Genomic DNA, 143,525 nt, shown 5'->3' with positions numbered 1-143,525 from the left:
ACCCCTCTCCTCCAGCCTCGGCCTCACCTCCATCTTGCCTCCCCTCCCAGGCTCCTGTCTGCCTCCTGGGAATGCTCCCTGCCCCACCTGCATCACTTCCTCTTTCCTTCATCCCTCATCTATCTGTCAACACATCTCACTCCCCTATGCAACCATCCCCAGCTTGCCACTTTGTCCCTGTCTTTGTGCTGGACCCAAACCCCTCTGCACCAGCTGCCTCCACAGCCAACCGTGGCCCTGACTGTCTCAACCCTGACTTGAGCCCCTTCCCTGTTCCTCCAGCACGCTCCAGACAAAGCCCAGCCCCGTGTGCTGCCTGGTCACCCTTGCCCTGCTCCAGCCATCCACCTGCCAGCCCTGGGAAAGAGCCTGTTTTCCTGCTGCCCCTTCTTCAAATGAAAGCCCAGGCTTCCTGAGGATGCAGCCTGGGGACAAATACCCCAGAGGTCACAGGGGGTGGATGGGGCACAGCAGGCCTCCCCACTTCCTGTCCCGATGGGCTCTGCCTTGACTGCGTCTCCACACCCACTCACCCCTTCTTGCACTGGATTCTGTCTCCCTCACCTGTTTCTGATCTTCTTAAGGAGAAAGTGACTGCCACCACGCCCACATCTGTGTCCAGGCACTGCTCCTCATCCACCTATCGCCATTTGACCTTGCTGGCCTCTTGCCCCGTTCACGCTGCCCCCACCTCACCTTCTCCTGGACATGGTACCCCAGCTTGCTCTCAGGCACCTCTCTCCTGAGAACAGAGGGGTGGCTCTCCCCACAAACAACCCTGGAGATGAGCCTCGACTCAGGGCCAAACTACAGAGCTTGGCACAGAAATAGGCATGCCATGGCTCTGAATGCGAGTCAGCAGAGCACTTTGTTGGGGAAGACGGGCCCCAGGGGCTCCTGACAGCTTCTTCAGTCCCTCTTGGAGACCACTCCTTGGGCAAGCCAGGCAAGGCAACTCTGGGAAGAGGAGCAAACCCAAGGCCCAGATCTCAGTCCCTGCACACATGATCCTGCAGGCAGCATCTCTCAGAACCAGCACGCCCAGTTCCCTCAGGCCTCCCATCACTTGCCATTTTGCAGAGCCCTGAATGGCACTGCAGGCCTTAGCTTGCCCCATAACCTCACATTCTCTCTCTCTCTCCCATCACTGGTGTATTGTCAGTCTCCCATCCCACCCACACAATCCCCAGGAGTAGCAAGGCTTGAGTGGGAACTCTGGTCAGCCTGCACCCCACCCACCCAGAGCCCTCTCTCACTCCACCCTCCTCACCCTGCAGCTCCAGTTCCTGCTTCTCTACCAAGCCCCACCCATTTTCTTTGTCCCTTGTCAATCTTCCCTAGCATTCCAAGCATCCGGCACCTTCTCCTCCATTTTCAATCTTCTTCTTTCCCTACTGCTTGTTTTCCGAATCTGCTGCTCTTCCGACGTGTATCTTGAGGGTCCCCAACTCCCTAAAGTGATCCCTAGTCAGTTTCCCCCTCTGGCTGCTCTGCCCAAGCACCCATTCCAGCCAGCACACATACCTACAGCTGCCAAGCCTCTTGTCTCTGAACTCCTCCATCCCATTGATCCCGACCCTGGTCTTCCATTCCATGGCTACTCCCGCTGGACAGTTCTGCCCCTGTGGCTTCCACTGCAGCAGCCCTGAATGGTGGGCTCCTCCCTGATCTACACACCGCACCGTAGGCATTCCCCCAGCCCAGGCTCCTCCATTCCTTCCCTGCCTTTCCCCTAAGCTCCAGCACCTGCTTTCCTCTCTGCCACTTTATATAAGTGAAGCTGTGACACCTGCAGCCCCGCCCACTCCTGGCTTCATCTAATTCCCCAACGCCAATGCCTCCTCCTTGCTCAGGAACCAAGACAGGGAGTCAAAGCCGATGGCACAGGGCCTGGCATATGGAGCTCAGTGCACCCCAGGGGGGCACTTCACATGTGTGTCACAGCCCTCAGCTTGGTCTCCACCCGTGATGCCCACCCTGGCCCACAGTGGCAGGGAGAGCAGCCCAGAGATGACAGAAGAGAAGCTGGAGCCATCTCCCAGAACCAAAACACTATACACAACAGAAAACCTAGAACTGAAGTGGACTTGGCTGTCTGCGCAGTACCCATTGCCCCCTCCCCCACTTGTGGCCTTAGTCCCAGTATCCTTTGAGGCGAGCCCTCCCCCACCCCAATCTCCAGCTACGGGGTTGAGTTTGGGGCAGTCCCCACTCAAGCTGGGATCATGAGACTAGCCCCAGCCTCCTGTGGGAGAGGGAGCTTGCCCTCCACCCAGGGCTGGGCTCTACGCAGGTGCAGCCACTCCTGCACAGGGAGGCCTGACCAAGAACGCGCCAGTATGGACAGTGTCACCAGAGCCCCCATCTCACTCCCCTGCCTCTCCGGGGCCTCCCCTGCCTCCCCTGGGAAGTCACAACTGCTGAGACACCTGGAAATTTTCTTAGCTCACCACCGTTCATAGGAAGGAAGGGAGTGGGGGAAAAAAAGACAAGAAAGTAAAGCAAGACGCAGGCAAGAACTTTGGGGGTGCTGTAAGCACTTACTGGTTAGAAGGCCACTGGGCCCTAAGCTGCATTTTTGACTCACAACTCTCCTTTCTGTGTTTGCTAATTTATAAAATCCACTCAGTTTTGTGTCTTCAATGAAAGCAGCAAACTGAAAGATGGAATCCCGTAGGCCCTCCGTGGCTCCCCCAGCCAGACACACACACGGCACTGGGGGATTCCACCACAGACATGCATGGGGAACCTATAGGCTCAAGTGGGAGACTTGCAGGAGGGGTGGACACCGACAGCCCCGGGGCCACTTGAGAAAACCACAGCCGGACCAAGGACGAATCATCCACAGAGGGGCTTCCAAGACGACGTGGGGAAAGGGAGTAGAAGTTTGTCTTGGTACAATAAGAACAGAAGTCCTTTTCAGAGTCGACGCATGGCTTCTCATAAGCTTTCTACCCACCTTCTGAACCCTGTGGATTCTCAACTGTCCCTCGACATACCTGTGTTCCTACCAGTGGCGGCTGTGGCCGAGTGCAGCCAAATGAGAAACAGGTTTCATTTTGCAAAGCCAGAATCCTGGGAGGTCGCCCAGCTGACCTTGATGCTCACCTCCCAGGCTCCACCTCTGAGTGTGGCCCAGCCAGCACAGGTGCAGCCAGCCAGGGTCATGGCCCCACCCATTGTGCCTAGAGCAGACATTCTTGGTCTGTTAACGGCCCTGACCAATAAAACTGCCTCCTTTCCTGGACAACTCAGGCCACAAGCTCCGCCTCAGAGTAGGAGTAATGGAGAACCTCAAGCAGGAATGCTGCAGACTGCAGAGGGCTTACCTGCCAGCAGGGAAACGGGCCAGATTCTGAACAGAGGAGACAGCAGGCCACATCGTTGCTCCCAGGGGTGCAAGCAGGTATCGCATTTCCCAGGGCTCTGTGGGGCTCTCTAGGCTGACTCAGGACCTGCTGCTGAAGAGAGAATATTCTCATTGAAAGAAAAAAAAAATCCAGGCTTCAGACCCACTCAGAAAAGTGTGCAGCGCTGCAGGTTCTTGTCCCTGGAGCCCAGGCCATGGTTTCTGGGAAGCCGTGAGAGCCTCTACTGCCATCCCACTCCCAATGCTCTAAGCCCTGTTACCTCCAGGTGCTCTGTCGGCTGGGCTCAAGGGTGAGCCCAGACCATGAGATCCCGCTGTCCTTTGCTTTCTTGCCTCCAGGAGCCATGGTTCTTCAGTTCATTCATTCATTCATTTAAGAAGCAGGGAGACAGAGCTCCTGGAATCCACTGGTTGCTCCCTAAATGCCTGTAACGCCTGGAGCAGGACCAGAGGCTGCGCCAGGATGTGCTCCCCAACACCTGTGTCCTCGGGCGAGTATTCCTGCCGTCCCACTGCTACTTAAAGCAGACAGAGACCAAGACACGATAGATGGGGAGATTCCGCATCCTTGTCTGGCACTCTCCCTGTGCAGGAAGATGAACAAGGCCGTGGGCAGGTTCTTGCACTGCTGTACAGAGTCCCTTGGCTCTCCTGGGTCCTGGTCCAGCATCCAGAGACAGGCCATCATCAGCCTCCACGTGGCCTCCTTTCTAACTCCTGGGTCCTACTGCCTGGCTCTGTCCTGGGTTTAAAGTTGAAACGGACACAGCTGAGGCTCATGAGGACAGGCCTGCATCACCTCGCAGCTTCCCTCCCCTCCAGCCTCCTTTATCCACCAACTTCACCTGCTTGTCAGTTATGACTGCTCTTAAAGAGCCGCCAGAGCCGGGAAGCACATCACAGCTCAGAATTCCCCTTCCAGTTTTCAGCCTTCAGTTCCTGGCTTGTAGTTTATCCTCAAAGTCATCAGAGCCAGTGCTGTGGGGTGCCTCGCCGGCGGCTTGGTTTGTGCCTCAGCCACTCTACTCCAGCTCCGGCTCCCGGCTGATGCACCTGGGCAGGCAGCAGTGCTTGAGTGCTTGAGTGCTTGAGGCCCTGCCTCCTACATGCAAGACCCGGATGGAGTTCCTGGCTGCCAGCCTCCTGATTTCAGCCTGCCTCAGCTCTGGCTGCTTAAGGACGTTCAGGAGGTGAATTAGCAGAAGGAAAAGTTTGTTTCTCTGTATCTCCACTCATGCCACTCTGCTTTTCAAATAAACAAGTAAATTCCTTTAAAAAAAAAAAAACTGTTTAAAAGAGCTACAGAGAGCTCAGCACAGTAGCCTAGTGGCTTAAGTTCTCACCTTGCATGCACCAGGATCCCATATGGACACCGGTTTGTATCCCAGCTGCTCCACTTCCCTGCTTGTGGCATGGAAAGGCAATAGAGGACGGCCCAAAGCGACCTCTCCTGGCTCTGGCTGTGCAGCACAGGAGTGGAGCTGAAGGTGGAGGGTGGCAGGAAGGTGCCGGGGTGGGTCTGGGCTTGCAACTGTTAGATCTTCTGCGAGCTCCAGCCTCTTAAGGAGCAGCCTCACTCCCGCCCAGCCCATGGTTAGGGTTAGCAGAGCTCTACACAGAGTGGGCTCAAAGTGGAAGGCTTGAGGGCAGGAAGAAAGGGCAGCTGGAAGGCTTCCCAGAGGGAGTGATTGGAATTGAGAGATGCAGACCTAATAGGAGTGTCGAGTGCAGTTGAGCAGAAATTCTCAGCAAGTCACGAGCAAGTTCAAAGTGTAAAATAATAATAATAATAATAATAAATGAATTTTATATCAAGATAATGGCTTTTAGGATCAACAGAGGATTCAGCATATACAAAATTTCATGGAAAATGGAACTAAAATATCAATTTATTACAGTGCAATGTTTTTTGAAACCATGCATAGTTTTTTCCCATAATACACATTTTCCATGGATGTTTTTGAAAACTTTTTGCATACACATACTTTTTTTAAATGAAAATAAGTATATCTTAGAATTGCATTTTCCATGGACTCAGGTCCCTTGTGTTTCAGCCAGGTGGGGCCACCTCCCTGCACAGTGGGGCGGTGTCCATGTCCATGTCCATGTCCCAGACTGCCCTGGGACACAGTGAGATGCCACACTCACCATCGACAACTGAGGCAAGCACAGGACTGGAAATAGGCTGAGAAACTCTGCTAAACTAACAAAGCAGCAAAGCTTTTGGCTCCCTGCACAGTTCACTAGAAACTTCCAGCAAGCAGCAAATCCTGTTTCCTAGCCCACTGTCGATGGCCCCTGCCCTTGGCCAACTGGCCTCTGCAGCAGCTCTGCCCTTCCCTCTGCTCCCTTCCCTGTCTCTTCTCTCATCACCTCAGCTCTCCAACCAGGAACGAGGGACTGGGCTCTGGAGGTTCGCCCTGGGTACAGGACGGAGCAGGTCCCGCAGCTGCTCCCACTGGCCAACTCAAAGTGGGGCCCCCAGGTCCTGTCAGAGCAGGGTTCCTCTGGGACGAGGACACACATATGGCTGGCTGAGGGGGAGACAGCTGACTGAGGTAAAAACACAAGGCTGACTGGAGGGAGAAGACACGGCTGGCTGAGGGGGAAGACATGAGGCTGGCTGAGGGGGAAGACATGAGGCTAGCTGAGGAGGATGACATGAGGCTAGCTGAGGAGGATGACATGAGGCTGGCTGAGAGGAAGACACAAGGCTGACAAGAGACACCAGGCTGAGCTGGCTGAGGGTGAGACGTGAGGTTGACTGAAGGGGAGACACGGTTGGCTAAGAGAGAGGCACACTGGCTGAGGGGAGAGACATGCTGGCTGAGGAGGGAGACACGCTGGATGAGGGGAAGACAGGGCTGACTAAGGGGAGGAAAGCTGGAGGCTGGCTGCGGGAGAGGCACTGCTGGACACTGGCCCTGGGATGTAAACTCCGCCAGGCCTGCCGCCTGCACGTCCCGGGCCCCCACTGCTGCTACACTGCTCCCTTCCTCCCATCCTCATGTTAACAACTCCCAGTCTTTCAGTCTTTCAACCCCACATGTGCACTGCACTGTGCTTCGATCTTTCTTGGTTGGGTTTGCTTAGTATGGGACATAGTGCCAGGACACACCAGAAATGCAATTCCTGTTGGAAACACATGGGGCCATCCTCTGCCATCCTCTGTCACCCTCTGCCACAGTGAGTAGGGAGGCATAAAGGCTACCTGGGAGAGAACTCTCTTAGAATCCTGAAGAGAGACAGAGCAGTGGTGTACCAGGTTAAGTCACTGCCTGAGCGATAGCGTCCCATATGAACGCTGGTCTGAGTCCTGGCAGCTCCACTTGCAATTTAGTTTCCTGCTAATGGCCTGGAAACAGTAGTGCAAGATGGTTCAAGTGCTTGGGCCCTGCCACCCGAGTGGCAGATCTGGAAGAAGCTTCTGGTTCCTAGCTTCGGCCCATCCCAGCCCTTTGGGGAGTAAGCCAGCCAATGGAAGATCTCTAAGTATCTCACTCTGCCTTTCTAATAAATAAACAAACAAGTAAATGAATATTTAGAAACGTAAAGGATTGAGAGCTCATACAAGGAGCCCAGATGCCCCCATCTACTCCAAGCACCTACCAAGACAGATCTGAGGGAGTGTTAAGTGGCACATCAGACAGGAAGAAATCCAACAGAGTGAAGGCCTCTCTCAAACTTGCATCACAGGAACCAGTTTGGGGTTCTGTAACTGTAGAAAATTGCCTTCTCAGCATGGAATGGTAGTTCCAACAGTGGCCTGGAAAACACCCATGCATACTCAATCAGATCCCTTAGAGGCTTGGCTGATTCCTCAAGAAAGACAATGTGACTCAGAGAACTGCCTCTGCCCCTTGGAGGGCAGGGACCACCAGGAGCCCACCTGCTCCAGGAGCAGTGCCTGCCCCTCCCTCCCAGGTAGCTGTACCCCAAGCCCTTTCCTGACCTGGCCTTGGCTGGGGAGCCCAGGGCGGAAGCCAAATCTCTGAAAAATGCATTTGCCCTTCAGTTGCAAAACATCTGCCGGCTGATTGATGAGCTGGTGCCAGAGAAGACATGGCACCAATACCTGAAATGCAGCCACCTCTGGAAGAAAACATTCCGCTCTTTCTTCCAGGAAGGCTCACGCCACGCAGACAGAACTCTGAGGGTCAGCCTGCAGTCAAGAGGCTCAGGGCAAGATAACACACGAGTCAGGGTCTCCTGCAACAAGAGGAAGAACTAACCATGCCTGATGACCTTTGCCTCCTCCTCCAGCCGAGTGTCCCTGTTCCCAGGTCCACCCTCCGCAGGAGTCACACCCTTCAGAGCCAGTGTCTGCCAGTCCTAGGAAACCAGGGAGAGGCCCTTGGCACGTAGGTGGGATGCAGGGTCACGTGGAACATGACGCACGGCTGGCTCAGAGCACAGCCCAGCTTGCGCCAGTCTCTGCAGGGAAAGGCAGCAGCCCAGCTTGCGCCAGTGTCTCCAGGGAAAGGCACAGCCCAGCTTGCGCCAGTGTCTCCAGGGAAAGGCAGCAGCCTCCCCAAGCCAGATCATGACATTTTGGGCTCCTTTGGTGATCACAGGTTATTTCACCTCTTGGTGTTTGATCTTTGCATAGAAATGTGTTCGCAAGCTTCAGTTGGTGGTCCTCTTGACGGATTAAATACTACAAGGTACTAAGGCCAGTGGGCATTTTCAAGGTTAATTGTAACACAGCTGCAGTTCCAGCTCTGCCACAGACTAGTTGGGTCTCAGTGTCCTCACCCATGAAATGGGGACGAGAAGACCTCCTCCATGGAGCCACTGCATTGTTTGGGAGACCAGCACAGGAGGTGCAGCAGGCATTGCCGCTGTAATCCCAGTTCCAGGCAGCAGCAGGGGTGCAGGGCTGTGTGTGGTACACCTCGGCCTCCCCCTGTTCTTCGGAAGCCCTGAAGTATCATCTAGAAACCTTGGGGCTTTACAGCCCATCCTGGCAGCCTCTGATCAGACGAGTGTATCCTTGACTTACTTGCAAGAGGTCATCTTGACAAGGCAGGTGACCACACTCTGGGTCCCAGCACTGTGCCCCAGTGTTGCAGGGAATTCAATGCTAAAGATGACAGCAACCGCTCACACTAAAGAATTTCCATGTGGACTTTAGTTTGCAAAGCAAAATTTCTTGAATAAAGTGAGAGAAGGCTCCTGTCATAGCCAAAGGAAAGACCTGAGGAAATGGCGAAAGTGGTGTCTTTGATGCCCCATCTCAGGGAGGGGGACAAATGGTAGAGGAAAAAAACACCTCATTCATGACGGGCAGCGATGTGGCACCTGGCCAGAACCAAAGGACATCAGAAGGGTAGGACTGAGGGCTTCCTCCTGCCATTCTGATAAGCTGAGAGCTCAGGCAGCTCTAAGACATGAGAATTGTATGTTGAATCTGTCTTCTGGCTCTCCCTCCAGGGGAACCCATGCTCTTGGAATGATAAGAAATGGGGAGAAGCAAGAGTTTGTATTTTAAATGATAACTTTACCAGGGACCAGAGACCCCCAACTGCCTCTTAGTCCATCTGACTCCTCACACCAGGAGCACAGGTTTGGTCTTCTGGAGCTCTGGGAGGCAGCCAGGAGGATGGTGGTCCTGGGACCCCTTGCACCCTCCTAGATATTGCTGCTGCTAGGAGGTGGGCCCCCACCAGGCTTGGTCCTACTGGATCAGCCGGCCAGCCAGCTTCTGGCCAATCTGCTGGACCGGTGGCCTCGCAGCCTCTGCCGACTTTCCTGATCTGCAACTGAGGCCTCTGCTTCTGCTCCCGGCTCCATAGCCTGGCTTGCTCTTCCTGGAGGGGAGTGAGTGCCTGAGAGGCAGAAATCCACTGGGAGGCTGTTTTCTGCTTCATTTGTTTTCTCCCCAGGGTCAATCTGGCTACACTTTTGTCTTGAAATAGAAAAGCCTAGAAAACAAATGAGCAAGGATCCTCCCGCTGAGAGGTCACCCCAGGCACCGCAGGAGCTGCCCCTGGGTCAGAGCCATCTGTTCTGCTTGGGAGGGAACCCAGTGCCAGAGAAGGTTGGGCAGAAGTGAGCAGGCGCTCTCAGACTGTGAAAGTGGGGGTTCTCGATGCTCCCCCAGCCTTCTCACTGAGAATATGTTCCCCAAGCAGCCCTGACCCTGCAGGGCTGGCTCAGCAGTCGGGAAGTGTCCACAGTAGCCTTGGCTCGTTCCTTTTTTTGAATCCCAGATTTCCGTTTTTGTTTTTTTTTTTTTAATGCCATCTGTTCTTCCTGTAACTTTTGTGCTGAAGAAAAAATCATTTTGATTTCAAAACTGTGTGTTTTCTGTTTCTTTCTCCCAGCCTGGTCCCGGTCTGCGTGGGTGAGGGAAGGAGTCAGAGGAGGGATCTTGCAATTCCTCCTCAGCCTGGACCCCTCTGAAGGGGCTGCTCCCCAAGGAATGTGCACCCCTCCACCTGTGCTGTCCATCCATATGTCCACAGGAGATGGACGACTGCAGGGCTTCCTTTTACAGCACATTTCATTTCCATCAAAGTAAATCGAATATGTGACAGTTTACAGATTCATTGCCTGTGCAGCTAGCTGTGTGTGGAGGGGAGGTCTTTAGGGTGGGTCAGCAGAGCCAGGAAGCAACTGAAGCGGCTCTGACCTCCTCTTGCTCCCCGCATGGCCTCCTCTTGGTCCACGGTCCTTCTGCAAACCACCACTCATTGCCTGAATAACATTTACAGCAGGTCCCCCAGCCCATGCTCTTCCCAGTTAGTGCTGTTGTTGGGCTGTTCTGGCCCAACCACCCTCTTCAAAATCTTCCAGCATAAACACATTAGCTTTGCCCAGGAAGCAAACTCCTATCCAACTCCATTAATCCCCCTGTAACAAGAGGTGGTCAGATTTCCAGCTCAGAGAGGCTGTGCCACAATTCATTAGCAGTATTTGCCATGGCTGCAGGCACAGGACAAAGAGTAGTTCTGGTTTAGTCTTCGACAACCCCATGGTCAATCCTTGTGGGTTTGTCTCACAAACTGTAACACGATTTAGCTGGTCTCTTTCATACAGGTGCTCCTGCAGCCAAAGCTTCTGAATTATTTTACAGCCTCCTACTCTCTGTCTCACTTTGCCCAAATGCCAGCCTCCTCTGTTGGTCTCATCTACCAGCACATCTCGCTCCATGCCCTGTGAGACCTAGAAGTCTGTTGGAGAAATACTACTGAGATATGCAAGTAATTCATATAAGGTTTAATCTTCTGCAAGACTGAATCAGGGTAAAGCAAACCACCCTGCCTACAATTTGCACCTCCGAGCCAAAAAGCTGCCAAGACTTCCACTGCGAACTGTGCACAGATTTGGGCCGGAGGGAACATCATGTAGTTCTCATTACCTTGAGAAAGCGGAAGTCACCTTTCCCAGATGATGGAGTGGCAGCTCAGGGTGGACAGGCAAATTGCTGACCGTCTTGAGATTATATTTCTGCTTGGAGCAGGATTCTCAGATTGAGGCTAAGATAGCATCCTGTGTGAGTAACGGTGCAGGCCTGCCAGGACAGCCTGCAGGAGGGTCATCTGGGTCCAGAAGAATGGGAGAGGGGCGCGGCCAGGACATCTGCCCAACAGGGTCGTGCAGGCTTCTGACACGGGACACTTGGTAAGGGCTTGCCAGCGGAGCCTTCGTTTCACAGTCTCAGGCATTTACATTTTTCGAGAAAATTTGGCAAAAGCAACCAAGAAGATATTTTTGGTTCCTCTTTAGGTTGCATTTTATTCTGCTAGGGAAGAAGATATAATTACATATGGAGTAGTTTTAGCAACTTAGGAAGATGAGCTTCCTGCCCCTGGAATTTAAGTTCTCATTCAGAAGATGACCCAGCTTCCTGCTTGCTCACCTGGGAGACCAACGCAGATGGTCCACACACCTGGGCCCCTGACACCTAAACGGGAGACTGGATGAGGTTCCAGGCTCAGCTGGGGAGTGAATCAGCAGATGGAACATTTTCCTGTTCTCTCTCTCTGTCTCATCCGCGCTCTGTATAATGCTGAATTTCAAATAAATCAAACCCTTTTTTAAAAAACCTCAGTAATAGCTTGAATTCAGAATCTGCTCATAAAAGGGCAGGGACTGTTGGAGCCAAGATTTAGGCAGAAGGAAGTCTGTCACACACCATTGTCTGAAATCCTAAATGCCGTGGGGTCAAGCTCAGTCGAATGTCTGTGTTCCAGCGTGCTCAGGTGGCGGGACGTTTTGTACACATCACTGGTGTTCACTACCCATCGACACTGGAACATGCCTTCCATGACAGTAGTCTTTTCAAGGCAGTTTAAATTCCCCACCTTTCTTCATTTTCAAGACACCCACAAGTCAGAGGACCCCAGGCTCAGTAAAAGTCATTTAGGAAGAAATAAAAATGGCTCATTCAATATGTATCTGTCATCACACCCACTCCAGTGTCAGACACATTGCGAGACCGAAGAACAGGTTCCTTGGAGTACAGAAATAAGACCAAGCCTCGTGCCTGGTGCTGGGCTTTAATCCTGCTGGAGGACGCTGGAGGAAGAGCCTTTGAGGGGCTGGCGCTGTGGCTCAGCAGTACAACCATTCAGGGAGTGAACTAGCAGGTGGAAGACCTTCTCTTTCTATCTCTTCCTTTTACTCCTCCTCTCAAATAAAAATAAATAAATCTTAAGAAAAAGAGAGGGACCCTGGCACCGAGGAGCCCCTACTTCTCCCCTTCCCCCACATGGTCTCCAGGCAGTCCCAGCATTGTGAGTAGAGCCGAGGGCCCTGCTCAACCGGCAGAAAGAAGGCTTGGAGGCACTGCTGTTTAGGGGGTCAAGTTCAGCTCTGGGGTTCAAAATGAGAAAGGCCACGGCTGGCAGATGTACGCTGCCTTGGGCAACATCAGCATTCCTAGGGACCAGAGCATGTTGCTTGCTGACTGCCTTCTGTGGCTCTCTCACTTCTTGATAGTGACCCAGGCCCAAAGGGAGCTAGACTAGATTCTCATGAGGCGTACTACACAAAGGTTGGATCTTGCAGTCACAAGGAAAGCAGGAGCACAGAGATGCCGTATGGTGAGCGTGCTTATCTCGGGACGAGCCAGGGACTTGCACACAGGGCCTGAGAGCAGGCCAACAACCTGGACCCGGCAATGCCTCCTCTCTGCACCCCAGCTTCTTCACTCCAAGATGTCTCTGAGAGCAACGCCTGCCTCTTCCTGCCTGTGCACCCTCTCTTGGTTGCTAAGCAGATCCCTCGGGTAACTATGTGGGCACAGATCCCTGGCAGATCTGCCAGGAGCTGGCTTCGCCTGGTTGTCAAAATGAAAAAACGAAATTGTTCCTCTCACCTGTCACTACTTTGCACAAAGCTCTCATTATTGAGTGATGATGGCCTGGAATGTTGTTCTCACCTTCTCACGGGGGAATGTAAATGAGTCTTGCATATTGTACTCCCCAAGAGAGTGGGAGGGGAGGCAGGGGGTGGAGAGACTTCAGCAGCTGAGCCCCTTGTGAGTTGGTGACTGGGGACAAACCCTGGAACCCACCAGCCCAGCTCTTTGGCCTTGGCGCCCCAGGGCTTTGGGTAGGTGAGCTCTTACCTGTTTTAGAGTTCATGTTCCCAGGACTAGTCGAGGCCATGGACTCCCTCCAAAGGATCACAGATCCCCAGGGATGCAGCCAGACACACGATCCCACTTTTGTAAAGAAATTCCTTGGATGGGGTCTTAATCACCCCACGTACACAAAAGCTTGAAAGCCGCTGGTGTCTCCAACATAGACCTGAGGATGAATGCATTCAACAAAATCAGACAGAAGTTGGGGAAAATGGGCTGGCAGCAGCGAGTCCTGGCGGGAGGGCACAGGACTCAGCCATGGGGAGGTCTTCTCTGGGAGGAAGAGAAGGGGAGAAGGATGTCACAGCTGAAGAAACCTGCCAGCAACATCCTGGGAATGGCAGTGGATGGTGCTTGAAGAGGACGTCCAAGAGTGGACGGCGGCAGCTAAGGGGTCCAGTCCCCAGCTGCTGGAACAAAAGTGAAGAGAACAGACCGGCAGCTCAGTGGGCAGTGGGCAGCAGGCAGTGGGCAGCGGGCAACAGGCAGTGGGCAGTGGGCAGCAGGCAGTGGGCAGTGGGTAGCAGGCAGTGGGCAGCGGGCAGCAGGCAGTGGGCAGCGGGCAACAGGCAGTGGGCAACAGGCAGTGGGCAACAGGCAGTGGGCAGTGGGCAGCAGGCAGTGGGCAGTGGGTAGCAGGCAATGGGCAGTGCTGCTGACAGCCCTTCTCAGAGCTGGAGCTGCTAGGCTGGCTGATGAAGCTGCCAGTGCCCGAGTGGTGAGATGAAGGCAGGCTTCCTCAGGGGATCAGGGTGAGCATCCTGGACTGGAGCAGACCTGTTTGGATCCCCAGCTGCTGGCCCGGAGTGAGCCAGGACCTTTGTCTCTTCAGGCCCTAGTCTGCAAGGGTCTCTTTCCTGAGTGGCTGCTCTCCTCACTGCCTCACTCTAGATTCTGAAAGGTCACCTTTACGACGGCCCTCCCTTCCTAATTCATATTCCCAGTTCTCAGATCCTGCTGCCCCACGCTGTGGCTCAGCTAGCATTTCTCGGGAGCCCATCACCCTCCTCAGCCCTGATGTAAACAGGGAGGCTGGAGGTGGCAGCACCCTGAGGGTGGCGCTCCTCTCCCTGAATGTCCCCCTGCCCTTCCCACAGGCTGTCCTGCATGCTCCCAGTCAGAGCCTGGGCTGCTGCGAACCAAGGGCCTTTTCAGGTTTGCAGCTCCCATTCAGCAGCTCTGCCTGTCAGCCTCCGCACCCCTGCGTCCAGAGCGCTGAGCGCTGGGGAGCCCCTACCTGTCAGCCCCCACACCCCTGCGTCCAGAGCACTGAGCGCTGGGGAGTCCCTGCCTGTCAGCCTCCGCACCCCTGCGTCCAGAGTGCTGAGTGCTGGGGAGCCCCCCAAGTCTCACCATCGCTGTCAGTGGAACCCTGAGTAGACATGCCTGGCTTCACTCAGCACAGGGAGCAGGGCTGAGAGCCTGGTGTTGCTGGGCTTGAGATGTGCATGTGCCCAGGCTTTCACACACACACACACACACACACACACACACACACTCACACTCACCATATATGTACACGATCATATCATATGTACACAGGGTCACACCGCATGCACACATGTTCACACATTCACAAATGCACATGCCACATGCACGCATACACAAATGATCACATCACACACATGTTCACATATATGCACATAATCACACTTATGCATTCACAATTGCACACACATACACTCACATGGTCGCACCACAAACACACACGTTCACACACATGCACACATGCTCACACCGTCACACCACAAACACACATGTGCACACACATGCACGCATGCTCACACCGTCACACCCATGCAGTCACACACATATGCACACATGCTCTTGCCTCGTGCACACATGCTCACATGTGCAGGCATGTTCACACCTATGCACACATGCTCACACGTGCTCACAAATGCACACTCTCATACTCACGGTCACACCTATACATGTGCATGTACTTGCACGTGCATTTTTTTTAATTCAGTTTTTTAGGGTCTTGGCTCGGGATTGGGAAATTATGTCAGGAACCCAACTTTGGTTTTAGACAGAAAACAGGAAAGGGAAGGCGGGAAGACTGCTGTATCACCCAGAGAACAAGGAATCACAGTGGGACTTGCTCAGGGGTAATTCGCACCAAAGAACACTTTGAAAATACGTCTGCAAGAGGAAACATCCAAATACAATCTCCACTTCTCAAAAATCTTTTCAGGTAACTTACTGCTACTTTGTTCACAGCAAACCACAGAATGGTTCCTCAAAGACAGGTAAACAAAAGTATTCAGAGATGAAAAGGGTTTTAGTGACACATTTGGGAGAAAGGAATGTAAGCTGCACTTACAATCGTATGTGAGTTTTGCATTATATCCTAAGAAGTACACAACATCACTGAGATCAACATTATTAATGATCAGGGAAATGCAAATTAAAACCACAATGAAATATCTCAAATGTGCCTGTTAAACAATGTGTGATGAAATGCAGGAGTTATCATGGTTTACTGGAAGAATTTACTAGACACAAAATGAGGGTATGTAACTGTATTTGAAAGAATTTGGAAACTAAAGCACATTTGCATGAATAATAGTAGCAGTAATAATAATAACAGCAGTAATAATAGCACAGAAAGAGAATCCATTCTTTATTATGCCTACTCATGTGCCACATATGTGTTTTACACAGAGATGCAGATATTTCACACACAAAGAAAACACACCAGGAACAGAAGCAATGGAATAGAGATCCCCTGAAACTAATCATCATCAACTTTCTGGATAGCAATATAACAGATAAAAGTTAAGATTTTTCAGTCTATAGAGACGTGGGTTGATGGGGTTTTGATTGAAGTTTGTAAAACTCCAGGGACCAGTGAAGTGGCTCAGTAAATCCTCCCCCTGTAGTGCTGGCATCCCACACGTGTGCTGGTTCATATCCTGGCTGCTCCACTTCTCATCCAGCTCCCTGCTTACAAACTGGGAAGGCAGCATAAAATTGCCCCAAAGCCTTGGGACCCTGCACCCACTTGGGAGACTTGGAGGAAGTTTCTGGCTCCTGGCTTTAGATCAGCTCAGCTCTGATCAATGTGGCCATTTGAGGAATGAAACAGTGGATGGAAGATAGATCTCTCTCTCTGCACGTGTCTCTCCTTCTCTTTGTAAATCTACCCCTCAAATAAGAAACAAATAAATCTTTAAAAAAAAGCTCCAAAAGTTTGGTAGCTTTCATATAAAAATTATTATACGAACTAACTCAAATAGTGCAAAGCAACTAAATAAAAAGTATTAAGATAGTGTGCAACTGGCAGAAAGACAGACACAAAGATTAATGGAAGAGAACAGAATCTATGCATATAAGGTCAGCTGATTCTCAAGAGACGACAAGCATTTTAACGGACAAAGAATAATCTTTCCAACAAATGGTGAAGGAGCTGTTAAAATAAGAGACTCGACCCTTGCCTCACGAATTCAGAATGAATCATAGACTTAATGTAAAAAGGAATCCTGCAGTTCTGGGAAAGAACACTCAGGAGAAATTGTTAACAACTTTGGTCCTCCCAGTCCTCCTCACCCCCACCTTCCAATAAACAATTTGAAAACCAAGAAATTATGATCAGTATCATTAATATCATAAAGACACAAATTCAAACTGTAATGACATACTTTTCTACTTCCTCTGAAACTAAAATGAAAGAAACCGACCCTGAGAAGTTGCAAAAATACGAATTCTCATAGAGTGATGAGATCAGTTCAACCACTTCGGAAACGCTTGTTCTCTGAGAACTTAAGATACATCTATCACACGGTCCACGTCTTCAATTGCTGAGTTTTCACCCTGGAGAAACTGAGGCACATATTTGTTTCTCAGTGTTCACAGCAGCTTCAGTTATTATAGCCCAGAACTGGAAGCAATCTCAAAGGTCAGCAACAGGCTAGTTAGCAAAACAATTGTCAGAAACAAACAGGATTGAGCCGCTAGTAAAACAATCACATGCTTGGGCTGAGCTACAAAAGCCCAGAAAAGGCATATCCAGCATGTGCTCTGGCCACATGAGATCGCAGAGCAGGGAAGCCAGAAGCATTGACAGGCAGAAGAGCGATGGTTGCTTGGCGACAGGCCGCCGAGGGAGTGCGGATTGACGATAAGAAGGCACAAGAACCCTTTTACTGTGATGGATAAGTTCATCACCCTACGTGTGGTGATGCTGGAGTTCAACAGACCGCGTGCTTTGAGATACACAATTTGTTGTGTATCAACCATATTCCAAAAACATCACAAAAAAGAAAAACAAACCACATGGTGAGCTTCTGGAGACGTCTACTGGGTGATTCTTGGGACAAATGAAAGTAGTATAGGAGTAATTGACAGTAAACTAAGGGAATTATTTAGATCCAGGCTGAAGCTGTAAGGTCGTTAGGGACCTATGAGAGTGTGTCATCTGCTACTAAGGGAAGCTAAAGCTACGCTCCTCCCACCCTCACCTCCACCCCTCTGAAGCCTGCTCTCCTCCCACCCTCACCTCCACCCCTCTGAAGCCTGCTCTCCTCTCACCTCCACCTCCACCCCTCCGATGCCCACTCTCCTCCCATCCTCACCTCCACCCCTCTGAAGCCTGCTCTCCTCCCACCCTCACCTCCACCCCTCCGATGCCCACTCTCCTCCCACCCTCACCTCCACCCCTCCGATGCCCGCTCTCCTCCCACCCTCACCTCCACCCCTCCGATGCCAAGGACAGGCTCCCTCTATGTCCCAGGGAACTGAACAAGGGCTCTCCCCCAAGAGGCATTTACTGCTGCTTGGTAGGTTTTCTATTTAGCTCTCTGTGGCAGGTGATGTTTCATGCACACAGTTCATAGACCAAAAGCATCATTCTATGACTTACAGTCTGGAGATGTCACAAATCAAAAACATGCCGTAGCTGCTTGCTGAATTGCTGCCAGCCACCCGTCTCCACCTCCCCCGCCTGTGGGATCAGCAGCTTTCCGGTCCACTCCCTGACTCGGTTAAGGCTGAGGAAGTCCTGGGACTGAGCCCTTGAAGGGAATGAGGACATATGGTTTCCATCCTAGAGCCACTGAGAGCAGGACCAGTTTGCTGCTGGGCTTTCCAGCGTTCTTTCTCACGGTCTGGAAGGCGGATGGGGTCTGAGTTCTTGAGGCATTCTAAACCCCCAAGCTGAAGGTCTCGCACGCACATCAGCAGAACTTGCTGTGATTTATCCTCCAAACCAGGCCACTTCTGAGTGCATCATTAACAACTGGACGAGGACAACAGGTATGCACAGATTTCCAGGGCAAGCCATGCTTAACGGCCCGTGTAACGGGGCTGAAATGCAGGGCCAAGGTTAGGGCGGGGATAGGATTCTACACCAGACTAACAAGGACATGAATCGGGTTTCACTCATTAAAATATGACAAAATATTTCCTGACACTAGAATGCAGGTCCCTGGGGAGGAGCGTGACCTAAAAGAAATGGGGGGACAGGGCTCTCTTGGGTAACTGACAGTTTATACACATTCAGCAAAGCAACAGTTCAAACACAGGTCACAACGATCAGGTTTGAAATACAACTCATGTCACAAGTGTGAGCAGGGAGTTCCAGGAGAGCTAGAAGGCACCTGGCTCAAAGCATCGCCGGAGTGAAATATCGGTAAGGAGCACTACTTTGACCCAGGATAACTGGCTAACTAGGCACAGATGTTCGCCATGTATTAAGGAAGCATGAAAGCACATCCAAGGACTCACTGGGGGGAGTGCACTCGGGGTGAGAGCCCCCGCCTCCTCTTTGCTGGAGCCTCTTAGCAGGGTCCCACAGGCCTCGGCTGGCCCAGCTGTCCCGTTGGATGTATGATTTACGGTTTGTGAGCTATAGGCCTCATAAGCTCCTTCCACGGAGCCTCCCCCACCTCCCCTGAATTCTTCACTCTTCCAAATGTGTGCTTAAGGCTGTGTCTTGGCCTTTAGGTACACATGTGCCTCCAAAGCACGCTTCTTTTAAGAAAAGATAGATTATATTTGAAAGGAAGAGTTAAGAACAGGGTTTCTATTCCCTCAAATAGCCACAGCCACTAGGGCTGGGGCAGACTGAAGCCCAGAGCCCAGAACCCTACCCAGGCCATGGGTATAGGGGACCAACTACTCAGGCCATCCTACACTGCCTTTCCAGGTGTGTCAGCAGAGGTGCAGCAGCCAGGGCTCTTAGCTGTCCTGTGGGATGCTGGTGTCGCAGATGGTTCAACCTGCTACCCCACAACACGGGCCTCGATGTGCTGTGTGATTCTGTGTGCAGGGAACCACTCGGCAAGTATTTTTTATGACATTTTTTGGCCCTAACATTGTTTTAAAGATTTTTTCTTTTTATCGGAAAGGCAGCTTTTCCAGAGAAGAGACAGAGAGAAAGATCTTCCACTCATTGGTTCACTCTCCAAGTGACCACAACAGCCAGAGCTGAACCAACCTGGAGCTAGGAGCCAGGAGCTTCTTCCGGGTCTCCCACGTGGGTGCAGGGTCGCAAGGCTTTGAGCCGTCCTCTGCTGCCTTGCTAGGCCTCAAGCAGGGGGCTAAGGCAGGAAATGGAGCAGCCTGGACACAAACCGGTGCCCATACAGGATGCTGGAGTTGGAAGGGTGAAGATCAGCCAAGAGGGCGGGGCCCTGGACTAACATTCTTCCTCTTCGTTTTATGCCACACTATCAGCTCAATTGTCCTTGCAGTGCTCTTTGCTCTCTCATAATCCGTGCATGGTTATCCTGCACTGCATGCATTGCTGTCCCACTGACGCACATGTGGAGTGTTCTGGGAATCTGCCACACTATCAGCTCGATTGTCCTTGCAGTGCTCTTTGCTCTCTCATAATCCGTGCATGGTTATCCTGCACTGCATGCATTGCTGTCCCACTGACGCACATGTGGAGTGTTCTGGGAATCTGCCACACTATCAGCTCGATTGTCCTTGCAGTGCTCTTTGCTCTCTCATAATCCGTGCATGGTTATCCTGCACTGCATGCATTGCTGTCCCACTGACGCACATGTGGAGTGTTCTGGGAATCTGCCACACTATCAGCTCGATTGTCCTTGCAGTGCTCTTTGCTCTCTCATAATCCGTGCATGGTTATCCTGCACTGCATGCATTGCTGTCCCACTGACGCACATGTGGAGTGTTCTGGGAATCTGCCCATACCTGTCTCCTTGGTGCACACAAAGGGTATTTCTGATTGCTTGGCTGGTTTTTTGTGGGTTTTTTTTTCCATCTACTTTAAATGGAAAAACAAAAAACAAACAGACAAACAAAAAACTTCACCCTTATTTCTATCACTGGACCCAAAGCAGCAGGCCTGGACCAGCGGGGTCATTCTGTCACTGAGAACAGCTGGCCAGGGAATGTGAAACCGTTGTGGGATCTCTCTGAAGCCAAAGACTAGGAACAGGAAGGCCCTGTCACCATGGACCAGCCAGGACGGCCCCATCTCTCCAATACTTAGTGACAACTGTAAGAGGTCCAGGGCCTGCACTGCAGCGTGTGGATATAACAGCCACCTGCAATGCCAGTACCCCATAAGGGCCTCATTTCCAGGCCTAGCTGCTCCACTACTGATCCAGGCCCCTGTCAATGCAGCTTGGAAAGCAGCGTAGGACAGCCTAAGTGCTTGGGCTCCGGCACCCACAGGCAAGAACTGGGAGAAGTCCTGGGTTTTTGTTTGGGCCTGGCACAACTCCAAATACTGTGGCCATTTGGGGAATGAACCAGCAGATGGAAGATGTCTCCATTTCTTCCTTTTCTCTGTAGCTCTGCCTTTCTAATAAACAAATAAATCTTAAAAGAGATATATATAGAGAGAGGCCCATTTATCCTTTAATCAAATGACATTCAAATGAAACAAAAGAAAAATAAGCACAAATAGGCCAAAGGAGTACAATGAAATACAGATGAAAATAAGGCAAAGAAAACTGCTGACATACTGAGTTAGCACTATGGAATAACCACCGTGTGTCCAGGGAGGAAATTGTCCAAATGGTCCAGAAAAATCTCCCCTTTGTGGTGATTCTCAAGTGTTCTGGACTCTGTCTAGCTGTCAGAAAGGAAGTAAAGGATTTTCACAGCAAGAGGTCTTCCGGCAGCTGGCACCTTTTCACAGTGAATTCTGGCAGGGAGTGGAGTCACAATGAGATGAGTCTGAAGGCGCTACCATCTCTCGCCTTGAGTGTGCAATGTCTTGGCTTCCAGATGTCCACCTCAAAGAGTGGCGTCCCGGACCCAAACAATCCTATTTGCACATGAACACACAGCGGTCAATGTGGCCATCAGCCAGCAATATCCAAGGAACTGGCCCCTCGCTACAGCTCAGCTAGGCGCCCAAGGGAGCCAGTGCTGTCAAAAACAGTCTCTTATCGATCATAATTAAAGCACCAATCTACACAGACTCATAAGAACACAAATATGACAAACACACAACAGGACCCCAGACCCGGGGTGATCGCAGGTCCAGGGCAGGCACTTGTTGGGCAGGATCCATCCAAATCCTTGACAAAGTTAGCATGCTTTTTTACCCATAGTAATAATAATTGCCTTTCTAAGAGCTGGAAGAAAACAGTGAGAGGTGGTGCAAAACATACGGGCAGAGGCCTGGAATCCTTTGTGACAAAGTGGGAAACAACGTGGAAGGCAGCATCAGAGTATCGGCTAAATCCACAGCGGCACTTCACCACAGTGGAGTTGGCCACACGTGTGAGAAACTGTGTTCTAGAAGCATGTTTAGGGATGTGTAGGAAAACACACCTGTGCACACTCACACACACACACACACACACATATACCCCAAGAGTGAGTCTCTGACTGCTAACAGCAACAAAACAACTCAAACGGCTCAAGCGTTTGTAACAAAGGCGATGGCATATCTAGAGACAGGGTTGATCTTCCCCGGATGGGGCTGCGTCAGTTCTGCTCTTGGACAAAAAGAAAATATACAGTCCATCAAACAGATGGAATTAATACTTTATGTCAATCATAGATTATAATAGCCAATATATCATACAAGTGCATATAACGCAAAAGCAAAAGCTAAGGTAAAACAATAAAACTTTTCCAAGGAAACATGAAAATATCTAACCATAAAGAAAAATACTGAATTTCACTACATTTTTAAAAAAGTTCTATTGGGCCTGGCACATTAGCCTAGTGGCTAAAATCCTTGTCTTACATGTGCCAGGATCCCACGTGGGTGCCAGTTCATGTCCCAGCTGCTCCACTTCCCTTCCAGCTCCCTGTTTATGGCCTGGGAAAGCAGTCGAAGATGGTCCAAAGCCTTGGGACCCTGAACCCACATGGGTGACCCCGAAAAAGCTCCTGTCTTCTGATTTTGGTTCAGCTCAGCTCCAGCCATTGCAGCTACTTTGGGAGTGAAACAGCAGATGGAAGATCTTTCTGCCTCTCCTTCTCTCTGTAGATTTGACTTTCCAATAAAAATAAATATATCTTCTTTAAAAATCTTTCTCAAAATGCATCAAGATAGTAAAAAATTAAGCTACAGAAAGAGACAAAGATATTCTCAAAACATCTACTGACAAAAGAATGTACGTATAAGTCTTATCCCAACAAAAAGACAGATAACGGAGAAATGGGAGAAAGATTTGAACAGCAATTTTTTTAAAAAAAGAATTTATCCCAACAGTCAATAAAAACATGCCAAGATGTTCAAGTTCTATAAGCATGAGGAAAATGCAAACCCAGCCTCTAGTGCAGTTAAACGGTTATGATGAAAATAGAGAAGCAGCAGTAAGCAGGGGCAACAGCACCTGAAACTCGACGCCTGGCTGAGCTGGCTGTCACATGCCGACTTTGACACAGGCTGCTCCAGCTGAGCCAGCAATTCTATTCCTAGAAACTTGCGCAAGAGACAGGGCACATGTCCCCCGAGGGTAAGCACAAGAATGCTCAGAGCAGGATGACTTATAAACAGCCCCTCACATAGACAGCACGTAGGAGCTCACAGACAGGAGAATGAATAAATGATCTGCACCATGCCACCCAGCGCACACAGGAACAGACGACACGACACACAGCAGCGTGGGACCCACCAACACACGGCTGAGCAGAACAGGACAGGACAATGACACACAGCAGTGTGGGGACCCACCAACACAGGGCTGAGCAGAACAAGACAGGACAGGACAACTGTGATTCCACTCACAGGAGCTCAGAAAAAAAAAAAAGCCACAATGATGCACGGTTGTTCTTGTTTCCAGGGAGTTTTAGAAGTAGGGGAAACAGGGAGTCAATTCGTGGCAATGATAATGCTGGTTTCCTTGATTTGAAAATTACCTATACATGCCAGCTAAAAACAAAAGCGGTAAGCAGCAAGAATGCTACACAACTTTCTGAACATATATCTTACTTCAATAGAAGTTTGTTGTTTATTTTTTTTTTTACAGATTTCTTTATTTTTATTGAAAAGTCAGATCACAGAGGGAAGTAGAGTCAGAGAGAAAAATCCTTCATCAGCTGGCTCACTGCCTAAGTAGCTGCAACTGCTGGAGCTGAGCCAATCCAAAGCCAGGAGCCTGCTCTGGGTCTCCCACACGGGTACAGGGTACCAAACCCCTTGGGTCGTCCTCTTCTTCCCTCCCAGGCCACAAGCAGAGAGCTGGAGGGGAAGCAGAGTAGCCGGGATGTAAACTGGAGCCCGCATGGGAGCCCAGCACATACAAGGCGAGCACTTTAGCCACCAGGCTGCAGTGCCAGGCCCAGTAGAAGTTATTTTCATAGTTTAAATGAGAACAATATCTTCAGTCTGGCTGGAGCATATGTACAGCTGAGCAGCTGAGGCCTGGAATGGCATCTCAGCAGTGCCAGGGGAAGGGAGGCAGGACTGCCCATCTAGGCCCCTCCATGCCCCTTGCTGATGCCCACACTCTGGAGCTGGCTTGCCTTCTCACGGCCCTCGCCCTCACCACCCTCTGCAGTCTGTCCAAGTCCCACAATGGAGGTATTAGTGTTCTTTTGAAGAAGAAAGCTCCGTTAACGGCAAGAAAGCAAAGTCATCTGTGCTTTCTGAACTTGGAGTCCTATTGGACTGAATGTGGGAGGACCCCTCGGCCACGCAGAGGGTCCCGCTGTGGGGAGCAGGCCCCTGGGCGGCAGCCGTGGGCAGCCGAGGTGTTCCTGACCTGAAACGACTCGGGGAAAACAGGTCCCACACAGCTGGGGCGTGCGGTGTGGGCGTCTGCCGCCTTCCACACTGAGTGCCTATTTTATCCATCTTCTGGAGCTTGGCAGAGCAGAGCTTCGCCCGCAATGAGGAAGGGGAACTGCAAACGAGAGCGCTGCTTGGTGAGAGGCGAATTCAGAGAGAAGACGAAGTAAGAGGCAGCAGAGTTGACATTTCCAACCCAGATCTGATTCCTGACAGGCGTGAGCAATGCTCGCAGATTCTTTGTGCTTTAGCCAAGTATGTCTGCCTATCTGAGGGGCGGCTCTCAGCTCCAGGCTTGCCCTCACCCTTCACCCTCTGTGGAAACTTGGTCAGCAGCAAGTGCCTCGCACACAGATGACGGGCAGCCCTGACTCACAGCGAGAGGGGCTGGAGAGGGCCCTCACTGCCGGGGGGAGGTGGGTGGGAAGCTGGCCCAGTGGCTTCTGGCTGTGAGAAGGGAAATCATCTCCAAGGTTCTGACATTGCTTTGCATAGCGTCTACATCCTGTGTACCGCGTGTAAGACCCTGTGCTAAAACCTGGCATATACAGAGACAACTGCCCCCCAAGTCATCCCGAGTCACCCCAGCCTGATGAAGCCATCAGCTCTTCCCAGATTATCTCAGGGACACGCTTCATGTCCCTTCTCCTACGCATAATTCACACTGCTCCAGCCAGCCAGCAAGCCTCCACAGGATGCCAGACCCCACTGCCCACGCCGGGAAGAGGACACAGCTGTCAGAGTACAGCATCCTTCGTGGCAGCACCTCAGCAGGCATCTCACCTTGGGCGGTGTCGCCCTCACACTCGCAGGGGACGCTCTGCCCTGTCTCCCTGCCAGGACGGGAAGAAGGTCCAGCCTACCTATCCTGACTTTACTCATGAAGACGCTGAGGTATCCAAGGGTTAAACGATCACCCACCCACCCAAGTTCCCAGAGTCACTTAGTGCTGGTGGCTCCTGAATCTGTGCCTGTGGCCTTGAGCGCCCAGCAGCTCCATCTGGATGACTCCACACCCAACACACCCCTAGCTGAGCAGCCAGTCATGTGGCTGTTACGGCCGCTGCTGCTGCCAACAATCACACGCATACGTGGGCAGTCCTGAGCCTGCTCCTGCCATATCACAGTGCTCTGGGGCCGGTCCCCCACCCCCAGATACCACTCCTGGATGGTCATGCACCTGGTTGGCAGCCCCCATCCATGACCATTGTGATTCTACACACTTTACTACCAGCTCAGGGGTCCCTAGCTCCTACTGTGCCCTGCACTAGGTGGAAACACTCCCCACTGTTGTGCAAGCACCACTGTCCTTCGGTCGCACGGTGCCTCCCTCTGTGGGCTTGGAGTACAGTCTTGTGTCACCCAGGGCTGCCTCTGGAGCACATACTTCCTTGGAGCGGGGCTCTCTGTCTGCATGTCATGGTGGAGCGGGGCTTTCTGCGTGTCATGGTGGCAGCCTTAAGAGCCGCAGGCAGCAGTGCCGGCCCTTCGGTACTCAGCATCTGTGGTAGGAATGCAGGTGAACGTGGTGACATAACACCCCATGCCAGCACACAACAGGACGCTAGGAGGCGCACAGCCTCCCAGCAGTGAAGGAGCAGAGCTGTGCCTGGGATCTGCTTCCTCAACTGCAACAGATGCTTGCAGAGCGTCCTCCCGCTGTGGGAACAGCCTAGTCACACACCAGGCCCTCTGTGGGGTTTCCATCCTGCCTCACTCTCCCCACTTCCTGCCCCACTGCCTCCAGAGTCACCTCCTGGCACCACCAGCCCTGAGGTTTCAGAGGGCAGTGTCGGAAGCAACCTCAGACAAGGACAATTTCCAAAACCCATGTGGCTGCTGCTATCACAGTCACTGCTTTTCATCCCATTACAGACTCTTACAAGAAGAACATAATAACGAGTGGCTGGTGATGCCTTCCAGACCTGAAGAAGTTAACGATGCTATTCTCTTCCACCCGGCAAACAGCTTCTCCTCGTGGTGCCAGGACGCCCTGCTGCCGACGGCTGCTCTAACACCCAAGCAGGCCACTGAAAGCTCCCTCGATCACGCCCGCATGGATCCAGGATGGATTTTCTCACTATTGAACAACAGGTTTGCACAATGAATTCCAAACACGGGACACCACCCCTCAATTCAAAAGACCCCTGAAATTACAATATCTTCAAAAATTATAAATACAACCAAAGCATTCATATGACAGAAAAGAAAAGCAATCCACTCACCATGCTTTCTGGATTTTTCTATTTTGCATACATATTTTAGGAAAAGTTTTCTAAGATATCAACACGATATCTAAAAATGACCAATCCCATTTTTGCTTTTCAGTTAAAATACACTCCCAGCTTCTGGTGTAAGACTGTATCTAGAGGCTGAAAGGGTTTAGAATTTAAAGTACAAATGTGTAAAATTCTCACGCCACACTCCATGGCAGCCTGACTGGCAACACATGGTGGGCACTCACCCTCCTGGACCTGAGGCCCACCTGCTAAGTCAGACGCAAGAAGTCCACATAATCTGTATTTTTAAAATAGAATCTAATCATTTATTTAACAAAGTGGGAACTTCTAATATCTAGCACTTTTCTCCATTTAAAACTTCAAGGAAAAGAGTGGTATTTGATGGTGTACATTATTACAAAAGAGTCTGTTATGCACTGGGATCGGTGAAAACCCTTCTGCACTGACTGGTGCATTGTCCTTCAGTGAAGGGGGTAACTCGCGCCACAAAGGAGGCCTGTGGCTTGCAACTGGGGCAGCTGCCGTGCTGGGGACACAGCCTTCCCTCCACCCTAACCTGTCTGTCCCAGCACCTCCTACATGAAGTGGCAGGTGGCAGTCCACTTCTCTAGGCTGGCTCCCCAAAAACAAGTCCTTCTGATGTAGGAAAGAACCCCACTACGGAAAGACCAAAGGGTGCAGGGCTCTTGTAGCCTTGACCCACACATCGCTCGATCAGGTCAGGTTTGCTTGCTGGTTTGCTCATGTGCTGGTGATACTGCAACATGTGGGAGACCCCAGGAGAGAATCTGAATACTGCAAGTTGGCAGAGCTGAGGGTCACTTGTGCCTTACAGAATCTGGGGGCTCCACGCCCAAGTGCAAGGTGCATCTGCCGGGTTTCTCCAGGGCAAAGGCAGGGTGGACACCCTCGGTAAACCTGTGCCTCACGACGAAGAGCACCTGCCCGCTTTCAGCGTTGACAAACACAAGCCTCTGGTTGCTGTAGTCCAGCAGAAGGCCCACCCTGGCCGGGTGCTCGGTCACGTGCACGTCGCTCACGATGCCGCCGTAGAAAAATGTGTATCTGAGAGGGCACAGAACAGGAAATTAACACCTCTGCGGATCCCCAGGAACTCCATCGGGAAACGCTCGGAAATGACCAGTCCCCGGAGTGGCCACAGAGTGTGGCGCTGTGGCCACTGCTTCACCCCGGCACAGCTCAGCTGTTCATGCTGCTCCCGACACATCAGGAGGCAGTCCTAGAATAACCAGCCAGCGTGACTGCTCCCACGTTCCAGTCCTCTCCCTGCTGCCCACATGTTTAAACTACCACATTCACAGCACGTTGTGCTTTGAATCCAACTCCTTGGAGACTGCGGGGTGTTCTAGAGTCCCACAGGCTTGCCTTTTGTACAATGTCTTATTTTTATCGATTTAAAGGGTGCCTGGTATAAGGGTCTTTTTGTGAAGTTCTAGAAAGATCTCATCATCACTGTCAATGGCACCCTTCGTGTCGCTTCCCCCCGCCCTGAGCCAGGCTGTTCGGCCTCTGGCAGCCCAGTGTTGCCTGGGACTCCTCCCTCCAGCTGCCTCAGTGAAGACTCATTTGTGTGGGGCTGTATGCCTAGCACTTCCCCGATGTTTTTGGGGGCTGTGTAGGGCCAGGAGGAATTTGCCCCCAGGATCTGTGCTTGACAGAACAGGACTTAATCGGGGACCATGGCTAAGACTCCCTCCAGCCAGATTGTCCAGAAGTCTTGGCTCAGCACACGCCATGAACCTGTTCTGGTTTGTGAAGGACAAGTTTAGAGGCCAGGTGGAAAAGGAGAAACTGCTGGCCAGGGAAACTAAACTGCCACATTGCAGGCAAGGACCTGAGGGCAGGGAACAGAAAGGAAGAACAGAGGGAAGGAAAGTGACAGGAGACAGGCTCCAAGGGGCTGTAGGATCTGGGTGAGCTGCGGGTCCGGCAGGGTGAGGGTGGCCAGGGCTGTGTGGAGGCCAGGAAATACAAGGGAGACCAGCAGTTTCAGTGCAAAAGGAAGCTGTGTGTCAGCACTGAGGTCTGCCACAGCAACCAGGCCTGAGCGAGCCCCATGATGACCAAGGAGGGCAGAGGGCAAAGTTACAAAGCTCGGCAGCCTAGGGGAAGGCAGACACTTCAGGCAGCCACAGCAGAGGAAGCACGCTGGGCTGGGAAACTTCCAGAAGGCTCTGGGAAATGTCAGGTTCACTCTCAGCCACAAAGGACAGACAGGACTCAGGCAAGTGGGACAGAAGGAAAGTGGGGCCCAGGCAGTGAGGGCAGCCAGGGCAGCGAGAGGCAGGGTGATTCTGAGGCTGTGACGTGGATGACTACCGGGTTTTAGCCGAAGCTCTGCACCCCTAGGGACCTGTGAAGCCCCATAGGCCGAAGAAACTGGCCTGGTCAGGTTCCTTCTTCTGGCCTCAGGTCTGACCTTGTCCAGACCTGACCAGCATCCTTGGTCATCAGAGTGATGACCATGGAGTTCCCAGATGCTCGTGTCTCGCATCCTTTCCAAGCTGGTTTGGAGCCCACACGGGAAGGTGGGGCAGCCGCACCTCAGGCTCCTCCAAGATGCCCGCCTGCACTTCCCTATAGACCATGCTGGAGCTTACCTGTATGGCTCTGAGCAGTGCATGTACCACGAGGCGTCCCCCTGTCCAAGGGTCCCAGCCCGCACGGCTGAGCCCAAGCAAATGCCGAGACGATAGGCAGGGCAGTCTGTGACCGTGGCCTCCCAGTAATGCTGGCCGCAGGCAGGCAGCTCCTCGCCCAGCACGGATGGAATTCTGCAGGCACAAAGGATGGACGGGCTTAGCTTGGGAGTGGCTGAGCCTGAAGGTGGCATCCAGCACCAAAGGCATGGGCACGTTCAGGCCACACCTCACCCTCCTGCTTTGAACAGATTAACCCGAGACGAACACTGGGCCCTGTGTTCCCATCTCCTGCCTCCCTCCAACAGCCTCACTGCAGGCAGACGGCGACTCACAAGCCAGCTGATACTCACAAACCAATTTCAGTTTCACCATAAAGAAGATTCTAGAAAATCCAAGGCAGCTAACCATTATCCTCTACGAACTACGACCAGGCTGCCAGCCTGCATCTTCGTTTTTTAAATTTATTTTTATTTTATTTTATTGAAAAATCCAAACAAGCCCAATCTAGCTCTCAAATGCTTTTTTTTTTCCTTTCTTTCTTTTTTCTTTTTTTTTTCATTCTGAATTCATTGGTTTCATGTACTTTTAGTACCTACCATGCCAGGCCTGGGCAAGATTGTGCAGAAGATGGATGCATGAGACAGGGCCATTGCTATTGATTCAACACTGAGAGGGTGACCAAACACTGCACAGGTCAGTCCCTCTGCACAGACATCAGAGGGACCAAGGCCCAGAGGAATGCATGGCCACCTGCAGCAGCAGGCACCTGCGAGCAGGCCTGTGGCCAGGCACACAGCAGCCTGGCATGGAAGCAGTGCCCAGCCTGGCTGTGGAACTCAGGCCTGGCATGATCACCGAGGGCAACTGACAGCTGGCCCCCTTGGTGCTTGTAGGCGGCGTGCTTCCTGTGTGTCCCAGGCTGGTTCCCATTTGCTCACTTTGACCTTCCAAATGACTCGGAGGTACTGCCAACAAGGAGCAGGGCAACCCCCACCCTCGCCCAGGTCTGGCTTTTCTTCTCACATCCCTCCTGCGGAAGCTGCAGCATGGCAGGATTGTGCGGCCACCATAGGAGCTCAGAAAAAGGCCTTCTCCTGTGTTGCTATTCAAGAGGCTCGGTATAAAATCCTTGTCGCTGGGGCCGGTGCTGTGGGCATCCTGCATGGGAGCCAGATGAAGTCCTGGCTACTCCACTTCTGATCCAGATTCTGCTTATGGTCTGAGAAAATAGCAGAGGTTGGACCAATCTCTGGTTCCTGGGGTGAGTTTGAAAATAGGATGACCCCACCGCCCTGGTAGCCAGGGCTGTCCCAGGCCCCGCCCTGCAGGCCTGATGTTAAAACCTCCCAAAGGGCACCTGTGGACACTTGAGGCCCTGCTCCCATGTAGGAGACCTGGAAGAAGCCCCAGTCTCCTGGCGTTGGATCAGCTCAGCTCTGGCCATTGATGCCACTTGGGGAGTGAACCAGCAGACAGAAGATCTTTCTGGCTCCACTTCATTGTGTAAAATCTGCCTTTCCGGTAAAAATAAACAAATCTTAAAAAAAAAAAAAAAACTTAGTTGCTGTGAAAAAGCTAAAGAACTGCCAGGCTATTTTATTACTGAACCAGAGATAATACCTTCAACAGCCAATGACAGACAAACCCATCTGAGCTCTCATTTCCAGGAAGAACACTGACTGCGGCTGCCAGTCACAGCCTACGCAGCCTCCTCCCTGGGAGGGAGCACAGTGCACCCGCAGGCGTGCACGTGTCCACGGCTGAGGCCATATCCTCCCATGCAGCCCGCGCCTGGGCCGCCAGGGCCCACTCACTCAGTCAGCCGCCTCCTCTCCGCAAAGCTGATCACCGTGCTGTCCGAGGAAATCTGCAGGGCCGGATGAGCTGTCTCTCTCAACAGGAGAAATCTGGTTCCTGGGGTGAGTGAGAAAATAGGATGACCCCACCGCCCTGGTGGCCAGGGCTGTCCCAGGCCCCGCCCTGCAGGCCTGATGTTAAAACCTCCCAAAGGGCACTTGTGGATACTAAAGGCAGGGTCTTTCCCTGCAGCTCCAGGCGCCCCCGCCCACAGGCATACCCTGTGTGAGAACCCAGCTGCTGTGCAAAGCAGTTATTGGACCAACAGCATCACATCGCCTGGAGCTCAGTTGGAAATGCAGATTCCTGCCCACATGCCCCGCCCCCGACCATTCCCATGACCAGACATCCTCAGAGCCCCTCCAGGAACCTGTAGACATATTAGAAGTGGGAATTGGGAGTCTGCTGGCATCATCTAAAGAAGAGAGTCTAACAAGGGCAGGTGTGGGCACTGGTTTGGGACTGGGGAGGAAGACATGTCTGGGCAGGCAGCCCTCATGCCACGTCTCCATCAAACCCAGCTGTCCCTTGCTGCAAAGCAAACAAGGCTCATGCCAGGTCTTTGCCGGTTACACCGAGTACTCCTGGTGTCCCCCACTGAGCTTGTGCCATCCAGGTCTAGAGCGGGAACATAAATCCTGCCTGTTCCTCCCGCCCTCTCACAGCAACAGAGAACAGGTGATGGCACTTCTCTCCCAGACACTTTCATTCTTTGTTCAGTCATTCTTCATTCGCCCGCTCATGCATCCAGCAAGTACTAGCTGCCACAAACCAGAATAAGCAGAACAAGATTGCCAGTCGACTCCCAGAGCACACCCAGGAACAGGACTGGATGCACAGGGTGTGGCACAGTGGGGTCAGTCACTGCTTGGGACACCCACGCCCCACATCAGAGTGTTGATTCAAGCTGTTACACTTCCGATCCAACGCCCTGCGGATGTTCCTAAGAGGCACTGGATGGTCTCAGATATTCGCAGAGAGAGTTCCTGGCTGCCGGACTCAGCCTAGCCCAGCAGCCCTGGCTGTTGCAACCATTTGGGGAGTGAACCAGCAGATGGAAGACCTCTGTAACTCTCTCCTTCTACCTTCTATATAAACAAATCTTTTTTTTTTTTTTTTAATGTCAGAACCAGTGCTGATGCTATGGTTTAGTAAGTTAAGCCTCTACTTGCAGTATTGGCATGCCATATGGGTGCCAGTTTAAGTACTAGCTGATCCACTTCTGATCCAGCTCCCTGCTAACGATCTGGGAAAAGCAGTAGAAGATGGCCCAAGTGCTGGAACCCCTGCTACCCATGTGGGAGATGAGGAAGAAGCTCCTGGCTTCAGCCTTGACCAACCCTGACTGTTGTAGCTAGTCAACTAGCAGGTGGAAGACCAATCTGTCTCCCTCTTTCTGTAATTCTGACTTCCAAAGCATATATTGAAATCTCTTAAAAAATCAGGATCACCCCATCTGTCTCTATCACACACACCACAACATGCCCACAAATTGCAGCACATTGTGAGTCCGCCCAGAATCACCTGGAGGATGACTGGAGCCACTATGTCCAAGCCCATCTCTGAAGTCAGTCAGGTCTCCAGGGGCCAGGGCTTCCACATTCGTTCGGCACCCTGACTGACTGTTAACAGGCAACCAAGGTTGAGAATCTCCAAACCAAAGAAAACAATACCTTTGACCAATCCTAAGTGCCATGACTAAAACTTAGCCCTGGCAGCAGGTTGAGCCTTACAGAGTCGTGCATGCCCCAAGACACGTTCTCTGCATGGGGGTCGGGGCTAGAAGTGCCTGGAGGTGCTCCCTGCACACGCAGGACAACGTACCTCTGGTGGAGACCAGGGCGGCTTCGCTTTGCTCACTCGTCCCGAAGGCATTGGCGGCTCTCACGTAGAAAAAGTAGTTCTCATTGGGCTGGAGGTTAACTCTCAGCTGGAGCCCTTTAATCCCGGAGAAAGACCTACATGGAAGCAGAACACCAGGTTTACAAACCACATCTAGGGCTAAGTGACTCATATCTTGACACGGTCATGAGTGAACTTTTTTTTTAACCAACATCAAAAACGTATTTTCTTCCCTTTCAATGACCACCAGAGCTGGCAGGTCAGACCCTGCCGAATGCCACGAATTCCTTTCTATCTTGGCCAAATTTAGTCCAATATGTGTCTTCCAGAATGCTCTTTGGAGGAGGGACAATTCCTTGATCAGTGAGAAGGCACTTGTGGATGAAGATGATGTGAAACCAATTCATAACACAAACGACCTCAATTCTCTCAGATCCAAATTGTGAATATCTTAGGGTGAGTGATGCTTTTCTTAACGTGGCCATCATGCCAAAGCCACCAATGTGGGTTGAAATGGAAGATCTTCAAGGAAGATGGCAACTTTAAAGCATATTTAATCCTGGCAACGAAAGATAATGTAATTGCAAAAAAACAAAAACACAACTTCTCCAAGATGCTATTCCTAAGGGGCCCATCTGAACTAGAAGTGAAGTGCTGGTGCGTTGTAGGCAGGGCATTGGGCGAGCCTTGCAGGGAAAGGCCAGCCCCCTCACAGGGATTTGGGCCTTGAAAGCAAGGTGGGGCCCCCGCTAGCGCGCTGGCCTATTCTGAGGATGCTCCATTCTCTTCCACCTGCCTGAGACCATGACCTTGACACTCAGTACACCACTACGTGGCAAGTGCCCCTGGAAAAATGCAGACCCCTTTTCTGGGCTGTGTGGACTAATCTCTGCTGAGTCGATCGCTGAAGAAATGTTCTAAACATACACTCCAAGTGGTCATTACAGTATTATCTCAATAAGCATATTCAATCAATTTCATATTTGATTTGCTCATTAAATCAATGTGTGTTGATTACTTAGCATGTGCCTGGGCCCTGCCTCTGCTTGATAGCCTGAAGGCTGAAGGGGAGGGGTCAGAGAGGACTGCTGGCTCCATCCTGTAGCTAAGCAGTGTTTCAACTCCATGCACGTGGTTGTTCATTCTTTGTGTTTCTCCTCAGATTTTGAAAGGCAATGCTACAGAGACTTTCCATCTGCTGGTTCACTCCCCAGAATGGCCACAGTGGCACAGGCTGGGCCAGGTTAAAGCCAGGAGCCAGGGACTTCTTCCAAGTCACCCGTGTGAATGCAGGGGCCTGGGCACTCGGGCCATCTTCTGCTCTCCCAGGTGCAGCAGCAGGAGCTACGTCAGAGGTAGAACAGCTAAATCTGCACCCATGTGAGATGTTAGTGCTATAAGTGGCAGCTTAACCCACAGTGCCCATTCCATGAATGTGTTTTTTATTTTTTAATTTATTTTTATTGAAAAGGCAGATTTACAGAGAGCAGAGAGAGAGAACAAAAGATCTTCCATGCATTGGTTTACTCCCATGTGGCCACAATGGCTGGAGCTGAGCCAATCTGAAATCAGAAGCCAGGATCCTCTTCTGGTTCTTCCACATAGGTGCAGGGTCCCAAGGTTTTGTGTGTCCTCTACTGCTTTCCCAGACTACAAGCAGGGAACTGGATGGGAAGTAGAGCAGCCAGGACATGAACCAGTACCCATATGGGATCCCGGTACATGTAAGGCAAGTGTTTCACCGCCAGCTAATCATGCTGGGCCCCATGAATGCTATTTTTTAGGTGAGTTTTACTCCTAGGTTCTGTGTACTCTGTCAAGGAGAAAGTCATAAGCATTTGTTATATGTAATCCTATATGTGTCTCCTGCTGTGTGTTGTTTAGAGAAGAAATTTGGAGCCGACATTGTGGGTTAAGCACCTCCAGCAACAGCAGCATCCTGTATGAGCACCAGCTGCTTGATGTCTGATCCAGCTCTCTGCTAAGACTCCTAGAAAACAGCAGATGACGGCCCAGCCCTGTACCCTGTAAGAGACCCAGATAAAATCCCTGCATCCGGGCTTCACCGCGGCTCAGTCCTGGCTGTTGTGGCCGTCTGGGAAGTGGACCAACATATGCAAGAGCTCTCTCTGTGTTTTCCTTTCTCTGTAACTCTGCCTTTCAAATGGATAAATCACTCTTTTAAACAGAACGAGAATTAAGGTTTGGTCATCCTGAAACAGGAATATCGGATTGGAGCCTCGATGTGCTTTTCTGTGAAACCGATCATGCAACTGAATGTAAGAACAGAACACCAGGCACAAGAATGAAAGACAAAGCACACGGTGTTCCATCCCTGACCATCTGCCACCTTGTGCTGCAGCCCCTGGACGAGGCTGGAAGCTCAGATCTGCACCCTGACTCCAAGTCCCATGTCTGCTGTTTTGCTTTAAGTTCACTGGAAACTTTTGAAAAGTCTGGAGTGAACAGTAGCACCTTTAGACCGGTTAAGACATTTTTAACTTCAAAATGAAAGTTGTTTTCTTTGCAACAGAGTTCCATGACTGATAGCTAGCTCAGCATGGTTTGAGTAAAGTTTAAAGTACAGAAACACAGTGCCAAAGTGAGTTCTGAGACCAGGCACAGCTGGACAGGAGCAGAGCCCCAGTGTCCTGCAAAGTCTCAAGGCCACTCCCTAGCCCAACAACTTAGACTCTACAGAGCTGGCAAATGCCCCAGGAACGGCAGGCATCGCGTCACCTTAATCGACCCTGGGTTCATCAAGACAGTGTTAGCACTGAGGGTATGAATGACAACCCTCCAAAACCAGCACAATAGATTTGATGAAATGAAAATGAAAGGAAATTGGAGGCCTCCCGACTTCAGGAAATGAAAGGAAATGGAAAGCCCCCCCCCCCCCTTCAGGAAATATGGCCTTATTTCCAGAACTTTCCTCTGTGCCTCAGTGGGATTCCCGCCCCATACAACAGAGACAAAACAGATCTCTGGCTAGGGCAGAAGCAGCCTCCACAGCCTGCCCACTCTCCCCTGGGCTTACAGTGACCACAGCCCATTCAGTCTGGACACTGTCCTCTGATGACAGCACCTACAGGCTCCCGGGACTTAGTTCAGAAGCGTCTTTAGAGCAGGAAATAATGACCTGTGAGTACAACCCCAAGCCCAGAGCCAACAAACAACACTTGAAGGCACAGCTCTGGGGGGCTCCCCTTGGGACAGCTGGTGGGATTCTTCTTCCCAGATGGGCCTTGGTGGTAGAAAGGAGTGGCTTCAGGGTAAAGTCTCCAGTGAGATTAAAAAAAAAAAACCAGGAAGTCCAAGTGCTACAAACTGCAGATGACATGAGTCTTTATCTAGACAGTGTAAGAAATTATGTGGCAAACATACACATGCTAAGAGAATTTAGGGAGGAGAGTAGATATGAAACTGGGAGTCAAGACCTTCGCACGGACATGACAGGGCAAAAAATAAAAAACAGGAGATGTGCAGTAAGTCACACAGAAGACATGAACAGCTGGAAAGGACCTCAGCTCCTAGGTGGGGAAAGCACGGCATGGCAGAAGTTTCACATTCCCTGCGTTAACCTGCGGCCCAAGAGGACCTCTATGACAGCCTGTCGGGGGAGGGATGGCGGGGCCGTGCAAGGTCACAGAAAGCATAAATGAGCCAGCAGCAACTCCAAAAAGCATCTGAGAGTGCTACCACACAACCATGGGCATAGGGTGGTGTACTTGATCCTGGACAAACGACGCAGCAGGCTACCAGGTCAGGAGTAGGACCAAGTCTACCTGGCCACACAGGCACCCCAGCCCAGGAGACACGGAACAGCTGCAGGGCCACACCTGATGACGGAGCCGCATTCCTGCCTTACACCTCCTACATATCTCTTCCAGACAATAAAGGATCTAGTGCAGAAAATGCAGTCAGCAACTACTACCAAGAAGAGGGAGGTTACACACACACACACACATATATATATATGCAGCCAGAGAGGGAGATATTTTAGATATTATAGAAAAACTAAAAGCTATTTTTAAAAGAGATTGATACAAACAACAAAATTAACATGAAGGAATACTCATGCCAAAAAAAAAAACCAACTTTTCAGCTTCAATCACCCATGAAAGCTAACTCCCTTAAGAAGAGAGATGGGGAGTGTACAGGCAAAAAAGTGCAACGAGGGAAGGAGCAGAGGAACTGAACAGCAGATGGAAAAGGAGGAATGTGGCCCCCAAGACCCAGGAAGGAGAGATTGAGAGTTGCTCAGTGGAGCTAGGCTAAGACTCCACCTTCTCCAACTCGATCCTCAAAGGCGTGAAGAGCTGTCAAACCGTGCACAGACGAGGACAGACACAGCCAGCCTCCGCCACCCGCCACCTGCCATGGCGACAGCCTGGCAGTCTCTGTGCACCATTTTCAGCCAGCCGTTCTACTTCCAGGGGCCTCTCCTGCAAGGGTTTGTGAGAGAATGGAAACAATGCCTCTTAGCGGGTCACATCAGTGGAATTATATCCTCCTATCAGAACACAATGGAACTATGCTTGCCCGAGCAGTTCCACATGTGCTGAATACTCAGGGCTTGCAAAGTGGTGAACAGGGAATGCAAGACGAAATGACATTCCTGACCTATACTACCACAGTTGTTGCCATAGGCACACACTCTCCAAGACAAATTCAGGGAACAGTTACTGCCTCTGGGGAGGAGAGCTGACGGGGTGTGGTTAGGAATCTTCTCAAGGTCCCACAAGAACACAGCACCCTGAGCAGTTCTGCATTTGGTTCAGTGTTTGCAGAACCTCAGGTGTTGCATTGGTTTGAGCCTCAGCAAGCAGCTTCTCCAGGAACTGGATGTCTGAAAGGTGCTGGAAGAAAGTGTACCCGAGGGGCTGGTGGCTGTGACAGGGGCAGCAGGCTCTCTGCTGTGTCTAGCACCTGGATCAGACTGGAGCGTGGCTTCCCATAGGAGAAGCAGCCTGGAGGACCCCCAAGCCAGAGTTCTGGAAGCAGCACTCCCTAGAGATCATGGCCAGTGCACCACACAACAGATGGGCCAAGATGAACTGCTTCTTAACACAGTTAGCTATGCCAGGTACTTGCACTGGCAGCACCCAACCCCTGGACAGGCACATGGGGAGCCAAGTGAGGCCCCGTGTTCCCACACATCCCCACACATAACAGGCCTTCCTGATGGATTCTCTTCCAAGGGGCCTGTGGCTCCAAAGTTTGACCAGGCAACCAAGGACCCTGGTTAAGACAGTCTTAGGAAACACGATCATAGCCTGCCCCAAAGGCAGTAGGGAGGAGCATGTAGGTGATATCCCCAGCAGGACCCCCATCAATGGGCAGCAGTTCTCTTCCTGCCCCCCATGTTGGCCCCAGGAGCCAAGAGCGAAGGGGACACGCCCCCTGAGGTGCTGCCCCCAATGCCCACCACAGTCCCAGGGAGGGTCCACGGAGCAGCCTCGTGGCACCTGGCGTCTCATAGGTCATGCCGCCCACGTCGGCTCCCCCGCCCCAGCCCACACAGCAATCCTTGTGCTGTGCTGCTCAGCTTCACCCACGCCTCTGCTGACTTCTCTCCACACAGGAGAGCGGCCACCGCAGAGGCAGAAGCTGAGCCTGGAAAATTTCTGCAAGGGTTTTGAGCCCACCCAATCCAAGGAGAGTATTGAGAAGAAAATAGGAAGAAGGAGAGTCACGGGCCCCGAGACTGTCACTCCTGCCCACCCATAACCCCCCTCATGCCATCAGGACTGCCTCCCACTCATGTGCACAACAAATATGTGAGGGCGTCTCAGGCTCAGCTATTCGGGGAAGTTGGGGCAAGGCAGACCGGCTCCATTCAGATGCCCACCCTGTGTGCCCAGTGGCACGTAGGGTCGTACACTGAGGAGCTGGGGATCAGCACACGTGGAAAACATGCAGGTCTGAAGAGAGATGCATTTCAGCTCCAGTGAAGGACAGCCAGCCAGGACCCTGCACCTACATGGGTGCGTGAGAGTTAATATGACTCCTCTCCTCTAGCTAGCATTTCATTTCATTTCTACATGTCTTCCTCCGCCAGACCACAGCTGCCCTGTTTCACAGGGACTGGGGGTGGGACAGAGGCACAAACTCATTTAGTTCTTGCTCCCTCTGTCTTTCACTAAAGATTGCAGCCAGTGAGAGATCACTACTCCCGAATCGCTGTTCATTCACTGGTTCACTCAATGGCTCATTACCAAGCGCCCATGCTGAGAAGTTCCTTGTCTTTGCACAGTTCATTACATTACAAAAAAAAAAGTATGTGTCACCTTTAATCCTCCTCTCTCCTCTTCAATGACTCTGAGTCTGGTTGAGTGCAGAGTTTGTGGACCCAGAATCTACACATAAGTTAGATACTCAGGGGACAAACAACACCATCACGTTTCCTGCCCATCTGTGGGTTGTCTGTCAAGCACTGATGTGAACCAACCATTGCTAAAATAACTCATTCCTGCAGGCACAATTTAGGGTGTGTGTGTGCTCTGTGCGTGTGCTGTGTATGTTGCATGTGTGTGTTGTGTTGTATGTATGTACTGAGGTGTGCTCTGTGTGTGTGGTGTGTGCTGTGTGCTCTTGTGTATTGTGTGTGTGCTGTGTGTTGTGTGTATGTACTGAGGTATGCTCTGTGTGTGTGCTGTGTGTGGGGTGTGTATGCACTGTGTGTATTGTGTGTTATGTGTATGTACTGAGGTATTCTGTGCGTATGTTGTATGTGTGCACTGTGGTGTGCTGTGTGTGCTGTGTGTTATGTGTATGTACTGAGGTGTGCTATGTGTGTGTTGTATGTGTGCTCTGTGTGTGTTGCATGTGTGTGTTATGTGTATGTACTGAGATGTGCTCTGTGTGTGTGCATGTTGTGTGTATGTACTGAGGTGTGCTATGTGTGTGTTGTATGTGTGCTCTGTGGGGTATATGTGCTCTGTGTGTGTATATTGCATGTGTGTGTTATGTGTATGTACTGAGGTGTGCTATGTGTGTGTTGTATGTGTGCTCTGTGTGGGGGGTATATGTGCTCTGTGTGTATGTTGCATGTGTGTTATGTGTATGTACTGAGGTGTGCTCTGTGTGTGTGCATGTTGTGTGTGTTGTGTGTATGTACTGAGGTGTGCTCTGTGTGTGTGCATGTTGTGTGTGTTGTGTGTATGTACTGAGGTGTGCTCTGTGTGTGTGCATGTTGTGTGTGTGGTGTGTGTGTGTGTTTTGGATAAGAGATTCTCTTGGAAGCTGGCTTGCCTTTTCTTTTGGTCAGTGTTTGCGTTTGATGCTAACTGGTGCTGACTAAGGTCACACGTATTTAGCTACAAATCACCAAGCGCCATCATGGACACTGAGGCTGCAGCTTTATCTAATGACCCCATCACGGAGTCACTAACTGAGCAGGATCAGACAAACCGGGGCCTGCTGGTCCTTCCCAAGACGGGGCAGCTTTCTGACTCATGGCTGTGCAGAAGCCCAAGGATGCGTCTCCCACGTGGCAGGTTAAAGCAGACCCTGCTGGCCTGTGCAGAAGGCCGAGCCGGGAGTTCTTTATTTATGAGATGTACTGTCGCCAACAGCTCTGCAGAGGCTGTGGTGACATAGCTCACGTTCTATAAAGCTTCCAAGCATCATTTCCTGGAAGGAATGTTTCAAAGTCAGCTGTGAGAACCACATGCACAGAACTGTACAGAACTGGCAAATGGGACAAACACATCTGCACAAGCACCGTGCAGACCCAAGCGAGGCTCTGCAGGTGAATTACTTCATGGCTTGTTGATGCTGGGGTAGGCAGTAAGTCAGGCCTGGACTGACGAGGGAGAGTGATGGCTCAGCAACAGATTAAACAAGCAAGGAACAGTGATTTATAGCCAAGAAACTTTGCTTGCTTCCCTAAAATATCCACTGATGGGCCCATCGGGGGTCCCAGAGGCCATGGAGGAGACCTTAATGCTGAATCCTCTAGGGGTTCTGGGGTAGGGAATGGGGGCTCAAGTGGCTCCAGCCCCAGCACAGCACAAACTCACCACCCCGCAATGCCTTTTCTCTTCTAAGCTCCTGGACTGTCCCTATGGCACAACAAAGGCCCTCTCATGCCCGGAACCAGCTGCCTAGTACACCCCTGCAACAAGCAAACTCAAAACAAACTCTGGTAAAGCCCCAGAAACAATAAGCTAAGGACATGCCTCTGTTTTAACAAGCTCTGCTCTGGTTTTAAGAAAATCAGCAGATGCTCCCCACCCACCCAGCCCCCCCTTTTTTTTACTCCATACAAGTGGAACTGTCATTGGTTGTTTTTTTTTTTTTTTCGGCTTTGATTAGAAGAACTTGTTCAGAAGGTCTTGTTGCTACCAAATGGACCCCTTCTCCTCCATATAGTTCAGAGAGCCAGGATGACCAGGGAAAGAAACAGCATTCATGGAGCAAAGGCGGCGCATCCCCACGTCCCCTCTGTGTCGAGTGGCAGAGGAATCTGCAGTGCACTGCAACAGCCCGCCATCAGGCTGCCCGCCTTGCTAGCCCAGTGTATAACAGCAGACGTCTTTACACAGCCTCCTAGAGTGAGACAGCCTTGGCTTGCATCCTGGCCCTGGTGCTTCCTGCATTAATCACCACGCCTACCGAGTGTGATTCAGGGACCTATTCCTGCCTCCCAGGAAGGGCTGCTGGGAGGTTAAGTGAGACTGAACACAGCTCACACATACAGAAGGCCCTGGAGGGATGGCACTCCTCCCTCCACCTTCTGCCTGCAGGGACATTCAACACCACTTGGCCTTGCTGAGCTGGCTGCTGCTTGACTCCAGCTGTGCTGCTTTAACTTTCGTGAATGCCAGCTGGGGGCTGAAGTCACACAGGGAAGAGCCATTTTGGAACATCCTCCACGAGCTCAGACCTTGCCCCAGAGAGAACTGGATTGTGCTGGCTGATGGCAGAGCATGGCTGAGGAGACTGCCATGCTCTCACATGGTGGGAGACGTCTCACACCCCCGGGGCTTTGAGCAAGGGGCAGGGCTCCCCTAAAGGAAGCAGGTGGGACTCTGAGATCTGGGGAGAGTGGGGTTTGCGAGCCGAGCAGCCATTCAAAGGCTCTGCATCCCCAGAGCTCTTCAGAGGGTGAGATGTGCTACACGAGTGGCGCTGAGACCCTGGCTGGCTGTTCCTTCTGCTCTCGTCCTGGCCACAGGTCATGCTCGGCTCTCCGCTGACTCCCAGAGCTGCCTTCCAGGTCCGGGTGCAGCAGCAGAGGAGCCGCCGGTATGTGTGTGCTGGGATGCCTACGCCCCACCCAGCTCATCTGCAGAGCGTTATCTGCTGGAGCCAGTCTTCAACCTTATTCCTCAGTCACAGGAAACCCCACATCTCAGCCAAATGCACAGATGTCGGCTGATCACGGAGATAATCAAGAGCTTAATAACACCCTGTTAAAACACTAATTCCATACCCTGATTCCTAATTTCCACTTCCTACAGAATCTTTCCCAGCAAACACTGCTAAAAAAAAAAAAAGAAAAGAAAATCTAAGGATATCTCTTATAAAACTTGCTTACTCATGATAATAACCCGAATATTTATCAGGATGTGGCCAGGAGCTAGGAGGGTGAGATGACCCTGTAGTAGGTGAGCTAACATTGACCAGATACAGAGGGGAGACACAGCCTCTCACTAACAGACTTTAGCCTTTTCATGGTAGGAACATGGCCTTTTTTTCCTGGGAGACTTTCCATTCTTGACACGCATGGGGAGGCAGGGACGGCTCTGTGATAACGCATTTGAAAGAGCTCTTCTGGGCCTTAGACAGCATAGCTCACTCTGGGTTTGATGATGCCTCATGCTGACCCCTCTGGTGAAAAAAGCATGTGTTTGCATAAATCCGGCCTAATGACTCAAGTTAAATACACCTCAAAAAAAAGTTCTGTCCTGTTAAGATCTGCATACATTTTTCTTACAAGAGAGCTTCGATTCTGCTCCGTGGCATGTGTTCTATTACCTATCTGGAATTCATGGATGAGCACTGATGGAGCCATAGCTCACACACCTGAGCTCGGGGCATGCCCTGTCGGCTGTGGACAGGGACACTCACCGGAGGCCCTCGCCCTCAGCACAGTGCTGTCGGCAGTACTCCAGAGTGTAGGTCTCGGTGGCCTCGGGGCTGGCAGGTCGCCACCGGATGGTGGCCATGTTCCAACACACGGTGCAGTCCTCGGCACGCAGCACGGGGGTGGAGGGCGCTGTAGAGAGGGGCAGGATCAGTTGGGGGTGGTCCTTGCTCCCTGGAGGAGCGCTTGGGTCTGACTTTATCTTCCAATTTTTTGGTTGTTGTTTACATAAATTAAAAAAAACGAACCCTCATCCTGGGTTGAAAAGAGAAAAGTCAGTTTCCCTCCCTCTCCAACCAAGTTGGCCAGTTCCTAGAGACTCCAGACAGCCATGAGGTCGGCTTCCTTCAAATCCTATCCTTGCTTCATTTTACTCGGGTGAGGACACGTCCTCTTCCTTTACAGCAAATGCAGCCAGGGTCCTACCCTCAGCAGCGGCTGGATAAAAAATGCACTGTACACGAAGGGGAGAAATTCCCTTCAAGCACTGCAGCCTTGTTGACGCTGAACTTCCTGTTCTGGCCACTGGGGGAAGCACTGCATCGTGAGAGAGCATTCCCAGCACAACACCACTGCAGAGAACACCGAGGGGCCGCCAGGTCCAGCCTCGAACTGGGCAAACACAGCCTCTGTGTGCTCAGCCTTCTCACCGGCACACTCCCCACTGTGCCCATTCCTGCCCCACTCAAGGGGTACAGCGCTGGACCACCACCGGGGAAGGTGAGATCCCGCTCCAGCCACTGTTCCTGCTGGTCATCTTGGGCATCCCTTAGGGACCCCCTTGAATATAAGCGTCTTCAAGAACAGGATCCAGTCTCACTCATCACTTGTATACTCAGCACCTCACACAACAGCCTGCACCGGGCAGTAAATACTTTTTGGGTTGCCCCAAACTCAGTGGAAGAACTGGGCATTGCCCCTGACACCCCTCCAGCACCCTTTTACCAGTTCTGAAAATCGCCCTTTCGCTGGGCAGGCTGCAGCCGGTGAAGTTCACAGCCATGACCCACACTTGATAGCACCTGTCCGGTTCCAGGTCTTCAAAAATGCAGCAGCTTTCCTTCACTGTTAATCTGTATTCTTCCACCAGCTCTAGCGGAAAACAAAATCACAACCTTAAAAGCAGCTTCCAAAGACAACCCAAAGTTGCAGCTATTGAAAAAGTCATCTAGGATTTTTTTTTCCCAGTAGAAACTCCAAACTCATCACCATGCAGATAACATTATGGAATAACTCGGTCTGTAGAATATATAAGGAAACAACAGTGTTCTGAAAAGAGATCTTTAGAATGATTTAGTACTACCTGTGGGACACTTATCAGAAAATAATTGCATGGTAGTGCATTTCTGAGCTTCTTGTACCATAATTAAGGTAACTTATTTCAACAGAAAATATTAAAATTGCATAAAGTATATGTTAGCTCAAGTCTTGCTAACACATTTAGCAAGAAAATTTGTAAGAGCCAAGGCCAATATTTCAGAAGACTACACCATAAAAAGTTCAGCACTCCATGCTCTGAAGTTATAAAGCATCTTCGTAGATTAGTGAACTATTCTGGACTCAGTGAGGCTTTCTCTAACTTTCAGAGCCTGGTCCCTCCTCCTGAATTGCAGAACTCTTCCAATTAGAGATAGCTACATTTACAGAAATACTTGGACAAATGCCAGAGACCACACACCAATCTGAAAAGTAGTATTGTTCAATAGGAACGTTTCCCTTCACAGTTTATTAAGTTCCTGTACTGTCAATACTTTTGTAGTAAACAGTGCTCATTTCCCACCTGGACACCCAGACCTCGGGGCAGGCTGATAGCTCTCACTATAATTTCCTCTCCTTTAAATAGATTATTTTTGAGGCTGGCATTATGGTACCATGGGTTAACTGCTACCTGTGATACCAGCTTCCCACATGAGCACCAGTTCAAGTCCTGACTGTTCCACTTCTGATCCAGCTCCCTACAAATGCATCTGGAAAAGCAGAAAATAGCCCAGGTCCTTTGTCCGCTGCCACTCAGGTGGAAGACCTGTATGGACTTCCAGGCTCATGGCTCCTAGTCCAAACCTGGCCATTAAGGTCATTTGGAGAGTGAACCAGCAGATCAAAGATCTCTCTTGGGCCCTCTTTCTGTAACTCTGCCTTTCAAAATAAACAAAGAAGCCTTTTGAAATTACAAACAAAGAGAGATGATTTTCTTTTTCCAGTGAGTTACCCTCCCTGGCACTCCTGAATGGTCCACCTCCACAGCTCCTCCAGGAAAGAACACAGACTGTTTCCTGCAGAGGAACTTGGGGGACTCATCTACCTCAAGCCCATCTCCCTTGTCCCAGGAGCTTCACCTTCTGGGACAGACAGCTTCTACCAGGGAGGGTCAGAAGGACTCACACCCTGGGAAACATCTCCCCATGGTCCAGGAACCATGGCTGTGGTTTCCATTGCCTTCTTTCTGGCAGTGCTGCCTTTTCAACTGACTGAATCTGTTTGTTCCTGTTAGCCATTACAATGATATATATCCATTTTTCCCCCTTGCTCTTGATTTCAAGTTTTGCTTAAAGGTTGTTAATTCACTTTGTAAGTGGCTATATGTGCTTGGTGGAAAGTCCTAACGCATATTCATTTAACGCACAGTCATGTGTGCACGAGTCTGTGTGCTCATAACCCTACCATTGATGTCCTGGTCGTCCTGCGGTCCCTCCACGCAGTAAACCTGGAAGGAGTCGATGACATCCTCCTTGTTCCTGCTCCAGTAGACTGCGATGGTTGTGCTGGTGGCGGAATTTGGTTCCTGGGGTTCTAGCCGAGGAGGCTGTGGAACTGCAATGCAGGAGAGGGTTAGGACAGCTAATGCGGTTTCTATTGATTGGTTGCTTTTGATTCTCTGCCAAAGTTGCTTATGCTTGCTGAAGATAATGAAACAATGCCGAGAAGCCAAAGGAGACTCCCCTGCTCCTGACATCCACAGCCCGTTCTGTTCCTTGGATGCAGTCCCTGTCCAGCTGAGTGTGGCCCTCTGGCCAGGTGCTGATGAGGTGTGCCCATGGAATCCAAATGAGTGCCACCCAGGAATGGATCCCCAAACAAAGTCACTGGGTAATTCCCTTCCACCCAGCCTGGGGCCGGCGGGGGGTGCATCTAGTCGGTGAGGCTAGCCCCCTGGTGAGCACATTTCCCTATGCAGGCAACGCTTCATTGTTCTGTCGCCACAGAGTCCACATTCTAATAGAGACCTATGAGATCCTCCTAGAATAGCTGTAATTTCTTCAAGGCAAAAAAAACAAAAAAAAAAAAACCTTGCATGAATAAAATATCAAAATGCACTTTCTAAAACAACTATTCCATTGTTTCTTTCCAACTGGCTACACCTACAGACATAAAAATAAAAATAAAAACTACACAGGGGAAAAAGAACTCTGTTGGCTGAGTCAAATATAAGTTTTAGACATCTGTATAACTGTTGTTCTGAATTTTTAAACCCATAATATCCCCACATGTTTAGAAGTGTGTGATTATATTTGTTGAGCATTAGTGGCATACCCCATCAATCAAGCTCTGTCAATTCACTTCCAACATTTATGACACAAAATCAGTAAACATAATATACAAACTGGAGGAAAAGGAGATTCTTGTGGTCAGAAAGCTGCCATGCTCTTAAACTGTGCATAGTAATTTTTCCCAGTCAATAATTTCCTTAGGGGTAAGCTTACTGAAATGATACAGGCTGAACTTTATGACATTCTTAAAACTTGATGTGAAAGGCAAAGGAAATTAAGGTTTCTTCAATAGGAAGTCAGAGAAAATTAAGTACATTTAAGAAATGGAACGCCTAAAAAAGACTCAATAGGAATACAGAATCAAAGTAATGAGAGTGCAAGTGAGAAGCGGGAAGGGAGCAGGGTTATGTCCATGCACTATAGAAAAGGGAGGCAGGACCTGGGGTCAAGTGCCAGATCCCCCATTCACCGGCCGCTGCAACTGCACTCTTCCAGCCTCAAGGCTCAGAGCTCTCAAATGAGGACACAGTGATTGCATCATCGCCTCCCGGGGCTGTGAACACAACTGTGCTGACCTGCAGAGGCCAAAGGGAAGGCGGGGGAAGGGCTCTTGAAGATGGGACTGGACCAAGGAACCCCTGGGGGAAGCCACAAAGACCAGGAAGCCAGGCGAGCAGGGCAGGCCACCAGGGAGAGCACCAGGCCAACCCAGGTAAGAGCTCAGAGACTCTGCTGCTTTCTTGGTCCTGTCTTCCCAGCAGAAAAAGTGTCTCACACTCAAGGAGTCCGCCCAAGAGAAAGGGCATTTGCCAGCCTTAGTGGAATGCCCAGAATGTCCCCCACTGTGTCGAAGCTGGGGCAGAGACCCCTTAAGCCACAATGAAAACGTACCCTGTCTTTGTCCCTGGGAGTCACACACTGACTTACATCTGGTGGCAATGTTTTTTCACATCTCTCTCTCTTTTTCTTTCTTCTTTTTTTTTTTTTTTTTTTTTTTTTTAGTAATTTAACAAACTTACAAAGTGATAACTGACCTGAAATATCACTGAATCCTCAGGAAGAAGCAGCTGCAGAGTTAAGAAAAACGTGCGGGCTACAATTAATCTCACTCCCAGTGTGTTCATTCTCCCAAAGCACGCACATCTTTTCTCAAAACTAAGTGAATATTTTTACTTTCCAAAGTATTTTAAAAATGAAAAGAGAATGAGAACATTCCACAGGCAGAATCCAATAACAATGACCGGATTTACAATTCCTGTGTGATACAACAGAGGCCCAGACGTTCTTAGCTATTCGGTTTACATCTCTATAGTGAAGTGACTGTGATGGCCAATAAGTAAATAAAAATACCGAACAGAAATTTAGAGCATCTGGGCCAGGGGGCAAGGAATAAGGCAGGGGAACCCCATTCCTCCCCAGATTTTCCCTGACTGATGAATTGCACCAAAGGAGCTGTCCCAGCAACAAAACAAGTTTCCTAAAGAACTGCCCTGACCGGAGAGCCGCTGCCATACCTGCCACTGGATTCAGCACCTGCTCAGCAGGTCAGGCTCCTTTAAAGTTCCAGCTCTGAAGACACCAATCTGCTTCCATCCTCATCTGCCAATAAACTTCCCCTTTCCTTTTACCCGCAAACCTTGTCCTTGTTATCCTGATTTGGCACCAGGGACGGGGACTGAACGTTCAGAAATATGATCTCTAAGACATAGGCAGTGTGCTCTCATTGCCCATCAGTTGCTCAAAATGTTCACAGTGTGCATGAGGCTCTTTGAAAAGCTTGTGGAAAAGAAGCACATCAAGGAAACAATATGCATGGATTTAGGGTTTTTTTTTTTTGCATCAAAATAAGCTTATTTTAAATTTCCATTTTCCCACAAACTTTTAACCACTCTTGCCCTCTCTCGCAAACAGATGACGGCAGAGCCAGTCCTTTGAAAGCAAAGGGTGTGCTGTGTGGGTCAGGGTTTCTTCACAGGCAGGCACTGCGCTTGTCTGAGGTCCTTCAAGACAAGTAAGTCCTTTCTGTTTTAAGCTATTCCTGGAGAAAATCCACTAGGAAAACAACTTCATTTTTTACCTTCTGTAGCGTTGATGGGATTTGGGGAGGGGTGTTACTTGTCTTTTTAAAGGCCCAGTAGTCCTTCACTAGACACTAGATTGGATGTCTTACTACAGGAGTGAGAGTTCATTGTGAATTAAAAAAAAAAAAAAACAGAATTAAAGAGGGGAAAGCCACATGCAAGTTTGACCTATATGAAAATATCTGATTTCTTTTCTGTACCTGGTGGTTGGTATGAAGCAAGTAATTCCTCAGAGAAGAGAAGGGAGAGAAATCTTATTTTCAAAAGAGAAAAAAAGAGTAGGCGTGCTGGTCCCATGCTTCTACCTCCACCTGCCTCCCCAGTGTCACGGGGACACTGCACGGACGGACATGGAGGCTGCTCTCCTTCTTCCTTTAGCATGTTACAACCAACACTTAGTCTACATCTTTATCAAACTCCACACAACAACTGGGCTCAGACTACCAAATCCCATGCAGTGATTAACATGAAAGTGTGCTTACCAGCCACCTGCTTCAACGACTGGTCACTTCTGGTGGAGCCGTCATCATAATGTTCAAAGAGAGAGAACGCAGCTGGTATGTTCTCTAGAGAAGCGGTGTTCTCCATGGCAGAGAGCAACCTGGGCAGGCAGGGACAGAGCTTGAGGTCAGTCAGGAAGTGACCAGCACCGGGTCGATGATGAATGACAGGTAGGGCTCCCCTGCCCCCAAATGGAACGTCTCAAAAACTTCATGGCCAATGGCATTTAAAGATAGGCTTATTTTGGCACAGAACATTCCTGAAAGCCATGCATAATTATAACACCCTTTCCATAAGCATTTTTGAAAATGCACATAAGTTTAAACTCCAGTCGCAGCTAACTGGCAGTACAGAAAACTTCATTCCTAGGTTCTCAATTTTAAAAATCCCATCAAACTATACAGTCTTAAATATTTTATTTGTAAGCTCCATGATAACAGCTATTCGTTTTTTACTTCCTAAAGGTAATAAATGTTCACAGATCATCTGGGAACTTCTACCTTGTAGAACACTGCTCAACTTCCTGAAGCTAAATTCTGAGTTTCTGGACATTCAGTTAGTTCACCTGTTTCCTGCCAGGCACCATACTGGGTACAGCAATGCAAAGGCAGCTATTCTGAAGGTTTGTAAGTGAATGGCTTTGACAGGCTGAAGAGCCTCCTGGAAGGAAGCTACCTGCTGCTAACTGGGAGCATTCCTGTCCAGGGAAAACCTGGACTTGAACAAAAACAGCTAGTTAACTGAAGGAGAAAGCAAGAAAGGATAGCATGCTGAAGAACACATCCGAGGGCCCCAGGGCAGCAAGGAGCTCCCCTCTGGGCCCCTTTCTCACCCGGGAGTGCAGCTCTCTGCTTGAGCTGACACCATGGACATTGGGAGTTTCCCAGCAGAAACCCCCAGAAGCCTCTAGACTTGCTGTTGGAACTTTCTTCTTTAGACCCTTGCATGATCCCCTGTTCACATAATTCAGATCTCCGGCAGCTCCTTGGCAAGCCCTGCATAGGCTGCCCCTGTGCCCCTTCTTGCAGCCTGGCCGGGTTCTATCTTCTTCAAAAGGCAAGGAAGCAGCTTCTCATCTCCTACTGCACTGCAGTGCCTTTCTAAGCATGCGGGAGGCACTCAACATATTTTGAATGAGTAAGAAGCTTGGGGTGAGGATATCAAGATCTCAGACTTTGATGCTGCAGACAGAGGAAAAAGTAGGCTTGTAATGGACACAAGCTGGTGACCGAGGCATGCCCCAGGCCCTCTCAATCTAGCTGCCACGTAAAGGCAGGACTCCTTGGAGCACAAAAGCTCTGGCTGTAGGTGTCACAAAATGCTTGAGCTTCACAACTCCAGACATGTTGGATTTTAGCACCAGTATAGGATAGCAAGTGCACATCTTTGCACGAGCAGCTCCTACACCTGTGGCCAACTCTTCGTTGTTCTAACACAAGGGAGCAAAATGGAGAAAAAACAACAGGCATCTCTTTAACCAGAACTACCTTTTCTAGACAAATGTGTTTCTTCAAGATATGCAAATGCTCCATCTTAATATGCTTGACAGCATTCCTTAATGGAAGCATAGTGTTGAGAAAAGTCAGTTAATACCCAAGCACTGCCTTCGGAGATCAAGCAGGGAGGGCGGGGAAAAAAAGGCAGAAGGTAGAATAACCCAGAAGATTAGCACTTCCTGTTGAAGAGCATCCCAGGCACAGGGATTTTTTTGGAGGTAGAAGCCTCTGGGAGGCCTTGGGAGGCTCACAGAGCAGTGAGGCTGGGCATCGGGTACCCAGCACCTGCATGCGTCCTCTGGAACAGGGCTTCTGTCATTGCTTGTCTTTCTCTGCCAAGCCCCACACATGTGTGTTGTTGTGGTTTGTTTCCTTATAACAGAAAAATAATGGTTATCTGAAGTGTAGTCTCCTTCAAGTGATACACAACTTGAGCATGGTTAACTCCGATCAACTGGAGGATGAACTTGAAATTAAATGACACATAGATGAGCAAATGTGAGCACACACCAAGGAATAGGATTTAGCTAATTCCCAGGAACAACGTTCTAAGAGTGCAAGGGAACCTTTGCTCAGCCAAGGGCCACATAGATGCTTGTCACATCATTCACGGCCATGTAACATTATCGACTTGACCACCAGCCTGCCATAGATTTAATGAGTTTTCAATCTTACCTGACGCTGCCTTGGCAGGGTGAGACCAAATGTGCAGACTACTGGACATTCCCTACCCCTGGACATGGGGAAAGTGTTCTACAGTGCTTTTTAAGGGAAGGTTCTTCCCTGAATGGAAGAAATATAAATATGCAGATGCACATCTACCCTGTCCAATGTGGATGGAATGGCACTACAAATCCATATGCTTTGTAGATAAAAAATTAATATGAACAATATTTAGTAAAAATGTTTTTTTTTTAATAAAGAAAGCTAGGGCCTGGTGGCGTGGCTCAGTGGCTAAAGCCCTCGCCTTGAAAGTGCCAGGATCCCATGGGAGCGCCGATTCTAATCCTGATAGCCCCACTTCCCTTCCAGCTCCCTGCTTGTGGCCTAGGAAAGCAGTCAAGGATGGCCCAAAGCTTTGGGACTCTGCACCCGTGTGGGATACCCGGAAGAAGTTCCTGGATCCTGGCTTCAGATCGGCATAGCATCGGCCGTTGCACTCACTTGGGGAGTGAATCATCGGATGGAAGATCTTCCTCTCTGTCTCTCCTCCTCTCTGTATATCTGACTTTCCAATAAATAAATAAATCTTTTAAAATAAAAAAAATAAAAAATAAAATAAAGAAAGCTAGAGTAAAGCCTGGGTTTGAGTTTCCTCAGCTGAGTGGAGCGTGTCAGAGACATGTCCTCGCACCTGGGGACGTGGGCATGGCAGATCTGGGAATAGGAAGATCAGATTCTTGAGTTCCACAAGTCTTCCAGGTGACTCAGACACAGCCAGTTCAGGGAACCACTGGACTAGAGGACAGATAGTCACAAACCAGAGGTTCTCATCCCTGGCTGTGGACCAAAAGCACCCAAGATGAAACTTACGAACACCGAGGCCTCAGCCAGACCCATGGAACCTGCATCTCAGGGGACAATGTTCAGGCAGCCATCATGCTGAAAAGGCCCCAGATACTTCTGCTCCTACCAGAGCCACTTTACCAACCCCATACTGACGACACATATACAAATCATTTTCAAAGGACATGTTGGCACTGCTCTGCAGAGTGACGCTTTAATGAGCAAATAGGATTCATCTGTGAGGTTTCAACGATCCAAAATGATCAGGTTTCTAAAACACATCCATCTCCCATGTTTTAAAGGGTCAAGGGCACACAATACTGTGCTGCACATCGAACTGACATGAAAGTAAACTGGAGACAATATTCACAGTTTAGGAACTGCATTCAAAATTACTCTGAAATGATAAAACAATAGACCCAGTCAGCTGCAGAGACCTCAAGCCCTGCCTTGGGGCAAGAGAGACACAGTGGCAGGGTGGTCCAAGAATTTTAACATCATATGCTTGTTTTTTCTTTTTAGATTTTGTGTTAATTGACCCCTAAAAAATCATACCCATTTAGGGGTTACTGTGTGATGTTTCAATAACCAATGTATGCATTGTATGACATGATTTTAATGAACATTTTCTAATTTCTTGTTGGGTGCTTTTCCTTTCAAAAGAAAGAAGAATCCTCTTAGATTGAGTGTTAAAGGGAAATTTAAAAAGGAGAGTTCACTGAGGTTAGCTGAACAAAAAGAGAAGATAAATGTATGACTCCCTTTTGAAAAGAAAATGAGATAACATTCCATTAGGATTACATAAGTCACAAAACCACTCAAGGCAGAGCTCAATGATTTGCTCAAATATTATATTTAACCAATAAGTCTAAGAATCTACACAATTTTTTGTGCGTAGTGACAGGCAGATGGTCTCGATTAGGCTGACAATGCAGAACACATCTCAAAGAAGCAGTTAGAAACCTAGTTAATGATCACTATTACTGAACTGAAGCACATGCAATTTTCTTTGAAAGCTGTCACTTAGCTTTGATGAGCACTGTGTCTACAAGCAAGAAAGCCAGCAGCTCACGCTATGCAGTTCCACCTCGGCAGCTCAGTCTCTACAAAGCATTGAAACACGAAAAGCTAAGCCATCAGCCATGCCATTTCCAGGCGCCTCTGCACTGCACCCCAGAGTGTGTACCTGCCATTGATTTCCTCAAACGACTTAGAGGGAGAACGGAGTGTAGGCAAGGAGAGAGAGAAAAAGAGAGAGACTAGTTAACAACAAGGAAAAGCAAGAAAAATCTCTAAGCCTGCACTTCCCCTCCCTTCTCCTTCCTCTGCCTTAGTTGCCACCTAGGTGAGAAGGAAAAGGAGCTGGGGGCTGGGGACAATGAGGACGCCACCCAGACGCTGCAGAGTCTGGCTCTGTCCTCTGACCAGTGGCCTGTGTGCAGCCTCCTCTCTACTCACTACCCACAGCTATGCTTCCAGAAGTCTCCAAAGCAAGAAAAATGACTTGAACGTGGTTGTTGCGGGCTCAATACCAAATGTCATTGCAGGAGTCTCTTCCCCATGCATCTCTGTAGTTTCCAGGTTTTTTCCAAAACGCACAGATCTTATGTAAGCAGTGGGTGGAGATCCTAAACAAAAAATTGTTCTTCCAGACAGAGGGAAATGCTCTCATTAAAAGCCAGAACAGGCTACTCAGGAAACAGCAAGCACTGTCCTAACCGTCCATTCCACCTGAGGAACTGCAGGCATCACTGTGGGCGCTCAGCCTTCCTCCAGCCTGGCACAGCCTAGCGGTCTGAGCTCCCCTTGCAGAGGCCACGGTCAGGTTTGCTCTGGCTGGCAGTGTCCCCAGAAACAAACAGGAAGCTGCACACTGTCCTGTTCTGTTTGGTCCTTAATGCTCACACTTTATCCCTGGTAGGAGGGAACACGGGAAGGTGAGGCCACATCACTGTCTTGAGAAGGTGCTGTGCCTAGTGGTTGATGGGGCTTAGGCTGCCCTCCAGGCTGACCTCTACTCCCAGAAACCCCTGGTTACTCCTGCTCCTGGAGAGCCAGCAGCTGTAAGCAGCAGGCAGCCTGCCCTCTTGGGGCCTTCGGGCAGTCTCAAGGGACTTGTCTGTCACCACTGACTGGCTTCAGTGGAACAGTCCCTTGCTTGGACACACTGAGAGAGTGACCGTATTCTGTCACCCTTGTGTGTACTAATAGGGGACACCATTGCTACCGTTAGCCACATGGCCAGCTGAGAGGGGGGAAAAGGGAAGACTACACAAGGGGTCACCACAAATTAGGGCAGGGGCAGGACAAGCCCTGGGGCCAGCCGAAGGTACCAGGAGATGGGGCTGGCCCTAACAGCGAGAGTGTGGCATCAACAGGCCTCTGCAGCTGCTTCTCTCCCTTTGAGAAGGTGACCAGGGCAGAGTGGCAGCCAGGACAGTGATACACTCGCCTGGCACCGGGGACCATTCTGCTATTTCAGGGCCCTTTCCTTCAGGCATTGGACTCAACGTTAAGGCCCCCAATGGGACAGACTGTGGAAAGGTGATGTTTAGGAGGCGGGCTTGTGCCCGGCTGTGCTTACGGTCAAGAACACGGCCTCATCGAGCTCCTCGGCCTCCCTGACGATGCTCTCCAGGGTGTCCTTGGCCGAGTCCATGCTCTGCAGGAAGCGCACCATCTGGTCATGCAGGAACTCCATCTTCCTCCTCTTCAGCTCCTCGAAGCCCTGGGCCTTCTCATCATACTGTGCCAGAACCTTCTTCATCATCTGCTCATTCTGCTCCTCCAGTCTCTTCTCATTTTTACTGCAGTTTTCCTGAAAACAAAGCCAGAATGCCACTTCTGAGTGAGGCACAAAGTGTGTGCTTTTGCTTTTCTTTTAAAAAAATCTATTTATATTGAAAAGCAAAGTGATAGAGGGATAGATTGGGGAAAAAGAGAGTGATCTTCTATCCACTGGCTCACTCCCCAATTGGCCACATTAACTGGAGTTTTTATAGGCCAAAACCAGGAGCCAGAGCTTCATCTGGATCCCCTAAATAACAGGGGTCCAAGTTTCCAAGCAAGGAGTGTGACGGGGGAACTGGCCAGCCAGGGTTTGAATTAGGGCCCCGATACGGGATGCTGACATGCTAGCCCACCTGGCCATACCATCAGCCCCCTTTTCTGCTTTTTGAGAGACACATCAGCCTTTTAAAGAACTAGCCTCTGGCACCAGAACAGTGCCCTGCCTACAGTTCCAACCTAGCAACCCCCTTTGCCACCATTAGCCGTGCAACAGAATTCACGGTCAGGGTATCACACAGGAGGCAGGTCATTGCTTCAAGGGCGTTGGCATCAAAGTCTTGCCCACTCATTGTGTTCCAACAAGGGTGGGGAGCCTGGCCTTCAGGGACTGGAGAGAGCCAGGTGCCGTTTTCTCAGCTCCACCACTGTCACAGTGTGAGGGAAGGTGCTACCAGGATACCACAGGGCACTGCCTGCCCAGTGTTCTCTGTGGGGGCACTGTCTGCCCAGTGCTCTCTGGTGGGGTGGCTGTTTCCACTGTGGCAGAGGCTTACTGGCCATTTGGACAAGCGCAGACATCTGCCAGAGCAGGATTTGTGGGGCAATCATAATTTACATTATCCATGCTCAAAAGACATCCTTAAATGAGGGGGCACTCAAAGCAACTGCATGGACTACAGCAGCAGTTCAAGTCTCCCACAAGCAAACCAGGATGTGGAGTTGCCTGGCACCAGATGGCTGTGCCCAGTCTTCCGCAGTAGCCTCGGGCCCTGTGCTGCTCCTGATTGACAAGTGAGGGAGCTGAGCCATCTCTGCAGAAGACCACAGTACAGCAAGGGGCAGGCGGGCACAGCAGCTGGGCAAGCTGTAGCATAGCAGACCCCAGTGGCCTGAGCCTGCACACAGACAGTGACCCCCTCAGGATCCTTCACAGGGCTAACCCAGTGAGAGGCAAGTGGAACATGATACTGAACTCATGTCTTAGTGTCTCATCTCTAACATGGGAGCATTAATAACCTCATGGCTTATAGTGAGAGTAAAGTCAGAGGAAGCTTACAGAGCATTGCCCAGGCAGTAAGTGCTCCGTGTGTGTGTGTGTGTGTGTGTGTGTGTGTGTGTGTGTGTGTGTGTGTGTGTGTGTGTGTTTTCCAAGGCAAATCTTTCATCTGTGGGCAGCAGGAAGTCCAGCCAGTTACACACCACCAGGAGATTCCAGAACTCTCACTCTGAGTGGAACAAAACCTCCGATGGCAACCAACACATGTCCCCAGCGACCCAGGTCCATCCCTTTTGGCTCAGAGCCTCTGAGCTACGCACAGACCAGGATGGAGAGAAAGAGAGAACTTACCTCCACGGTGTTAAAGAAGGATTCTATCTCACCAACAAAGGCTTCGATCCTCAAGGACTTTTCTTGCAAATTTTCCAGAAATTCTGCTAATTGAACCTGAGGGAAAGAATGAAGAGGTCCTTAGCCAATGATTTGGAGAAGTGGCTCCCATAGTCCTATAAGTTCAGCAAGTTTTGCTAAACTGAATTCACTCATAAGTCGATCTTCAAATTGTTTCTTTCACTGCTTCATTTAAACGGACCGTAGTTAATTAGGAGGTCTGTGAGTGTCAGCCCCAACTCCAAGCCATTCCACCAAGACAATGTACTTTCTCATGCAAAGCAGTCTTGGGTGGATGTGAATCTTTCTGTTTGGCAAGGACTCCCGCATCCCAGGAGCAGCAGCATCTTTGCTGAACTAGTCCCACACACCTTGGGCCTCAGCTCTGCCTGGAGAACCTAACCCTGAAAATGTGAGGACATCTCTGCGGTTCAAAGTCCAGCACACCAGTGACAGGGACCATCCGCACAGGGACCCAACAGTTAGGACACTCAGGACTGTGCCTGGAGGGATGGCACCCACTCTAACCACAGTTAGACACCTGTTCTGCTAAAGGCACTCAGCAGCCCGGTAGAGAACCAGATCAACCATGGAAAGAGCAAAGTGCGACCCTGGTTGGCCTTGACGGGTGCCTCTTCAGGATCCAGCCCCTACTTCCTCCCATGGCCCCCACGCTCCCCACACAAGGCTCCCATCATCCCCAGGCTCGCACCACACAAGCTCTCTCTTCTTTGGACCCATTCACACCTGACTGCCTTTTCCTATGGTCCTCCCAGTCTCTAGAATGTTCTTCCTGCCCTTGATTGCAGTAAGTGATCCTTTTCACTTAAGTCTCTCCAAGTTTACCTTTGAGAAACACCGTCCCTAACCAACCCTCAGCTATTCAACACCCTTGCTCATGCGCGCACACACACACACAGAGTATGATTTCTCAGGGTAGCTCCATCTACGTTAAGAGAGAGGAGTGACAAAAGCTAAGGCATTGGGATGGGGACAGACTGAGGAGGGAAAGCCTGTATCCATCAACCCTTGAGGTGGCACCTGAGGGGCACCAGAGCCATCCATGCATGCTGGGGAACTCTCTGCCACAACTTCTCTCAGTTAATTCTTGTTTGTAAGCCATAATCTTCACAGTGGACCTCATCAAGTAAGAGATTCCCCTTCAGTCAGCCTGGTTTCTGCTTCCTCCTTCTGTTACTTCTCAGAACAGAGAAATCAGGCAGGAAACATGGCAAAAGATTGCTAATAGAGGAGACACCCTCTCCCTCTACCTCTTTCTCCCCACTCTTCTTGAATTCACAATATCTGGATAATGATTAAATTTACAAAACTCACACAGATAATACATAAATTATATGGTTGAGAATACTCCAGCCTCTTTCTGCTCATAGCACCCGGCAGGTGAATGAATGCATTCACTTCACTGCAGCCTATGTGCCACAGGTCTGATTCCATAAAAGAACCTGTCCTCTCCCTATCCCCAAACTTGAACAGATAGAGTTCCAATAGAATTTCACCTTGTGAAAACAGAATCTACATCAAACTAAGGACTAGCTTTGTGCGGGGTGGAGAGGAATGCCAGAATTCCAATTTGAACTTAACTGAATGAAAATCACTAAGCAAGACAAGAGTGTGAGCCCTGGAATCAGACAGACCCAGGGACCTAGCCTGCCACGCATGGCCTACGGCAAACTGCATAATCTCTCTGAGCCCATTTCACCAGCCGCAAATTGACAGCAGTGGAAAGATTCCTGTGAAGACCCAAAACCATCCTGTATGCCAAGGATGTAAAGCCATGCCTTGTACAGAGACCACGCTCAGCCCTTTGAAGATCCTTCCCACTTTTGTATCGGGCAAGAGCAGGGAGATGGGTGGCAGACCACGGGAAGGCAGGTAGGAGGCTCCAAGTGTGATGCTGAATTCCAGTGGTGTGTTGGATGCAGCATCCCTGTCGTCACAGACACAATGATGTATGTGGTGATTAACGTTTCGGGTGAAACATCAGGGTCCTAAGACACAGCCAGCAATGTGAGAATTCTCTATTTCTCGTTTAAATTTTGTACATGAAAGGAAGCATGCAGAAAACAGAAATCTAATAATATCTTACTTTCTGAGTCTATATGTACAATATAACAAAATTCAATGTCCTATGTATAATTTTAAAGGATAACACCAAAGGATGATAGAAAGTGAGTTATAATTTATGCTTAAAGGTGTGCTTAAACGGGCCCGGCGCGGTGGCGCAAGTGGTTAAAGGTCCTCGCCTTGCACGCCCGAGATCCCATATGGGCGCCGGTTCTAATCCCGGCAGCCCCGCTTCCCTTCCAGCTCCCTGCTTGTGGCCAGGGAAAGCAGTTGAGGACAGCCCAAAGCTTTGGGAACCTGCACCCGCGTGGGAGACCCGGAAGAGGCTCCTGGCTTCGGATCGGCATAGTATCGACCCGTTGCGCTCACTTGGGGAGTGAATCATCGGATGGAAGATCTTCCTCTCTGTCTCTCCTCTCTGTATATCCACCTTTCCAATAACAAAATAATAAAAATAAATCTTTAAAAAAAAAAAAAAAAGGTGTGCTTAAACTTCAAATTTGGGGCCAAGATAATGTTAAAATTTAGTTTTGTTGTAAGGTGATGAACTGTCCAAAGCCATGTTCCAATGATTATTTGTCCCGGTGTCTCCAGGCTCTCTGAAAATGCCAGGCACTCAGCGAATACCAAATAAACAGATGTCAAACCAACCTGTTTTCAGTTAATTTCTCTGCTTAAAGATGAAGGCTTCAAACATTTGTCTTCTTCTAACTGGAGACAATGGGAACACAAATGCACTGTACTTGTACTGCTATCCATAAGGTTTAAAGTCTACCCACCTTCACGGCGCTTATGGCTGTGTCAAGCGTGGAAACCTCGTGGTCTTTGTGGGTGCCCTTCATCTTATCAAGAGCTGAGATCGGGCTCTTGCAGGTGCAGCAATACGTGTCAACCTGGGCCCTTTTTGGCTCCCTTGATGCCTTCTCGATCGCAGGCTCTGAGGACACGTGGTCTGGGGCAGTCCTCTCTCTGCCCTCTTCATCTTGCTTGGCAGATGAGCGCTGTTCCACCTCCCACTCCAAGGACTCCTGGCCTTCAGATGCATCTCTGGGCGTGGCTTCTGAACTCAGTTCTCCTGATGAAACGCCTGCATAGCCAAGTGGCTCAGCAAACGGGTATTCATCTTGCACAGGGCTATTGCGCAGCCTCCCCAGGCTTGGCTCAGGCGGGGCTGGTCTCTGAGGTTCCTCTTGTGCTGCCTCCTCAATGTGAGTAAGGAGGGATGCGGACTCCTCGTCAGGGAAGGACACTTGTACGGGGACATTCAGGCCACCCTCTGGACCTGCATGTGCTGCCTCACTTCCCTGACTTGTCTCCTCCTCCACGGGTGCCAGGGCATGGGGAGTGTCCACAAATGGAACCGCATAGCTCATCTCTTGGGCCGCTGCTGTGACTTCTTCCACGACGGGAGCCTCTCTCAGCCGCACTGCTGCATCACTGGGGGTCTCCACTCGGCCCTCTGCTTCTCCTTCCCTGTACATGGCTCTCTGCTCCTCTTCCAGACTCTTCTTCCCCAAAACAGTTCCAAACCTGTCCCAGATCTCCCTGCCTGCAGCCATCGGTTGGTATGACTCATCCTTCTCAGTGGGTTCGTCTTCCAGCCCTTGGCCTTGGTCCTTCTGAGGTGCAGGAGTGTCATGGAGAATGTCATCTTTGAGGATGTACTTCTCGAAATACATTCCTGTTCCATCATCAATGTCAGATTTCCTGCTTGGAAACGAAGCCTCTGAGTTCACGCTGTCACCTTCAGAAGCCGTCTCCTCTTCCTGCTTTCTCTCTCCGACTGCCTCGTCATAGAGATCCTTATATAAAAACGCAAGTGCAGGAGGTTGCTCCAGAAGCTCGGGGTTGACAGCTTTGACGGTGGTAGGAAATATCTGGGTTCTCGACAGAACTCCCTCCTCTTTGTCAAATAAAGGCATCCCGGGTGCCTTGGAGTCGCTGCCTCTGTGGTCTGCCTGTGAAACATCTTCACCAGGCTGAACAAGCAAAGACTGCTGGGTCTCTGGGTGAGATAATTTGCTGTGGTCCTTTTCCAGGCCATAAAAGCTTTCATCTAGTTGCACCAAGTCATATTCTTGTTCCAGGACCGTTTCGTCTCCCATCGTTTCTTCAGTTATTTCCTTTGAGAGTTCCTCTTCAACCCTTAACCTCCGTGGAGGTTGCTGCCTCTCCGGGTCTGGCGAGATGTTATAATCAATCAGAGTATATTTTTCAAAGTAATCCTCTTCACTGGGGATTGTGGGCGGAGCAAAAACTAAAGCATCAGCTTCTGGGCGTGGCTCCTCTTGCGTTTCGCGATCATGTGGCTGTTCGTTTTCTTTGAGAGATGTGACTTTCCCAGCAGCATCTGCTAGGTTGCTCCGTGGAACTTCATGGACAGCAGCTGCCTCGCGATCCACATGGTGTGCCATGGTTTTAATTGAGACATTCTCAACCAAATATTCTAACTTATCTTGCATGTGTTCACTTTCTTCCTGATCAACGGAGGGAATAAAGGCAGGGGCGTGAATGTTCAGTATCTCACAGCCCTCTGAGATAATGCTGAAGGCGCTCTTCTGATCTTCCGAAAGCCCGGCTGGCTTACTGGTCATCGTGAGCTCCTCTTCTTTGGCCTTCTCGGGCGTTTCTTTAGTAGGAGCCGTTTTATCAGCACTGGCTGCCGATGCACTGGCTATAAATTCAGCATAGTTGCTTCTTGCTGGGGACAACGGTTCACTTGCACAGGCACCTGCTGCGGCTGCCACGTGCTGCCTTGAGACAAGAATGGATTGGGTGGGCACAGCAGAGGAGGTGGCTCTGGGTGTTTGCACAGTATGGACTGTGTGGCGTTCTGGGGTCCAGTCTGGCTGTGGCACTTCCCGGTTTTTCTCTGCATTCACTGCTGTGAGTTCTTTTGAAGCCCGAGTTGGTGGTTTTGGAGGTGACAGCAGACGTGGTGGTGTCTCTAAGCTCTTTGTTTCCTCAGGAAGATCAACTAAAGTTCCTTCAGAGTCTCCTGCTGGAGCTCCAGGCTCAGCTGGCTCCAACACTGGCACGAGTCCCTTTTCCTCACTGGGGATGCTTAATACACCCCGGTGTGATTTTTCAAATGCCAAGTCTCCTTCTGGAGGTAAAGAATGCTTACCCATTTTGTCATGGTAAGGAAGATCCTCTGGATGGAAGCTTCTGTCTTTCTCCGTTGAAACTCTGTCTTCTAACGCCTGTGGCGGGGCTCCTCCCACCTCTGCTTCCCTGATTTCAGGGTGAATCTCTAAGACAACGCTTTCTGGTTTTTCAATCACTGATGTCATTTTAACTAAGGAGAACGATTCCGTTTCACCCAAAGAACGTACTAAAGTGACCTCTGATTCTTCAGGCACAGACACGGCCCCTTCCCGCTGCTGCTTCTCCTCTGAAAACACAGGCAGCTGCTTCTCTCTTACCTCTTCCCCGTCCTGCTCAGAACCAACAACTCCAGAGCTTTCCTTGCGGTCGCCACGTTGACTGATAAGCTGCAGCGGTGTGGCTGTCTTGGATTCTTCCAATTTGTACATGATATGTGCCCTTCCTATCTCCTTGTCTTCTATGAACTCTAATGGGACCTTCGTTTTCTGTCTTTCTGCCAGCACCTGCTCTTCAGCCAACATCCAGGATGTGGTCTCTGAGTTATCCTTCTCCTCTGTGGGGCTGGCAGATCTGAGTTTTGTTTCCTGCCCAAAATTTCTTGAAGAAATGGATTCTGGCTGGTCTCTCTTTAGCCTGCCTTCTTCAACAGCAGCTACGATGCCTTTTGGTTCTTCTCCTTGCAAAATGATCAACTCTGGCTTCTTTGATTGCTCCATGACACTCCTGCTTGTGAAGTCAGATGAAGCTGGTTTGGGTCGCTGTGGCGTCTTATCGACAATGCCAAATGAAGAGAGTGATTCTTCTTTCTGATCACTTCTTGGTCCCTCCTGAAGAGAAACAGTCCACTCAGAGGGAGGAGAAATGGCTGGCTTCTGGTGTCTTTTACCATCAGTCACAATGGCCAATTTTTCACTTGTGGTAGTAGAGGGCTGAATTCCCACATGGTCCCTGCCACCAGCAGAAGGAGCTGCTGAGTTTCTGTCCTCCTCCCTTAAGCAGGGTACAGCTTCCCTCTCACGATCTCTGGATGCCTCAGAGCTGGACTGTGCCTGTTCTAAAGCCTCCACTTTTGAAGAGACCAGCAATGTTTCTCTAAGGTCTTGACCTTCAGCAGGTGTGGCCGCAGCAGCTACAGGTCTCGTCCCTGGCTTCCGAGCTGCCGTGGGACTCTCACCTTCCAGCACACTCAGGGTCCCCACACTTGTGGCAGGGGGACACGGCGGAGGTTCCACATCTTTTTTGGCAACTTTGTTATCTGGAGTGCTTGATCCAAAGAGCAAACTGGACATCCAGGACTTAAAAGAGGAAATTCCTTTCTTTGCCTTTTCCTCGGGCACAGCTGGCTCTGCTGCCTTTGGCTGCGCACACAGCTGCTGGGCCTCATCTGGGACATCTGGAGGTTGAGGTTCTTCCTTGGCTGGGATTGGGGAGAGGGCTGGCCCTTGCGGGAGAATTTTCATGGCAGAGGCAGCTGTCTTTCCCTCATTAGCATCACCTATAACCTTTGGCAGGACCCCTCCTGCGTCTTCTAATGGCTTCTCAGCAGGTAATCTGTGAGATTCCGGTTCATAGCCATTAGCAAGCTCAGGCGCGGCTTGGGCAGGAGACTGGATAGCCTCTGACTTGCCTTCCTCGGTAAACAGACCAAACTCTGGTGCTTTTTGGATGGTTCCTGCAGGATATAGCTTGGTTTCTTCCTGGAACTCCTCTTCACGAGGCCTGGGGAGCTCTGTGTCTGCCTTCTGCGATGTCAGACTCTCCCTTCCCACCACAGAATGGGGCTGCCTCTCCTCTGTCAAGCTCGTCTCTACATTTTCAGCCAGAACTGGAGGTGTTGGTTCTTGAGCCAGCTGTCGTTCCTCAAGAGAGGAAGCCTTGGTTGACCAGGTTTCCCCAGCCTGGAGCTGTCCTGTCATGCGGTCTCTGCTCCCAGCAGATTCCAGCTGCACAGGTCCCAGCCTTCTTTCCTCCTGTTCGCTGGCCACGTTTTCTGGCTTTGCCAGTGTCCCCTTCTTATCCTTGGGAGAAATCAGCACCTCTTTGATATCTGCAGATTCGGTTCCCTTACTGGATCTTGATTGTTCCAGAGGCAGGTTCTGTTTCAAAATCGGAAGTTGTTTAATACCCAAACCTTGCTCGTCTGCAAAAGAGCTGCTTACACCGGGTGATTCGATGGCTTGATCCAAAGCGTGTGCCTTTTCCAGCTGCTCCTGTTGCATTTGAAGGTTGGACACGGTCTTTGATGGTTCCCTGGCAGAAACAGGACGCTTCTTGCTTTCCCCTTCCCTGTCCCTTGGCTCGCCTTGGCTCTTTTCTAAGATAGAGACCCCTGCTTGTTTTATTCCTACAGAGCTTCTGTCTACACCTTCAGTGCCAACAGGCATGGCCTCTGGCAATTCTGGTAGTTTCTGTGGCCTTACTTTCTTTTCAGGCTCCAGAGAAAGTGCTGCCTGAACAAGGTCATGGTTTTCTAACAGGATGTCTCCCTGGGCTGCAGCCCTCTGCGTGGTGGTCAGGACTGTCAGGGCTGAATCTGCTGATGCTACATTTCCCACCTCGGGAGTGCCTGCTATTTCCCACCCTCTGTCTTCAGGAACTGTGCGTTGGACTACAGGTGTCACAGTCTGCAACAATGGGAACTCTGCTTCTTCTCTCTGGCTCTCACTACCAAAGCCGTGCGAAAGCTCCTGTGCAGGCACTGGTGCTGCTGGAACAGAGACCAGGTGCTTCTTCTGAGAATGTTCAGCATCGTGGACTGCGGACGGCAAGCCGCTTTGTTCATCTCCCACCCTTGCTTCCTCAGATACTTCGGAGCACAGCTTGCTTAGTGGTAACCCGGGTTTCACTTCTTCTATTCCTACCCTTGGTAAAATCTCACATTCTGGTGCAGAGGGCACATGTGGCATTGGAGGCAACGTAATTCCTTTCCCTGCTTCTGACGAAGCAGAGCCTTTGGATAGATTTGCTTCAGGGAGAGCAGCAGCTCTTGGAATTGCTGCCTCTTTGGCTTCTTCTATGAGAACTGCATGCACATCTCCAGACTTAGCAGGTGGGAACAAACCACCTCCGAGGGCGTGTTGTCCCGCCTGGGCCAGGGCTGCCCCTTCCACGTGAGTGGCGAGAGATACACCTGCTCCTATTTCCACTTTGGTAAGATTTGCATCAAACTTAGCTGTAGATGTTGAGGTTGTAGATGACATAGGCTCAATTTCTTCTGATGAAGCCGAAACTGCCGATGAAGGCAGATCCTTCTCAACTTCCCTTCCTGCTGCTGGAGAAGCAGTGGAAAGGGCGCTGGGTGTCTTCATGGTTTTAGAATCATATTTTACCTCCTTTTTCACGCCTAATGAAATCTCAGGTCCAGGTGAAAATGTCTCTTTCAGGGGTGAATGAGGCTTCGCTGCTTCCGACTCATCCTTTAACACCCTCCGCCCGGGTTCAGAAGCTGCACTTGCAGCTAAATCGGGTTTGACTTCCTTCTTTGGCTCCTCTACCAAGCCAGGCAGAGCCGACAGTTTTGTCTCAGCCCTGGGAACATGTGGAGGCTGTGGCTCTGTCTTCTGAGCCTGTGACACCTGTGCTGTTGCTTCTTGAGAATGAGGCACAGTTTCCCTCTCTCTGGCTTTTGGCAATGCCATCTGTTCACCTGCAGCTTTTAAAGTGTCTGACACTTTGGGTTCCTGGTCTTTGCCCACGGCATGCACTGAATGCTGGGAGGCGGGCGAAATGGGCCGGTTCTCCTTCACCACGGACGACTGTGCAGCTGACAAAGGTGGTGAAGTGGCTCCTGCCCTGCCCATCTTGATGTCTCCCTTCTCGGTCTCATTGCTCAACTCTGCAGACTCAGGCTCTAGGAAAGCCTGCTGCTGCATCCTGATGAGATATTCAGATACAGATGTTGAGGTGATTTGGGCATCTGGCTTAATTTCGGCTTCTTCCTCCTGTGTTGTTGAAGGTGGTGGACTCACCACTCTAGGTACGTTTTGCTCCGGTGAAGAATCGAAGTGCTCCGGCACGGGGGTGGTAGCAGCTGATCCACCATCTTCTTGGTCCGCTCCCGGAGAGCAGGGATAACTGGAAGCATGCCGGCCAGTGAGCAAGCAGCCCAGCTCAATTTCATTCTCTGTTTCGGGGCTTCTGTAGGGCGGGACTGAAACCTGTGAGGCTGAGTCTGGAGAAAAGAGCTCGGTGTCTCCAGTGTCTTCGTCCGAGAACACCGTGTGATCAGAGGGGGAGGTTAAATACACTGGCGAGTCACACTCCAGCTCTCTTCTCTCTGAGCCCTGAGCCACAGAAGGTGGAAACGAGAATTCTGAAACAAATGCAGAGTCTGGAGAAAAAGGCCCAATGTCTCCTCTCTCCTGCTCTGAGAGACTCTCGGCAGATGAGGCCGCTTTTAGGTTCTCAGGGGAACTGCAAACAATTTCCTCCTCCAGCAACTCTGGAGGTGCAGAAAATGTTGATGTGGACATGGAAGATGGTATGTACGGCTCCAGCTCCACTGGCACCGCTTCTGCTGGGGCCTGACACTCAGTGACCCTTTCTGGGGTGTGCTGGGGCAGAGGGTGTTCGGACACGGAGGCCACAACTGGTCCAACGTCTTCATTCTTTTTTTCTGACAGGATTGCATGTGCAGAAACACCTTTTGATCCGAGTTGTGGCTTCTCATTGGTGATTTCCTTTTGGGATTCCTGCATGGCGGTAAGTGGAGTTGCGTGTTGGGAAACGAATTCTGAATCTGGGGGATGTGGCTTGGTGTCTTCTTCTGACAAGATCGTTTGCTCAGAAACATTTTTCGACCTGAGTTGCGGCAGGTCCTGAATTATTTCCTTTTGAGATTCTTGGGCGGCATCTGGTGGAACTGCGTGTTTGAAAATGAGTTTTGAATCCGGGGGTTGAGGTCTAGCATCTTCCTTTTCCTCTGTTGGTATCACACACTCAGAAACATCTTCCGATCCCTTGTCAATGATTTCCTTTTGGGATTCCTGTGTGGTGTTGGGTGGAACCGCATATTTGGAGGCCAGTTTGGAAGCCGGGGTGAAAGGCTCATTAGCTGGGCCCTCTCCTGGTGGGACTGGGAGCTCCAAGGTGGCAGTGGGGGGCAGCGGAGCCCGGCCCTCGGGGGGCTTCTCGGGGGTGCCTGGTGCCAGCGAGTGCCCAGGCACTGAGGCCACATCTGGGCCAGCATCTGCCTTCTCTTCTGACAGGATCACGTGCTCAGAAACAGCTTTTGTTGTGAGTTGGGGCACCTCATCAATTATTTCCTTTGAGGACTCCTGTGGGGTGCTCGCATACTTGGGGACAAGTTTTGCATCCTGCATGGAAGGCTCAGTTCCTGTACCCCCTCCTGAGGTGACCGGCAGATCTGAGGTAGCGGAAGGCTGTGTGGAGAGCTCGGGGGTCCTCTGGGATGCCGGGGCTGGGGAGTGGGCTGCAGCGTCCTCCTCTCCTGGCAGAGCCAGGGGCTCAGGAGCGCGCTCGGAGCTGAGCGGCACCGTGGGCTCCGGAGCTTTCCTCAGGGACTCTGAGCTGTCCCAGGCCGCCTCGGACTCCCACCCGCTTTTGGTGCCCTCATCAGCCGAGAGGCCAGGGGACATGGTTGAGGACAGCGGGGACTGCCACCCCAGAGCCTCGCTCTCTCCTTCCGACCAGACTGCGGGTTCGGAGTCAGCTGGAGGAGAAGAAACCTCCTCCTCCTCCTGCGCCCCACGTTGTGAGCCCTGTGGCACCGAGAACTCGGACACGAAAGCAGAATCTGTGGAAACTGACTCGCTTTCCTCTCGTTCTTCCTCAGCCAGGGCCACGCGGTCCCGCGTCCACGCAGCCGGCGCGGGCAGCCGGGTCTCCTCGTCCTCCAGCTCAGCCGGCCGCCGGGGCGGGAAGCTCTGTTCGGAGGGCAGCGGGCTGTCGGGGTACTCCAGTTCGATCACCTCCTCCTCTGCCAAATCAAAGTCCTCGGGCTCGGGCGAAGCACCTAGGAGTAGCGGAGGTTCTGGTTCTTTCTCCTCTGCTTCCTCCACCACGGGGGGCTCAGGAGGGCGGCCTTCAGGCTCTCCTCTGACCCCGGCATGAGGAGGGGTCCATGGTTCAGACTCCAACGCTGCCGGTTCCGGTGAGGCCAGGTCCGGCTCCTCTTCATCAGAACCCATGGATTCCTGTGGAAACTCTGTCAAGCCCGGTGGCCCTGCCTCTAGGGCACCATCTTCCACCTCCTCCTTCCTCACCTCCTCCTTCCTCACTTCCTCCTTCCTCACCTCCTCCACTGGTGAGGGCCCAGCCTTGGAGTCCTTCTCTGAAGCTGCCATTGCTGGTGAACCAGGCTCAAGCTCTTCCCTGGCAGATTCCAGGAACATGGGTGAATGACGGGCAGGAGGGGAAGGCCCCATTGCCGGGGCTTTGGCCTCCTGACCCAGCTGCTGTGACACAGATGGCAAGGCCCTGAGCTGCGTCTCCCCACTTCCTGTGTGCACAGCTTCTGAGGTGGTCCTTAATGGAGCATCCACAAACCTTTCCTTTCGGTCCTGGGGACTGGCCAGTGAGGACAGGGCTGGACGCCCTTTGGAGAGTGCATTCCTCCAGGGGGGAGAAGGCTCCTTCGTGCTGTCCTCCCGGCTCCGAGCTGCCACTTTGTCCACATGGGAAACCCTACCAGCCTCACGACTGCCCATGTCTGGCTCCAGACTAATGGAGGCCTCCTTTCCTTTCCTGTAATGTATTTCTTTAATGACGTAACCCTTCGGCAACGTCCCATAAAACTGCAGTGGGATCAGCTCTTCCTTCACTGAATTGAACATCTTGATCTTGTACTGCACCGTTCCAATGTAGACAGGCCTGAGCACCAGCGGCTTATGCTCCTTGTAAATGGCCCCGGTGATGGGGGGTGTGTTGGAGGTGGTCTTCTTCCTTGCTCTGTCAGAAAGGCCGGCAGACAACTGTTCCTTCTTAGCGCTTAGGCTTCCTGCGACTAAAGGGCTGTCTTTGTTGGTGGTGGCAACAGCTTGGGAGTCAGCCGAATTCTTTCTTCTGGTGCCCTTCCGACGCAGTGATGGTGAGCCTGGCTTTGACCTGTGAGCCCTTTTCCGGCCCTTTTTAACTTCTCCCACAGCAAAGGAAACATTCCCTGGGGGAGAACTCACAGTTGACCCTTCTGGACTGTACACACCAGAAGTCTGACTCTCTTCTGAGGCCCAGGGAGTGGAAGATCCACTCGAGTGGGTCTCCCAGGTGATCCCACTGTCCTCCCGTTGAACGGCCACCATGGAAAAGGAGGGGTCAGAGATGATGCAGTCCTGCCTGGTGGTTCCCTCTTCATCCTCGTCTGATAAGCTACAGTGAATAAGAATACCAATGATTACTTTAGTATTATAATGGTATAATTAATTAGTACAGTAAGTAAATCAGTTTTAAAAAGGTAAAAATTTAACTTGACATTAAAATACAATCATTATTTTATCCACATCAAAATTAAGGTTCTATGTGAAACAGTTAAACCAGGGTAGGTATGTGGTGCTGCAGTTAAGCTGCCAGGGGAGACGCCTGCCTCCCTTAAGGACTGCTGGGCTTGAGTCCCACCTCCACGTCCAATCCCAGCTTCCTGCTAATCACGTCCTTGGGAGCTGCAGGTGAAGGACTGGGGTCCTTGTCCCCCCTGGAGGAGACTGGGACGGGACTTAGACTGTCTGATGCAATCTTACAGAAGACGAACCAGCAGCTGGGGACTCTCCCTTTCTCCCTCTTCCTCTCCTTCTCCAACTCTTCCCCCCCCCCACCCCTTAAATAGATATTTTAATAGTTACAGTCAAGACAGCAAATGCAACAACATATTTGAGCCAGACTCACTCAATATCCTGCAGACTCACAAAGGCTGAAGTGAAACCCAGCTCAGCCTGACTCACCCTATGGTCCCCACAATCTTCAGTTGACTCCCAGATGTGTGGTGCCTCTGCTACCACTGTCACAACTGGCATAACCTGGTATGCTAGTCTACTTCCCATCAGCGTGACAAAATGCCCGAGACGGGATCCAGACAGAGAAAAGGTGTATTCAGCTCACAGTTTAGGGGAAGGTGGGGAGCAAGAAGGCCATCTCGTAACAAGACAGCGATTGGACAGTGCGGAGCGGAGTGGCACAGCTCTCTGACGCCTCTCTGAGGTTCCTCCCAAGTGCTCACTTCCTCTGTGCCCCATGCATGGCGCATTTCTAACTACAGGATCTGATGTCCAAGAGAACGTATCTTGGGGCCTTTGAGTCAGCATGAGGCAAAAACAGGCGAATGAACATAGACAGATCATAAAAAAAGTTCAGCCTACTGCACTTGACTTCTCAAGGGCCAACAAAGGGTAATGACAAGTCCTACCTACTGTGGCAGCGGTGAGGCCTGGGCTAGTTAACCAGTTCATTCACTCAGAATGCTTAGACATAATGCCCGGCATGTGTCCACGCTCAGTCAGCAGCATTGCAATCAGACCTTCCACACAGTCCCTGGACTAGACATCGAAGGCACCACAGCATGGCGACAGTGGATGAAACCGGCGTGCCCAAGGCCAAGGTAAGGACTTTAGCCACTAGGCCACTGTGTTGGGCCCCTATTAGTTGGATTATTAAAATCTTTTTACGCTTGGTGATACTTTTCCTGTTTGTTCTAATATTGAGAGATACAGTAACATGTCCTATTATAATTGTGGGTTTATGGGCCTGCGCAGTAGCCTAGCAGATAAAGTCCTCATCTTGCACATGCTGAGATCTCATATGGGCGACGCTTCTAATCCCGGCAGTTCTGCTTCCCATCCAGCTCCCTGCTTGTGGCCTGGGAAAGCAGTTGAGGACAGCCCAAAGCCTTGTGACCCTGCACCCATGTGGGAGACCTGGAAGAGGCTCCTGACTCCTGGCCTCAGATTGGCACAGCTCCGCCAATTGTTACTACTTGGGGAGTGAATCAATAGACAGAAAATTTTCCTCTCTGTCTCTCCCCCTCTCTGTATATCTGCCTTTCCAATAAAAATAAATCTTTCAAAAAAACAATTGTGGGTTTGTTTCTCCTTATAATTCTGTTAATATTTCATTTCTTTAGCTTGAAAGGGACAATAGGCAACTTAATTTCTAATAAGCATAATGAAATATCCCTTTTACCCATAAATGATTGTTGCCTAAAGTCTATTTTGATATTAATAGAAATTATGTTTGATATTAATAAAGCTATATTAGCTACTTTTTGTTAAAATTTGCATGATGCATTTTTGTTTTTTAACCTTTCCATGTCCTTATATTTTAGACATATCTTTTACATGCCTCTTACAGGTTTTAAAAATCTATTCTGATTATTTAAGTGGACTACTTGGTCCATTTGGTCCATTCAAACAGAATATAACCACTAATGCATTTTTGTTTGTCTTCTGCTTGAACTACCTTCTCATGTTCCTTTTTCTTTCCTTCCTTGTCTTATTTCTTATTATTCCATGTCCAGATTTGTTAGCTTGTCTGCTGCCTTCTATTTTACTATTCTCTTAGCAATTACCCTAGAGATATGTATCCTTGGCTCATTAACATCTAACACAACTTGGTATTTTTATCTCTTCTGAGACAATACAAGAAACCATGAATATTTTCACTTTACCTAACTTGTCACTGTAATTATATAGATTAGCCTAAAAATATTTTTAAGTCCTACAGACAGTTTTAAGTTAAAAAGGTTCTTACTTAGATACTGAACTTTAAAAAAAAGTTCATTTTCACCTATTTGAAAGGCAAAGTGATAGAGAATGAATCTTCTATCCACCTGATGTTTTAGTCCTCCAACTGTCACCAACAGCCAGGGATGGGCCAGGCCAAAGCCAGGAGAAAGGTACTACATCTGGGTCTCCCATGGGGGGCTGGGCCCCAAACAGCTGGACCCTCATCTGCTGCCTGCCTGGAAGTGCTACCAGAGGCTGGACTGGACTCACAGCAGGCAGAGACTGAAGGGCACGCCCACTGGGATTCCCATGGTGGCTTCACCTGCTGTGCCCACAACACCAGCCCCCAGACACTCAACTTTGTGTTGTGTTTCACTCCTGGAATCCCGGGGAAGCCATCAGAGATCATCTCCCCCCTCCTTGAGGAATTCCTTTCAGCATTTCCTTTTGTTTGAATCTCTTGATGAGAAATCCTAATTTTTCAGGAAGTCTCTTTATATTTTTCTTCTTAAAGAATAACTTTATAGGGTATAAAATCGTAAACTGGAAGATGTTTTTCACTCAGCTCTTTAAAATTAGTATTCCATTGCCTTGTATCATCCATAGCTTCTGCTGATAAACTGGGTTTTTTTTTTTTTCTTAAGTGCTTTTTTTTTTCTTTTTAAAGTAATCTAAACTTTTCCCCAACCAGTTCATACTATTTTTAGGATTTGGTTTTACCTTCAGTGTTAAGAAGTAAGTCTCATAAGCTTGGAAATCCTGCTTGAAATTGCATGATTACTTGAACCTGTACAGCAATGTCTTTCATCATTTTTGAGAAATTCCATCCTAATCCATTCCAACATTGCTGCTGGCCCTTGCCTCCCCTTTGTGCTGAGGCTCCAGTTTTTCATAAACTAAAACTCTTCAGTATTTCCCGCTTGCTCTTCATTTGGGCGTTTCTTCGAGGGCATCATCCATTACACTAACTATATCTTCAACCACATCTACAGTGTTTACTATAATCATCAATTGTTTACTTTTTGCTCATTTATTTTTTACTTCTAGAATTTTTCTTATCTCCTCCATTCTCTGCCAAATTTCTCAACCTTCTTTTTTGCTTTCATGCCCAACAAAGACTCATGTAGGCATCAGAGTCCTCCTCAGGTTCTTCCCCCGCCTACAGCAGTCCAATGCGTGTTGGAAACAAGCCTAACTCCTCATGAAATGACAGCTTCAATAATTAGCTCTGTGCCATTATTTTTGTCATTTATGAGTTTCCCCCAATAAATCCTTATTTAAGTTTACATGATCTAATTTATATTTGCATTCTGGGGAGGGAACTGATGCCCTCTGGATGTTGTTTACTGTTGACATCATATACCCAAGTGTTAAACTGACATTCCACCTTTTGTCTGTGTGTATGGCATGTGTGTGCTGTGTTAATGTAAGTCAGTGCTCGAGAGATGAATGTCATTAAATTGTATACATACACAGAGCCACATCTCCCTGACAGGCCACGGCCACTCTTCACAAGTGCATTTTCACCTTCACTTTTACCTTACCTCAAAAACAGACCAGTAACGTACTGAAAATTAAGTCACTAAGACTCTTGAGTTGAAAAAGCCTTGTGGTTTCATGCCCAAATCCACCTCTTCCTGTGACTGCAGCACAGCTGGGTGGAGAGCAGGGACACCTGCTTCCTGCCAGGTTGAAAGCAGAGGAGCAGCTCGCAGGTGAGAAATTTCCAGAAGTCCTGGCCTGTGGTCCCAACATCAGACCCAGATGTCAAGGGAAAAACAAGAAACCTTTTACCTAAACCAACGCCAGTGTATCGGGACTGGCCCTCCTTGGTTGCTGATGTCTGTGCAATGGACAATATGTTCAGATGTACATAGGGAACATGATGACTTATAGGTCAGTAGAACAGGTTGGACAATTTTGGCCAAGGTTTGCAGCATGTTCCTGGGTCTGTGGATGCAGTAGGGTGGATTTTGTCAACCAGCAGATCTTAGAAAAACTTTCTCAACTCTGGAACAAAGAAAACTAACAACATGTCAAAACTATCAGGACCACTCAAGTAACACCCTTAGAACACTCCTCTCCATATTGGGGTTTCTAAGGCATCATCAACTGCACCCTCCCATGCCCAGGTGCTGATGTTGTTAGACCGGCAAAGAGCGCCCCCTTCCCTCTGTGAACACAAGAGAAAAGAAAAAACTGAAACATTTGTCCCATCACCTTCTTCCACACCTGACCCTCCCCATCCTAATCAGAGGCTCATAGGCGCATCCATCCATCTCAACTACATAAACAATATTAAAACAATACATCAATAAGTGCGGAGCATAAAAGCAAGCAAATAAAAGGAAAAAAAAAGAAAATGCAGAGATTAGAAGACATCGCTGCCGGTGGCCTGCTCTGGCCATCTCATAGGCGGAAGCCAGAGCCCAGGGCCGCTAGTCAGACTCGGTCACGCAGGACTGTGCTGGGCTGACTGACGGGACTCTGACACTCTGCATCCCCCAGCCATGTGTACACGACTCTGAAGCACGGAGAGCTCCTGACTGCTCCAAGAGCTCACACGAATTTCTCATCTTACCCTCTCAGTCAACAAGAGACAGAAAAACTCAGCTAAGAAAACAGTTGTATGGGGCCCAGCACGGTGGCGCAAGTGGTTAAGGTCCTCGCCTTGCACGCCCGGGATTCCATATGGGTGCCGGTTCTAATCCCGGCAGCCCCGCTTCCCATCCAGCTCCCTGCCTGTCGCCCGGGAAAGCAGTCGAGGACGGCCCAAAGCTTTGGGACCCTGCATCTGTGTGGGAGACCTGGAAGAGGATCCTGGCTTTGGATCGGCATGGTATCAGCCGTTGCGCTCACTTGGGGAATGAATCATCGAACGGAAGATCTTCCTCTCTGTCTCTCCTCTCTGTATATCCACCTTTCCAATAAAAATAAAATAAATCTTAAAAAAAAATTGTATGCACTTGCTCCAGTGAAGTATTTTTAAAATACAGGACACTTCCTTCTTTTTGCCATTCCTCCATTGAACTGGTGGAAAAGATTTCCATACCCTGTCTTTAAAAATAAAGACCTTTTACCTAATTATCAAATATGAATTTCACTGTAAGACATACAGAAAAACGAAAAAACACTTGCATACACACACACACACAAAGTGAGCAACACCGGAGCCACTGGACAGCCTCCTCTGCCAAACTGCCTTGTTCACACTCGGCCTGCCCTGAGAACGACTTTCTGTTTCTCCCCACACATATATGTGTTTTGTAACATGTTTATTTAAAGGCATACTTTCATTACTTTCTATGCTGTTCTCAAATGGTTGGGTTTCCAAACATTTTATATTCTTAAAAATCAGTGAAGATTTTAGAAAACTCTCATTTGTGTGGGTTGTGCTGATTTGTAGCTACAGTAGTAGCAATAAAAACATGAGTTCCAAAACTTTTATTATTTCATCTAACAGCTGTAATGTCAATAATATACAGGAAGTGACTCATCCTCAGAAACACAGAAATAATAGCACTGACCGAGGAAAGCGACACTGTTTCCCTTTCAGGCAAATCTTTGCAATGCTTTGCTTCACAGAAAACAGTTGAATTCTTACAGCTACTCTGGCATTCAAAATGCATGTAAGTTTGATAGTGGAAGTATATTTTAAAATGCATAGCCTCACACAGACATGTATTTAGGAAAGGGTGGAGTAATTTTCAGATAATTGTGGATTTTATTCTTTATACTACACCGAAATTGGAATTGTGGCAGTTTTTAAAGATCAGTTGCTGCATGTAATCTGAGGGAAAAAATGAATTTTTCGTACTTCATACACTTTTGAGAGGACAAAAATGGAACACACTGGGCCCGACACAGTGGCTCAAAGGCTAAATCCTCAACTTGCACATGCTGGATTCCCGTGAGGGTGCGGGTACGTGTCCCGGCTGCCCCACTTTCCCTCCAGCTCCCTGCTTGCGGTCTGGGAAAGCAGCTCAGCCCCAGCCCTTGTGGCCACTTGCAGGGTGAACCAGTGGATAGAAGATTTTTCTGTCTCCTTCTCTCTGTAACTCTGCCTTCCCAATAAAAACAAATAAATACGTATTTTTAAAATGGAACACACATACATGTCTTGGAGTTACTCTGAGGCTGACCTGACCTTCGGCTGCTCTTGAACAGGAACCACGCTTGGAGAACTGAAGCAGCCAGAACATGACATCACACTTTACCCTTGCGCTGGACCTTGCTCTAATAGGTGCTGCAGCAGGCATCCTCACAGATACATCCTGCTGCATATCTGTGCTGTTACTGTAGCTCTTCAGCTCCAAGGCAATGCTGCTCAGGCAGTTTCACAGAGTGGGAGTTTTGTCCCTTGGTCGACATTTGCACCTGCCCTGTATGCACAGCTTCCTTCTCACCCACACGCGGATCCCCTCTCAGCGGTGCCACGTGCGCCCTGACCCGGGAGTCACGGATGTGGCCCCGGCTGAGCACACTGCTCTGTGAAGCACACTTACATGACAGGCATGGGATCTGTCACCACACTTGGTAATATGCTAACTGGCAAGTGCACCGTGTCTCCCACTTAACACTAGGTCTCTTAAGTAAAAAGCAGCTCTCATTATCTCAGCACATCCCACAACATGAGGCTGGGGGATGCAGACAGCACACACTGGTGTGAGGAGCAGCTTTTGTCACCACATAGACACGCGGGTCTCATTCCTGGCTCTCTGCCTTGCCAGCTGCGCTGTCCCTGACACTCCCAGTGTTGGCCTCATCACCTGTGAGGTGGTGTTAAGGGTGGGTGGGAAGTGGTGACGACGGGAGCAAGGACGCACCTCGCCCGCGCCCCTAGGTGTCTCCTCACTGCCCCACGGTGGGAGCCTGGCAAAACAACTCTCTTCCAGTTCTACAGGGAGGCCAGCGTGCACTCACTCCGCAGCTGTGTCTGGGTGTGTAAACTGTTGCACATGTCCATGGCAGGTAACAAACTGGCCACACGCTTGCTCTTGCCTGCTTCCGTCCCAGTGTTAATGCTGCGCAGCCCGAACACTGAAGATCTAAAAAGCCACTTTAACTAATAACGATGTGATTAAGGCAGAAGACATCCCATTGAACGATGATGACCTTGTGTAACTAAGGAAAATGGATGCACTTATAATTACTCTTCCTACCACCTATTCTTTATTCAGTTAGCATCTGTGAGTGTTGACTCACTCATACATGTATCCCAAGGACAAGTTACATGCTTGATCAGCACACAAGCGTAAAATGAAATCCTGCCAGCCAGAACCCTGCATGAAGTCGATTGCTCCACCCACCTGATGCCGTGGCTGCAGGTACAATGTCCCTGGGCCCGCTCTGGCACTCAGCTGACAGGTGTCAAGTAAAGCTTTGGGACCCACGTGCCTTAATGTGACCCTGAAGTATACTCAGAACATGTTCACACACTCTGACAAATCAAACCAAGGCAAAAGGAGGGAAGGCAGCAGGGACACAGGTGCAGGCCAGCTTGGCACTCATTCTAGTTTTCATGTAAAGCCAAAATCCAGTTACCTATGCATGGGTGAGGAGCAGGGGCTGGGGACTGCTTGAGGAGGTGGCATGGCGGGGATGACACACACCCAGGTCTCACTCTCAGCTGGAACATATAATGCTGTAGCCTGTTCACATTCTCACTTACACACACCTGTAAGGCAGGTGGCAGCATCAGCATCTCTCAGAGGCTGCGGTCAGCAGTGTGCTCCAGGAGGATGGCCATGTCCCGTTCTTAGCAGGGTCCAGGGAGATGCAAAGGAAACAGGGCACACTGACCCCTGAGGTCCAGCTGAGATAGAACAGGACCACCTGGTCAGCAGCACGTGGATGGGAGCTGGGAGCCTGCTGCCAGGGCAGCACACGCCTCCCTTTAAGTGTGGACTCACAGTGCAATGGAGCAGAAAGCATCTGCAGTGGGGGGGTGTGCGGGTGGGGAGGCAGGACAGCCAGTCAGCCTTGGGTTCCAGTACTGGGGACACCGGCGTCCATGAGACTCCAAATGGTGAAAGAAGAAAAGAGTGCTGAGCATGACCCCCTCACAGTGGGAGCTCCAGACCCCGATGGTGGCCAAGGTCAGAAGGGAAATGGGACTCTGCAAGACGTGTCAGAAGAAAGTCACTGTTGGCAGATTTCTCAGCAGGAGAGACAGAAGCTGGGCATTCATGGTGTGTCCAGGGTGACACAGACTCCGGCTTCTGGCTGTGACTGGCACTACCAAGGGCCATGAGGAAAGGCGAATGAGGCAAAGGCGGTGACCCAAGCCCGCAAGCAGGCTACTTGAGAAAGATCTCTCAGAAAACACATTGGCACAGAAAGCTGAAGGGTGAGTGTGTGGAGTGAGCTTCCCAAGGAGGAAAAAAAGAAAACAAACAGCAAGCCCGGAGGCCTGCCTGCAGGAAGCCAGCATGACCTTAAAGAAGGCCGAGAGCAAAGAGAGGTGGGCAGAAATCGGCTCAGGGAGGCCTTGAACGCCACTGGGGAAGCTAAAGGGTACTCCTGCCCCAGTAAGGAGCAGCAGAGTGAAGACGGGCTCCAGAACTTTCTAACGTGCTGCAAACCTGGCTAATGCCAACATGGGGCTGGCTGAAGATGAACTTCTCTCTCTCTTTTTAATTTTTAAGATTCGTTGTTTATTTGTTTGAAAAGCAGTATTACAGAGAGACAAAGTAAAAATCTTCCAACCACAGGTTCACTCCCCAAATGACCACAAAACCTGGGGCTGTTCTTGGCTAAAGCCAGGAGCCAGGAGCTTTTTCTAGGGTTTCCCACATGGGTGCAGGCCATCCTCTACTGTTTTCCCAGGCCACAGGCAGAGAGCTGGATCAAAACTGGAGCAGCTGGAACGCGAACCTGCAACTTTAAGGGATACTGGCACTGCAGTTAGACTGAAACACCACAGTACCAGCCTAATGGAATTTCTCTCTAAGCCCTTCTTAGAAGCCTCAGAAATCAAAGACCAATGCCTTGTTCTCTGAGCCCTCATCTAAAAATGGCTACAGAGCTCCCCACCTCCAGGTTCACACAGCTCTGCCTTTTAAGGAGCGAGCTGACCATGCTGCCATCAGAGTGAGCACTTGCTGAAAGCTTTCCCCAGGATCCCGTAGTGCAGGCAGGAGAGTTATTTTGGGGCTGCTATCTTTGACCTTCTGAAAAGGGCTTGCACTGGCCTATCTAGCTATTTTTAAACCTGAGATGTACTCCTCTTAGTACACACGCAGAAACCTAACACAGCTAAGGTGTCAGCTCACGTCAACTTCCTGGGTCTTCCAGGTGCAGGGCTGGGAAAATGTTCAAAGGAGACTGGAAGCATAACTTAAAGGGAGTAAATGCTCAAAACATCAGTTAGCTAAAGATTAGACCAGTGCACAGTATCACACTACATATGGACAGATAAACTCTTGAGGCAAGCACTGAACCAGGGAGCACTCCAGCACCGGCCACTCCTTTAGGCCAAGGGAGCACTCCAGCACTGGCCAGTCCTTTAGAACTAGGGAGACTCCAGCACTGGCCAGTCCTTTAGAACCAGGGAGCACTCCAGCACCGGCCGCTCCTTTAGGCCAAGGGAGCACTCCAGCACTGGCCAGTCCTTTAGAACCAGGGAGCACTCCAGCACCGGCCTCTCCGTTAGGCCTAGGGTAGGGGGTTTGTGAGGAGATTGTGTGAAAGTAAGCCAACTACTCCATACTGCTAGGCCTCCATTTCCTCTTCTCATGAAAATATCTCGGAATCACAAGTGGTGGCACCCAGAATAGATTCAGTGTGTCTCCAGAAAATGCTGCTCACCCTGATTCCGTCAAGTCTCAGGTCACACATCAGCAATGAACAGCTCTATCGCTTCTCGGCCTTTTGGCTAAGATCAAGTGTAGGAATGAACAGCTCAAGGCCCCTGCTGGGCTGTGTCCCCCGCTGCCTGGCTCTCCCGCCAGGCTCCCTTCACAGGACAGACAAGGAGGCTGTGTGTTCAAGGCAGAGGGAATCCCAGGAGAAGGATCAAGGAAGCTTCAGGGACTGTGTCTTTAAGGGTCGGAGTCTGAGTGGGCCCTCCCCCCTATTTCCCACTGGGGATTCATTTATTTCACAGTTGCATTTGTGTCACTGAAGTGCTTGTGCTATGACCGAGCTGTGCCGCACAGGCAGGCACCATGTCCTGCCTCAGCTCTGGGGGTTACAGCTTGTTGAGGCTCTCCCTGCTAGGTCCTAACACAGCAGAAGGTGAGCAAGAGGACTGGCATGGATGAGCCCGGTCCCCCAATAGTGACATCAGTCCACCCGTCAGGACTATGCTATCCCCAAACAATGCCCTATTGGCACACGAATCCCAGGGGACACGAGGAAGCCATGACAGCTCTGCCTACCCTCCCCAGAGCTCAACCCTAAAGATAAGGAACTTCACCTATTTAAAAAATATTTACCTTACTTAGCTATTTTTATTTGTTTGAGAGGCAGAGACACAGAGAGCTGGAGAGACAGACTGATCTTCCATGCACTGGCTTACTACCCAAATGGTTGTCATGGCTAGAACTGAGCAAGTTGCAGTCAGGAGCCTGGAAGTCCATCTGGGTTTCCCACATGGGTAGCAGGGGCCCAAACAGGCTAACTTCCACTGTTTTCCTAACTAAGCACACTAGCAGGGAACTGGATGGGAAGTAGAGCAGCTAGGAGTCAAACCAGCACTCCTACAGGTTGCTAGCACCACAGGTGGTAGCTAATCCAGATGCACCACAACATATGCCCCAATTTCAAATGTTGGCAGCTGGTCGGAGGTGCAGGTTTGTTCTTAAGTTGACAAATACAAACCGCCTGCACTGATGGTATACAGCAGTGGCTGCAAACTTCCAGCACACATGTGGGTTTTCTTCAGGTCACAGCTCAGAGCCAGGACTTGGGCACCCAGCGTCGGGCCGCCTGACGGCAGCAGCAGTCAAGCCTCCCACATAGCATGGAGTTTATCAGATTGGGGTGGAATTCTAGAGCTGTCTGCTCCGGTTGTCTTAGCAGAGGGCTTTTCTCTGGACGCAAAGCAAGGCCTAATCTGACACTCCTATCCATGACCTGGCTCCAGGGCCAGTCTCCAGGGAAGCTTCCTGACATGTCACCCAAGGCCGGAATGGGGAGTGCACACTCTGTAATTGAACAATCCTCCCGTACTTATCGCTGTCCCCTCTGGGCTACTGTATTTCCAGAGACTCTGGGCATTGTCAGCCCCCAGCCAATACCAACAACTAGCAAAAGCCTACCTGATCTAACACGACAGCTGAAATGGCTTCCTTAGCAGTCAGAGGGTCAGGCACTCACTCACGCATGCATTGTGTTGTCACCGACTTCCTTCTCTTGCTCAACAAGCAAACCATTGCAACCCTGGAAAAGTGCAGCATGGGTCTGGATGACCTCAGAGCAGCCACGAGCAGTGCCAGAGCTAGAACCAGGAATGGGAGCCTAGAGCCTGGGTCTGCCCAGCTACAGTATCACTCACTGTGCCCATTCCCACTGCAGGAGGGTCCCTTCCCACTGCCTGTCAATGACCTCTGTGTTGGCAAGCTCCTTGGAGCAATAGCCATGCCACCGCTCATCTTTATGTCCCTGGCACCCAGCACAGGGCCTGGCAGTGGAACTCATTACCAATAGAGGTGCTCTGCGAATCCCAATGAAGCCAACAACTTTCTAGGTATTACTAGACTGACTGTATTGCCCAATATGGTAACCCTTAGCTACGGGAGACTAGGGGTGAGGCTGGAAAAGGTGAACTGCAATGTGTAAACAGTGTTGAATACATGCCAAATTTCAAAAACTTAGTACAGATAATGTAGAATATCTCATTGATAATGTTTGCATGGATTACATGCTGAAATGGTAGTACTTTGGGTTTAGGCTAAACAATTGGATGATTAAAATTAGTGTCACCTGTTTCTTTTATTTTTTTTTAACTTGGCTACTAGAAGAGCTAAAATTACATATGTAGGACCTAGCATGATAGTGTAGCAGCTAAAGTCCTCACCTTGAAAGCACCAGGATCCCATTTGGCTGCCGGTCTTAACACTGGCAGCCCCGCTTCCTATCCAGTTCCCTGCCTATGACCTGGGAAAGCAGTCGAGGACGGCCCAAAGCCTTGGGACCCTGCACCCACATGGGAGACCCCGAAGAGGTTCCTGGCTCCTGGCTTCAGACTGGCTCAACCCCAGCTGTTGCAGTCGCTTGGGGAGTGAACCATCGGATGGAAGACCTTCTTCTCTGTCTTTCCTCCTCTCTGTATATCTGACTTTGCAATAAAAATAAATAGATCTTTAAAAAAAATTATGTATGTAGCTTACCCTGCATTTCTATCAGATAAAACTGAATTGATTCAAAGATGGTTTTTATTAAACAAAGGATAATTTTCATGAGCAAAATACATGCCTTCTCTTCTCTGCCTAAACCTTGTTCTCCAAGTTTTCTCTCCCCCTCAAGTTCTCTTAGCATGACAAAGGATTTGTTTCTAACTTCTGAATGGCTGTGTTCAGAACATCCGGGTCATGTATACAAAAATCTGTTGAATTTCATCAGTGCGTCCTACATTTCAGATCTGCTGTTTTAAAGGACAAGCAATAACCGTGGCTCCTGCTGTATCAAAGGCTTACCAAGGGCATGTAACATCCACACAGCAGCACTTAAATAGCTCTGGAGTGTCTGGCTCCAAGTGCCCTGGCTTTATCTCCCTCCCCACTCAGCCTTGGCATCCTGCACTGTGCCCTCCCTTCCCAGCTCTTTCCACTGACCTCAGAAGGGGGCTGGCTCAAATAACACACTTGTGCAAACACCCAGGTGACCACAGCACTGGCCGACCTCATAAAAATAGCTGCGAGGAGGCAGAGTGCTCTGTGCTGACCACAGCAACCTTCCACAGACCCCTTCACCTGCCAGAGGTCCGTCCCTGCTGGTTCAGCATGAAGGTCGCCAGCCACTTTGTCAACTTAGATAGCCTGGTCCGTGTGGGCACTGGTGAAATTCAACTGACACCTGAGCTTTGGGTCCTGTTGCAACAAAAATCCTCTATGCTAAAATGGAGACATTAAAATTGGCCAAGAACGATCTGAAAGAAAATGGCAGCAGGGTCTCTGTGTGGGAACAGCAGAAAGAGTGGGCATTGCGAGTCTACGCCAAAAGACCCAGCATGCCAGCAGCACGTCGGCTTGCCTTTCTTGGCCTGGGGGTTGCCACAAGTCTAAAACACTCAGCGCAGTGCCCAGTGCATGGCAGCCACTCAACAAACACAAGACCAGTAGCACAGGCAAGGACATGTCTGTCACCAACAGGAACACCGCAGTCGTCACCTGTCCGTTGTTGTTTAACTCCCCTAGGGTACAGCAGACGGAACAAGGCTTTCGAGTGACTCAGTAAAACTCTCAGTCCTGCTGGCCTGCTGGCAACTCACTCAGTGGCCTCTCTGCCTGCCCTGCCACCACCTGCCTCCTGTCAGCCATACGCTTCTGCCTCAGTCCTTGTACCTGCCACCTTTGCCTAGAATACGGATACCTCCAGCTCCTGCTCAGATGTCACCTCCTCAGACAAACCACACGGCACGTGTCTTCACATCACTGCCTACCCGACTGGTTCCACAGTCGATGTATCGATCTGTCTACTTCCGGAGGTCAGGGCCTGCATTCACAGCCCCTTACCTTGTGCCAAAGAAGTGTTGGGCACATGGCAAGCAGTAGAACAAGTATCTGCTGGTGGAAGGAACAAATGAACATCAGCCTGAGTTAAGACACTGGGGTCTGGGAGCTAATTGGACCGTGATGTCCATTTCTGAGTCTGTGGCATTGGTTGGAAAGAGGTGGACCAAAAACGCTGGTGGGTTTACACATCCACCATTCACAAATGACCTTGCGTGAAGTTTGAGCGACATGGAAAACCCTGTGCACGTTCAGAAACTGCATTTTGCTGTGACACAAAACCTGTTCCCACAGTAAAGCTTTCCCAGCCCATCCAGGTAGGGGGGTTCTCAAACCTTCTCCCACATCCATAGCACTCAACCCAGCTTTGCTTTTCTTCCTTAATCTCACAATTGGGCCTGCCTGCTGCTCCCCTTGGAATCTGAACCCGGAGGGCAAGGATGCACCCTTAGGCATCTGTGCAGCCTGGCACCTTACATGGTCCATGGCAACAGCAAGCAGCCCAGCACCTTACGTGGTCCATGGCAACAGCAGGCAGCCCAGCAATGCTGAGGCCTTGGTCAACAGACCCAGCCACAGAGACTTCCAATGAGAACTGATCTCTACAATGGCTAGTGAAGGACAGACAGGAGGCAGCCCCTGCTGCAAGGGAGGACTGAGCCGAGGGAGTGCAAGAACTACCCAGGAAAAGAGGCTGAGAGCCAGGCAAGCCCACACACATTCATGTTATTTTCACCTGTAACACTCTGCTACAGTAGCTACCATTCTACAGAGGAGTGACCCGTGACACACAGGCCAACAGGCTCCACACCCACGCCTCTGAGGCTGCAGGTCAGAGCTGCAGCACTGGGCGGCATCCCCAACAGCAAGCACGCTGACCCAACAGAGGGCACTGTCGGGGCACGTCACGATTGCAGGGTTTTTCCTCAGCCCAGAGAGCCACAGATGACTCTATTGTATGTGGACATGTAAAGAAAAGGGTTACCATCACGTTACTTTTTGTCTTGAATGTTTGGCAATTAAGGTGTTGTTTGTTTTTCTGATCACAAAACATACTACGTTCCCCTTACACAAAAATTGCAAAGTTCAGATACACGTGAAGCATTTCACCTTCCATGGCCCCATCACCGAGAACAGCCACCACGAACCTTTGCGCATCTTAAGGGTGACTTCTTACTGCTTACTAACTTTCCCTCACGACCTCTTGTGTTTCCTGGTTGACAACTGAACCACATGGTGAAAAACACTGAGCACGTTCAGCCTGACTCCCGTATCGTCTGTGGTGTGGCCAAGCCCTGCGTGACTGTTGTGCAGGCTGTTGCATGTCGTGATGCAGCCGCTGGAGAACATTTTGGACTCAGGTGATGTCCCCATTGTCACCAAAAGTGATGGGGTCCTTCCTTTCTCTCTGACAGCTTCTCCAAGCAGAAGCTAAGCTGAGCTACTCTGCTGTCCCCAAGACAGTAAGGAAGAGTCTCTGCTCCAGGCAGAAGGACGTAGTGAATGTTCCAGGTTGGGCAGGCTTGGGCTCTTTCAGAGAAGGGCGCCTCTCCTCATCCACCATGCCACCACCTCCTCACACGTGTGGCTAGAGGTGGGAGGGAGTAGGGTAGGAACGCGAGCTCCCGTGCAAGCACTGAGCACTGCGCTGGGAGCAGCCACCTGTGGGGGGACAGGAAGAGAGCCCTGCTCCCTCCCACTGCTCAGCAGACACTCAAGGAACTGCACACCTGAGGCTTCAGGGCATGGCTGGCCAGCACCTGAGCTCCGGCTCACTTTAAAATCACTTGGGAGGGCTCAGGCTGACTCCAGAACTTAGTGAATCTACAGCAGGCTAATGTTTCAGCTAATTTTGTATGGCCTGAAAATGACCTGATGAAAATCCAAGCGGCTCTGGGCAGCTGCCTTGAGGAGACTTACCCATCACCACCGGCAAGTCCGCACCCTGGCAGCATGCTGGGCTCTGGGACTCCCAGTTCCCCTGGGACACCTTCCAGCCAGCCTGCTCCTGGTCAGACCCAGCTGCCAGCTCCTCTCCACTGCCTGCACTGTGGCCTGAGCCCTCAGCAGCTCCTTCTCTCTACCGCTGCCTTCCCAGCACCAACAGAGACCATGACACAGGAGGGTGAGGGTAACAGTTCTCTGTAAGGTAGGTCACAGACCAGCTTGTTAGCAACACAATCTGTTTTCAAATCCTGATCAGCATCAAGTCAAGACTCCATGGTCCCTGCTCTCTTTGACCCCCTCCCTGCCTCTGTCCCTTGTCACTCAGGCCTCCTTCCCTGACGTCCACCACAGCGCCCAGCCAGACTGCTTGATCTGAGGGAATGTGCTGCAACACTCTGAGCTGTCAGTCATTCATGTTTCAGTGTAAATGAGTTATTGCAGTTCTCTTGTGAGTAATTTGGGGGGGGGGGGTGGAGGGAGGTGAGAAAGTGAGCATAAGAGTGAGCATAAGAGGATTCCGAATTCCACCTGGGGAGGAGGCTGCAAAGGCCGGGACTGACCCATGTGCCCTTCTCAGGATGCCCAGGAACCCCACGTCCCCTGCACACTGCCAGGTCCTGCAGGTGCCTTCTCTGCTTTTGCTCTATGCACCTTCCATCCGCGGTGGCCACCGCGGCCTCAGTCCATCAGGGCAGTTCCACTTCCACTCACTCTCTTCTGGCTTCCCCCGTAAAGCTTGGTCCTTCCTCACACTGCTGAACGCACGGAGCAGCCAGATTTCTCCCTAGCTGTTCCCACAGAGAGCAGCGATTTTTATCTGGCGCGAGTCCCTCCTTTTCTCCTGAGATAGGGCGGTCAAGGAGGACACATCCAGGATGGATACAGACCCAGGGAACAAAAACAACCCCAGGCCGGTGAAGAGGGGCAGAGCGCCCAGGAGGGAGCGAGGCTTCCTGGTGTGCTCCTTCCAGCGTTTCCACGGAGGTGGCGGCGGCGAGGGGCAGGGCAGGGGTTGCCAGAGGAGCCCGACTTCCCACTGATGACTAGACCCCAAACCGAAACAGCTATTCAAGAATGGGCGTTACGCAAACTCAGGCATCCTCCCCACGCAAAAAGTCGAGGGGCTCTGTGCCACACCAGAGTCCCCTTGGCCTTGGGCATAAGGGGCAGGCTCCGTCAGGGCTGCCCCAGGGCGGACGCCAGCGCCCAGCCCCTCTGAGCCCTTGGGCGGGACCGCGAGCGCGTGCCCGGGGCGCAGGGGAGGCCGCACTACTCCTTCTCGGGCGCCCACGCGCAAAGGACTCCCCGGGGCTCGCCGAGCGGACACCCCTCCGTCCCCGGCCGCGCCTGCTACCTGGCGCCCGGCTCCTCGTCCGACTCCGCCGCCGTCCCGTCCTCCTCGTCTTCCAGCTCCTCTTCCTCCTCGCTCGCCAGCTCGCGGGCCGCCTCCTCGTCCCCGTCGGAGCCGAGGACGCCGTAGTCGGCATAGGTGCTGTCGCTGGTCGCCATCGCGCCTTCCCGGGCCGGGCCGGGGCCGGAGCCGGAGTCGGAGCCGTCCGCGCCGCGCCTACCGTGCCCTCTGCCCGGCCCGGCCCGGCCGGCGGCTCGGGTTCCTGGCGTGAGGGGGGGCGGGGAGCACGCGACTTTAAATAGAAGTTGTCTCAAAGTTTGGCCCGGCCGAGCTCGTCCCCAAGCACCCTGGCGGGGAGCAACGTCGCGCGCCCTCGCAGCCGGGAAAGAAACTGAGGCACTGCCGCGGTCCCGGGGTGCGCCGCCTCACCCCCGCGTCGCGCAAGGGCCGCTTCCATCCGCCAGTCAGCCGGACGTCCTCTCCCTCAGGGGACGCGAGTGCAGCGCTCGCACCTGGAGGAGTGGTCTTCACAGCAGCCCGAGGCTGACTTCTGACCCCGGGTCCAAAGGCTCCCACGTTCCCCTGGCCCCTGGGAAGCTAGCGTTTAACCTCCGCCTCCTCCCCTCAGCCCACGACGTGCCCCCATTGCTCCCTGGCCGCGCCCGCCCCACCTGTCCGCTCCTTGACTGAGAGGTCTGAGGGCCCAGACTCCACCACGCTTTCCCACGTGCCGCTCATCCCGCCTGAGGTTCCTCCATTTTTATTCACCTGCTTCCTGTCAGCTTTCAGGATCACCAGGTGCCTCAGTACCTTGTTTCTTTTCCCCCCTCAAGGTAGACTCATTCCCAAACTCCACAAACCTCAAACTAGCCAAATACCTAGCACAAATCACAGGGCCAGACTGGATTGTGTCCACAAGCTGAGGTAAAGATGCTTCCTTGCTTCAAGAGAATGGCTTTGGTTCAACACTAACAACCCAAATAAGCATGTATACTCCGAATTCAATAGCAGCCCTTCTATATTCCTTGCATTTAATTCAAACTCCTAAAAACTTAAGTCTACAAGATTTGCGAGTGTCTTGACGCAAACCAATCCAAAATCCAGAATTTCAGTGCATGCCATACGTTTCGTTATTTACTTACTTGAAAGCCAGAGACAGAAATCCTCAATTGTTGGTTCACTTCCCAAATGCCCCACACTGCTGAGGGCCCAAGACGCTAAAGCCAGAAGCTGAGCCTCAACCTAGGTCTCCCACAGAGGCAGCAACAGCGCGACGAGCAAACACTGCTTCGGAGCATCCGCCTTAGTGGACCCTGGATGGGGAGCAGGGCCAGGAGCTCAAGGCCCGCAGTCCTTACGGGTTGGGGCCTCTCACGAATGTACATGTTTGGCTTAGGAACACATGGATAATATAGAAAGCACAACAGAGGAAATGGAAATCCAGTGTTCACCACACGATTAAATAACTTAAGACTGAAAATAATAATGCTAACTGGTTTTTAAATTCTCTTATACCTAACAGCCCACCCCTCAACTTACTTAGTCTGTGATAAGAAGCAAAATTTTGGGCTTCAGTCCACTTAGACCTGGGTTTAAGCTTGTTTACCTCATGATCTATCTGTTACATTAACAGTTTTTAGAAAGCAGTGACAAAGGTGAGCCCCCTCAAGACTGGGAAACCAGGAGCACGGGAGGGGCTCTGCTGTAGAGGCCATGCCCCACTCTCACCACCCCCGAGAGTCGCACAGGGTTACCGGGCAGACCCAGCACCGTTTACAGACTGACTACCCAGTCACCACCAGATTTACTTTCTCTAGAGTCTGATAAGTTGCACAACACATCATAAATTTTAAACAAATTTCTAAGAAAAATAATTAATATAAAAAGCTTAAATATATTAAAGTTGCTATATATCAGCAGCCTTAAAAAAATTTTTCACCTTTGTAGAAATTCTTCCCTAACTACTCCAGAGAAATAAAGCATTGAGGATGCTCATGTGGCTGAACCACAAGAGAACTTGAGACCAAGATTCTCAGTACTATGCAAATCATCAAACAATATTATTTAAATATTTTGACTTTTTAATGAAAACTATTTAGATTTAAATATTGAATCAAACACAATAACTGGATTAAGCTTACTTCAAGATAACCACTTTCCCATCTCATCTCAAAAGAAGTGCACAGAAAAAAAAAACACTTCCACAATTTCCATATATAAACTTTATTCCACTTATCATACAAAAATTTAAACTTAAAAGAAAATGAAAATATGCACCTTTTACAAGTCAAGAGAAAAGCAAAATTTTAGCATTTGGTCTTCAAAAAATACATTAGAGGTACAAAGTGTGCTACAGTAGGTCTAAAAGTTGTACACAGTCCTTTTGAAAAAAGTTAAAACTGGCTTCAAGATTACTTTTTACATTTAAATTTACAGATATTTACACAAATCAAAAACCACCTTAATAAACACTGTAGCTTTTTTTTTTTTTAACAGTCACCACTACTTCCTTCTTATGGAAAAGTAATACTAAAAAAGGTATTTTATAACAAACATTAAGTTCTCAATTGATAACAATTTTGTTATGTTTCATCTAAACATTTTGTAGTGGCTTACTGCCTAAAAATTCCAGTTTAGATTACAATCCTATAATTGTACACAGAAAACAAAATCTGAGACTACAAATAGGATATAACCTTCACTTTGATCTTTATTTTGTTGTTCATGTCGCAGGGAAAAGGGAACCAGGAGGAGGACAATGGGAAGTGGAGCGGAAGTGCACACTGCACTGCCCCAAAGCACGGGAGAACTCATCTTGTCAAACGTCTATCTGGAGCTGCTGCTCTGGCTGCCGCAGGCGTGAGTGCTCACAGAGCTGCAGCACCCGCTGTCTCAGCACTGAACTGAAAGCCACCTTGCGAGCGGGCACATCCGGCGCGTGTGAAGTACTAACAAAACGATACGGGACGCCCGAAGCCTCAGCCCATGCTAGCAAGTCAAGCCCAGGATTTCATGATCTTTGAAGAAAAGATTCCATTCTGCTTTAAGTAACTGAGTTCACAGACCAAGTCCTTACTTTACCAGAACAGATTCAGACAAGCTACTTCCTGGAGGTTGTTATACTTTAGCACTTACCAACTGAACCTTCTCCAAAGGTCCACACTTCCTGTCAGTACTAGCATGTGATACAACAAACTGAAGTTACATCAAAAATTGTAATCTGTTCAGGTCATTTCCCAAAATATATTTTATCTGGTCTTCTGAATATCCATGCCATAATATTAATCAGCATCAATGTAAACATTTTCAAAAATAGATTTTAAATCAAAGGGCTTTATTAGGAAATGTCATAATAAAATATGCAATCTTTATTTAAGTATGTCCTTTAAAAAATAAAACATGAGAATGAAAAGCACAAGCACAAAGGAGCCATGGAGGCCCACGAGGCGCGGGAAGGACCCCGGCTCTTCACTGCCCGTGGTGACAGCAACAAAAGGCCGGTCATCTCTTCAGGACAGTGTGTCTCAGGGGGAGGATGCTGTTCAAGTCTCTCTTGTTTTTCAATCTGTGCCATGACTGGAAGAGAGACAGAAAGGTTTCTTACAATCCAATAGATGCAGAAAAAAACAGGAGACTTGAAAAAAAAAAGTTATAACAGTTCCCCTCCAGGTCGTAAAATTGTGGCAGACTTTTTCTTCTTTTTGGTTATTTCCCAAGCTTTTGGTTAGCACAAGGATTGTTTTTGTCCCCAGAGGAAAAAATGCTATTGTAAAACTGTATTGCTGTATTCAATTCTCTAATGAACAAATGGGCACACAGGAGGTACAAACAGATGCAACTCACAATATTAACACTTATTCACATATAAAACAAACATCTGGATTTCAAAGGCTAAGGGAGAAGTCTTCAATTACCTGATTGATCATTTTGTATCTTTTACTAACTTTTCAAATTCAAAACATTTATGAAGGAGGGAAGAAATTTATAATAAAAGCACATTAGCTATGCTTTAGAAAAAAATGAATGGAATTTATACCAAAAAAAAAAAAAATAGAAGAAACTGAAATTTTTGTTCACAAACTAAAACCCTGGCTCTCTTCTTGGTCCTGAGAATCGCTGTCATTTCATTTCCACTTAAGCTGTTCAACAGACTGGACGACTGTACAATGAAGCACACCTGTTTACTTATCAGTAAGAACAACAACACAGAATGCTCCGAGTTCTTAATTTAACGTTACACAAAAATTATTCCTATTTAGGTTTTGGCTTAAAATGAAAGAAACTATACAGCATAAATATTCTATTCTAGTTGACAAACTGAGAAGCCTATCCTTTAGGTATCAATGACACGTCCCCCTGTACATCTAGACAATGAAAAGCTCTACGTGGTCTTCACAGTCCTCGGAGCCTTCTCTCCTGGGACTCATCTCACCTGTCGTTAGCTCTGCCCGGGACTGTCGGAGCCTGAAGGTGGAGACTGTATGCTACGATGGCACTGTGCACACACGCACACATGCACAGTTTTAACATTTCAGAATATAAAAATAAACTGGCCTCTAATTCCTTGTAAATTTAAGGTACAGGGAAGAAAGGCAGAAGTTAGCCATCAGCTTCTAAAGCTGAAATAAATCCCCTAATAATTTATGGAGGCAAAGAGTCCATTTGATTTTACGCATTTTTTGGTGGGAGAAGTAAGCTTACCAAGTAAGCAAAAGCTATCTGAAGGAAAGCAGCCAGGAATCTAAAGGAAAAGCATCCCTTATTCAAGCAATACATGCCTCTATGCATCAGCAATGGCTGCCCACTAGTGCCCTACCACTTCTGCAGTCACTGTGACACACTGATACCTTTAAGAATTGATCCTTGATCATGTCAAACTTCTGCTTTTCATGCACAGCTCTTGCTGTATTTGTTCCATCAAAAGGTTCTGCAATGGGAAGAAATTGTTAAATAGCTATGAAATTACCATTTTGTGGCACTTCTTCAGCCTGCAGAAAGAGTGACCTCATACGATTAAGCCTGATAACATACAGCAAAGTTTAACATGACTACGGACTGTTTAGTACGGTGGAGCGAATTCAAGTGACAAGACGACTAAAAGTCACTGGCACAGACAGATTGTCTAAATTCTAAAAGGAGCTATCACATTTGAGGAATCATAGGAGGTCAAGAAAATAAAAATTAACTGTAAGAATGGAAAGTCATCAAAAAGAGGGGCTAGCATTTGGCACAACGAAATCAAGCTGTTGCCTGCAATGCCGGCACAAATAGCTGTTCCAATTTCAGCTCCTTGCTAATACACTTGGGAAAGCAGCAGGAGACGGTCCAGCTTGGGCTCGTCACTCACGCAGGAGAAGGATGAAGCTTCTGGCTCCTAACTTGAGCTTGGCCCAAGTACAGCTGCTACAGCCACTTGAGAACTGAATATTTCTTTGTTTCTCTCCATCTGTCTCCCCTCTCACTGTAACTCCTTCAAATAAATAAGATAAACATTTAAGTCTTTTAAAACTATTATATTAAAGAGTGGTAGCTAATGTCAAGTATCACTGACAGGTAGTTTTAATTTTCATTTAAACGGCAGGAGAAGTCACCCCTCCAAGCAGAGCGTCAATAGGAGAGAACAGGAAGGACAGTGCGAGGAGTTGCAGGGGCAGTGCCTGGTTTGGAGGTGAACAGGACGACAGGAAGTAGGGAACACCACAAGTAAACACAGCGAGTGGTGTCACGTGGCGTGGCTCCATGTCCACACACACTCCTGCTCACTGTGCACTCGCAAGATGAAAACCAAAGAAACAAGGGGACACGGGAATCAGAGGTGACAGTGAAGAGACGCGTCAGGGTGGGTGGCTGTGTGGGTCTGTCTGAAGGCAACAGTGACAGAATGACTGGAATAATGCCAGAAGCACATTAAAAATGAACACAGATTAAGAAAAATCCCCTTTAGTGTTCATTGTCTAAAATGGCTATTTTTTTAAAAAATTTTGTTATCACAACAGTGCATTTTTTTCCTTTTTTTTTTTTTAATTGGAAAGGGAACAGGAAGTCAGCGAGAGAACTTGCAAGTACTTGGGCCAGTTTCCAAGGCCTTTTCAGGAGCACCAGCAGGAAGCTGGCTAGACCTGGAACACACGTTCTGGTCCGGTGCTGCAAGTGCGGGGACTCAACCTGCTGTGCCACACTGCCAGTCCCTGTTCCTGATGGTATCATATACAGCAATCTATAACCCTGTTAATATTTAAAATATATCAACTAAAATATACACGCACTACAGGATTAGCAAACAAGATACCAAACCATTGCACTTCATAGCCACAAACTCTTAAGATGTTGCACATAATCCAACAGGCTAAAACTAATGTTTTCTTTCAAAGCTGATTCTCAACCCTTCCTTTGACAAGAACAACTGTGCCTCTCAAAGTCAATACCCACTGATTTCAGAAGGTAGAAAATGTCTCAAAAATCTGCTAAGTTAGAGAAAAGTTCAGTTCATTTAATTTTTAAAACCCAAGTATTGTCTGTATGAAGCTAGTATTTTTCACAGAATATAAAATTATATTTTCTGAATATAAATCATCCCGTAAAGATGATCATCCCTTCCACCTGTAAACCACCAGTTTAGGTTTCAATCAATGACAAGTATGAGAAATGCAGAAACCCAGCTTCTCCACGTGGGAGACTCAGAATGCTGGGTCACAAGTGGGACCTCTTCCGATTAGGGATATCAACTCCCTGAACTCATGCCTGTTTCTTACAACCAAAGAATTTGAGATGATTCTTCACTTAATGTAACACCGAAAGGCACAACCCACACCCGGGGCTGCTGGGGGCTGCCCGGAGGGAGGCTCTACCTTCCACACAGATGTACTTGTTTCTCCACTCAATGCCGTCAGGCCTCGGAATGGCTTTGGCTTCACGAACTGAAATCATCTGACTGTTCCAGCTACAAGAGGAAAGACATTCGTTATGTCACACGTTTCCACAATTTCTCTCATTATTTTTATTCTATCAATGGTAAGGCTAACTCTGACACACACAGACTTTCCCCAACTCTTTTCTTCATGACATCTACCTTTTAACAACTCACTTTATAATACTTACTTCGTTTATATTCTCCCAAAATGGAAAATATATAACCTTCTATTGGTGCAAAAAATTTGAAAATTTTATGTACCAGGAGTTTTTATACACAAAAAAGTCTGAAGAACAGCTGGTGTCCCCTTTTTCCAGCATACAAGCCTTCTCCTCCAGGTCAGCGGGCGCAGGAAGACGTGGCGCTTCGGCCTCAGAAATTGACAATACTCAGCCTAGGAAAACCATCATGGCTTTTTGGAAATAGAATTCCTCTTCTACATTAAACACACAAAAATGGAGTGGCACAGTGTCATGGCAGGCTCAGCCGCAGCGCTGGCATCCCACATGTGAGCCAGTTCCTGTCCCTGGTGCCCCACTTTCCTGTTGAATATGGCAAAGGATGGCTCCTATGCTCGGGCCCCTGTCCCTGTGTGGGGAGTTTAGAGGAGGCTCCTCTGGCTTTGGACTGGCTCAGATCATCAGCCACTGTAGCCATTTGGGGAGTGAATCAGTGGATGCAAGACCTGTCTACCCTCTCTGTAAAAATCTGCCTTTCAAATAAAAACACGTTTAAAAATTGTACATAGGAAACATGAAATCTGTTCCCCTTATGTAAATAAATGGTATTTTTAAAAATACACAAGAAAAACAGAAATAAAAATAAAAATATGTAAGCAAAAATTTGCACCTGTGAATTTATTCATACAGCAGCAAAATTATGATTTTCAATTTTGTTCTGATCAAAAGTAACCCAGACAGCTGGCGTGGTGGCTCAACAGGCTAATCCCCCACCTGCAAGCGCCAGCATCCCAAACTTTTCCAAACTTTTCAGCAAAGCTGTAAACAACCCTTAACTCCACCCCTATTTCTAATTCAGAACTCCCAAGAGAACTTACAATTCTGGCCAGCCTGATGATACACTCCGCTTCCTGTACATATCACTCTCAAAGAAAAAAGCAGGGAATATATTCCTTGATTTGTACATCACATTAGCACGTTTATTCAAATAGTAAGCATTAGTTTTTTTTCCCCAAGTTTGTCTTTGCAATTCCTACAAAACAGCTGCTCCAAAGCTCAGCTCCCATGCAGGATCCACACACAGGGCCACACAGGTCTTTCTGTGGCTTGGGGCAGCCAAACACCCAGTGAGCTCACTGAAGTTCAGTACCTTATCATCATTATTAGCTACAACTGGAAATTAATTTAGTTTCTAGCACTGCACTATTACAGTTTTATAAAGCATTCTTTCTGGGCGAGTTTATAGCATTGTAACTGGCACAGTGTGCAGCATTTACTTCTATAAAAACAAATAAATCCCAAGTTCTACTTACTCAAATTCTGTAGCATAATATTTAAGAAAGCCCAGTAAGAGGTCTCCAAGATTTGATTCATTTTTTGAGAGGTAAGGAGGAACATTACATGGGGCTTGATGTACAAGGTGGAGCTGGATGGCAGGACTAAAAGATTCCTGTTAAAGAGAATGCAGGCACAGTCATTCACAACTCACATTAAGACACTTGTCATCTAGGCTCTTGAAGACGTGGTAACTTGTTCATACTGGCATTTTGAGGACCTGAGATTTCACCAGCATTAGTAGTACCCTAGAATGTATCTGAAAAACATGCTGATCTTACTGTATCACTAAGCTAACCAAACAGATGCCCTGGTGTCAAAAGATTCCCTAACACACCAGTAAGAACTCACACACACCAAGACCCCAGTGGCCTGCAGGAGCGCTGGCCAATCTCTCCCTAGCTACCTAAGAGCTGCACCGAGCACAGCACCAACTGCCACAGCAGCTCCTCCCAGAGACACAGACGGAGCTCCAGCAGGAGAGTCCAGCAACTGTGAGACTTTCACTAGGCTAATCACATTTCTAGACTTGTGTCTCGGGGAGGTTTTCAGCATCAACTGACAAAATGAGGCAGGGAAAGGAAGGACAGTTGACACAGTGGCAGGCAGGTCACGCAGCACCGACCTCAGGCGCTGGCGATGCAAGCCCGAGCAAGGCTCTGATCAGAAAACATGCCACCTCTGCCTGTGGCAGGCTTCTCATTTTTCATATCTGCACTTTCCATTATTAGCAGAAGTTCTGATTCTGAACAACACTAACTGAACGACACAGACTCTCAACATAAACCCACACTCAGAAGCAATGTAAGGAAACTGCACAGTGCCGTCAAGAATGCGCTGCACTTCTCTTCTGCCATGAGACTAGCAATACATTTTCAAAACTACAAGCAACTGGTTAGGGCAGAAATGACGACTCAAGCCAAACTCATCAACTATTTAACAAATCAACTTTGGGTTTACAGATACTAATTCAACAAATACCATCTGAATAAGCCCAAGGCCAAATTAAACAATTCTGGCTTCCTATTTAACCAGCAGACAGCAACAGAGAGGTGTATCATTTAATCCCAGTCCTGACACAAATCAATAAAAACACAAGAGCAGGGCCAGAGTCACGGCAGGCTAAGCCTCACTGGCTTCAGCACCCCCATGCACACCTGCTTGGGCCCCAGATGCTCCACTTCTGACCCAATCCCCCACCAGTGGCCTGGGAAAGCAGCACAGGATGATTTAGCTCCTCGAGCTCCTGCACCTGCAGAAGACAACTGAAGACTCCTGGCTTCGAATTGGCCCATCTCTGGCCACTGAGGTTATCTGAGGAGTGAGCCGGCGAACAGAGGATCTCTCTTTCTCCCACCTCCATAATAATGCCACTTTAAGAAAAAAATAAAAACATTTGCTCTTTTGTGCCATTAACTAGAATTCCACCAGTAAAACTAGCTTCCAGGAAGTTGCCTTTTTCTCAGAAGAAAATTTCTACTCCAGCCCTAATTCACGAAGCTGGCAGTCCCGAATTTGGGGCTCTCTTCCTAAGTGTGAAGGCTGCAAGAGCTAAGACAAACGCTGCCTAGTAAAGGAGATGGTGGGGAGAGAAGGGAAGGCGCCTGCCTCTGTAACAGAAAGTAAGGCAGAAGGAAGAACAGAGGCACTGCCCGACACCATCTTCTCATGTCTGACACTGGACTTAGAATAACATTCTTTGGCCAGTGCTGTGGTACAACAAGCTAAGATTAAGATTTATTTATTATTTTTATTGGAAAGGCAGATTTACAGAAAGAAGGAGAGACTGAGAGAAAGCTCTTCTGTGCGCTTGTGTCTCTCCAAGTGGCCACAACAGTCAGAGCTGAGCCAATCTGAAGCCAGGAGCTTGGAGCTTCTTCTAGGTCTCCCATGTGGGTGCAGCTCCCACATTTCCAAGGCTTTGGGCCGTCCTCAACTGCTTTCCCAGGCCACAGGCAGGGAGCTGGATGGAAGTGGAGCAGCCGGAATATGAACCAGTGCCCATCTGGAATCCTACTGTGTACAAGAAGAGGACCTTAGCCACTAGGCTATTGTGTCAGATCCAGTTCCTTTTTTTTTTAAGATTTATTATTTTTTTATTGAAAAAAATCAGAGAGAGCAAGAACTTCTGTCCATTGATTCAGTCCCTACTGTTGTACACTAATGCCTTATTTTGAGCTTCTCATAAACAAACAGGTAATGACCTAATCTATGAAAACATTTTCTAGATATCTGTATGACATTTGCGAGGATACATAATTTTCTATTTCTCTTACAGTAATGCCAAGTTAAGAAAAATTTAATTATAATTCCTTGAAAAACTGAAAAATCTGCTTTTGTTTAATAACAGCAAAAACATCTTTTAACAAATTTCACCATATTCCTGAGGCTGCACCATAATAACTGACTTCACTTTCAAAGTTTGAAATTTGGACAAATACATACTTTACGGGAATAAGCCAGATTGGCTAAACTTGTACTTGGCAATTGTTCTTTAAAAAGATGTACTTAGGGCCCGGCGCTGTGGCCTAGTGGCTAAAGTCCTCCCTTGAAAGTGCCGGGATCCCATATGGGTACCAGTTCTAATCCCGACAGCTCCACTTCTTATCCAGCTCCCTGCTTGTGGCCTGGGAAAGCAGTGGAGGACGGCCCAAAGCCTTGGGACCCTGCACCCACGTGGGAGACCCAGAGGAAGTTCCTGGCTCCCGGCTTCGGATCAGCGCAGCTCCAGCCATTGTGGCCACTTAGAGAGTGAAGTATCAGATGGAAGAGTTTCCTCTCTGTCTCTCCTCCTCTTTGTATATCTGACTTTGCGATAAAAATAAATAACTAGCTAACTAACTAAATAAATCTTTAAAAAAAGATGTGCTTAAATGAAAGATGATGGTCTACTTTTTCTATTTCCAGAAAATAAATGCTGAGCAAGGTCGCAAACAAAAGGAGGACTGACATGATAAGCTCAAATTCCTGTCAAGCTGTCGTCAAATTGCCAACAGCCATCAGCCTAGTGATGTATGTGAAAGACTGATCATTAAATTTCTTAAATTATATTTCATATTAGGGAAATTGTTCCAGTTCTAAAATCAACATTAACACTCACTACAAAGCACAGATACTCCAATGATGTGCTTAAACACATAATCTCTGGGGACCACTGTTGTGACCTAGCAGGTCAGGCCACCGCCTGGGATGCAGCATCCCAAACAGGCTCCATTTCGGATCCAGCTCCCTGCTAATGTTCTGGGAAAAGCAGCGGAAGACGGCCTAAGCGTTTGGGCCCCTGCTACTCAAGTGGCAGACTTGACAGAGCCCCTGGCTCCTGCTTCAGCAGGGTCCCTTCCAGCCCCAGCTACTGCAGCTGGCCATCTGGAGAGAGAACAGGCAAATCAAAGATCTCTCTCCATCTCTCCCTCTTTCTGTAACTCTTTCAAACAAATAAAACAAACAAGAAGCACATAAATTCTAGAAATAAACTAGATTCAAAACGTCTAATCTGAACTCTATCAAGCTGCAAGTGTAACTTAATCATCTATAAGAAAAGTAACAGTCTTCACAGGGTTATAACAACAGTTAAAGTCTAACAGCAAAGGCAGCCTATCAATTGCTTAGGACACTGCATGTAATTAGTATCTGAACATTTATACACCACATGTATAATATAAATGTAACATTTATATTATAACATTTATATTATACGATTACTTCATGAAACTTTCAACTTACTGTTTCAAGATTAATTTCCTTACGGTTGTTCAAATTTAAGTAATGTAAACTTTAATGTTTTTCAGTCATTTAAAAATTAATCTTCACTTAAATTTTCTGTCTTCTCAAAGGTATTCTGTATAGCCTGTTGCAGACATAAATTCCTTCTCTATGTTCCAAAGGATTTTAAAACATGAAGTTTTTATATGCACACCCTTGTATGTGTATGTGTTTGTGTAAAATGTAAGGTACTTTTAACATGTAGCTGCACAGATAAGTTGATTCCTCATTTCTTAAGCTTAAAAAAATTATTTTCTTATCTCTCTATTATGCTGAATCAAATGGCTTCCTAGAGCACCAAGATACAAAACAGAAGAACTAACTTTGAAAACTGAGGTGTTGGGGTTGGCACTGGGGTGCAGTGCAACTCCAGCATTCCATAGTGGATCAGCAGTTCAAGTTTTCGCTGCTCTACTTCTGACCCAGCTCACTGTTTGTGTGCCTGATAAAGCAGAAAATGACAAGCCTGAAGACCTGGGCCCCCGCTTCAGGGTGGGAGACAAGGGTGGAGTCCCCAGTGCCTGGCTTCCTCCTGGCCCAGGCTCAGCTATGGCAGTCACACAGGGAGTGGACGAGCAGACTTAGCTATGTGAGAAAGTTCATCATTTAAAAGAAACGTGTAGTTCTCTATAAAGTAGCAAAACCTTTTTTGCTCAAATTGCATTGCATCTGCTTTCTCGAAATGTGTGTGTGCAGGAACAATCAGAAAGCAATAGCGTAACAGGCACAGAGAAGCCACCCCAGGCCTGCCGTCCCTGAGGAAGCCTGGGGACTGAGCTAGCCCTCCACACCCTTCCTGGGGCAGCTGCAGACGCAGGACTGTCAACACCTAACGGACAGGACCAGACATGGCAGAGGACGTCATGCAGGAGAGCTCAGTGAACAGGAAGATGGACACAGACACGGGCAGTGAGGCTCTTACTAGAACTTACTAGTACATAAGACCCTGCTCCAAGCACAACCTAGTCTGCCTTTCCCCGGAAGCTCAGCTCAAGAGGACCTCACCCAGCACAGATTCTACGAGGGATTTTCAAAGAAGTGTTTGCCAATACAACAGCCTTCTAGGCTTATTCCTCTTTGCATGCTGAAAAATGTAGCTCTCCCTACACCAAAAGTTACTTTTTAAACACACTATAATTATGCCTGACCTTTCGGTACCAGCCAGTGAATGAGCATGAGGGGACACTCACACTGACTGCAGGGCGGGTGGGTACTGTGACAGTACGTTAAGCCCTACTGGATGCCCACATCCTGCACCACTGGGAGTCCCAGTTTCCTGAACCTGGGTATGCAGCACATTATGCTCTAAGTTATGTGACTCCCTGCCACCCAGGAAGAAGACCCAGATGGAGTTTCCAGTTCCTGGCTAGAGCCTGGCCAAGCCACAGCTGTTATACGATTTTGGGTAAATTAACGGATGGAAGAGCACACTCTGTGCCTTTCAAGTAAGAAAACAAACCTTTGGAAGAGTTCAGGTTGTCGCCAGTCCTGTGCTTTCTGATGCTTCATTTTCCATAATATCTAAGTAGAATATAAAGACGAATTCCCAACTATACTTCAACCTCGTTGTAATAGTTCTTCACAGCAGCACAAAATTAGTTTTTACAAGAAGGAAAGCAAGAGATTTCAAAAGGATTTTGCCATAACGTTTTCTGGTAGATGAACCAGAGCCTGAGACATCCCCATCCCAGCAGGAGACTGTTGGTGAGTATTTTGCCAGTGTGCATTCCAGCTGACGTCTGCAGTGATCAGAGACTCATTTACATTTACGATCCATCACGTCAACTATATTGACTATTCTGTGTGATTTGATAAAAGCTGATCATCCAGGGCCAGCATTATAGCAAAACAACAACGTCAAGCTGCTGCATCCCTTAGGGGTGCTGACTGGTCCCAGATGTGCCACTTCCCTCCCCTGTCAATGGCCTGGGAAAGGAAGCAGACTGTGGTCCTTGTGGCCAGCCAGGGGATGAAATAGTAGATACAACTCTCCCAAATAAAAAATCACATCATTAAAAAAACTGATCCTTCAAGCTGAATATCTTTTCCTTTGTCATGCAATCATTTCCCAAGTTTAGAAAACAGATCAGCCTATAAATAAATGTATGAAACAGACACAAAGAAAGGCTGGCCAAATATTCCAGTGAAGAACTTTAATATTACTTTCCAAGAAAACCAGCAGAACACAGATGATTATGAAGGAAAACACCAAAGGCGGGACTGTGTGACAAGGAGACAGAATTCTGGAGTGAGAACATTTGAAAACTGGGAAAGAAACAGAAGAATTTATATGGGTTCCAAATATGTTCATCATGTTACTGAGGCTTCTCTAAACTCAAAGTAACATTGAATGTTTTTCTGGCAGGCACAATTCTTCCTTGAACATCTCCAAATAATCTTAGCAGGATCCTCAATACTATACATACAAGAAGAGTATACCAATGGTACCTTTTATGGTGTATGGCTTGACAAGAATGAATGAAAGATAAAAACATTACTCATTTACTCAACTTCTCTATTTAGTCCCCTCCTTCTCAAAATATGAATATACTGGGCTAACTAACTAAACACTACAAATCTATATTTTAAAGTAACATGAAGAAAATTGAAATAAGGCCAAACAGACCACAACCAATTGAGTATACTGTGCCCCAACCATCAGCACCATGCACAGGATTTCACCTCTAGCACCAACCAACCAGAGGACCCACCAGCATCCCAATTAAGTGCTAGTTCTCCAACAAAGTGTATGGAACATTGAAATGCTTTACAAGCCACTGAAATGTTCTACAGGCCTGCACAAAAAGCGTTATGTACTTAGCCTTATGTTCATACGAATATTGAATATAATAAATCCACATACACTTGACTACAATATATAATAATGTATAAGAAACACTTACTGGGTAAATTTTTTGGAGGGATGGAAGGATGGGTTCAGGTAAGGCTATAAAAAGAAAAAATTCAAAGCTTCTGTAATTCACATGATTCATTTACAATGAATAACTTGCCAGCTATATCCCAGATAGGATTTGTGCTATAATTCAACAGTTTCCATATATTTCCTGAGATTAACTATGACCCATTAAAATGCAAACTCAGTTTATGGCTGTGTTAATGAACTGCAAACAGTCTGCTGGAAACAAAGTTCTCTCACATGGTTCAGAATAACAGACACAAGTCATTTGGTCCAACATCAAAAACACAAACAGGACAAGCAAGACAGGTTCTTCAGATATGCAAGACACTACTAATTGGGATATAACTATTTAAAAACCCACAATTTGACGAGTAGAGTTCAGTGAGGCTGTATGACAAGACAATTCAATCACAATAGGCCCACTACCACCACCAAATTCAGAATTCCAGGAAAAGATCCAGTGAATCAAACAAAGCTGAAAAGTTATGTTCAGATTCCTTGACACATCATAAAACAATTCCTCAGCATTTAGAATGTCTCTAAACCAAGACATGTGACAAACCGAAACACTGTGTATAAAGGATTCATTATCTTCTTGTTAGCTATCAACTTTGTCTTGATTCCCAATCTTTCAACAAATCCAATCTTCTTAAATGCATTACCAGTGATTTCATTATCATAATTATGTAATAAATCACACAAAGGCAGTGTGACATATTCACAATATAAGATACTATGGTTTTCATATGGTATTCAAATTAACACATTTTCAAGATTTCTCTAGTATTAAAGACAACAGTCATATGATAAGCTTTGTATTTAAGATTGAAAATTATATAACAGCAACAAAACAGTTCATTATTCAGTAAAAAATGACCTTTGTAACATAATATATATTATAAAGCACACATTTTATGTATTCAACACACATGTATTATATATATGCATCTATACATACATGTATGATATGTGCACATCCATGTGTGTATATCCATTGCATGTATGCATGCATATATAATACATAACCTCAACTATTTATACAATTTATGCAAGAGAGTTTCTACTGCACAGAATATAGTAGGATGACTGTTTAAATTCTCATCCTGTACCATATTTCATGCCCAAGTCTGTAAAAGTCTGTTACACTGTGCTACAACAGCTAAAATGATCAGGGCAAAGCAGTCACTCATCACTTACCAGAGCAATGCTTAGCAAGTTAAGAAATTATAGCAGAGGCTTCCAAAAGTTAAAGCAAAGTAAACATTGCAAAAGAGTTGTGCATAGCTTTCAGAATTTTTTTTACACCAAAGCCTTCTTTTAACTCTACTTTTCATGAACTTTATGAACCATCCAACATTTTCATTCTAAGTTCCTAACACTTTTTAATGGCTTTATAATAATTTTCATAAATAGAATTGGAAAGTTATAGAAAATTAGTTTACTTAAAATATGAATTTCTTGGAACTAGAACTGTGGCATAGTAGGTTAAACCGACACTTGCACATTGGCATTCCCTACTGGAATGCTGGTGCAGGCCCTGTCTACTTTGCTTATGCATCCTGGAAGGCAGCACGTGACGGCCCCGGCTCCCAAGAAGCTTCCTACGACTGTGGGCCTGGCAGGAGCAGGGATGGCTCAAACACTGGGAGGTGCAGACTCAGTTCTAGGCCCAGCCAATCTACTGCAGGCGTTTAGTGAATAGCACAATCTCAATTCCTAACTACTGAAATTTATTCTAAGAAATGCTTTTTCCATAGAGAGGATCTGTTTCCTTCCCCCATTCAAGGCTGGAAAAATACTAAAACATTAAAGGAGCCAGTACAGAAGCTCAACAGGCTAAGCCTCTCCTTGTAAGCACTGCCATTAGTATGAAAACTACAGACACTGGGAGCTAGTATGTTTGTCAATACATAACGTCAAATAGTTCACATTTTACATACATATTTTATAAGAAATTCGAATTCATAAGAGAACAGAGTTCACTAAAACAAAAGATCAACAATGGTATATTTTAGATTTCAATTGTAAAACTCAGAATGCCTAGTAACACACATTGTAACATCTGAACGGTCAGCAAGATGCTTGGCATCTTTTTAAAGGGCAAGTCTATCACTGTGCTCCCCAACCCTGATGATTTTCATTGTGTTCCCATGTAATACACAAATGAATAATAGTCAAAAGTTCAAAATAGTAATTCCAAAAGTTCATGGAAAATGAAATAAAAACCTTATTTCAATACAAAAAAAATTAAAAAAAAATAAACTATACATTTGAAGGGACTACAATGAATATGGAAGATCTCTGTCTCTTACCAGCCTTTCAAATAAAATGAAAATAAGTAAACTAAAAAATTCTTAATTTTTTTGTAAAGGATAAAATCTAACCACAGGGGTAACTCATGGTAATGAAACTTCTTTCAACAAGAAAATCATTTCATTCCTTTCTCAAGTGAAAAATACAAACCATGCTGGATGTCTTGTGGGCTTATTCCCTTGGCATCTGAATCTCATCTGTATCAAGGTAATTGGTCCACTAAAGAATAATTCTGGGACACAAAAGTAGATACAGAAAAACTGTCAAAAATAAAACAGAATGAAACCATTCAAAACAACATAGGAATAGTTTCATGGACCTTAAAAAGGATGTAAAGAGTTAGCAGAGAAGACACAATGAGACAGTTTAATAGTGTTTCACTTATAAAGTGTGGGAAAACCAGAATCCTACTTACTCTGTAAATAGTGCAAAACCATCAATACAAGACTGTAGCTGTTTAAAGTACCGCGGCTAGCGTCATTTATATCATGGTGACTGGCCCACTTCTTAATCACCAGTACTAACGGACGGACTCGGTTCTCAACTGCAAGTAAAATTAAAACTTAAAAATGGTAAGATGATAATCACAGTTTCTTTAAAATGTTATTTTCCAATTTCATACCAATAAAAGATCAATGCCGCTCTGTGTACAAAGCACTATATGCTATAAGTGCTTCTTATTTCTGAAAGTCACAGAGGCTACCTTTAAAAAACTACCATTTACTAAGAACCTTGATTTTACCTCTAACTGTGGTAGCGAAAGATTTTAATGCAGTAACACACTATACAAATAATAAGATATATTAACCTTAAATGCAACCAAAAAAATCCTATTTACTACAAACATCTTTTAAAAAATAAAGAATGAAGGAAAAACAGAAGCTGATATTTATTTAGAAATAAATGAAAAACTTACGGTAGGCATAAGTTCTGAGAAGGAATGTGTTTCTTATTCCAGCAATATTGTTTACATTCAAGTCAAACTCCACACAACTATTAAAAGAAAACAGAAAAAAGAGAGGACAAGCTTTAGCTGAAGTGCAAACAAGCTCTGCTCCCTAGTAACCACACCAAGGCCATCGACCCAGCAGTGCAGCACAGCACCAGCACCAGGCCCCAGATCCGCGCTCTGCACCTCTGAGGCCACTACGTGACGTGGTGACCAGGCAGGCTCTAATTTTCTCAAAAGATTTTTTGACAATCATGTGGTCTTTTCCACATAAACAGATTATGTAACCAAAAACACCTCTTTCTGGACAAGTTGTCCCACAAAGTTACATATTCCCAAGTAATTTGGAACTATAGACAACATTATATATGCTAAAACAATAGGAATGGAGCCAAATAAAATATAGGCTTTTAAAAAAACCTATCTATACACTATATTCCTTCTAAAAAGGCTGGTAAATTATACTACCATGTCAACCCCAAAAGTCCAATTCCTTAGGGAACTACACCAGACAAGAAACAAAGATGAAGTTCCTGATTTAGGCCTTGGGAGCTGGCAACCACTTGTGGAATGAACAGATGGAAGAGATATCTCTAAATCTGCTTTTCAAATAAATAAAATAAATCCTTACACACACACACAGTCTGTAATTCATATTTTCCCTCCAAAATGTGATTTTTAACCTTTAAAAACATTCAAAGTAGTACTTAAAATACTAGTTTTGGAAATACAAGAAAATAATCCAAAATAGGGAATGAGTTTTCATCATGAACTGTTTATTTATAGTAATTAAAAACTAAAAATGCATGTTCAAGTGCAGGAACTGATTAAGATAATTTATTCATTCGATGACACAAAAAAAGCACTTACTGACATAATCAAGGACTCCTAATATATGGTTAAACAAAAAGATCCCAATTTTATTTTTTAAAAACCTTGTACATTTATATGCATAGAACACACTGGAAAATTTAAACCAAAATGTTAACATCTATTATCTTTGAGTTTTAGAGAAGTGGAAGGGTTTGTGCATCTCTGTGTTTTATGGCTTTTACAAAGAATATGAAAAGATGCCTATAAAAAATACTGAACAGTTTTTGCATAAAAATCTTAAATACAGAAAGAATCGATCTATCTATTACCACTTGCTTGTAAAATTAACCACAATTATAACTGGGTAATATTTTAATTTTCAGTCTATTTTATCTTCCGTTGTACCTTTGGGTGTCAGGAAACTACAACATCTAATTGACCACAATACGAGAAACACGCCTAGATGAGTAGAAGGAACGGCTTGAGCCACACACTGTTTGTCCAAAGCACAGATAATACAGTCAGTCAATCTGCAAACTGAGTAAAGTGAAGCTTAGCTACTGTCCCTGGGGCACACAGCGCTCACGCGTCTGTCACCACGGAACACTGCCTTGTGTTGTGCTTCTGTTTAAAGGCATCCGATTCAGTGGATGTGCAGCTGATTCATTAACACTACAACCAAAGTCTGAGTGAAGCTCATCTAGCAGCCATCCTCTCCACAGGGCACATCAGGGAGTGCCTGCCAGTACCTCAGGACTAACTACACTCTGAGGAGGGCATCTGCTTGCAACAGGAAAGCTGAAGCCAAAGGCAAACAAGAGGCCGTGCCCAGCCCTGGCCAGGACTACGCTTGTTAGGCAACTGAAAAAATGGGCAGGAAACGCTATGATGATTCAACTGGTTAACCCTCCACCTGAAAACACCGACAGCACATATGGGTTTTCGTTTGTGTCCTGGCTGCTCCACTTCCCAGCCAGCTCCCTATTTGAGGCCTGGGAAAGAGGCGGAGGGTGGCCCAAGTCCTTGGGACCCTGCACCCACATGGCAGATCTAGAAGAAACTCCGGGCATTGAATCAGCTCAGTTCTGGCCACTGAAGCTATTTAGGGAGCAAACAAACAGATCGGAAAGTCTGTCTGTTCTCTTTGTAAACCTGCCTTTCCAATTAAATGTGGTTATTATATATATGATTCTATTACTTTTAAGGAGCTCAGAACACAGGTTGCTAGGTTATATAGAAAAATATCAATCTGGACATAAAGTAAGCATGCTTTGTGGAGTGGTTTTAAATCTCCATTGTTTCAGGTATCATATGATCTTTCATTAAAATGAAACCTAAGGGGTGAGCACCTGGCCTAGCAGTTCATGTGCTCATGACCCACTCGGGCACACGGTTCAACACCTGCTTCTGGCTCCTGACTCCCATCCTTGCTAGCGCAGACCCTGGAAGTGGCGGCGCCAGCTCAAGGCGCGGGCTTCATGTCACGGGTGTGCTCTGCCCTCCCACCTGCCGCCCAGCCCCCACTCCTGCAGTGACGGCACAGATGTGCGCTCTCCCTCTTACTAGGAAAAGGGCTACGTTAGGTGTATGAAAAAGAAAAATAGCCTTTGTTTGAATCATAACTCTACTTACAATAAATGTTGTATACATATCAAATGTTAAGATTTATTCTTGAGAATGTATTACAAGCTCAAAAAAGAAATCACTCAAGAGCCCAAAATATAAATGTGTATATATTCACTAAATTCGATAGCCTCAAATACTCAAAATGTCATGTGGAATAACTTAGTTAAGCATGAGGAAAGTTACTGAAACTATTTTTAAAATAGAATTTTCAAATGATTTATTCAAAAGAGAGAGGAAGAAACACAGAGAGTCTCTGGTCTATGCTCTGTCGGTCCACTCCCAAGATGGTCACAAAGGCCAAGTCCGTGCCAGGCTGAGGTCAGAAGCCAGGGACTTCTGGGAGTCATCTTCAGCTGCTTCTCCTGGCCAGCACAAGGGAGCTGGACCCCAAGTGGAGCAGCAAGGACTAGAACGGGCTCCCATATGGAATGCTGGCGGCACAGGCAGCATTATTACCTGTTAAGCCACAATACCAGCCCCTAAAAATGCTATTGCAAAGATCAATTCAAGTGACCTGTAAAACCTGGCAAAGTTAAGTTACTGAGATGTAATATATATCTCTTAATTATCTGTTTCAGATGAATACCCAAAAAAACAATCTCTAGCAACCGAAAAAAAACAGACTGCATGGAACCAGCATTGTAGCAAAGCCAGTTAGGCCTCCACCTATGACACCAGCATACTATATGGTGCTGGTTAAAGCCCCGGCTGCTCCACTTCTGATTTAGCTCCCTGCTAGTGCACCTGGGAAAATAGCATGGTTCAAGTGCTTGGGCTCCTGCACCCATTTGGGAGATCCAGAAGTTCCTGGCTTCAGTATGGCTCAGCCTTGGCCATAAGATCTCTCACCCTCTCTTCTCTTTCTCTCACCCTGTGTCTTCTCTTCTCACCCTTTCTTCTCTTAACTCTGCGAAGGAATAAAGGGTGGAAGGGAGGAAGGGATGGAGGGAAGAAGGGGAAAAGGGTGGAAGGGAGGGAGGGAGGGAGGAAGGAAGGGAAGGAAGGGAAGGAAGGGAAGGAAGGGAAGGAAGGGAGTTCAGTCACTACTCACCTGACTTTATCCCTGAACTTGACGATGGGCACTTTTGCACGGATCAGCTGAGGTCTCTCGATGTAGCCAGCTGAAGGATAAAGGCGAAGTGAATGTCTGCAAACACTTCTCAAGCTCAGTGTTCCAATACACAGTGTGGAAAACTGAATTTTACTAAGCTAAAACAGTTTAAAAATGTCTTTGCACAATAAAGCAAAAAAGTCACATTTCAAATCCTTCTACGATTGGAAGGTCCAGTAATACCACTCACAGGCCTTCATCTTAAGGTTCTTTCTAGGGTCTGATAGGGAGGTATCTATGAAGGTCATCAGAACATTGCTAGGAGCATGGTAACAGCTGAATTCTGGATGACACACAGAAAAACCCAGCAGCCACAGAAAACATGCTCAGAAACCTAAACACAGACACGTTCAACACAGGACAGAGACACATTTAAGTATTACCTGTAAGAAAAAAAAATGTTTATTCTGACTTCAAATACATGTTCATTGTAGAAATTAGGAAAATACAAAAAAGTGTCTTTGTTTTTTTAAAGATTTTATGTATTTCAAAAGCAGAGCTACAGAGAGAGAGAGAGAGGCAGAAAGAGAGCTCCCATCTGCTGGTTCATTTCCCAAACGACTGCAACAGCCAGAGCTGCGCTGGTCCAATGGCAGGAAAGAGCTCTTTCTAGGTCTCCCACCAGGGAGCGGGCCCAACACTTGGGGCATCCTTCACACTTTCCCAGGGACATTAGGAAGGGAGTGTAACAGCCAAGTCTTAACTGGGCACCCATATGGTTACCTGCTATGCCACAGCTCCAGCCCCAGAAATGCAGCATTCAAAACTCTGCAAAGCTTCCCCAAACAAGTAACTGCCTAACTTTTGATAACAAAAAAATACTTTTTAAAGCAGAAAACTAGGATTTTTGTTACTTTTTGACACCACAATCATAAATGTATCAATCTCCAAAATAAAGCAAGACTAGGTAATCAAAGTTTCCAGTGCCCATAATAGAAGGGGAGTACCCAGGGCTGCCTGCAGTGCCGCCACCCTTCAGCAGACGGCCAGGGAGAGCCCAGCTGCTCTGCCCCCAGCCCAACCCCTGCCAAAGACAGGCCAAATGCTAGAGTACCCTGCTACCCGCATGGGAGCTCAGATGATGAGTTCCAGGCTCTGGCTTTGGCCACTGCAGCCATCTAAGGAGCAAAATAGCAGAGAGAATCTCCCTCTCATTCTGTTACCCTGACATTCAAACACACATACACACACAGTCTTTAGAAAAACAGTAAGTTGGGAAGAAGGGAAATCTTAATTTGAATTAGGTGATCCCTAGGTCTTCCCATTTTAAATATTTTTAAATCTAATAATGGCTATCAGAAACCCACTGAGGATGTAAATTACTCCATTTCACATGCAAGAAGTCCAATGACACCAATTACTAAAAATCCAATGAAATAATCATTATTTCCACCCTACAGCAGACAAAAGGACAAAAGCTGTTCAAGCGCAGTAACTTCTCAGTGTATATTCCAGGTCAAAATTTTATATATATCGAATGCTTGCTAAAAATAAACAGACAAATGTCCTTCCAATAGCATAGCCAGTGTGACTCCCAACTTTCTTCAATACTCTATGCAGGTTCAAAATACACTGAGATGGCTTAACTGCAGAGTGTAAGTCTATTTAGAGTCCTCTTACTCAAATTCTTACAATAAAGTAATCTAAGTGAACAATTTTGCTTTTTGCAGGAGTAACACTGTTCGGCGATCTTATTTTTTTCAGTAAACAATACATATCATTGCAAATTGTAGATAAAATCTCCCATCCAACACCTACAAGTCTTAATCTGCATCACTCCTTGGGCTTTTCATAGACACTGTGATAGAACCATTCATTCAGGCTTAAGCTGCCCACCAACAGCCCATAATTTTGCAATAAATAGAACTAAAGATTATTTATCTTTAATCCTCCTCTTGCATTAACTTGATATTCTACAAATAATTTCAACAGAGCAAAAACTGGTTATGTCTTTTAATCCAAAGCTAAAAAGAATTCATTTGTGGGAATAAAACTATCCATATTCAATCTATCTTCATTAGAGAATAAGTTTTAAAAAGAATGTGACCGGCACTTTAAATAAGCAATTAGGTCAAATGACGTCAATGTGAAGCAGGTGAGACTTACAGAGTCTGGTACAGAAGTGCTTATGGACTAAGGTGAGGATATGCCGTGCTTCGGTCTTCTGGTTTACCTGAAAAACACACTGAGAGGTTAGAAACTCTGCTCCCTCATCAGCTTGCCAAGCTCAGCATCTCATTTTCTTAAGGATCTTAACAAAAAAGAAAACATACAAAGCAAGATTCTCTTGGGAGTTATTTTTCAATATACACTAAACCACATTACGGAAAAAGCAACCTTTAACACTGCTTTTTCATATCCACATTCTAAACCAATTCCTGGTGTGAAGCTTAAGGCAGAATTTTTCAAGAAATTCAGAAACATTCACAATTCTCATTTTCTCCCTTTAAGAAATAAATTCAAAAATATTCCTCTCCAACAAAAGGAAGGGAATTTTAACTTGTAAGGCATGTTTTATTTCCCTAACTAGACTGTGACTTAAAGGATGGATTTTATACCTGCAGGGTCTGGGTTTCAGTGTATGACATTATGATTCAGACGTGTGAGTAAGACTGGAGGATTAGAGGGCCTGCCTGAGTGTGGCCTTTTCGACAGTTTTACTTCAAGCTTCACTATCAGGGCAGGCACTGGTCTGTGGGCAGGGCACCACCTGAAGCATCTGCACACACCAGAACCCGATGCAGGTTCCCCCCACGGGTGCAGGGCCCAGGTGCACCAGCAGGGAGCTGGACTGGAAGTGGAGCAGTGAGGACACGAGACAGCATGGTCACGGACAGCAGCAACAGCCACGGCGCCACATGCCTGCCCAGAATTCCTACAACACAGAAAGGCTCCACCATGGTTATAATTTGAGTGTACTGGGCTTTGTTTTAACTTTTCCTTTTTATGATTTCAAAGCCTAGCAATAGTTTATTTGTACTTTTACACAACTATTAAAATCATACAAAACGTCACTTAATCTACAGCACTACAGAGACCTCCGCATCTTCTCAGGGCTGTTCCAGCCATCTCACTCGGACAGAAAGGCACACACACCAGAGTACTAAATAACATGATCTAGCTGTTAAGGAAAAGAGATTCAAAAACAGAAAATGTCTAAGAAAAATATACTTAATAACAATCTTATTGTATGTGAGTATATATAAATTGTATATCAGTATAAAAGTATTTATACTTACAATAAATATACTCACGACAATCTTACCTCAAATTCCAGTGGAAACTTTATTTTTCCAAAATAAAAATTCAAATCTTAGCATTTTCAAGGGAAGAAAAGCAATATGAAAAATAAAATCACTGAGGACTGAGAGGAACAGCTGAGAAAAACAGTACCACACACCCTTCTTTGCTGCAACCTAACAACACAGCCGGCCCAAAAAGCTCAAAGGGCAGAGCTCTTTAAAATACACAACAAGACCACTTCACTTCAACAGCTTGGAGAACTAAGTCAATGCTAGAATCTGCTAAGCTTATTGTGTACATGCCTTAAACAGAAAGGAAGCATTTTCTGGGTTTCTTGGAGTTATGCTAAGCAGAAATCTAGAGAAGCAGTACAAATAGAGCAAATCATCCCCCTGCACAGTCTTACGTGGTGTAACACAAGGACACACTTGCAACAAGTGCTCCAGCACTTACTGGCTCTTCTTTAACAACCAGACACAAATCACCGTCACTGGTCCGAGTACCAAAACCGTTTAAAGAGGATCCAACCAAAAACAGTCTGCTTTCTAGAGAAACAGAAGAAAATTATAAGATACTACTTAACATTTAAGTAAGAACGCATGCACAAGAGGGCATCATAAGCGAGGGAGACCTACGCGGGAACAGCAGCTGGATCTCTCGCTGCAGCTGCGTCCGACACAGCTCCTTCTTCTTTAAGTCGCTGAGCTGCTGCTGACATGTTTCAAATAACTCCAGGATCTGCAGACTCAACTTGAGGCCACCACAAGACCAAAGGTTTTATTCAGAAATGTAAAAGAAATAGTATATTATAAATCAATTCCACTGGCAGTTCTTTAAAAATAAATATGTAATATCTTATTACTTTCTGATACAAAATTGTTAATTAGGAATAGCTAGATAATGGTTTGAAAAACTCCACTGAAATTTTAAAGGTATAATATTGAAAAGGCAAATATGATGATCTGTACAACAAGCGACAACCCCTTGTCATTGTCTATTTTGGGATGGCTTATGAGCAAACAGCAATTTTTATGTTTTTATAGAATTATAAAAGCAGATAAATAAGATTATATACAACAGTAGCCAAACATAAGTGGCAAAGCCTACAATGGTCCCTACCTGGCCCTTTAAAGAAGTTCGAACACCAAACGTAACCGATACGCTTATGTATAAAACAGCCACTTCATTTAAGGGGATGCATAGTAACTACATAATGGAGGCTATCATATCCAGATGTGAGGATACAAGCCAGTATGCATTTCTACTTCCAGATCAAAGATGGACTCCTAATGAAACTGTTAACTATATCTGGACAATGGGATGCTGGACTCTCTGCCATTGTTCAATCCCAAAATGGACTTATGACTGTTTAGGAAAAGTATACTATTGTGATAATATGGGGAAAATCAGTGGGGAGAGGAAGGGATTTGGAGAGGGGGTTAGGAAAATCCCAGAGCCTATGGAACTGTATCATAAAATTGTAACAAGAAATACAAAAAAAATTAAACACCAAGTTATTTTAAGACCCAACAATCTCACTCCTAGGTGCAAGCCAAAATATGTAAACACATACTCCCACACAGGAATTCATCTACTTAACAGATCATTTGGAACAGCCAACAACCCAGAGGTCATCAGCTGAGGAATGCATAACAGGACACAATGTTCTGCTGTAAAAGGGGACTGAAAGACACCATGGCGTGGACAGACCTGAAAACACCACATGCTACATGGTCTCATGTCTACGCTATGTCCAAAATAGGTAAATCCATGAAAATGAAACACATGAGCTGCTGCTCAAAGTAGCAGGGAGCAAGGGGGAAGTGAAGACCACTGAGCCCAAGACGTCTTTCGGACATGAGGAAACGGCATGGCTTACAGACAAAAGTGACAGTATTGTGAAAATTCCAAAACCCACAGAACTGTACATGCTCAAAGGGTGAATTCTATGGTATAATTAAAAAAAAAAAAAAAGATCAAGGAATAAAAAGCAGCACAACAAATGAATGAACTAGGTACTGCTTTTTTGACCCAAAATTTTCTCAACACTTGCCATGTTCCAGACCTGTGCAGACTTCAGGAACCCAAGATTGGTAAAATAAAACATTTACTTTCTCCAGTCTCCTTAGCCTACAAATGTCATTTTTCTCAAGAATGGGACAGCTCTGAACAAGTACAATTGCAAGCGTGAGCCACAAAGAAAATGCAGACATTTACAAACTTAATGAAACAGAACTATTTTAGGTTTTCAGGGTATCACTAAATGGGGAGAGAAGATACACTTTTAATATTGAGTACTGGAAAATGCATCCTGGTTGCTGATACAGTTTGATGGCAAGAGGTGGCCCAATCCCCTTTCCTCCCTGCCGGGAGAAAAACAAATAGTTGCAGCTTTGCCACACCCACCTTTCTCCCTAGCTTATCCTCCCCACCCTAATGGAAGACCCCTGGGTATGCAGCCCTCTCCACTATGTAAACAATGTTAAAAAGGAAAGAAAAAACTCACCAATCTGTCATTTTTCTAGAACTGCACTTTAAATAGTCTCACCTCATTTACATAGAACATTTATTCATAAACAATGCTTCTGGGAAATCCTTCTTAATCATATTATTTTGAATCCATTACTTACTTATTAAGCCTGGGATTCTTCATCTAAACTCACCGAATAAACAGCCCCAAAAGAAAACACTTTCAATACTTTGTTACAATAACCAAAACTTCTCTATCAAAACAATCCTAAGAAAATAAAGGTATTTACACAAAAATCCAGATTTTTTTGAATAAGGAAAAATCTGGTATTCTAATAGCCTCAGTTTTACAGGAATGTTATCTAAAAAGACAAAATAATATTTAGACATCAAACAGTACTTTAAACAAGATAAAAGACTACTTAATACTTAACTCAGGACATGAAATATATCTGATTTCTCTAATACATTATTCGTACTAAACTCCCAAAAGGCAAACTAAAGTCTACTTTATTATTACCTTATCTTTGGCTTCAGGTAGTATGATTTCTCTAGGTTCTAAAAACGGTATTTCTCGGAAGGGTGGAACACATCTGACTATGTCGGGCATATAGTGTGCATGAAACAGCGGTGGCACTGAGTATCTCCGGTCTCCTGATAAAGGCACTATCTGGTTTACCACAGTTGGCTCATGATGGGGTGAATGAAAACGCTGCCGTTTACCATCAAGAGGAAGGTTTTTTTCATCGCTTAATCTCCTGAAAAGAAGAAATATATCTTAGTGATCAAGGATATAAATTTCAGATAACATAAAAGTAAAAAGATCCCTGACATGATAACTTTCTGACAAGGCCATATTCACTTAGAAACTTTCATTTCGGGGCTAGCACTGTGACATAAGGAATTAAGCCACCACCTGTAGAGCCAGCATCCCACAAGGACACTGGTTCAAGCCCTGGCTGCTCCACTTTTGATTCTGCTCCTGGCCAATGTGCCTGGGAAAGCAGCAGAGAATGGCCCCAGGCCTTGGGACCCTGGATCCGGCTGAGAGATCCAGAAGAAACTCCTGGGTCAGGCTGTCCCAGCTCTGGCTTAGCCACTGGGAAGTAAACCAGCGAATGGAAGATCAATCTCTCTCCAAACTGCATTTCAAACAAAAATAAATACATCTTTTAAAAAATATTTTTCAAGCTCAAGAAATAACTTTATACCTAAAAAAAAAAAAAAGTGAGCAGCAATAATGATCTAGAAAAACAAACTACATGCATACACTGGAGTGAGTCTGACACTGGAACTATCCTAACGTCACCTCAGCAGTAGAAGCCATATAGGAAAATTTCTACTAAAAGAAATCACCAGGAACAAAAGTTCCAAATTCTAGCTAGGAAACCTAAGATTAAGTGAGGTAAATATCACACACTTACAACTCTTTAAATGCCACCGTGCTCTGCCTCATCACTGCAATCATAAAACATGTGCTGAAAGCTACGCAGACACTGTGCAACTAAGGAAAGCAGAAAATGAATTTCAGGTAACAGTCCTGGATTAATATTAAATTTCTTGGGCAAAATCAACGCACTTGGGAGTATATAGAATATAACGGCTTTTAGGAGAAATAAGCTGATGTTTTGGAACAAAGCAAAATAAAGCCAATAACTTTCATATGGTTCAGCAGAAAATAAAAATCACAGTGGGAACAGAAAGCAGCAGAAATAATCAAATATGGCAAAATGAGTTGAGATTAATCTGGCTAAAACGCATACAATTATTCACTGTACTGCTCTTTAAGTTTGGGGAAAATTAATTTTTCCAGATTAAAAGAGGAAAATAAGTAAAAAGCAAATGTCCATTCAGGAAAAGTTATTTACCTGACATTAAGTCTTTCACAAAGCTAATTTATGCTATAAAAAATGAGAGCTGTTCTCTTTTTTATTTTTTAAAGATTTATTTTATTTTTATGCAAAGACATATATACAGAGAGGAAGATCCTCCGTCCGATGATTCGCTCCCCAAGTGAGCGCAACGCCCGGTGCTGTGCTGATCTGAAGCCAGGAGGCAGGAACCTCCTCCAGGTCTCCCGCACGGGTGCAGGGTCCCACAGCTTTGGGCCATCCTCTGCTGCTTTCCCAGGCCACAAGCAGGGAGTTGGGTGGGAAGTGGAGCTGCCGGGATTAGAACCAGCACCCATATGGGATTCCGGCGCCTTCAAGGCGAGGACTTTGGCTATGCCACGCACCAGACCCCTGTTTTCTTTTTGAACGATTTATTAATTTACTTACTTGTTTTATAAATTAATTAATCTAAAAGCGTTCAGAACGAGATCTTGCATTCAGGGGCTCACTGCCCAGAGGACCAAGTGGCCGTGCAGGGCAGTGTGGAGCTCATGGGGGTGAAAGGAGACCAGCATCTGGCCATCCTCTGCTACCTTCCCAGGCATCTAAGCAGGGAACCAGATCAGAAGCGGAACAGCCAGGGCTCAGTCAAGACTCTATCAAGACTTGCACCAACACGGCACGTGGGCACCACAGGTGGCGTCTTCACCAGCTACGTCACATTGTTGGTCCTGATCCAATTCCTTCTAAACTCTAAAAATCTATGATAACCACCTGGCAGTCTTAATACTCCTGTAGGATTATGCCAATTCATAGCCCCTTGCCGGTCACAGAAAACCACAACTTCCAGTCAAAAGTGTGCAGTGTTAGTTATACACAAGTTCTTTTTTTTTAATTTGCAAGTATAAGTATTTATTTTCTTGGCAGACAAATGGAGTGAAGGGCAGCTCACATTCCCAGAGTCACTGTCCCACATGCCCATGATAGCCGGGGCTGAGGACTCCACCCATGTCACCACGTAGGTGGCAGGAAACTACCTCTGTGGGCTATTGCCCATGACTTGCCAGGGTCTGCACTTTCAGGAAGCTGAAATCAAGAACCAGAGCCAGAAAATAAAGTCGGACATCATCATGTCTTAACCATCAGGCTTAATCTTGATACAAATAAAAATAATTAGGAATTATATAAATGCCACACATCTTCTATTCGAAATGTCATCATTAGTTTTAAAACATACGTAAAATTACAAACTAATGAAACTTATTTTCAACTGTCATTAAAGTCAATAGTTTTAGAATCACTATAACTGCCCAATGATAACACTGAGAACAACTTTTGCTTGTAAGCAAGAAATCCAGAAGCAGACAGCTAGATATCAAATTCTAGCTGTCACTTGTCACCTATACACTTTTCCTGCAAACAGGAATAACTGCGTGATTGCGAGGCGTCTTCAAAACTTACACTGCTGAACAATCCCTTGCTTGTGCGACTCTGAATCTGCAGAGATACTTACATATACACAATAGCAGTATCTTCCCAATTGTTGTTTTCATAACATTCTCTAAATTCTTAAGCTATCCCAAGAATTTTTTTTCATTGAATAAAGAGTTAAAACTAAATTGGCTCATGCCTAAACTACTGAGAGCTTTATGTTATATGGGAATTTTCACTCTAAGAGTATCTGGTATCACAGAACCCTGCATGTATACGATTTAAATAAATCAAAAGAAAAATATACAGTGAACTGCACCAGAAAGGAAATAGTATGTATGAGCTAATTTGCATTCTAAGCCCTGGCACCTCAGAATGTGTCTGCATTTAGAGAAAGGACCTTTACAACAGCAATCAAGTTAAACTGGAGTCTGGGCCCAGTATGGTAGCCTATAGGCTAAAGTTCCCATATGGGCGCCAGTTCTAATTCCGGTGGCCCAACTTCCCATCTAGCTCCCTGCCTGTGGCCTGAGAAAGCAGTCGAGGACGGCTCATAGCCTTGGAACCCTGCATCTTCGTGGAAGATCCAGAAGAAGTCCTGGCTCCTGGCTTTCAATTGATTTAGCTTCAAGCACTGCTACCACTTGGGGAGTGAATTAGTGGACAGAAGATCTTCCCCTCTGTCTCTCTTCCTCTGTATATCTGACTTTCCAATGAAAATAAATAAATCTTAGAAAAAAAAAAAACTGGAATCCATAGGGTGGATCCTAATCCAGTATGACCAGCAGCCTTGGGAAATTAGAACACAAAAACCCACAGAGGACCAAACATGGCAAAAGGGTGACACAAGCGCACGGAGGGGCCTCCAAAGAAGCCGACCTGTGTACACGGGAATCCCCAGAATGCTGGACCACGTCACAGCTCCGTAACTGAAAGCCCCAGCCTGAGGCACTCTCCTACAGCCATGCAAGTTAGGTACAAATCTCAAACAAATAAAACGCTTCCTGAAGAAATACAGCTTCACTCCAACTGAAACTCACAGCAACTTCAGGAATTAAATCAACCAAAGAATCCCTGAGGCGGCTAAAATACAGCATTTTATGGCTGACATGATCATGCAAGTACTACAAAAGATTGAGAGCACACTGCGTATAAATGCAAGACTAGATACATCTTACACAGCTCTCGCACTGCAATACTTCTGTTAAAGTAATGAGGTGAAAAGTACTCACTTCCTTCCTCGAAACAGCGGAGAAGATGAGGTCTGTATTGGACTGACATTTCCATATGTCAGCTGCTGTAATGACAAAGCCCTGGACAAGCTACAAAAATAAAAAAGAACAGCAGTATTCTGTATACATTTTTTAAAAAACATAAATCAACTTTAGAAAAACTAAATAATTCATTATTTGAAACAAAAATGACAACATTTCTCTATCTTCAGATATTTCATATAAAAAAGATATGTTCAACAGAAATGAAATAATGAAATTTACAAACACCATGGGTCAAAAGGGTATAGTAACTTACTCTGCATTCTGAAAGTTGAACTGCGCATCTATGAACTGCTGGTGTGAGTAAAGAGTGGGAGACAAGGGGAAGAAACTGCCATGCTGCTGATGGCTCGGCGTGAAGGGCGGGCTACCCAGAATGGAATTTGGGAACATGCTCTTGTTCACTGAAAGCAAGCATGTATTCTTCTACCTAAAAAATTGGGGGGAAAAAACAAGCAAAAACACCACCACATTACTACAGCTAAACAATAAAGAACACATTTCAATAATGACTGCTATTTAAAACAGTTACTAAGTTACAAATGTCAGTTACTTTTTGAAATTTAAACAAGTCTCTTAAGTTCTACTACAGATAACAAAAAACTTAATCCTAGCAAGTTAAATATTAATGGCATTGTTGAAACAATAGCAAAATACATCTAATTTTCTGATAAACTTACCCTAACAACTTTACCCTAACATTAACAAAGCTTTAAAAAAAAGTCACCATCCTCTGGTAATAAAAGGAAGCCACATTTAAATTTACTCTCAATCAACTTTATAAAAAATATGTAAGTCATCATATAAGAATCTGATTCCTAATATCTGGATCTTACCAATCTCATCTAAAAAGACTTTACTTAAAATATATAAAAGACATCTAATAAAAGAGGGCTTTGTTCCTCAAGAATTAAAAAAAAAAATTACATAAAGTAGTTAGAACGCAGCACTGGAAGCCTGAGAGCTGCTACATCACCTGTACCCCGTAGGAATGGTCCCAGTGAAGTCCCTGCTAAGCACCTGCGACGGCAGCGCAAGATGGCCCAGCACCTGAGGCCTGTCATCCCCAGGGCACACTAGGACGACACTCCTGGCTTCGGCCACTTAGGAAACTCTACCAAATCAGAGGGAAACCAAACAGCACAGTAACAACAGAACCTGCCACACAGCTAAGAGTTGGGAGTCTGCCAAGGAAGGCAAACGAGGAACTCCTTCAATCTATAAGGAAGCCGACAACCTGACAGGTACCACCCACACACGCAAGGGCTTCCAAATCCAGCAGCTGTCACTTTCTCCTGGTAAATGATTTTAGAGAGTCTAACAAATTAAACAGGACCTGGCCAGAACCAGACTCCCCACCTCCACTGGGGAAAAGTTCGTATGATGTTTTCTTACTGCTTGGTCTTCAGCTTACAGTGTTGTCTTGGCATTGATCAAGTCTAACATACAGTACATGTTCAGGTAAATGCTAAAGGTAATTTTTGTTAAACTCATTTAGACCTCTAAATTCTTCAGAGTGCTAAACCAAGTCTCATGACTTTGAGGGTTCTAGTAGGATCCCTGGAACTCTCAAAGATTGAGAGACAAAAATCTGAATAATGTAATTGTCATTCAAAATAATTTGGATTATAATCTCACAATATTATAAAATTATGCTAAATTTGTTTCAGCATATGTTTCCTACTCATGAAATTAATCCAGATTGTAAATTACTTGTGTTCTTACTTACAAAGAAGTATGTGAGATTTTGCCTTACAGGAAAACAAGCTAAGCTGTGGAGTTAACCCTTGGAAAACCGGGGCCTACCATGTATGTGAAGGCCAAGCGTGTGGTAGGTAAGATCGATCGGGCTGGGCTGCAACACACATTGGTTTGTGTAGAAGACAGAGCTGGAGGCAGAACTGACCCAGCAATTGTAACTAATAGTGTGCATGAAGGCTGATTGGGGAGACAGACTGTGCCAGACCCTTTATTGACAGGCACACACAGAATCAGGTGTGGGATCACCTCAGATGAAGCTTCTTTGGGGATCCCCCAACTGAATCGCTGGACTCAGAACTCCAAGCATGAAGAGAACTGCAGGTCCCATGGTCTGACCGCGAACCATCAAAACCTTGCGCACAGGACCCTCAGAGTGAACCCCAAATTGGGGACCCTGGCATGGCATCGGGTGGCTGTCCCCCATCCCAGCGGTTGGGAGGCTGGGTGAGAATAACGGTCTCTCCCACCTTCCTCTAGCCCTTGACCCTTCGCACCATAATCACCTATGTAAAAAATCGTTAAAAAAAAAAAAAAAACAGTGGGAGCAAAAAAGAAACAAGAAATAAGAGAACAAAACTTTGTGACCCAAAATGCAACAATGGAACAGAAGAGCCAGAAAGAACACAGAAGATATAGAAAAGAGAATTACCAAATTAGTAACACACAAGAAAATGTTCAGGGTTGACAGACACCAAATGTTATACAGAAAGGACCAAATGAGAACAAAACATAGTTTAAAATTTAAAAAAAAAATCAAGCCATATTATGATAAAATTTCAGGAAAAAGAAACCTATAAAAAATTGCAGAAGGAAGAAATGTTAGAAAAATGGGGTTGGGAACTAAAATACTTTGGACTTGCAACAACAGAAACCACAAAGAAATGCTCTCAAGCTGTAATCGTACCCAGCTACACTAACACTGTAGGCTAAAACTAAAAACACCCCCAGCATGTGCATATTGCGAAACAAAACACAAAATCTCTGACCTAGGAAAAGGAAACTCCCCCCCTTCAACTCAATGAGGACGGTGGGCTAACAGCTCACATTACAGCAGGAGGGTTAAGGCTTCACGATGAAGAATCAACAGATAGATTACCTGATGTAACTGACCAAAGTCAAGTTCTAATCACAGAGAAGGAATCATTACAGGACTATAAAATCAGTTAACAGTGAAAGCCTGTGTTGTGGATCACCCCACTGTCTGCAGCACCCACACCCCGTAACAGAGTGCTGGCTTCAGTCCCAGCTACTCTGTTTCCCATCTGGCTTCCTGTGAACCTGCCTAGGGAGGAAAGCAGATGGGCCACTTAACCACTTAGGAAGCCAGGATGCTGTTCTGGGCTCCAGCCTTGGCCACTGTGGCCTTCTGGGAAGTGAACCAGCAGATGCAAGACCTTCCTCTGTAACTCTGTTGTTGGATCAGAAGTGAAGCAGTCAGGACTCAAATGGTGCCCAAATGGGATGCCAGCATTGCAGACGGAGAATGAAACCCCCGTACCACAATGCCAGTTCCATAAACACATTCCAGAGAGGCAAGCATCATGGTACAGCAAGTTAAGCTGCCACCTATAATGCCACATCCCATAGGGGTACCACTTGGAGTCCCAGCTATTCCACTTCTGTTCCAGCACCCTGCTAGGGTACAAGATAGCCCAAATATCTAGGTCCCTACTACCCATGTGGGAGATTAGATGAAATTCCTGGCTCCTGGCTTAAGCCTCGTACAGCCTTGGCCACTGGGGCAATCTGGGAAGTAAACCAGTAGATACAAGATCTGTTTCTCTCTTTATATGTTAATATATACACACACGTGTGTGTGTATGTGTGTGTGTGTGTGTGTGTGTATAACTCGGTCTTTCAAATAAATAAATTTTGCTTTTAAAATCTGCAAAGAAAATTCAAAAGGTAATACAAAGAAGGAAATACAATCAGTTACCTTCTTGGTTGTTACAATAATATAAATACATTAAACAAGAATTAGGATAATTTTTATAAATCATTTAGTACATGCTGTATCTACTTACATGTACCATGTGTCACATATTAATTTGTATATATAGATACGTGTTGTGTTATATGAGTCATACAAGTGTGTCACAATTACACACACACACACACACACATATATATAGGATAAGAAATGGTATCGGGGTCAGTGCTAGCACCCCATATGGGAACCAGATCCTAGCTGCTCCACTTGTGATTCAGCTCCCTGCAAAAGGCCAGGGAGAAGCAGCAGCAGATGACCAGAAGGCTTGGGCCCAGTTACCCACATGCAAGATCCAAATGAAGCCCCTGCCTTCGGCACAGCCCCAGTTGGCCATTGCGGAAATCTAAGGCGTTAAATAGCTGGATGAAAGATCTATCTCCCCCTCTCCTTAACCCTTAACTTTCAAATGAATAAATAGGTTTTTTTAAAAAGGGAATTATAAGAAAAGTGCTAAGTTTTCATTTTCATGAAATATACATTGACTTTTCTTTAAAACCATTATTATGCATTCACAAATACTGAATACACAAATATGTACTTACAATTTGAAAGGCAGAGTGAGAGAAAAGGAGACAACAAAAGATCTTCTAGCCACTGGTCCATTCCCCAAATGCCCACAACAGCCCAGAGCCAAGAGCCAGGAGCTTCATCTGCATCTCCCTGGTGGGCTGCAAGGACCCCCGTACTTGGGTTATCATCCAGTGCCTCCCAGCTGCAGTAACAAGGAGCTAGATTAGAAGCAGAGAAGTCAGGACTCAAACTGCTCAGATAAGGGATGAAAGGGGCCTCACAAGCAGTGGTATAACCCACAGCACATCAGCCTCCACTTTGCATTTTAACATAACTAAATAGCATCTAGGTAGCTAAAACGAACTGAGGTGGTTATCCATTTGACTAGGGAAGCAGACTACGAGGGCTTTAAAAACTGCAAGAAGAGCCCAGCACAACAGTGTAGTGGTTAAGGTCCTCGCCTTGAACGCACTGGGATCCCATATGGATGCAGGTTCTAATCCCGGCAGCCCTGCTTCCCATCCAGCTCCCTGACTGTGGCCTGGGAAAGCAGTGAAGGACGGCCCAAAGCTTTGGGACCCTGAACCTGTGTGGGAGACCCAGAAGAGGTTCCTGGTTCTTGGCTTCAGATTGGCGCAGCACCGGCTGTTGCGGCCACTTGGGGAGTGAATCATTGGATGGAAGATCTTCCTCTCTGTCTTTCCTCCTCTATATATATCTGACTTTCCAATAAATAAATAAATCTTTTTTAAAAATTGCTCTTACAAACTGTTACATTTTAAAAATTCACTCTATGAAATTCCCTAAAGGTTGGGTACAGTGGATCCAGGATTCATCACAGACCGTAGAGACACTGACCCACATCAGACCTCGTCCACAGTGCCCAGCTCTGATTCACCACCGGAAAGCAAGAGTTCTTCAGCCTTTTCTAGTAGGTTCTCATCTCTTATTATAAAAGAGTTCAAAGAAGAAAAATCAACGCTCATAGCTGATGACCCGCATTCCCTGACATTCACCGATCAGGATGGAACACATCTTGACCAAGAGGCACTTGAGGAAATTCTGTGTTAAAAGTGCATTCAATACTCATGCCAGCCAGACTCACAGCTGACATCTTGTTATACCCTCTGCCCAGGTTAATACCCTCCTTTCTTTACTTCATCTGATTTATCAGAAAACAGTATTAACTGAGATGCACTGTAATGAGTCTTGACTGAATTCCACTGTGTTGGAATAGACACCGCAAAACTAAACAAGGGATGTGCACTTGGGAAAGTAACACTGTTGTGTTTTCAGGTTTAAACCAATACATGGGTAAAAGCTTACGTACTTTTCTTTTTTTCAACATTTGTTTATGGGGTCAGTGCTGTGGCACAGAGGGTTAAGCCACTGCCTACAACACTAGCATCCATTCCATTTGGATAACAACTTGAGTCTCGGCTGCTGCACTTTCAACCCAGCTCCCTGCTAACGCACTGCGAAGGCAGCAGTGCATACTTGGGCCACCCAACAGAGTCCTGGATGGGGTTCCTGGTTCCTTGGAAAGGCATAGTGACAAAAGAGGTGGAGCAAAAGAGAAAGAAGGTGAGACTGACTCCAAAACTGTCCACAACAGCCAGTACCAGCCCAGGCTGAAGACAAAACTCAAGTCCACCCGGGTCTCCAGGTGAGTGGCAGGGACCCCAGCATTCGGGCCATCTTCTGCTACCTTCCCAGGGGCATTAGCAAAAAGCTGAATCAAAAGTACTGGCACTCACAGGGGTTGCCAGCATGGCAGGCCACCCCAGGCCAGCCTCTTAACATCTGTAACACGCTCTGGTTTTCCTCCGAGCCCAAGTGAGAGCCTGTGCACAGGCATCCAGATCTGAAAGCCTGAAATGACTAAACACCAAACTGCACTTTATATCTATTCCCTTAGGAAGAAATCTAAACCAAAAACAAGTTTAAAAGGTATCCTGTGGCCCAGAACTACTCTATAAAATTAATAACCAAAGTATCCTGGGCTTACAGTTAAGAATAATTCCACAGAAAGTTTACTGTAGGGCAGACATCTCATTCCACCCAGCCAAATCCCACATGAGTCTCACAGTTTTTGGGCCCCTCTAGCACAAAACAGCTAACAGACTCTCCCAGCCTCTTGCCTTCAAGTCAGGCTTTTATCCAGTCTAGCTCTCCCAGAATCATTCCGCAGAAATTTAACCTAGAGCATCCGATGCAACCCTATAATACAGGTAAGTAGTACGAGCATCTAAAGGTTATTCTTTATACCTATTAGTCTTGCTCATTTGAAAGGCAAATACACAAAGATCTCCCATCTGCTGGTGCGTCCCCCCAAGGGAATGCCAAAGGCACAAGTCAGGAATTCAGTGCTGTGTTTGTAGGAAAAAAGCACTGGAGCCCTAAACAGCTGCCGCTGAGGCTAGACCTGGGCAAGGGCAAAGGACACGGGGGAGGCAGTGGGTATGGGTAGGGTCGTGGGCAGGGGGCTTGTTCGGGAGGAGGGGCACGGGCAGCGAGCTGGAGACAGATCTGGGATTCACAGCCTGGCGCTGACAAGGACTACAGGCTTCCCACGAACACCACCCTTAATTCCTTTTTCTAACACCTTTCAGCAATGATTTTACTGAATATAAAAACACTGGAATAGTAATCTACTGTCAATAGATTTAAAAAAATAGAACATGCAGCTTGACAGATTAAAATCCAGTAAGCCTATTATTATGCCATTCTTAAGCAGACCTTCCAAGATCTAAATCTTTTTTCTCTTTATATTCTGAACAAAATGCACATTCACTAACAGACGACTGTAGGAAATGTCACCCCACATTATCTGTGGCAGAGGGTTTCACAAACTCCGTGATAAAATCCAGATTTGCTATTTAACTGACAATGTCCCATTTTCCTTACCAAGAAAGTCACCCATTTCTCAATCTGTACCTGGTTTATAAAATAGAATATTACGGAGAGAACTGGAATTGCTTTGAAAGCTTCTGTATTTTTAGTTCTTCCTGAGTAAGACCCACCCAACGGGGAAGTCAGACAAGTTCAGCAGAGACTTTTACAGCAGTTAACCAAGTAGGTGACAAACCAGTTCTCCGCGATCACAGCACCCGATCTCGGGTGTTTTACAACAATGGAACTTCTATCCTTCAGCCAATCAGAGAACGACTCCAGGTTCCGAAACGCCTTTAAGAGGATTCCTTGAAAGCAACTACCGCCAGGGGTAAAAAGCAGGCGGGGACCTCCACGCGTCCGCCTCGTCCAGGCCCCTGCGAGCCTGGAACCCCAGCCCGGCCCGCCACGTCCACAGTCGGGCCCACTCCCGGTCGCGGGTCGGACTCTCCACGCCACATTCCCGCTTCCTCAGACTCCCAGCCCACGTGGAAACGGGACCTCGGCGCGTGGCTCCCCGTGGACTCACGCCGGCCAGCGACAGTCCCCCGCCCCCGAATCCGCGGATGTTTTTGTTTTCCCGGAAAAGTCCCCGCCCGGGGCCCCACAGGCTTACCTCGAGTTCTTCACCCCCACCATCGGAGACGCATCGCAGGGCGCCCCAGACTGGCCTCCGGGAGGTGTCGGGGGGCAGCACGCAGGCCGGAGACGCGAGGGACGGGAAGCCGAGCCGCCCGAGCGGCCCCCACGTCCGAGAGGCCGCCGCGACGCAACAAAACCCTGCACCGCTTTTCTTCTTTTTTTACAAACTTCCAGCGCCCCGCCCCGCCCCGCCCGGGGCGACCCCCGCCCCCCGCCGGACCCAGGCTGCAGCGGCGTCCCGGCGAACGGGCTCAGCGGGGCCCGCGGGCACTGCTCGCCGCCCGCCCGGGGAGCGCCCCACGAGCTGTCGCCTGAACCCCCCCAAGTGGAGGCGGCGACGGCGGGGCGACCAGGCCCCCTGCTCCGGCTCCGACCCGAGCCCCGGGTGCGGCGGCCAGGGGAGGAGCGACCCGAGAGAAGGAGGCAGGGCCGGCAGAGCTGCGGGGAGGCTGGGGGCGGTTCCTCCCCCCCAAAAAAAAAACAAATAAATCAAAACGGAAGACCCCAAAGTTGCCCAAACCGAGGCAGAGAAAAGAACCCTCCGAAAAACCCGGAAGAGAGAATGTGACCCCGGATGGGAATCAACAGCGGGCGGCTCCAAAGCCACACTTCCGGCAGCCACTCGCGCGCTCGCAAGGCGCAGGCGCGGGGCGGCCCCGGCCGGGGAGGCGGTCGCTGGCGGGTGGCTGACGGAAGCTGAGGGAGGCTGAGGGACCGGGGGCCTGTGAGGGAGGCTGAGGGACCGCGGGCCTGTGAGGGAGGCTGGGGGACCGCGGGCCTGAGATTAGGGAAACACGTCCCTGAGTTCTCCCCGAGCCACCTGGCCAGCAGTAAGCTTTTGTTGACTCGGGCCTGAACACGCACAGAGACAGCAGGTATTCACTGGCGTTTCTTCCTGAGGGAACGCTACAAGTTTGTGCGATCTTCTGAATTGTTTTTGGTTTTTTGTGGGTTTTTTGGTCACAAATCTGAATCTGTTCTTCTGAAATGTTAAAAACACAAGTTTTTTTGTTTCAAGTTGTGATCTTCTGAATTGTTTAGCCCTATAAATCTGCTGAAGGTGCAGTTTCATCTTCCTTGGAAGCTCTGTAAACATCGGACCGTCATTTCTTGAAATGACTTGTGTCCTCTTCCTTGGCTCCTGTTCAGAGGAAGCTTCTCAGCTTTAGGGATCTCAAAAACTGCGTTCACTTTCATAGATTTTTTTTGTTGTTGTTCTTGGTTTTTCTGTTTTGTATTAAGATGATTTAGCATATGTTCTGTTTTTGTGTTTTTAACTTTTGAAAGTTTTTTTTCTCCTAGTTTCTGATCTGAGAAAGTGAGTTCACTTTGGTTTTGACCCTTGAGTTTTTGGTAAGTGTGCTGTTTATTTTGCAAATATTGAGGAATTTCTGTATATCTTATTGACTTACAATTTAATTCCATTGTAGTCAGCAGTTGTACTTTATATTTCATATATCCCTGCTGTTTTTCCATGTTGATTATGAGAGGACTATTGAAATTTCTGAATGTAATTGTGGATTTTTCAACTTCTTTTAGTTTTACCATTTTTGCTTCATGTGTTTACAAACTCTGCTTTTAGTTATTGTAAGAGGACAACCAATTGGATAGCTGGTTGAGGACAGTGGATTGAATATACAAAACAAAGAAAGGTACTCCTAGGCAGCAGTGTGGGAATAATTGAAGGGACCCTTGGACAGGCTTATGGGAACCCCCATCGTCTCCAGTCAACTCCCTGTTGCTGAGATGGAAACTCCTCAAAGCCTCCTCCCTTATCCTGTGACCCTCAGTCTATAAAAGCCTGTTGCCACTAATAAACTTCGGCTATCAACCATCAGTCAGTAGTCCACGTGTGAGAGTATCGGCTCCAGGCACCAAGTCCATCGCTGCTGGACAACGAATGCATTACATGATCATCTCATTTAGATTAATTTATTCTTTTTATAACTTGTATTATGAAACAACTCACTTTATAAATGGTTATCTTCTTTCCTAGTATTATTTGATGTGCAGTTTATCTGATAGTAATACAACCACTTCAGAATTCTGTAATCGTTGTTGAGATGATATATTTTAAAGAAAAACACAAATTCCAGTGCTATATAAAGTTCTCCAGAAAACTGAAGAGGAAAGACTCACAGCTTGCTCTATTAGCCATCACTCTAATACCCAAACCCTGTATGTTAAACAAGGAAACTACAGGGGGCCCGGCACAGTAGCCTAGTGACTAAAGTCCTTGCCTTGCATGTGCCAGGATCCCATATGAATGCTGGTTCATATGCCAGCTGTTCAGCGTTCCTTCCAGCTCCCTACTTGTGGCCTGGGAAAGCAGATTCTGCCTTTGCAATAATAAATAAATAAATCTTTTTTAAAACATCATATTTAATGATGAACTGAATGTGCTTACCCTAGAATCAACAACACAACAATGATTTCCACTCTTATAATTTCTCTATTGTTGTGGATTATGGTCTATACAGTAAAGCAGGGAAAAAATAAAAGGTACTCAAATTGGAATCGAAGAAGTAAAACTACCTTAATTGTTAAATGACAAGTTTGGACTGGATGGTTGATGTGATTTTTTAATTTTATTTTTCCATTTGAAAGAGTAAGAGTTTCGATCTGCTGGTTCACCCTCAAGTGCCTGCAGCAGCTGGAAACTTGATGGAGGGCAGAGCCACAATGTGGGCATTCAGTCCAGCTTTCTCATGTGAATGACAGGAACCCAACCCCTCAGTCATCATCACCGTCCACCAGGGTACGTGTTAGCAGGAAGTTGGAGCCAGGAGCCAGAGCTGAGATGCAAACCCATGTATTCCAGTGCAATGCGTGGACATCTTAATGGTCTGTCTAAGCTCTAGGTCAAATGCCCACTCCTGATTTTTAATTTTACATGTGACCTGTGAATAGTGTCTTAAAGTCTTCTGTGATTTAAAATCATCTGCCACTCTTTTCTGGGTTTCTTCATTCTGGCTTTATTGTTTATATCCCCTTTCTCTTCTTCCAATACTTTCTGCTATATCAGCTGACAAATGTTGCTTTCTGGAAAGGAGGTGGGATTGAGGAGGCAGGCTGTTGCGAGAGTCACTGACAATCACCAGCCTACAGGAATCTCAGGGCTCAGAAGCGAGCAGGCACCAGAATATACTTAGCTAGCAACCCTGGAGCTCTTCAGCTGTACATGAATGTGTGTTAATACGTTCCTAAGTCCATGTTCAACTTTGCTTTTGGTCACACATGGCTAGTACATTAAAAAAACATGCTCCAGAAGAATAACATTGAACTGGGATCTGTGTTTTTTATTGTAGTATGAGACTTCTTTCAAAGCAGAAATGAATGGAGCAGAATAGAGAATGGATAAAGATGAAGATTATTGTGTTTTGTACTAATGCATGCCATCTCATCTTGTGTGCTTAGGATGCAGTGATAAGCAAGCAACTCCTCTTATGTAGCTTACCACTGAGAGAGAAAGAGAATGTAACCTTTAAAAAGCAGAAAACAAAATTTTAGTTTTAATGGTAAAAACTGAGAAAAAGAAACACATATTACTGTCTGAGCAAGTAACATGTGAACCCCAACCCACCACGGAGGGCATGATGGCCTTGGACCTGTGAGCATCGGATCCAGAGGACAGCACACAGCCAACTAATAAGCCAGACCTCCACCTTTCTAGACTTCCCACCGTGTGTAAGGCCAAGACCACACGTGCTTCTCCTGAGCTGTTGCTAATAACTGGACATGGTGCCAGTCCGTTCAGGAAAGAAGGACTTCTCTAACAGGCATTTCCAGCTTAAGGCTGCCACACAGGCCTGGCTGCATTCTGTCACCACCCTGTTCTCCTGGCTTCTTCAGCCCTGCACGGCAGTCTGAGGCTTTCTCTGCCTACTTGGTTCTTGCCCTTTTTTCTGCAGGAAAGTGGGTCTCCACCAATAAATCTCATACCTGACTTTGGCATTCATTAAAAAATAAAAAGAGTAAATAAAAGCATGGCTAGGATATAAACAGATTTGTTTCCAGATCTGTATTCTGCAGTTTCTGTTTATTCATTTATTTATCTGGGGAACAAAGAGAACCCAAGGGTAACCGGGTTCTATACCCCAGTTGGCTCTCCACATGCCCACAGAGGGCAGGGCAGAAGCCAGGAACTCAGTGTGAGTCTCCCTCGTGGGGCAGAAACCCGGTCACTTGAGACATCAGCTACTTCCCAGAATGCATGTTAGCAAGAAGCTGAAATCGCGTTGTTACAAGCACTCCCTTACGAGACCCATCAGGGAGGGCCCGTTGCCCGTTTGCTCCCCTCGGTATTGTTCTGTCCCTTCCTGGCAAGGTTTTCATTCATTGTCTCATTTGTTCACTTATTGCATCCGTCTCTCAATCAACACATATTTAGAATTGAATATCCACTAATTGGTAGATTCTGTTCTAGACAGTTACAAAAGAATGCCACCGTGTGGGAGGTGGGGACGTGGGGGAAGGTCACAGTACTGACGTCCTGTGAATGTAAGAAGCAGCTAATAAGGAAAGGAGGTCGACATTCAAAACCAAATAAGCTGCACGTGAACAAGGTTGGACTTCCGCCAGAAGCAGGATATTACCAAATAATTAGACTCCATTCAAAAACATTGTTTTCAAAAGAAAAAGTGAACAAGAGGTCTAGGGGAAAGAGTAAATTTATTACACAGAAAGACGATTCTCATAAGTATCAAAATGCTTCATTTTCTGAGTTTTTGTATTCTGCCTAGCTTGCCACCACACACTTCAGGGTGATGCTCACCAGATGGCTTTTTCTATTCTCCCCAGAAAAAAAAAATAATGCAAAGTAGGGTTGGAAAGGAACACTGCCACCTACAAGTAAGTCCTTGGAGGAGCCTGAGGAGTCAGGCAGCTGGCAGGCGGCCCAGCTCCCAGCCTCGGACAGACTTGAGAGTGGGGCTCCAGGTTTACAGAAAACGGAAATACGAGCAACATCAAATAAGGGAAGGGATTCAAAGTCATGGCTTTCGGCCTGTGTACTATGTGTTCCATGATGGTCCAGCTTTCCTGGCAAGCTACTTTCATCACCAAAGCTCAGTTTCCTTATCTGCACTTTCCTTTGTGTAGAAAGGGCTAAATTCTCAATGTTACTAGAAGGAAGGCTGGAGGACCCAGCATGATAGCCTAGTGACTAAAGTCCTTGCTTTACATGCACTGGGATCCCATATGGGTGCCAGTTCTAATTCCGGCTGCTCCACCTCCTATCCAGCTCCCTGCTTGTGGTCTGGGGAAGCAGTCGAGGACGGCCCAAAGCTTTGGGACCCTGCACCTACATGCGAGACCCGGAAGAAGCTCCAGGCTCCTGGCTTTGGATCGGCACAGCACTGGCTGCTGCAGTCACTTGGGGAGTGAATTAGTAGACAAAAAAATTTTGCTCTCTGTCTCTCCTCCACTATGTATATCTAAATTTCCAATAAAAATAAGTAAATCTTTAAAAAAAAAAAAAAAAGGAAGGCTATAAAATAAAACTACAGCCCAGATGATACATGCTGATGAATCACCAATATTAATCATCAATTCAGCTGAGTATCATCCAACATTTAATTCAGCACCTGGAAAACAATTTGAAAAAGACAGATGAAGAAATGTGGAAAGTGATGGGAAAATACCTTCAGGATCAGTGTTGTGGCCTGGTGTCCTAAGCTGCTGCTTGTGGTGTTAACACACCACATAGGCGCCAATTGAATCCTGAATGCTCCACTTTTGATCCAGTTTTCTGCTGATGTACCAGGGAAAGCAGCAGCAGATGTCCCCCAAATCCATGAGCCCTGGCACCCACATGGAAGACCCTGATGAAGTTTCTGACTTCTGACTTAAGACCAACCTGGCTTAAGCCATTGCAGCCATTTGGGGAACAAACGAGCAGATGGAAGGTTTTTTGTGTGTGTTTCTCTTCCTCCGTCCTTGAAAAAAGAAGATGGGTTCGGCAGTCATATAATAACATTGCTGGTAAAATGTCCAAACGAGCCGACAACAAAGTACTGTGAAGGGTGCGGACAAAGAGCCCTTGCAGACGTTGGTAACAGAAAAATCATTGAAGACCTATCTAGAGAACATGGCATTTCAAAGTTGAACTTGCATATACTCATGTGCATAGATTTAAAATTTTTGTCAACCAAAATAAACTTATCTTTTAATTCCCATTTTTCATGAATTTTTTAAGCATTATCTCCTGTAAATCCCTAAGTATATGCCCTAAAGGAATTCTCGCTTGGGAAATGTGTGCAAATACAAAAAGAGAAAGAAGTGCAGAGTAGCCAGGACAGAATCTAGATACTTGGATATGGGATGCCACCATCCCAAGTGGTGGTTTTACATGATGTGCCACAATGCCTGCCAAAAATTGTATATTCATAAAATGAAATCAATACAGCAGTGAAAATAAGTTACAGCTTCATATACAAAGATACTTTAGAAGGTTCATGGGAAATGTAATAAAACAAGATTGATGAAAAAAATTGAAATCCATGAAGGATAGTCAAGAAGTTCTAAGGAAATACATGTTATGAATAAACTGCATGAATTTCAGTCATGGCTTATATTCTATAATTCTGTACAAGTGTATACACTGCTTGTTTTTTTAGGGGCAAGAGCAGTAGTAACATGCTAATCTTCCACCTGTGGGACCAGAGAAAGGCCGGAACAGCACTGATCTGAACCCAGGAAAGGAACCCAGAGCCTCTTCTGGTCTCCCGCATGGGCCCAGGGTCCCTTTGGGCCGTCCTCCACTTTCCCAGACCACAAGCGGGGAGTTGAATGGGAAACGGGCTTCTGGGATTAGAACCAGCGACCCTATGGGATCCTGGGACATACAAGGTGAGGACTTTAGCCTAGAGGCTACTGCACCAGGCCCTGGCTGCTCCACTTCTGATCCAGCTCCCTGGTTAAGATCAGGGAAAGCAGGGGAAGATGGCTCAAGTCCTTGGGCACGTGCACACCCATGGAGGAGAACAGGAAAGAAGCTCCCAGTTTCTGGCTTCAAATTAGCTCAGCTCCGGCATTGCAGCCACTTGAGTGAACCAACTGATGGACAATCTCTTTAAAGATTAAAAGACTACTTAAAATTATTTTTATTTGAGCAGGATTACACAAAGAGACAAATCTTCCATTAAGTTGTGGCTGCCCATATGGCCTCATGTCTGGAGCTGAGCTGATCCAAAGCCAAGAGCCAGGATCTTCCTCTAGGTATTCCATATGGGTGCATGTAACCAAGGACTTAAGCCACCTTCTACAGCCCTACCAGGCCATAAGGAAGAATCTGTGTCACAAGTGGAATAGCCAGGACATGTACCAGTGCTCATATAGGAACCACTTTCTGAAAAAAAATCATTTGGGGCCAATGCTGTGGTGTTGTGGGCTAAGGGCTGGCATCCCATATAGACACTAGTTCAAGTCCTGGCTACTCTTTCAATGTAGCTCCCTGCTTATGGGCTAGGAAAACAGCAAAGGATGGCTCAAATCCTTGAGCCTCTGCACCCGCGTAGCAGACCCAGAAGAACCAACCACAGGGTGGGACTTCAGGATCCTGGCTTCAGATTAGCCCAGCTCTGGCCATTGATGCTGTTTGGGGAGTGAACCAGCAGATAGAAGACCTCTTTCTCTGCCTCTCCTTCTTTCCGTAATTATTCCAAATAAAAATAGTTTTAAAAAGATAATGTGGGGCCCGGCGCGGTGGCGCAGTGGTTAAGTCCTCGCCTTGCACGCCCGGGATCCCATATGGGCGCCGGTTCTAATCCCGGCAGCCCCGCTTCCCTTCCAGCTCCCTGCTTGTGGCCTGGGAAAGCAGTCGAGGACGGCCCAAAGCTTTGGGACCCTGCACCCGCGTGGGAGACCCGGAAGAGGCTCCTGGCTTCGGATCGGCGTAGTATCGACCCGTTGCGCTCACTTGGGGAGTGAATCATCAGATGGAAGATCTTCCTCTCTGTCTCTCCTCTCTGTATATCCGCCTTCCCAATAACAAAATAATAAAAATAAATCTTTAAAAAAAAAAAAAAAGATAATGTGCATTGGGCCGTGGCCTAGCAGCTAAAGTCCTCATCTTGAATGCACCAGGATCCCATATGGGTGCCAGTTCTAATCCCAGAGGCCCCACTTCCCATCCAGCTCTCTGCTTGTGGCCTGGGAAAGCAGTCAAGGACGGCCCAAAGCCTTGGGATCCTGCACCCACGTGGGAACTCCGGAGGAAGCTCGTGGCTCCTGGCTTCAGATCAGCGCAGCACCAGCCATTGCAGTCACTTGGGGAGTGAATTAGTAGACGAAGATCTTCCTCTCTGTCTCCTCCTCTATATGTATATCTGACTTTTGCAATTAAAATAAATCTTTTAAAAAAAGATAATGTGCATTTAAAAATTGAGAGCCAGAGAGCAAGAAATGTCTCATCTGCTACTTCATTCCTCCAATCCCTGCCTCAGCCGGGAGCCTGGAACCCAGCCTGGCTACTCCGCACGAGTGGCAGGCACACTGAAGCCATCACCCTGTGCGTTGGCTCCAGTCTGGAACGGGGAGCAGAGCCAGTCCCGGAAGCCAGCACTCAGATGCGGAATCAGATTGTCCAACCTGCCATCTCTCTTATTCAGAGGTCGGGTTCCAGATCCACAGGCTGCCCTGGTGCTGCTGGAGGCTGGCTGTGTCTTGGATGCAGGCCTTAAGCATCCTTCTCACCCTGCCCTCTTGGTCTCTGAGTCCCAGTAATGCCTCCTTCCCCTCATCTTGTCAGGCCTTCAAAAAGTCTTTACCCACTGCTCCACAAAACCCACCCCATAAAACATAGTCTTAAAAAGTTCAGGGGCCTGGTGTGATAGTCTAGTGGCTAAATCCTTGTCTTGCGTGCATCGGGATCCCTTATGGATGCCAGGTCACGTCCTGGCTGCCCCACTTCCGATCCAGCTTCCTGCGATGGCCTGAGAAAGCAGCAAAGGATGGCCCTAAGCCTTGGCACCCTGAACCCATGTGGAAGACCTGCAGCAAGCTCTTGGCTCCTGGCTTCATGTTGGCTCTGCTCCAGCCATTGTAGCCATTTGGGGGAATGAGCTGGCCATTGGGAAATCTCTGTCTCTGCTTCTCTTTGTGGGTACCTGGCTAATAAATAAGAATTAAAAAAAAAAAAAAGAATGACCACTTTGGGAGACTAGGTCTGGGTTTAGACATCAAGAAGTAACTCGGGAGCCTCGTGTAAGTGCACACCTCTTTACTCACAGCGTAGGTAAGCAGCCTCTTAGCTAGGGTGGACTTTCAGCAGGTGCCACATCCAGTCACGCCCCTCAGCTTGCTATATGAGCTCACAGACGATATGACACGGAGGCAGACTCTTACATAACAAGGTTGTGAGCAGCCAGCCAAGCTGGTGAGTGGCTGTTGGTTACCATGACACCAGTTGCCATAGAGACACGCAGATAAGGGGGCAAGGGCATGGGAACTTGATACATTTTGCTTCTCAGCCCCATCTTTCTGACAATTCAGAATAGTTACATGTGCAAGTAGACGTTGTCTTAAACTGTGTTGTCTTGTTTGGCAGGCAGCTACCAACACCAGTGACTGATGAGACGGTGTGGTGTCAAAATGGCTGCCCTAGCCCTGGCATGTATCTGTCATCCACAAATAAGTATGTAGCTATAATAATTAATTTTCATGACAGCATAAAATTATGTTGTGTAAATATACCACAATGCATCTATTCTTCAAAAAGTAAGCATTTGGTTATTTCCAACTGGGAGGGAAGTTTTGGCTTTCCTTTTATTTTCTGTTTCTGCTATCACACAAATAATTGAGATTAATATTCTCTTTTTTTCAGATTTATTTATTTTTATTTGAAAGGCAGAGTGAAGAGAGACAGAGTTCTACTGGTTCATTCCCCAAATAAACCACGACAGCCAGGGCTGGACCAGGAGCCCACTTGGATTCAAGGGTCCCACTGTTTGGGCCATCCTCCGCTGCTTTCCGGTGCTGTTAGCAGTGAGCTGGATCTGAAGTAGAAAAGCCAGGACTCGAACAGGCTGCCATATCAGGTACTGGCACTGCAGGCTGAAGCTAAACGTGCTCCATCATTGCCTCAGCCCCACAATTAATATCCTTTTATAAGTTTCCAGAGCATAACTTGCTCTGTGATCCAAGCCTAGGATTGAGTCATAGGGTATTCACACTTCAATTTTATTATATCTTTTATAATAATATATTTGTTCCTCTTGGGATTATGTTTGGTTGGATTGTGATTGGCACATGTAGTTTGTTATTTCCAGTGTGCTCTATTATCATCAAGCTTGGTTAATAAAGACTCCTTAATAACTTTAGACATGTCTGGTGTGATCTCGCTTGCACCTCGCAATAGGCCCTGCACTCACATGGGGACCTAGAAGAGGCTCCTGACCTTGACCTAGCTAAGCCCCAGCCATAGCAGCCATTTGGGAACTAAACCAGCAGATAGAAAATCTCTGTCTCTCTATGCAACTTTGCCTTTCAAACACATCAAAATAAATCTTTTCAAAGAAAAACTTTTCATGAATGATGCCATGCCTATTCTGAAACTTCTTTTCGATCAATGCTGGGTTTTTTTGTTTTGTTTTGATTTGTTTTGTTTTTGAGATTTGTGTGTGCTGATATATTTAGACCTAGTTCAACGTCCCATTGAGTTTAGTAAATTGCTTTTCATTCCTCTATTGTTGGAGAGCACTGCCTAGATTGTAAACCACCATTGTAGCCGCATAGCTTCTTTCACATGACCTTGTGAACATGGGCAAGGACTTCTATAGATCCGTGCTGATCAGAGCCACAGGATGAGGAAGTGCTCATTGTGATTCATTAAACATGCAATGGAAACCTGAGTTTTCTAAGGAAAGTGCTTCTTTCTACAATGTCCTCTACCACCACCCATTTGGAACCTGCATTTCTTCACTTTGCCGATGTGATCCACCGAATGGGTTTCTGGATGCTCCACCTGCAGGGCAGAGAGGAGGCCCCAAAGGCCGGTGTCCAGCCAGCACACCTTACGTGTCATAGCACGCGTTACAGCAGTTGCAGCTTTACGAGGTAGCGCAAAATTGACCTTCAGTGTAACGGGACCAATCAGCGCCGTCTGGGGGAGTGCCTGCACGTTCCTCTGTCCCCACGTGGATGCCCACACTTGGGACTGTCTCACCACTAGGCCTCCCTTGAGGCTGCCTCCTGTGGAGGAGGCGCTCAGGCTCGGGGAAATTCCCCTCCGCTGCGTGTCCCTCCCGGGTCCCATGTAGGATGCCATTATAGAGGGAAACGCCCAGCTAGGGGGCATCTCTCAGAGGAGGGACAGGTACTTCTGAGTCACGGGTGGACAGATGTGCCAGACCACCTCTCTAGGGGGAGGTCCCCTCAGAACACCCAGCTGCCACCTCTCCTGCTGCTCAGCCGCCATTTCTTCTACCTGGCAGAGAACATGAGAGAACATGAGACACGGTGTGCAGACCAGCTCTGCCGCCCCCATGCTTCTGCTTTCTGTATGGGCACCCCAGGATTCATGTAGGAAAGGAAATCCCCAAAGACACCTGTGCATGGGATCTGGAGGTGCCAAAGGAGAGATGAGGTCCTGAGGGTGATACCCCGTAATGTGAAAGTGGCACCCTGTGGTGGTGCCAGCAGGGGGGAAAGGGGGAGGAGAGCGCTGAGCTGTCTGTTCACATCATCCTCCTGTTCACGTCACCATGCTGCAAGAAGGCCTCCCCAGGGACAGGCCTCAACCAACCACCAACCAGGGTTCTGCAGAGCCAGGTGCTAACTTGACCTCTGTCAGCCACCTGTGGTTACAGCAGTAGAACACGGGCAGTACCTGGCATCCTTTCTGGTGACTCCTGGCAGCTCCCTAACTCTGCCCGCTCTGCTTCAGCAACCAACCAGCCTCCTTTCCCCAGCACCAAGGTGGCAAGTTCCTAGAGTTCTGACCCCGTCTGGCTCATTCTCAGGCCCTTACAGCCCTACCCTAAGGGGGTCTCCTCCCCACACTTCCTCAGGGCTCTGCCTGCCTAGGCCATCAGCACCAATGGGCTGGTGTCTGCTGTAGAAGAGGCTCCTGGTACCCATCCATCTGAAGATAAGGAAAATCTCCAGCTATGAGCCTGCTTTGTTCTCCACTCCTGCACCAGGCACCAGGCAGGCACTTGGGGACAGTCGGTCTCTCTCTCTCTTTCTCTCTCACACACAAACACGCAGGAAAAGCACTGTCGGCTTCTTGGCTTGCAAAGTCAGGTCCACTCAGCACAGCACAAAATGGTCCTGGGAGCACCCCCTGCCCCACCAGAACAAGATGGACAGGCCTCTACCGACAAGGAAAACGTCCCCTCACTGATGTGGCTGCCACCCTGTGAGGGGACCGGAGGGAGGGTGGGACAGAACACCTCAGTGTTCCCCACCCACTGGCTGTGGCCGTGGTGGCTCTTCCCTGTTTTTGTTTGTTTCCTTCTGTGAAAAGGCATCTACCTCCTGCCTCAGAAGGAAGGACTCCAGCCTCCCATTGAGCATTACGCTGAAGCAAGCATTAGATAAGTCTTTTATTTACCTTTGCATCTTTTGTATAGTTTTCTTCAAAGCCAACAGCATATGCCAAAATCTAAAAGCAAAGCAGCATGTTATCAATCGTGTATCAGTGTATGTAAAAATAAAATTACTGAGGGGATGGTGCAGTGAATCAATTGGCTAATCCTCTGCCTGCAAGCACCGGCATCCCATAATAGTACTGGTTCGTGTCCCAGGTGCTCCACTTTCCATCCAGCTTCCTGTTCATGGCCTAAGAAAGCAGTGGAGGATGGTTCACGACCCTGAGACGCTGCACCCGCTTGGCAGACCCAGAGGAGGCTCCTGGCTCCTTTCTTTGGACTGGCCCAGCGGCAGCCCTTAGTTCTCTGGGCGTGAACCAGAGAATGAAGATCTGTGTCTCTATTTCCCCTTCTCCCTGTAAAAATCTGCCTTTCCAATGAAAATAGCTAAATCTTTTTTTAAAATAAGAAAACTGCGGAGACCAACAAAATCAACTGAACTAAGAAAGATGGAATGTTCTGGTGACTTCTGTAATATGAGAAAGCGCCAAAGGCCTGGACAGCGTATGTGCTCTTGTTATGTGACCGTGGGCCCTAGGTCCTCTCCCGCAGGAGCGAGAGCTTTGGCTTGCTGGAGCCACGTCAGTCCCCTCCCGGCTGCTCTTGCTCCGTTTCCCCTTCCTCTCACCCACTCAGTCCCACTACTTCCTGCCCTTCCGTTTTTGTGTGGAACCCGTTGACAGCTTCATTCTTGCCTTTCTGTGCCAACAAGGTCACTGATCCCTCGCCTAAGCAGAAGCGAGAGCAAGCAGAGAGGAAGGCGTCAGCGGAAGGGCTGGGATGGCAGCGGGTTCTCGTGATGCTGTTGTAGGGTTTATGGGTGTGTGCAGGCACTGTGTGCTCAGTGTGCTGTCGGATCCTGGCTCGGTTCCTTGCCAGGCTGCCAGCCACTGTGCTGGACCTCAGGTGCTCCTGCTTGCCTGGCGACGCTGCAGACGGCCGGCTCTCTGGGGCTGCAGAGGGAGAGTGGAGTACACAGGTCCTAGGCAGGGCAGCGGTTGGCTGTGTGAGGTTCAGAAGGACAGCTGATGTGGAAACTCCCCAAAGACGAGAGCCGTGATCCTGACATTCTGTCCTTGCATGAGTTCCTGGGGAATGCCAAGGTTTTGAGAAACCAAAATGAGATCTCTGTGCCCGGAGGCTTCATCCTGTGTTGGGGCGGAAGTTGAACCTGGCGCCACAGGCAGCTCTTCCTTGGCTTCTCTTGCAGGCAAACCAGGAAAAAGCAAGTGATAAACCGTTTTTTTTGGTTCTCTCTGAAGGAAAAGGTGTTCATGTATTTGCAAAACTTCTCAAGTGCTTTCTGAAAACCAGACTCAATATTTAAACAAACCTAATCCAGGAGACCAAGCAGATGCTATAAATCATCAAAATAGCTCCCGGCTCCCCCTCCCTGCCAAACAAGCAGGCGTTAAAGGGGAGTCAATGCTGAGGAACGAAGCTGATGGGTAGGTGGTTTATAGCTTGAAGGTTGATGATCTGACAACATTTTATCAGAAACTTGCTGACTGGCAAAAAGCAGTGAATTGCTAACTGCTGAGAGGCTGTCATGAATACTGAAGGGGAAGGTATTGTTTTCTGGAAATACGGGCGGGCAGTGTCTGAAAGCCACAGTCCTGTACTTGTCTGAAACAGACAGGCAGTTGTGCATCTAAGGAGCAAGTACGTGGCTTGGTAAATGCAATCCCGTTCCTGCCAACACGTCTTCCTCCCCCACAGCCCGACTCCCGCCACCTAGGAAAGCAGCTCCTGTGGACCCATTACATCTCTGTGTCGTCATGATGCATGTGTCATTGCACACATACAAAGCTCCAACATGCAATCTCTGGGTGATGTATTTGAAGGCTACCCACACTTTGAAGATGAGAAACCTTGAATTACACAGCTAATCTGGGAAATGAGTTTGCTGGCTTATTGCAGACTCATGCTGGAGGAGGGAAGGAAGAGGGAGAGAGAAGAGATGGAGGAGGAAATCCCTGGGGCTGGACTCCCAAGGGTGCTCTTGACTCTGCATGGAGGTTTTGCACACTGCACCTTGTAGGGGCTTCTTTTTTGTTTATTAACTGCACAAACTGGCTAGCTGAAAGAGCTGGGCACAGCCGGGGGCAAAAGAAAACAGCTTTTCTCCCACACCCCCTCGGCAAAGCGTTCCTTTCCATCCTTGCATAAACCCTAGGGCTGGTGGCCTCGCTTTGCTGCTCACTATTTAAAAGCTTGGTGCCATTTAATATGAAAATGTTAGGCTCTCATTGGCGAGCCTTTCTGCTAAGCCCCACCCCAGCTGGCTTTCTTCAGGCCTCGACAAATGGGAAGTGCGGGCTGGATGTGGGCACATTGCGAGGCAGGTGGAGGGGGCTGGTTACTTTATAAATGTCCCTCCCACACGACATAGCTTCTTCTGTGACACAGCTGGCTGGGTGGATGGGAGACCAAGACATGCTCTGTGGCAGGCACCGTGGACTTTCTGGGTCCCCGTTTCCAAGGGGACCCTGCTACAGCAGAGAAGATCCACTCTGAACACCCCAGACACTGGCTGGCAGCTTTGCTCAGTCTCCCCACCCTTTACAAAGGCCTTTGTGGTGGAACTGCTTTAACATGGCTGAAATCCAGTTTTTTATAGTAATCCACATGAATCCCATGGGAAATCTAGACTTTACTCCACAGGCACCGATTTCCAACGCCACTGGGGATTTCCATGGAAACAGAGATAAACATAGACATAGAAATAGAGAGAGGTATGGATATGGTGTCGACAGAGGTAAACACTGCTGTGGATACACAGAGGAACAGGTGTGAACATGTGTGGAAGGTGGGGTTTTGTCCTTTTCACCTCTCTGGTTCATGGGTGCATCCACTCGATTGCGAAGTAGCCAGAGGTAAGGGCCTCTAGGTGCCTGGCCAGCTTCTGGCGCAGAAGGAAGCAGACGGGCACAGGGGCTACTGGGGTGCAAGGGCTGCTGAGATGCTCCCCCAGGAGCCCTCAGTCCGCGGCACCCCACACCGGCTCTCAGTCTGCATTGCCTGCTAGGTCTTTGGGAAGTGTGGAACTCTCACACCTTCCCTCAGGCTCTCTCCAGCTTCCTGGTGGATCCCTGGCCCCTTCCCTGCCCCAGCTTCACTTCCCATTGTAAAAGTGAAATGTGGAAGTAAAGATAACCTGAGGTTATGATTGTTTAAGGCATACAGAGGTAAAAATAAAAACATGAGGCTGCTATTGTTCAAACTTGCCATTGTTTTGAGGAAATAGGCCATAACTAGGACAGGAACAATGTGATTTAACTTGTTTTGCTTTTGCTTTTGCTTTTGTAAAATACTTTTGCAAAAGAGTTAGGAAGGGCCCACAGAATGAGATATTAATCATTAAAGGAGTGGGTCCCCTGTACCAGAAATTTTCATGATTAATTCCCCCCTTCTGTACTAGGAACTTTTGTAATTAACTGGGGTCCCATCAACCCCATAAACACACAAAATGCAGGAATGAGTTGTCTGGGAAATGAATTCTTTTATTTATTTTATTTTATTTTATTTTAGTCACAAATTCATATATACAGACAGGAAGAGAGACAGAGAAGAAGAATTTCCGTCCAATGATTCACTCCCCAAGTGACTGCAATGGCCGGTGCTGCGCCAATCCGAAGCCAGGATCCAGGAACTTATTCCAGGTCTCCCACATGGGTGCAGGGTCCCAAAGCTTTGGACTGTCCTCAACTGCTTTCCCAGGCCACAAGCAGGGAGCTGGATGGGAAGTGGAGCAGCTGGGACATGAACCAGTGCCCATATGGGATCCCGACACGTGCAAGGTGAGGACGGCCCAGGAAATGAATTCTTATTGAACTCTGTATAAACTGTATGTGATCTATCTTGTACAAAAACCCTGCCTGTGTGCTGAAGGGGCTGCGCTCTGGAGAGGGGTGTCCATCCCGGTCAGCTGGTCAGTTGCCTTGCCTTTCATTGTAATAAAACTTTGCTGTGGGAGTAACGAACATTCTGCTCTGGCGGTCATTCCGCTCTACCGTCCCTTGGGGCCTTGGGCTCCTGCTCTGGCAGAGGAGTCCCTGGCGCTGTTGAAATGCAGGTAAGGAGCTGGCGGCCTCGGCTGATAAGGCTGATAACCGCACTGCCGGAAGCCAAGTCTCCCGCCTGACTCCCATCCTCTGACTGCGGCTCCAAGAGGCTTGCACCTCTCCCATGTTCTTTCACCTTCTGATTGTGTCCCGGCTGCCTGGCTTCTAGAATATTCATAAAGCAAGGAAATGACATGACAAATCCAGTTCTTGGCCTTCGAAACAAACAAAAGATGTTTCAAAGGCACGCATGTGCGCATCTGTCTGTTTATTTTAAGGCTGTCAGGTTCAGAAAAAACAAATTTTTTTTCAAGATTGGTTGAGGATTGGCTCTTCATGACAGCTTTGACTTTCATAATAGTATGTCTAAAACTGGGGAGAAAATTGCCATGCTAATCTGGATTTCAGTGGAAAGCTTACCAGATATGATGTCATATTTCCTGAAATATCAAAAGAGGATGCTTGGTTTTTCAAATGTGCTGGCCTAACATAAATATAGCTCTCTGCAGCACCAGCAGACCTGGCCATATTTAGCCCACGCGTCCTCAGTGCAAGCAGGATTCTTCATTCGTGGTCCTTACTGCAATATTTTGTACTATGTTTAATTCTTGGTATGTTCAGAGATTTAAGTTAAAACCAAGCTTTAACTCTAAATGAAAACGCAATTACTTAAAATGTATGTGTTTGTAATTGCAAAATAGAATTTCCAAGTAAAGTCACGAAACATTAGCTTTTTAATTGTTTACATTTTTTTTTAAGATTTTTTTTTAATTGGAA

At 47.7% G+C, this 143,525-nt stretch overlaps 2 protein-coding genes and 1 long non-coding RNA gene across 7 annotated transcripts; 1 reads left to right on the top strand and 2 right to left on the bottom strand.

Annotated features, from left to right (window-relative positions):
* Positions 1–26,654: 26,654 nt before the first annotated feature.
* On the bottom strand, positions 26,655–86,290 carry CMYA5 (cardiomyopathy associated 5). Its single transcript, XM_040985857.1, has 14 exons — positions 86,136–86,290; positions 64,575–68,814; positions 59,160–63,989; positions 56,257–56,352; positions 54,484–54,717; positions 53,086–53,108; positions 48,879–48,997; positions 45,489–45,638; positions 43,773–43,919; positions 42,812–42,959; positions 32,717–32,850; positions 30,850–30,949; positions 28,994–29,167; positions 26,655–27,437 (listed from the first exon to the last, which is right to left on the bottom strand). The coding sequence occupies exons 1-14, from the start codon at positions 86,288–86,290 to the stop codon at positions 27,191–27,193; spliced, it is 10,797 nt and encodes a 3,598-aa protein (XP_040841791.1). The 3' UTR covers positions 26,655–27,190.
* A 2,049-nt stretch (positions 86,291–88,339) lies between these two features.
* Positions 88,340–126,636, bottom strand: TENT2 (terminal nucleotidyltransferase 2). Of its 4 annotated transcripts, none has more exons than XM_040985967.1 (15): positions 126,069–126,632; positions 118,556–118,729; positions 118,258–118,347; positions 114,283–114,517; positions 111,929–112,043; positions 111,747–111,838; positions 110,157–110,223; positions 107,991–108,060; positions 104,468–104,544; positions 103,967–104,095; positions 101,222–101,265; positions 94,535–94,671; positions 92,981–93,072; positions 90,980–91,059; positions 88,340–89,708 (listed from the first exon to the last, which is right to left on the bottom strand). In XM_040985967.1, the coding sequence occupies exons 2-15, from the start codon at positions 118,690–118,692 to the stop codon at positions 89,634–89,636; spliced, it is 1,440 nt and encodes a 479-aa protein (XP_040841901.1). In that variant the 5' UTR covers positions 118,693–118,729; positions 126,069–126,632; the 3' UTR covers positions 88,340–89,633. The 4 variants fall into 4 exon arrangements, with proteins under 4 accessions (XP_040841901.1, XP_040841900.1, XP_040841902.1 ...); XM_040985966.1 differs by having other exon boundaries at positions 114,283–114,520; positions 126,069–126,631; XM_040985968.1 differs by lacking the exon at positions 118,258–118,347 and having other exon boundaries at positions 114,283–114,520; positions 126,069–126,631.
* A 179-nt stretch (positions 126,637–126,815) lies between these two features.
* On the top strand, positions 126,816–130,096 carry LOC121160236. Of its 2 annotated transcripts, XR_005884521.1 has the most exons (4): positions 126,816–126,969; positions 127,397–127,447; positions 128,702–128,938; positions 129,403–130,096. It is a non-coding gene; the product is annotated as an uncharacterized LOC121160236 (long non-coding RNA). The 2 variants fall into 2 exon arrangements; XR_005884522.1 differs by lacking the exon at positions 128,702–128,938.
* Positions 130,097–143,525: the final 13,429 nt, after the last annotated feature.

The sequence above is a fragment of the Ochotona curzoniae genome, unplaced genomic scaffold (assembly GCF_017591425.1).
Source record: "Ochotona curzoniae isolate NIBS_2020 unplaced genomic scaffold, NIBS_Ocur_1.0 contig_4501, whole genome shotgun sequence".
Lineage (NCBI taxonomy): Eukaryota > Metazoa > Chordata > Mammalia > Lagomorpha > Ochotonidae > Ochotona > Ochotona curzoniae.
This window is presented reverse-complemented; position numbering and strand designations above follow the sequence as displayed.

Bases quoted from the DNA above. Each gene is read 5' to 3' on its own strand.
- CMYA5 (XM_040985857.1), bottom strand. From the start codon at position 86,290: ATGGCGACCAGCGACAGCACCTATGCCGACTACGGCGTCCTCGGCTCC. The intron at 68,815-86,135 runs GTAGCAGGCGCG...TATTCACTGTAG, and splicing joins GACGAGGAGCCGGGCGCCAG to CTTATCAGACGAGGATGAAG. The intron at 30,950-32,716 runs GTACGTTGTCCT...CACTCACCCCAG, and splicing joins CGCCCTGGTCTCCACCAGAG to GAACCAGATTTCTCCTGTTG.
- TENT2 (XM_040985966.1), bottom strand. From the start codon at position 118,692: ATGTTCCCAAATTCCATTCTGGGTAGCCCGCCCTTCACGCCGAGCCAT. The intron at 112,044-114,282 runs GTAATAATAAAG...GGTGGCCTCAAG, and splicing joins TACCTGAAGCCAAAGATAAG to TTGAGTCTGCAGATCCTGGA. The intron at 104,096-104,467 runs GTAAGTTTTTCA...TTTTACTTGCAG, and splicing joins TCTCAGAACTTATGCCTACC to TTGAGAACCGAGTCCGTCCG.